The sequence below is a fragment of the Haliotis cracherodii genome, unplaced genomic scaffold, assembly GCF_022045235.1.
Source record: "Haliotis cracherodii isolate W230 unplaced genomic scaffold, xgHalCrac1.p SCAF_6, whole genome shotgun sequence".
Taxonomy (NCBI): domain Eukaryota; kingdom Metazoa; phylum Mollusca; class Gastropoda; order Lepetellida; family Haliotidae; genus Haliotis; species Haliotis cracherodii.
Genome location: NW_027266319.1, coordinates 24,312,282 through 24,425,611, shown reverse-complemented (window position 1 = coordinate 24,425,611; position 113,330 = coordinate 24,312,282). Strand labels below are relative to the sequence as shown.

Genomic DNA, 113,330 nt, shown 5'->3' with positions numbered 1-113,330 from the left:
TCCAAATCTGTTCAGATATTCTACAAGCATTGACGCTCCGGTGTTACAAATTGTCACTCGTCGTGCAGTCATTGCCAAACGGCCCAATATTGAAGGTGTCATAAGGACTAATAGAAATTTGCCATTTTAAGGGTTTGGCTATATATTATCGTTATAAGGACCAGTGGACTAAAACTGTTAGTTTTTATCACTGTACTCAGCAGACATTTAGGCAACTGGACTCCATCTTGCCTTTTGTGATATGAACATAAAGCATGGTACCACGATAAAGGGAATCAATGCAATAAAATATAAGACAGTTCTCTTGTCAGTTTACCATCAGTCTATTATAGTGAATGAGTTGGGTTTTACGAGGCTTTCACCAATATTCGGCGTGGGACACCAGAAATGGACTTCACACATTGTACCCACACCGTATGGGGAATGGAACCTGGGTCTTCGGCGTGACGAGCGAACGCTTTAACCGCTAGGCTACCCGACCGCCCCTCAGTCTACTATAGCAGCACCTGCTGAGGAACATAGACTATTACTGGTATGATAGCCAACATTTTTTCCAGGTTTTGGAGAACTGAGCATATAAGTACCCCGAGAATATTATTTTTCTAAATTATTGTTGCCTGCCCGGCGTCTGTTGGAAGTACGGCGTCCAGCTTTATAATCTGTTGACTGTCCGACCTGTCCGGCGTCCACTGTAGGCCCCTCGTCTGATGGATGTCCGGCCTGTATTCGATGCCGTCCGTCGGTTGACTGTCTGGCGTATATTTGATGTCTGGCGTTTGATGACTGTCCGGCGTCTATTGGAAGCCCTGCATCAGTTCTCTGCCCGGCGCCTGTTGACTGTCCGGCGTCTATTGAATGTACGTCGTCTGTTGACTGTCTGGCGTCTATTGGATGTACGGCGTCTGTTGATTGTCTGGCGTCGATTGAATGTACGGCGTATGTTGACTGTCTGGCGTCGATTGAATGTACGTCGTTTGTTGACTGTCTGGCGTCTATTGGATGTACGGCGTCTGTTGACTGCCTGGCGTCTATTGAAAGTACGTCGTATGTTGACTTTCTGACGTCTATTGAATGTACGGCGTCTGTTGACTGCCTGACGTCTCTTGAAAGTACGGCGTATGTTGACTGTCTGGCGTCTATTGGATGTACGGCGTCTGTTGATTGTCTGGCGTCGATTGAATGTACGGCGTATGTTGATTGTCTGGCGTCGATTGGATGTACGTCGTCTGTTGACTGTCTGGCGTCTATTGGATGTACGGCGTCTGTTGACTGTCTAGCGTCTATTGGATGTACGGCGTCTGTTGATTGTCTGGCGTCGATTGAATGTACGGCGTATGTTGACTGTCTGACGTCTATTGAAAGTACGGCGTATGTTGACTGTCTGGCGTCGATTGGATGTACGTCGTCTGTTGACTGTCTGGCGTCTATTGGATGTACGGCGTCTGTTGATTGTCTGGCGTCGATTGAATGTACGGCGTATGTTGACTGTCTGGCGTCGATTGGATGTACGTCGTCTGTTGACTGTCTGGCATCTATTGGATGTACGGCGTCTGTTGACTGTCTAGCGTCTATTGGATGTACGGCGTCTGTTGACTGTCTGGCGTCGATTGAATGTACGACGTCTGTTGATTGTCTGGCGTCGATTGAATGTACGACGTCTGTTGACTGTCTGGCGTCTATTGAATGTACGTCGTCAGTTGACTGTCTGACGTCTATTGAAAATACGTCGTATGTTGACTGTTGGATGTGTATCTTCCCGAGGCAAGAGAGTTAACTTACTTTAAAAGTCCAGTTTCCATCCTTGCAGAGCTAGGCTGGTTTAACGGAGTTACAGTTTGGCTGGACTAACGAGTCTATGCATAATCCAATCAAAATCGCGCAACGAAATCGAAATCCGGTTCGTAAACCGTCGTGCAGATTTCGGTCGATTAATTTAAATTACAGGATTTGCAAAACATGTGCACCGCCAAGTCGTTGACAACAGATCCTAATCTTCTCATGTTTTTTGATCAAGGTGCTCACATGACTTGATGCACTTCACGATGTAAGACCCGTTTTATCACAATATATATCTTGATTATAAATCAGATCGTCTTGAATGGGCGCCGCCATTTTGTTTTAAAAATATGCAAGTGATACGAGAAGCAGAATCTGATTTGTCCACAATCTGAGTCGTTTGACTGTCCGGTGTCTGATGGATGCCCTGCGTCGGTTGACTGTCTGGCGTGTCCTCAATGCCCCGCGTCTGATGACTGTCGCGCGTCTATTGGATATACCCTGCGTCTGTGGCATGTAAGATGTCGAGTCTAGTTCAGAAAACCCAAACGACTGAAAAAAATCGCACGATCCTCCTTTGATGACTCATAAGACATGCAGGTGCTGGACGCGTGTCAGGTCACATAAAAAGACAGCAATCAATTTTTGGTCGTTTGAAACTCATTTACTTATGAGACGCCCCCTAACGGGGGCACCTGTTTTTTCCGTTTCACTCCGTCGTGGTAGGTAAGTCACGTGACTTGACGTCATGAACCGTATGGCTACGATGAGGCATGTCTATGGGTCCTAAGTTGTGCAAGGATAATTGGGTATATCACCACTTACCGGAGTCCCATGTAAAATGACAATGGAGTGGAAATAGGTAAGTATGAAACAAGCAATTTGTCTTTTGAATAAGAGTGCATGGCAGTGTGTACTTTTCGATTTCTCCTTTTCGAAAACCGTTGCTAACAGACGCTTCGACCTCCTGAGCGCTAGATATGCATCACTTGATTCATTAGGCTCCGTGTGCGATTGTTGACACAGCTAAACAGACCCGTTATCACCAAGGAGTGGTTGTGAGATTTACAACACTGGTGGTTTCTTGAGTTTACAGCTTGTAGTAATAATGACTTTACACCGGTTTACATGATTTAACAAGTTACAAGTAATAAAAAGTCCAAAAGAAACTTGTTAAATCCGTAGATTTTATCAAAAGTCGGTAAAGATGATGTATAATAGAGAACATTATAGCATGCAAACATTTTAATTCGTTTGCCAATTCGTTTGCCAATTCGTTTAAATGATTTAACAATTTACAAATATGGAAAAGTCTAAAAGAAACTTAACTGATGAATCCATTTTTTTAAAGTTGGACAATATGATAACTATAAAAGTGAAAAATATGAAATGCAAATATTTTACAGAAATTAAACAATTTATGTTTCATTCCTTTGGGAAAGGTATGTCAGAGACCATTTGAACTCTGATTGTTTCATGTGATAATGTACACTTTTTAAAAAATTTCAAAAGAATTTTAAGCATGAAAGTGTTAAATTTGTATTTTTGGGGAAAACTTGCATTATCAAAATAATTTAGAAGAGTCAAGGATCAAATGCACTCATTAATTAAGTTTATTACTGTAAAACTTATTTTATTATTAATCCGTTCTTCATATATTTGTTTTCAGAACAAGCAAGCATGAAAGACCAGCAGAAAATACTTGACACCAGTTAGAATATTAACACTATTTAAAATTCCATCAAAGCATGTGAAAAAAAGGAAATCAGTTGAATCAAAATCTTTGCATCATCATCATGGGGAACGCTTGTCATGGAAAACTGAAGGAGGATCCCGACTCGGCATGGAAACAACAAAACGAGGAAAGCGAGGAAAACCCCATGTACAAGTACATCACTTTGAACAACAAGGGAGGAACTTTGATTGATGCATACAATGAGGGAGGCCCAGAACTTGTGGAAGAAATAGCTCGCCGAGAAATTGAACCGTACCTCTATAACGGTGGAAAGGGTGCCATGATATCTAAATTGGAATATATTAAATGGTGCCGAAGACGTCTAGCCAAGAGTGCTGTGAGTATTGATTAGAGAGCTTTATTTATTTATATTGTTTTGCTCCTGACCTTTAGATTGGTGGCGCCTAAAATATTCCATTTAAACTATATCCTATTATTTGCTATTTTCAGTTACAATTTTTAAATCATTTCATTCATGTTTAAAATATTTCTGCGTTCATATATAATTGTTATTTGAAAGTCTCATTGTCAACTGGTTCTTGACCACCTCCTGAAAGTTACTTATTTTTTAGATTTTCTTAGGAATTCAGTTCAATATTCATTTTGTATTATATTATTACACTCTAATATTTAATCAGTATAATCACTGCGTAAAATGTAAGGCTGACATCAAATTTGTTTTGTTACCAAGAATATGATTCCAAAGTGAAAAACTATTTTTTCAATTTGCCCAAATGAGCAAAGTTTGTAGACTAGTAATTGTATAAAACTTATTTTTGGCTGTTGTGTAACCGATTTTATGTGGCGCAAGTGAGCTGCCAGCTGGGCATGTGTTCTCTTGAAATGAACCTGTTTTTGTCTTCATCACCACCAAAAAGTTAACAACAGTTATTTTTGAAGTCGCTATAAAATATGTTCGCAACTATTTTTATTCAAGGATCCAAGGGCTAAGGATAGAGTTTGGGGTAACCTACCCTATTCTGAGGATCATAAATATGAACTTTGTATACTTAAGTTTCTTTCTTGAGATATATCTTGTTTTGATGCTATTGGGTGGTGAACAGATTCCATAATCGTACCTTATTTTTTACCAACAATCATTGTGTCCAGGTGGGTTAAACTTTGCAGGAATACTAAGTGTGTATGGGTCTGTAGGAGATTCAATCAATTTGTTTCCTTTCTGAGTCTTTGCTACGTACATAACTACGTTACACTGAATGACCTGTTCATCAATAGCAAATCATTATGTCATGTAGATAGAGAAAGAAACAACATGATGTCTATGTATGGTAAATAATCTTATTATTTTTAAGTAACTCTTTGATTGGCATTCTTGAGTGAGTGAGTGAGTATGTTTTTACGCCGCTTTTAGCAATATTCCAGCAATATCACGGCGGGGGACACCAGAAATGGGCTTCACACATTGTACCCATGTCGGGAATTGGCATTCTTGAAGTTGGTGTGTAAGAAAACATACAACTTTAGCGACGTTTCGATGTAGATTCTTGCACAGGAATCAAACTTGATAACTTAATACATCAAAATGTTGCTATATGCAATAAACCAAAACTTGTAATCCATAAAATTGTACATTTTCTTATTTTAAAGTTTATAATTGAATATAATACCACTGTTACTATTGCTATGAAGTACACTTTTCTCATTATTTTATTTTTACTGTAATATATTTTTGCTTTATCAAAAATTGTTGACAATATTGTTTTGATTAACAACATTTATTGCTTGATAATGCAATAATCCCTTCATAATCCCTTGAAGGGATTAATCACATGATATTAATGTTGTTATGTTCAAGTTGTCAATTAACAAGAAGCATTGATGAAATCATATGGACAATTGAAATATCTGACACAATTACTTGAATTGACTTTCCACAAGGTTATTTTGCCTATCAATATTTACTGTCTACTTGAGGAAAATGTTCTGCTGAAAACAATATTGACAAAATATAAGGTCATGTTTATTTCAAGTTAAAATGACAGCAAAGACATGCAATTTACAGCATAGATTTCACGTTGTGCTTCATTGACATTGGGTTGACATTTCTGTATTCCCTTACGCACAGAGCCAAAGTTTATTATCAATAAGCTGACCCTATCTTACTTGGGAATTCTGTGTAAATAAATGAGTGGCTGACGATCAACAGGGGGTGGTGGTGTCATGCTATCATCACTGACCCTGAGACAGTGTTTTGGCTATTTCACAAGACCCGACTCCACACACAGACTTTCCCTACATCAGACGATAGGGTGTACTATGACCTAGAAGGTTTATGATTAGACTAACAATAGTCACTGAACTACAGTTATGTATTCGGCTATATAACCATATTTATATAAACAAACCTTTTATTATTAAGGGACTCCGAAGTCTTAATATTGTAGAGAAAGGGATGGGTAGAGGCTGCTAGAGTTGAGAAGGTGATTAGAAAGGAATTCGGGCGGTTGTTAGTTTGTTTTGTTTAATATATAAGGCCTGGCGTCTCTATGAATTAGATTTTGTTGTGATATGCATGTAAGGAAGGGTATGTGAAGTTAACAAAACTTTTAAATGAATAAGACGACTGAATTTAAATGAAACTAGTAGATGGCAGAAATGTGTTAATGGCGTGACAGCGATGTAAAAGTGACCTGCTTCTGATTGGTCAAGGTTGTCAGATACGAAAATAATATTTGACTTTTGTTTCTACAAGACATTTAGTTCCTAAATGTAATTGTCTAAATCTGAAATATATTTCTGTCAGGATTTTTCTCTGTGTCAAATTTTTTGATTTAAGTAAAATATAAACCCTTTAAAATAAATTGTAATTACTTTTGGTCCAAGTTTATTCAATCAAAACATGAACTTATCTGTTTGAATTGCTGCTTTCTGCTGTCCCGAAAAAGATAAAAAGAAGAAAACGATAAACGTGAAAAGTTTTATTTTTCATATCACCGAAGTCTAACTTGCAGTGTTCACATCAAAAATAACTGTTCACACAAACACTATAAGGCATCGGGTAACAGCACAAACTTAACAAGCACTGCACACATGACAACATAGTCCCAAAAATGAAAGTAAAAATCTGAAATTTCTGTTTATGATTATGTTTATTTTGGCTCATCTACTGACCAGGACAAACAAATCTGTTAACAAAAAGGAGGAAAAGTTTAATAAACGTGACAAAATAGTTGTGTTTGAAAAAACCCTCACTTTTTCAGTAAATAATATGATTTGAAATGTTTTACAATCAAAGTAAGAAATTGTGCAACGATCAGATTACCAAGAGAATGAAACTCTCGTTAGTGGAATCATTGTTGAAGCGTTTTATAAGTAAGGGAAAAAATCTGAATACAATCCCTTGTCATGTATCGTAATCCAAGCACACCACAGCTCTATAACATGCATTAACAGCTTCTTAACCCCTAAACTCGCATTATGTCAATTCTGACTCTACAGACTAAGTAGCTTACACATTTAACACTCGATGAAATGGTTAAATACCTTAAGTGTTGACCTTTGTGCCCACGCTACAGAAGAGTACATTGAGTACTTACTTCGTTGTCATGTTTGTTTATTGATTGTTAACGAAAACATGTCATTCATACATGTCTACATCGGTTAGAGCTTTGCCTGAGACTGTTTAGTGAATTGTTTGTTGGTCATTTGTTAGAAGTTGACGGATGACAAAGTAGACAAAAATTATTGATAACAACAGTGAACTTCTTTATTATACTGTAATAGCAACGTTTTGGTATAGATCCTTACACCATCGTCAAGGAAGGACAGCGGTATAAGGATCTATACTGAAACATCGCTATTACAGTATAATACATATATATAATCTTATCCATAAACCTTTGTTTGCTTGACGGGCGGTCGGGTTGCCTAGTGGTTAAAGCGTTAGCTCGTCACGCCGAAGACCCGGGTTCGATTCCCGACATGGGTACAATGTGTGAAGCACATTTCTGGTGTCCCCCGCCGTGATATTGCTGGAATATTGCTAAAAGCGGCGTAAAACCGTATTCACTCACTCACTCATTGTTTGCTTGACACTGTATGTAGTTTTTGTTTATGCTTAATTGTAAGCGTTAATGGGTCGGCAAAATATTTTGTTTACATAATATGTGCAAACTGATCATTTAAATGCTGATGTGGATTTTGTCTGAATAATTCAATGTAAATTATCAGTGCTCCGCTACAAGCATGGCTGAGTGCTATTATTGACCCTGTTTACAATTTTGAGTTCAAATATGTTCAAACATTTATGCATCTATACCAGGAGTTATCTAGACCTGCTCAGAGGCCAATATTCGACCCCTGGTCTGCAGCAAATATCATTAAAAAAAATTAAAATCAGAATTAAATATTTCCAAATTCATATGGTTGGTTGGTTTGTTGTTTTATGCCGCACCCAGCAATATCCCAGCTATATGACCGCGGTCTGTAAATAATCGAGTCTGGACCAGACAATCCAGTGATCGACATCATGAACAACGATCCATGCAATTGGGATCAATGACATGCATCAACCAAGTCACCGAGCCTGACCACCCGATCCCGTTAGTCGCCTTTTACGACACGCCTAGTCGCCTTTTACGGCAAGCGCGTGTTACTGAAGACCTATTCTACCCCGGATCTTCAAAGTCCCAAGAAATAAGAACTTGGAAAAATCCCAATTGGGAACAAAATAATGTAGTTTATTCCAAATTTGCTTGCCAAGAGCACTTGATTTAGAATCATGGATACGTTCCTGTTTACATGTATTTTCACAAAGCATGGTGCAAGGAGAATCACAAGTTATATTCAAGGATTGAAAGGATGTCACTTTGTCGTAGATTAGGGTAAGAGAATATTTTAATTACCGGTAGGTAATTTCAGGAATAATCAGGCACATAATCCATATGTATATTACATGTTCACTGAAAGAGGTAATATTCTTCCACATATTCCCTGAAATGACATTTTGTATTGTTTTCTTTCTCTCCCTATGTGAACTTATCAGTTAGACACAGGATTGTCGTAAAGTTATCCACGTTGGATCATTTTCTGATCAGTCTAATCACACATGTTTCCTTAAATAATAGCTAAAAGCGGCGTAAAACAATACTCACTCACTCACTCCTTAATAATATTAATAATATAAACAGATAAAATATTCTGAAAAAAAAAATGTTTGTAAATCTAGTTTCTATTTCTACAGGATCTGGTTGCTAATGGACACTGAAATGAAAAATGTACATTTACCTGATAACATCTAACATGACACTTGCTTTGCAACTTTTTACCGATATACCAGAATATGTGCAGGAAACATGATTATGTGCAAGTTGTTGATTTGCATTCTGTAGTCTGTCATCGATGGTTTTACTTGGCTCTGATAAATATTTATTTCATCTATTCACGCAATTATAGCTTATTTTAAGACAGCAATGTGCATGTACCATATTCGCTACGTTAAGAACTCTGCTCCAATGCTTTTAACTGTACCATTCAGAATTTTTTATCTAGGATTCCAAATAATTAGAAGTGCCCTTGTCAGGGAAATTGGGAAGAAATTTTATTTTGTTGAAATGCTGGTTTTATTTTACAAGTTCTGATTTTCCTTAATTCTTTTGTATTTTTTAAAACATTGTGTGTTCACATTGCTAACATTCAACTAAGCATAATAATCTATTTTTTGTTGCTGTAGTTAGTGAAGTATAAGTTTCGACAAGGCCATATAAAACAATAAAGCTTGGGAATTTTCACTAACATTTGCTTCAGAATTGGGGGCCAACTATCAACTCCTGAGGAGGTCTAGATATATCTCTTCCCTTAACCATGCCATTTCAATTCAAATGCACAATTAGCACTTTGAACTCTGAAATCCAAAGGACATTCACAGTGTTCTGCCGCGGGATTCCCGCAATAATGTTTTGATTGGCACATAATATTTCCGCTCACTGGGACATCGAGCGCGTTCATGTAGCTAGGTTTATTTTATGTAATTATGGGATCACTGACTGTCTCAAAAAATATTTTGCACCTTGCACAGCTGTTTCAATTATTTAATGTAAACTTCCTGTTTTTCGTTTCTCATTTACTCTACCTGCGCCTTTCATTGGCTGAAAGTCCCAAATGGTTCAATCACAATCATGCTTACACATTTGTGTAATTATAGTCGTCATATGGACGATTTTCATTGGTTCCTTACCGTAACTAGTGAACCATGCCCAAACAGTAAAATCCGAGAGCAGACAGTCGGAAAAATGTTCAGAGATAGATCTATTTTTAATTTCTTTTTATCATCAACACAGCCTAAACCGTCTTCTGATAATGATAAAGATGTTTCAATTTCGAATGACCGCAGTATCGCAGAATTGCCAACCATAGGTAACTTTAGTGAAACACAGAAGGTTTTGCAAGGCGCACCTGACAGTGACAGACTGAGAAAGGTGAAGATTTTCAATGAAAATGACTTCACGACTACACATGGTTATAGCCTTACTCAGACAGAAATACTTTAACATGTCAGCTTTGCATAAATCAAGGGAAATCTAATTCGAGGAGAAAGCTAAATTATTAATTTGGAACGAGTACCTTAAACAGACATGCTAACGTTGATCACAAACAAGCTGTTGAGACTAAATATGACATTGGATGTTGTTGCAGCAATACATCACGTTATATCTGAGAAAGAAGCCATGGGAAACATACCTTAACCTGTAAATGGTGATTCTGCATCAATAACTTGCATATCAGATTTTTTACGTTTTGTTTTTTTAAGATCTCTCAGAATGTGGCCCCATACGTTTTAAATGACCCCATGTTTTTATGCTGAAGGGGTCCATGTCCCACTTGTTCAGAACACTGCATGCAGAGTAACTTTGTACTGATATATGGCTATGAGCTGAGGTGAGGTGAAATTGGGTTTAACGTCACGTCCAAGATTTTTGCACTTTTATACCGACGTGCATGCACCTGTGTGTGTGTTGCTGCTTGTACTAGACCGGACTGATGCCAATTTATAGTGCTAGCTCACTGAGATACCATGCTGCAGTTTAACATGAATACCCCTCTCAGACAAAGTATACTGACTCTGAGCCGACCAGTCCTTGCTTTAACCCATTAATGCCGATTGCCAGACAGGGTAACAGCATTTCCATCTTTTAACGTCTTTTAACGCTCTCGGGCGGACGCTCTACCACTAGACCAAGGAGGCGGTCTTATATGGTTATGAACTTCATGACACTTAGACACTGTACCATGTAAGGCCTGATTAGCTTATCCATGTAAGAATGATAATTCATTTACAACCAACAGACGGGCTCAGATTTAGGAACTTGATTTCACTTGCACCGATGCTGGTTGACATGAAAACCTAGTTGCACCAGACAAAACCAGGTTGCACCTTGGCACATGCACGTTATCTTGAAGTACCCACAGTTGATGACGTCAAGTCTCCCAAACCATGACAAATTGCCCATAACACAGGGATTGTTGATATAGAATGGTAAAAATAGCTTAGAAGTACTGAGTGTGTTCAAAGATCAATGTTATATTGTCATGTAAAGGTTAGACACAAATTCAAAAGAGCTTGTGCGTGTAGACATAAGTATTACACAAAGTAGAACTTGTGTTTGTGGATAACAACTTTTTTATTATGCTGTAATAGAGACATTTCGGTATGGATCGTATATACCATTGTCATCCGTCAACTTCTAAGAAATGCCTATCAAACAATAAATATTAGGTTGCACGTTTCAATAATATTTTGCACATGGTATATAGCTAATATAGCTAAATCAAGCCCTGTACTGCTGTACGATCTTAAACATGTTGACTGACAGATGTTAATGACTTAGACAACCAAGTGACCCCGAGACAAGTCAGTGTTACTGTATCTTGAAAAATGCCATTTTAGCAGTGGTTCTGTCCGACTAGCCAGAGTTGAAGAATTTAACAATAACAGCTCCAGTCGTGTGTAGCAACCATTATGTTGAAAATGTTATCAGTGTTGGTGATAAACTTGTATTGTGTAGTCAGATCTGCTGGACTAGTGCCACGGTATCGCCTTACAGTGTTATACTGGTTAAGGCTGTTGACTAAGTTCTACATACATTTTCTAATTTAGGGCATTTATTTTTTATGAGCTGATTTACAAAATGTGGTTAAAAATGCAGTGAAGGTGGTCAAAATACATTTTTGCTTTAAAATATACATTAATGACTGAAAGTAGTAGGGCTGGGATGGGTAACTGGGGTAATCAGGTCAGGTAGGTCCTGCGTAAGACCCGGATACCCACGTGACTACCCGGACCCTTGGTTCTAGGGCTGGATCGAGTTCAAATTTGTTACCCAGGTAGCCACTCCTCTATTACCAGGGTATGAAACTCCCCAAAATTTCAGCCAGACCACAGGACTGGCTAGCTGAAATACTTGCCAGCCCTGACCAAAACCTGCCTGCCCACTATAATCATATGTTTCTCAGTTTTAATTAAAAATATGAAAACTGATTGATTGTAGCATAAGCGCATCGCTAAATGTTAGGTTGTCTAAAAGCTAACAGGGTTTCTTTTTGGTTACATTTTATCATTCATATTTACATATGAATTAATGCTTATCATCGGGAAATATTTAGAATATTTTCACAAATGAAATATAACCCGACCGTCGGGCAGGGGGATTTGAAAATCTGGCAGCCCGAGTTGAAATCAACCCGTCTCGGACGGTCTGGCAGGCAGGTATTTCGAACGCTGCTATTACCTGACCCTACCCGGGTACCCGCTGTAGATCCTAAGAGATAGTACAAAATGTCTGATTGGGAATAGTTTGACTGTAGCTCTGAAAATATGTATTTAGATGTACATGTCTAAAACAAAATGGTCATGTATACACTGAAGTTGACTGAATGAAGTTTTATCTTTATGCAAACATGAAGTTCTAGATATTTTTGTCATTATACAATATATCACGTGACTAACCATGGGTCCGGGTAGTCCTGTGGGTACCCGGGTCCTACTCAGTACCCAGCCAGCCCGAGTACCCTAGGTACCCATCCCAGCACTACGTGGTTAGTCACGTGATATGACAAAAATTCACCTTAACTGCATGATTGAACTGTAAGTCAACAACGTTTGCATTTCTGTCTCACTATACCGTAAAGGTCTGAGACCTGCATCACTTTGAGCTTTCCTCCCACATTAAGCTGACACGCCGTGATATAACAGGAATAATGTTAAAAGTGACGTTAAACCTCACTCACTCACTGACTCACTCACTCACTCACTCACTCACTCACTCACAAGAAAATACAGACCGTCATGTAAATTTTCGACTTAGAAGGGGTACTTATTTAGATTGCTTACAGAGTGGTCTAGAAGCTTGTCGAATCAGGGTACTTGATATAAAGAACATGGTTGGCAGAGCTGTAGATAACTGGGTATTTGCGTAAAATACTCATTAAATAAACTGAAATACGCAGACATATCAAATCCTCAGCGTATCAAATACGCAATAAAAACTATAAAAACATTATTGAAATAAAACTAATACTTACATATTACGACTGTTTGATGATTGCGTATCAGCCGATCGCGAAATTAATTTACTGACAATTACATTCGGAAAAACATGTGTATACTACTATACATGACTTGGGAATGTTTTAGTTCTAATTTGGGAATTTTGTACTGACCTATGATGACCTCTGGTTATGTAGCAACAGATTCTTTTCTTCATTCTGAGGAATCAATGTTCTGACTTTTTAAAGCCAGACATTTTCCTCACATCAAGGGCAAAAAATGTCATATTTTAGGATTTAGTTTCCATATCCCACTAGAAACGTACACCTTGTATATCTAATCTTGCAGACACAACTTTGACCTGAACAGTGGTTTGGGGTGATACAGGTACGAATAGCATCATGTAGATCTCGTCATGACAGTTTCTGACACAGCATATTGTGGTTGATATGTTGGGACACTCAGTAGAGTTTAGAGAAGAATGATGTTGATGTGTGTCAGTGTGTGATTGTATTGCAGCCTGTATATTGTGTATATTTCATCTGTCATATTGCTGGACCCGTGAAGATACGGGGTACAATAGGTCTTCAGCAACCCATGCTTGTCATAAAAGGTGACTGTGCTTGATCGGGTTGTCATCCTCGCTGACTTGGTTCATGCATGTCATCGATCCCAATTGCGTGGATCGATGCTCATGATATTAATCACTGGATTGTCTGGTCCAGACTCGATCATTTACAGACCGTCATCATATAGCTGGAATATTGCTGAGTGCGGCGTTGAATAACAAACCAGCCAACCAAATCATATTGCTGATGAGGCGTCAAGTAATTCACTCATTTTACTCCTCATTCACCAGACCAGTCAACCCTCACACATTTTGCGGGAGACTCCCGCAATTTGTTGAAATCTCCCCGTCTCCCGCATGATGGACTATTTCTCCCACAAAACAGAATTCTTCATTATTTAAAAAATTCGCCTCCATTGTCCCATGAGTAAAAACAATGAACGGGAAGTTTGCATCCCGATCTGTCTGGTTTAGCGACCCTTATCACAGCCACCGGCATGGGGACCCAGATGGGCCTTTGTCCAGTAATCAGCTGGTAATTAAATTCATATGGTGAACTATTGAACAATGTAAACTGTTAAGAAAACTTGGATAGTCCTAACAGGTCGGCCAAGTATTCATCACTTCATGAAATGAACTGTTGCCTTCATGTTCTTAGCGTGTTTATTGTTCCATAATTTAAGAATGTAGATACATATGGCCGGTCCAGTTATACATGACTTTATTGGTTATCAGATTTGTCAGAAACTTTGTTAAAACATCAACATACCTCAAAGAACTCTTGGAAATGAAAACAAAATATGTCCTGCAAGCGCCGTCTTCAGAAACAACATTATGCGTGATTGGTTGATTCGGTAGTCGAAATAACAATGAATTACACGATCAGGCTTCCTCATAGCTAGGGTTTCAAAGTCAAAGTTTAAAGTGAAACTTATAAATTTCCTTTTGACTGACATCGTGACTTGTGTGCACAGAAAATATCAAAATAGAACTTTATCAAATTTCGCGAGAATGTATCATGTTATTATTTTACACGATTTGATTGGCTAATAGTTTGCCTGCGTCCCAGATCTGCAATCTAATTTGCATACAACAGTACTAGTCAAAATGAGATTAATACATGTCAATTGTAGTAAAACGTAATAGTACTTCCAAATATGGCATACATTTCTTGGAATGGAATAACGTGAACATTTCTAGGAAATTTAAGAAGCGAAGTAATGGGACTGTCAACAGACTACCGCAGACAGAAAAAACCCAGTATATCTCATTGAAACTAGGGGCAATGATGTTGCGTCAGGATAAATGCTTTTGATATTTCTTTGGCGAATTTTGAAACCAACATCGCGCCAAATACTCAGAAAACCTGCATCGTAACGAAGCTTGACAACTGGTCGGATTGAACATGTCGTCAACTGGTCAAGCTACCGATTGTGAAATTTCAGTATCTGTTTGCGTTTATCTGAGATGATCTTTGAACGAAACTATATGGGTAGATTGTGCTGAGTTTAATTTTGGAGGAAAAGGCAAACAGAAATTAAGCAAGCTGTACGTATAAGAAACTTATTGATTATTTATTGTTTCAAAATATTTGGTTTTCTTTGCAACATAATTAAAAATAAAAGTTGGAAATTATCTTATCTTCACTATCTTAAAAATCTCCCCCTTTGGAGGCAAATCTCCCCCATTTTGAAGTTAAATCTCCCACATTGTCATGATGAAGGGTTGACAGGTCTGTCATTCACCCACTCACTCACTCACTTTGTAGACAGCAAATAATTTACTTACCTATAGGTCGATAATTGCAAAAATCGGAGCAGTGGGTGTTGTCTTGCAGAAATGTAGTAAGACTGAAGTATTGACGATAGAGGAATGTAGGGGATGCAAGACCATGAAGTATTGACAATGTTGTTGATGTTATCTTGCATAATGGTTGACAGAATTTCTGCAAATATTTCTATTTCATTCTGTTTTCCTTCAGAAGCAGGCAGGGGCGGTCGGGTAGCCTAGTGGTTAAAGCGTTCGCTTGTCACGCCGAAGACCCGGGTTCGATTCCCGACATGGGTACATTGTGTGAAGCCCATTTCTGGTGTCCCCCGTCGTGATATTGCTGGAATATTGCTAAAAGCGGCGTAAAACCGTATTCACTCACTCACTCACTCACTCACTCACTCACTCAGAAACAGGCCACCACATGCCAATCCTGCGCATATGAGTGAGTGAGTGAGTGAGTGAGTTAAAAATTTCAAGTCACATCAACAGTGGTTTGGGCATGTTGTGACTATCAACGGTTATACATAATAAATACATTTAGACTACAAAAACCTGTCAACAATGGACAGTGAAATAATTAGACTACTAGCATATGACCATAACAATATCACTGCAAATAACAATACACTTTCAAGACAGGCTACAGATCAGCACTTGTAATATTTGTAGACATTTAAGTAGTTTTTCTACTTTACTTGTTGCCTGCTTCTCCTGTGTGGGGTCTGTAAACATCTTCTCCTCAGAAAGCGCCTGACCAATGAAGCTTTATAATGTTATTTTAACTGGTCTACCTCCACTGCACCCTGGTCCCCAAGCAGACACTCCTTCAAACCCCTTCCTTGACCATCCCATCACCGCCCCCCACCCCTCCAAGCAGACACTCAGGGAGACTCCCTACCCCTCCCATCCACCCCGTCCTTGACCCACCAATCACCACCACCCCAACTTGCACCTGAGCAGACACTCAGTGGGACTCCCTCCCACCCCCACTCCCACTCCCAACCCCCCTCCACGCCCTCTGCTGCCCTGGAGCAGACACTCAGTGGGACTCCCTCCCACCTATAATCATCCCTCCTCCTCCTCCTCTTCCCCCCCCCCCCCCCCCTCTGCCCTCAAGTAGACATTCAGTTCCTTTTTACTTCCTATACACCCCTACCTTGACCCCCCCCCATCACCTACCTACCCCCCCCACCCCACCCCCACCTTGACCCCCCATCACCGACTTACCCACCCTCCCCACCCACCCCACCCCTGCCCTCCAAGCAGCCACACAGTGGGACCCCCTTCTGTCCCCCTGGGGAGGGATGCTGCCAGGCTAGCAGCACCAGATTGTTATAGTAATGCCTCCACACTGTGTATAGGACCCCCTGTGAGAATTAACGATGTGGGCAAAGAACGGGATCTCCACGCCCCGCGTAGTCACCAATTACCTCTCTGTCTCGACAGGTGCATTCCAGCCTCATAGCACGGGCAACATTGATTGATCGATTGGTGAATAATGAAATAAGCAATTAGCTGGAAGATTGTTCATTTCAGGTGTCGCATTTATAATGGATTGTACGTGTACGTCACAAACATACCTGCAGTCGTTTGTGGTAGGTTAAATCTATGGATCACAAGCCTGGTTACTTGCTAAAAATATTTTTGGAGTTCCTTTTTGAAAAAAAAAACTCAAACATTTCGTCTTCGTCTTTGGGATTATGAAGATTTATTAACAACTTTAGTCACAACCAATCTCCTTAATGGTCAGTTCAGACAGAATGGGTCACGATGTTGCATTGATTTTTCTAGACCTGCTCAGGGCGATTCAGCCCCAAGACTGCAGCTAATATCAGTAAAGTTCCCAGACTGGAATCAAAATACTTCCCAATTCATGTTACTCGAGCTATAACTCATGTATTGCACTTAAAGAGTCTTGTACTTCACTGATAATGTGGCCAATAAACATGACAGTGAAAGAGGCTTTAGTGCTTAGTTTTAGCGGAGATTACATTGGTAAAAAACCCTCTGAATTTAAGAAAACAAGAACTTTAGAAAATCCCAATATTTAGCAAAGTAATGACTTTTTTCCAACATGACTGCCAAGGGCACATGGTTTCGAATGCTAGATAAATCCCTGTGTTGAGTTTTAAGACATATTTGTAGAGGTTGGTTCTCATCTGTTGGATTAGATTCTTAAACATTGGCACTGCCACATCCAATTCATAAGCGGCTCATGAAACAAGCGCCTCCCGTGGCAGGTAGATTTCATGTCAGGCCCATAGGTTACAAGTCATATGGTTCCTCACGGCCTGCAGTGAATTTATGTGTCGATTTGTTGCAAGTTGCAATTTATTTTAATAAGGGGGCAAATAGTTCAGTCAGGGGCTGTAGCTTCTAAAGTCTAAAGGGTCTTGATGTCAACCTGGCACATTGTTTTTATTTCGAACACCGGTGATAGGGATCATTAATTCCATCAAATAATGGACCCAGGGTCAATAGACACACACAGCACCTAATGGAGGCCTGGCTTTTCTTATTGTGGACAAAGTGTACGACCCAGTGTCAATTTGAGGCCAGCATGTATTGGAGCTTCAGCTTCTTATGCGGCAATAGGGCCCTTATCCAAATCTCTATGCCAAAAAAAGACTCCTAGTCTGACGTGTATTTGTAAATGCACATGAGCATAAGGCAGTGGTTCATTTAGTTGTAATCCCAGTGTCAGATACTGGAATACTGCAGATTGCAATCTCATTCAAATCAGATCGTAGTTCTTGCTGCCGCTAAACAAAGATCTGAGGACATCCCATTAGGGGTCACGCCAGAACGACCTTTCATCCAACCAATCAGAGCGTTGCTTACCAGATCATGAAAGTGACAGTCGGAATGTGTTTTCTAATCATGCATCCACAAAACCGTTTTACACGAGGTATTCCGAACGATAGTTACGGGTTTAACAACTGAATCCATACAATCTAGACCATCTATTAGCCATTCCAGAATGTTCTTTTGTTCAGGTTTCAAATTTGTAATCGAGAATTTGTCAAAATATGTTTCGAAGCTTAGTCGCCAATTTGAAATTAGTGCCGTAAAGCACAAGAAAGCTGTCTTCTGATAGGTCATCGGTCAAAGTTCGCGCACAGTCGGTCTGACGTGACCCGTAATGGGATGTCCTCAGATCTTTGTTTAGCTGTAGCAAGAACTAAGATCTCATTTTAATGAGATTGTGCAGATTGTGGCATAAAACACTGCCCTTCTGAGTCCAAGCTTTTTGGTAAATTAGTAAGAAGGCTGACTTTTTGTACTTCTACTTTGACAAGAAAAGTTTCACTTGTTGGTTTGTAAGGCTCTCCATATTCATGATGGTCATCCTTGCATTCAGTGCTCAGTTTCCTTACATCTTAAAGCACGTAGGTGGCCAAAACACCATGCACCTCTTGGTACTGATGGCTCATTTAAGATTATTAAGTACCGTATTTGCCATATTAAGCGCCCTGTTCCAATATACACCCCTGAGCATCTTTTAGACCGATTTGTAAGTCATATTTATAAGCGCCCTACCAAGTTTCAGACCCGTGAAGATCTGGGATAGAATAGGTCTTCATCAACCAATGCTTGCTGTAAAAGGTGATTATGCTTGTTGTAAGAGGTGATTAACGGGATCAGATGGTCAGACTTGATAGAATAGGTCTTCATCAACCATTGCTTGCTGTAAAAGGTGACTATGCCTGTTGTAAGAGGCGACTAACGGGATCAGGTGGTCAGGCTTGCTGACTTGGTTGATGCATGTCACCATATTCCAACTGCATGGATCGATGCTCACGATGTCAATCACTAGATTGTCTTGTCCAGATTCGGTTATAAACAGACCACCATCATATAGCTGGAATATTGCTGAGAGCTGGGTTAAACAACATACAATAAAAACAAAACTAAGTTTCAGTGCAGGAGGGTGTATATATTTGCCAAAAGACTATTATTGAGTGTAAAGTTTTAGTTTATTTACAGAAATCAGCAGTGTAGTAGGGGTGAATATTTGCCTGGTTACCATTATCAAAAACATTTAGTTTTATTGACATTTGAACTACTGCTTGATCCCTGACAGCAAGTGAACTTGTTCCTCATGCTTTCTATAAGCACCCCCTTTTGACATTTTCTTAGCACCCTGGTTGCTTTTTATGACAATTACAGTAAACCTACTTTATTCTAGATTCAAGGAGAGGTGTCACGATACGCCAACCTGATGTGTTGATACATACTATGTCACTTGAGTCACGATATGATATGTATGCACAATACTTAATTTTGTTGCTGTTTTTGCAAGAAAACATGCTTCTTGTGTGCCAGAAGAGATTAGATGGCTGATATCAAAGCATTTGTGTTTATCTCGCTTAACTTGTTTAGTTAGGGGGTAAGGTAATGCTGGTTCAAGTAGTTCTCTGTCCGAGTTATAAGGGTTCAAAATTGACAGAAATCTGTTGGCCTAAAACTAAATAAAATCCTTATGAAAACATGACAAGATGCAATTGTAGGAGTGCCATGCATTGTTTGCCTGACAGCAAAATACTTATGGTTGCTTGTTTTTTTAACCAGTAAAAAGGTTTTAAAGCTAGACCTACTGTCGAGATACTGTTGAGATACTGTCTCAGCTACATCCCTGTTAGACACTGATTTCTGGTATTTTGGATTATTATTTTTATTATATAATGTTATCAATTATTCCAGTAATTTGTCCAGATCCCTGATGGTTAGTGCTGACAAGGGCAGCGCCATGTTTGTTAGTAAATACTGAAAGTTTGGTGGTTTTTTTTGTTTAAAGCCGCACTTAGCCATATTTGAGCTATATAACAACCTATGTTGAACCTGGGTCTTCAGAGTGATGAGCGAACGCTTTAACCACTAGGCTACCTCACTGCCCCCTAATTTTAAAGTAGGAAACATTGTCAGCATATCTGACTTAAAGTTTGATGAAAATAGATCAAACGCCACAAAATCTGTAAACCTTCCCATCACAAACTAAGCAGGTGATTATTATAGGATCACATCTGCTCACGTGTTAATTGTTTGTTGTTTATCGCCACACTTAGCATTATGAAGACATGTGTTCTGATAAAGCAGAAAGTGCCTTGAATGTTTGTTTGTTCTATGCTATGTGACGGCACCAGAAAATCCAGTGATTGACATCATGAGCATCAATCTATGCAATTGGGATACGATGACATGCATCAACCAAGTCAGCGAGTATGACCACCCGATCCTGTTAGTCGCCTCTTACACACTGAGAGTAGTACATACCTGACCTTTTCATATTGGCATATTTATCCGTGCTTGACTCCAGCGGATACCATATTTATCTAGGCTCTTTATCTTGCTGAGAAATCTACCCATGATATGATTAATATAGATATATATATAAGTACATAATAATTAATTTGTCAGTAGTCGTTATATATCGATATATGATGATACTTTTGAGTTGATATATTGATACTTACATTTCAATGATACCCTTAGACATCACAGAGTGAGTGAGTGAGTGAGTATGGTTTTACGCTGCTTTTAGCAATATTCCAGCAATATCACGGCGGGGTCACCAGAAATGGGCTTCACACAATGTTCCCATGTCGGGAATCGAACCCGGGTCTTCGGCATGACGAGCGAACGCTTTAACCACTAGGCTACCCGACCGACCCCGATGTCTAGTAGGTTCCAACTACAGTTCAAAGAGTGTGAATTGATTACGTATCGCTTTTAGGTATCACAATATTATCGTAAAAACTCACACATAGGCGTCAAAACTCTTGTCCAGCTTCCAGAATACCTAATCCAGCAGAGTAAATTTCAAATTAACGATTTTCAGTACCACAATAAGAATGCCTGCAGTGAAAATGGCAATTAAGTTGAGATATTGATTTCACAGACATGACCATATTTTGGTTTCAAACAACCTCTTTCATTTAATTCAAGCATGTATTTTGTCATGCTTTCGAAAGTGAATATATAAACATTACACCGCTGAACGAAAATTCAGCGGGGCTTAACACCAAATGGCTGATTTGTTGTAGATGAAGCCGATTTGATAATGTAACTTCAAAGAATCCGATGAATACATTTTTAATGTGTGCTGGTGCATTTGCAGTACACTCAACCTCAATGGTTACGTTTACTTGTAGTTCCTTTATTCACCCATTGATTTCTGCGTGATTAACTCCCGTTTAAGGGGTAGGGAATAAGCATGATGATTGCACACAAAGATATGTATTGATTGTTTATAATGTCAATATTGATTCTTCAGACCATATTAATTATGTTTCCCTTGCTGTGAGGAAGAATTTGTTTTTGACTTGGTTCCTCTTTCGTATACGAAATTTGTGAATGGTGAAGCAGATTGATCAAATTGTTCGTCCTAAAGTGTCACTTGAGTCCATCTATGGGCAGCCGTTCGGTCAAAAATTAGTACAAAGTTCAAATGAAGGACAAGAGTATGCAAAAACAGTCAAATGTTACGAAAAATGAATGAATGTTACAAACAAAGTCATCATACACATACGAATAATGAATTCAAAATGCAAAACATTGCCATTGAACAACTTGCAAATGAGACGTCATATGTAAACAAAGAACAATGTGTACTAAAGAACGACAGGGCACAACATTATTTGTATGTAAAAAATGACTTTTATTTGTAACGTTTATTCTTTTTCATAAGACTTGACTGTTATTGCATACTTTTGTCCTTTATTTCAACTTTGTATTCTTTAACCGAATGGTGTTTGTATCCATCAACAGACTGATGAAGAAAGCTGACTTTGTTCTTTAAGCTTGTCATTGTTAGTGCAGTTTATGCCATCACAATAAATGAAGCAGAGGTGACTCAGTCATCTAAGGCTGTTTGGAGTTTTTTCACTTAAAGCTATGATCGTGGGTTCGAATCCTGCAAACTATGTCTTTGTCAGCACAATACTTGTGATGGTGGATTTCTCCAAGTAGTAAACGTCTGAGACCTGTATCACTTTGGGCTTTCCTCCCACGTTAAGCTGACACGCCGTGAAATAACTGGATTACTGTAAAAGCTTTGCTGGGACTCACTCATCCACTTATAACAAAAAGGTACTTGCAAGTGTCAGTAGAGACAATGTATTGATATTATAATGCTGATACAGCAGATAGTGAGTGAGTGAGTTGGATTTTACGCCACTTTTAGCAATATTCCAGCAATATCATGGTGGGGGGACACCAGAAATGGGCTTCACACATTGTACCCATGTCGGGAATCAAACCCAGGTCTTCGGTGTGACGAGCAAACGCTTTAACCACTAGGCTACCCGACCGCCCCCGATACAGCAGATAAATAAAATACACAAGATATGCAAAATAAGCCACCATTATTAAATTTTGGTTTAAGTTGTTTGCAAAGTTCAAAAACTCTATTGTATAACAATACTGTACATAATTACCCAGTTTGACTTTCAGCTTGTGTATCTTTATTTCTCACAGATTGTTTCTTCTTATCGAATACAGGCCTCACGTATACATGAACTCTACTGCAGTGAATAATATACTGCACAAAAGTGCATCTTTAGATTTTTTATTTATTTTTTTATTTTCATCCTTGTTTCAATTTAGTTTGATATTAATTTATGATGGAGTAGTTGGCAGTTATTAAATAAATATTAAATATAAATTTGCTTGGTGTACCATCAGGGGCACTGATTAAGAAATTAAGTAATTAAGAAATATGTCTTTACGCTGATTTCTTTACAGTGATAATCGTTCTTGTTTCAGGGCTATGTAGAACTAGTTACAAAATCTGATGAGTGTATTTTGGAACAGTTTGAAGAAGATGAATTCAATAAGTTTGAGCCTCATGAGGCATGCTGGGACTTGAATAAACGAGGTGGTGTTGGGGAAACGCCGTTTCACCTGGCTCATCTCATGGACAGCCCTGTGCACAGTGAAGTCTGTAAGATTCTTGTACGGATGTACCCGAAACTGACTTTGGATGTGTATGAAGGGGAGGAGTATTTTGGTGAGTATACGATATATCAGACTATTGAACTATCGCAATTGTTTGCCCTACGATAGTACTATGTCCTTAGGAATTTAAAAATATCAATTGTATCGTCGATAGTATGCATAAAAATCGATAGTCTCAATAGTTGCAATTCGTTATAAATAATACATATATTATGCAAATTTCAAACCTGCCTCTGTGTTTGATCAGCAAGGATTGACAACTTCAGATTAGAGTTACTTCCCTTTGGTTTGAGTAGCAACAGGGAGGAAAATGGCTGTCCAGGAGAGTGTCAGCAATACTTAATTGATTTCTATTACATTGATTATTATAATTGTCAAGAATTAAAATTGGTTTACTACTGTCGCAATACTATTACAATAGCGTCTGCTACTATGGCCATAGAATTGCAATATTGAAAATAGCCTCCCAAATGTCACCCCTAGTGAGTATGCATACCTAGTGAGTATCTGTAGTTCATTACTAGCAAAAACCTTGTCCACCATTTTAGATTTTCCCACATTTTGTCCATGCAATCTTGAACCAAAATTTACAACAAAAAGCTGTGACAATATTGATATGCAACTGACTGGGGTGGATAGTGATTCACCACTTTTTTGTTGTTTTTGTTTGTTTGTTTGTTTGTTTGTTTGTTTGTTAACACTGCCTTCAGCAGTGTTCAAGCTGTATGATCACAGCCTGTAGATAATCAAACAGGACCAGACAATCCAGAGATTGATACATTTTTCCCTCACTATTGCGCTCTTCAATATAGCGGTTATAGCGCCCGGTAAAGCATGGCTCCCCAAACTTACTAACGTTTTCAATAAACTCAAGATCTGGCGTGTTCAACGTATGGCCAGTACTGTGACAGTACTAGATCTCTCTGACAGTATTGGATCTCCTTGTGACAGTATTGGATCTCCATGTGACAGTATTGAATCACCATGTGACAGTATTGGATCTCTTTGTGACAATATTGGATCTGTCTGTGACAGTACTGGATCTCTCTGTGTCAGTATTGGATCACCATGTGACAGTATTGGATCTCTCTGTGACAGTATTGGATCTCTTTGTGACAATATTGGATCTGTCTGTGACAGTACTGGATCTCTCTGTGTCAGTATTGGATCTCCATGTGACAATATTGGATCTCTCTGTGTCAGTATTTGATCTCCATGTGACAAAATGGGATCTCCAAGTGACAGCATTGGATCTCCTTGTGACGGTATTGGAACGCTCTATATCAGTGTTGGATCTCAATGTGACAGTATTGGATCTTCATGTGTCAGTATTGGATCTCTCTCTGACAGTATTGGATCTCTATGTGACAGTATTGGATCTCTCTGTCAGTATTAGATCTCTCTGTGTCAGTATTGAATCTCTGTGACAATATTGGATCTCTCTGTGTCAGTATTGGATCTCTATGTGACAGTATTGGATCTCTCTATATCAGTGTTGGATCTCCATGTGGCAGTATTGGATCTCTCTATATCAGTGTTGGATCTCAATGTGACAGTATTGGATCTTCATGTGTCAGTATTGGATCTCTCTATCAGTATTGGATCTCTATGTGACAGTATTGGATCTCTCTATATCAGTGTTGGATCTCCATGTGGCAGTATTGGATCTCTCTATATCAGTGTTGGATCTCAATGTAACAGTATTGGATCTTCATGTGTCAGTATTGGATCTCTCTATCAGTATTGGATCTCTATGTGTCAGTATTGGATCTCTCTATCAGTATTGGATCTCTATGTGACAGTATTGGATCTCTCTCTGACAGTATTGGATCTTTATGTGACAGTATTGGATCTCTCTGTGTCAGTATTGGATCTCTCTGTGTCAGTATTGAATCTCTGTGACAGTATTGGATCTCCCTGTGACAGTATTAGACCTCCATATGTCAGTATTGGATCTCGAAGTGACAGTATTGGATCTCTATGTGACAGTATTGGATCTCTGGGTGACAGTATTGGATCTCTCTGTGACAGTATTGGATCTCTGGATGACAGTATTGGATCTCTCTGTGGCAGTATTGGAACTCTCTCTATCAATGTTGGATCTCTATGTGACAGTATTGGATCTCTATGTGTCAGTGTTGGATCTCTCTGTGTCAGTATTGAATCTCTATGTGTCAGTATTGGATCTCTATGTGACAGTATTGGATCTCTCTGTGACAGTATTGGATCTTTCTGTGACAGTATTGGATCTCTGGGTGACAGTATTGGATCTCTCTGTGGCAGTATTGGAACTCTCACTATCAATGTTGGATATCCATGTGGCAGTATTGGATCTCTCTATATCAGTGTTGGATCTCTATGTGACAGTATTGGATCTCTCTGTCAGTATTGGATCTCTCTGTGACAGTATTGGATCTCTGGGTGACAGTATTGGATCTCTCTGTGGCAGTATTGGAACTCTCTCTATCAATGTTGGATCTCTATGTGACAGTATTGGATCGCTGTGTGACAGTATTGGATCTCTCTCTGACAGTATTGGATATCCATGTGGCAGTATTGGATCTCTCTATATCAGTGTTGGATCTCTATGTGACAGTATTGGTTCTCTCTGTCAGTATTGAATCTCAATGTGACAGTATTGGATCTCAATGTGACAGTATTGGATCTCTGTGACAGTATTGGATCTCAATCTGACAGTATTAGACCTCCATATGACAGTATTGGATTTCCATATGTCAGTATTGGATATCTGTGTGTCCGTATTGGATCTCTATGTGACAGTATTGGATCTCTCTGTGACAGTATTGGATCTCCATGTGACAGTATTGGATCTCTGTGTGTCAGTATTGGATCTCTCTCTGACAGTATTGGATCTCTGTGTGTCAGTATTGGATCTCTCTGTGTCAGTGTTGGATCTCTCTGTGTCAGTGTTGGATCTCTCTGTGTTAGTATTGGATCTCTCTGTGTCAGTGTTGGATCTCTCTGTGTCAGTGTTGGATCTCCATGTGACAGTATTGGATCTCTGGGTGTCAGTTCTGGACCCCTGATTATGAATATCAGTATATATTGTAAGACAATGAAGATGTATTTCATTAGAAATCTTCTGTTTATCCTCGACATTGGCCGAAAACAATATATACAGTATAATATGGAAGACAAATTTAATTGCAAATTACACATTTCAGATATATGTAGTCTACCTGGACCCATGGTTAGCCACATATGTTGTTTAAAGACGATAACAATAAAACTCCATGGCTACAGGGGGCGTGGGGTAGAATGATGTTCGAATGACCTGGGTTCTATTCCCTACATGGGTACAATGTGCGAAGCCCATTTCTGGTGTCCCCTGCCGTGATATTGTTCGAATATTGCTTAAAGCAGGGTAAAACAGTACTCACTCACTCATTCCAGTGAGTTGGATACCTGGGTAGTAAATTTGAACTTGTCCCAGCGTACTAATTCCCCTTCATAGTTTTTAGCTCACCTGACTGAAAGTCGTTCACCCCAAAAACAATATACAGAAGAAAATGAGGTAATCAGCACAATGAATTTTATCAGTGATTATTTTTTTCTCTTAAAAAGATAATATTTTTTTTCCCTCTTGCCTTCAGTTATTTTTGTGATATAAAAGTGTAAAACCCAGAGATCCAGATAACTTTTTGAGCAATTGAGTTTTTACTCTAGTGTTTCTATATTAATTGGTTTTTTACATTTTTCATTGATTAACCAATAATTTTTCACTCATATAGTCATCACTCTATTGGTTTTTTTCCAAAATTAGTGAACATTTTAAGATTTCAAAAAACGAAATAATGTTTCAGATGTATATAATGGTTCTAAATATAGGCTTGACTCGGAAAGTAGATTAGCTCGTATCTGTGTTTCAGAAGTTAGCTCCGGTGTGCACATGCTGAAAACGCTTCATTGGGTATTTACGCGTGCTGTTTTTACACATTTGACTTTTTCCCTAAATTCATGCATTTCTGTACGCAAGTTAATTGAAAGTAATTGGGTTTTGAATATTTTGGGGGGTATTTTACAAAAATATGCTGCTTATCTGTAGCTCTGAAAACCATTAATTAAATGGACCTGGCCTTACTGGGACTGAAGTCGACATGACCTTGCCCATGCCCTTGGGATATGGCCTGACATTTGCCCACATGCGTGCTGAGCTGCAAGTAGAACGCCTGCATCTGACATCTGGATTGATAAAGTTATTTTCAGTGGTTTATGGTTTGGGATCATATTTCATCTCTGATCATTGATATCAATTTGTGGGTCACTCAGTGTGCCTCAAGGTTTTGGGAAGCTGGTAAATATGTAGGTAGCAGATTATGCACACACGATCACATGAGCACTATAATAAACTTACTTTGTTCGCTTATGTAGAAATGATTGGTTTGATTTCTGATGTTTATCGTTTGTGAAGAATTCCGTATCAGAGATGGTTAGGCCAAGAGAGTTTTGTTTCTATTTCTGAGTTTTAACAATATAAAGGTTTGTTTGTTTAACATCAAAATCAGCTATATGACGGCGGTATGTAAACAATTTAGTCTGAACCGAACAATCCAGTGATCGATATTGTGAGCAATGATCCCCGCCATCAGGGTGCAATGACATGCAGTCAACTAAGTCAATGAGTCTGGCCATCCGATCCATATAGTCGCCTCTTAGGACCAGCATGGTCAGCTTGGGAGCACTTTTAACCCAGAATCCCAGTGCGGTCACAAGATCACTGAAATAATGCCTGTGTGATGTCAACATGGAATCTGAAGTCACGAGACAATATGTATTGTGTTTTTGTTTCTTTAATAATCTGATTCCTTATTTGGATGTTTGTCACCATTATGAGTTTAGTTTTGAGAAAAACTTCATTCAAATTTATGTCAGTCTTTTTTATCTTTTTATCTGATATTTGTTAATGGCAATTGGTGCGTTAAGGTAGCCTAGTGGTTAAAGTGTTCACTTGTCTAGCCGAAAGCCCTGGTTGGATTTCCCACATTGGTACATGGTGTTAACCTATTCTGGTGTCACCCCAGGACTTGAAAAATTCACTCGTCCGTTCGTATTGACGAGGAGCAGCATGTGCAGGGTGAGAAAGAATTGCACAAACGCCTGTCCTACCAGGCGATTACAAATATTTCAGTCGTATCAATTCAAGTTTAATTGTTTTAAATAAAATATGCATGATGATTTCAAACCTAAAATACGTTTTCATCTCTCGCAGGATCTGAGGAATAACAACGAAATACATGGAAAAAAGAAACATTTATCAAAAACAGTTTGACTGTAAAAAATGAAAACAAATTGTGCAAATCCCATGGTTGAGCGAGTTTGAATATGCGAAGATGACCAAATATGGAAGGGAACATAAAACTTTATAAAACTTAAAAGAGCAAGTGAAAATATTGTCTACAGGACAAGTTAGGTTTAAGAATTTTTTTTAGCCCTGCACCGGTCAGGACATTGCTGAAATATTGCTAACATCGGCATACACCATACTCACTCACTCAGTCACATGCCAATTAACATTGCAACAGGAAGAATGAAGATTGCTGCTTGACAGTAATAATAGCATTGAGTCAGTCATCTACTGTCTGAACAAGGTCCTTGCAATAGTTATCTTTGGTATGAGTACTGATATGAAGTAGCTGTGATCAGGGTGTAGTAATGACTCACATGGGTTGTATCTTAAAGATGGCAGTTCGCGATTCATGTCTCCTATAGCCTTAAGATCAGCTTCTCTCTTACAGGGGATGGTTTGTTGCTAAGTTCACGTTCTAGTGTCTTGTGTTAATACTGAGTTGTTGATTATGTGTAACATATGAAATATGTAACTGCAAGATTTACAGACTTATAAAGATTGAAGTAAGAAGGGATTTAATTTGTAGTAAGAAGGGATTGATTTGTAGTAAGGAGGGATTCACTTGTAGTAAGAAGGGATTGATTTGTAGTAAGAAGGGATTGATTTGTAGTAAGGAGGGATTGATTTTCAGTAAGAAGGGATTAATTTGTAGTAAGAAGGGATTGATTTGTAGTAAGAAGAGATTGATTTGTAGTTAGAAAGGATTGATTTGTAGTAAGAAGGGATTGATATGTAGTAAGAAGGGATTGATTTGTAGTAAGAAGAGATTGATTTGTAGTAAGAAGAGATTGATTTGTAGTAAGAAGGGATTGATTTATAGTTTAGGAGGGATTGATTTGTAGTAAGAAAAGATTGATTTGTAGTAAGAAGGGATTGATTTTGAGTAAGAAGGGATTGATTTGTAGTAAGAAGGGATTGATTTGTAGTAAGGAGGGATTGATTTGGAATAAGAAGGGATTGATTTATAGTAAGAAGGGATTGATTTGTAGTTTAGGAGGGATTGATTTGTAGTAAGAAGGGATTGATTTGTAGTAAGAAGGGATTCACTTGTAGTAAGAAGGGATTGATTTGTAGTAAGAAGGGATTGATTTGTAGTAAGAAGAGATTGATTTGGAGTAAGAAGGGATTGATTTGGAGTAAGAAGGGATTGATTTGTAGTAAGGAGGGATTGATTTGGAGTAAGAAGGGATTGATTTGTAGTAAGAAGGGATTGATTTGTAGCATTAAGGGATTGATTTGGAGTAAGAAGGGATTGATTTATAGTAAGAAGGGATTGATTTGTAGTAAGAAGGGATTGATTTGTAGTAAGAAGGGATTGATTTGTAGTAAGAAGGGATTGATTTATAGTTTAGGAGGGATTGATTTGTAGTAAGAAGGGATTGATTTGTAGTAAGAAGGGATTGATTTATAGTTTAGGAGGGATTGATTTGTAGTAAGAAAAGATTGATTTGTAGTTTAGGAGGGATAGATTTTGAGTAAGAAGGGATTGATTTGTAGTAAGAAGGGATTGATTTGTAGTAAGAAGAGATTGATTTGGAGTAAGAAGGGATTGATTTGTAGTAAGGAGGGATTGATTTGGAGTAAGAAGGGATTGATTTGGAGTAAAAAGGGATTGATTTGTAGTTTAGGAGGGATTGATTTGTAGTAAGAAGAGATTGATTTGGAGTAAGAAGGGATTGATTTGGAGTAAGAAGGGATTGATTTGTAGTAAGAAGGGATTGATTTATAGTTTAGGAGGGATTGATTTGTAGTAAGAAAAGATTGATTTGTAGTTTAGGAGGGATAGATTTTGAGTAAGAAGGGATTGATTTGTAGTAAGAAGGGATTGATTTGGAGTAAGAAGGGATTGATTTGAAGTAAGGAGGGATTGATTTGGAGTAAGAAGGGATTGATTTGTAGTAAGGGGGGATTGATTTGGAGTAAGAAGGGATTGATTTGGAATAAGAAGGGATTGATTTATAGTAAGAAGGGATTGATTTGTAGTTTAGGAGGGATTGATTTGGAGTAAGAAGGGATTCACTTGTAGTAAGAAGGGATTGATTTGTAGTAAGAAGGGATTCACTTGTAGTAAGGAGGGATTGATTTTCAGTAAGAAGGGAATGATTTGTAGTAAGAAGGGATTTATTTTTAGTAAGAAGAGATTGATTTGTAGTAAGAAAGGATTGATATGTAGTAAGAAGGGATTGATATGTAGTAAGAAGGGATTGATTTGTAGTAAGAAGGGATTGATTTGTAGTAAGGAGGGATTGATTTGGAGTAAGAAGGGATTGATTTGGAATAAGAAGGGGTTGATTTGTAGTATTAAGGGATTGATTTGTAGTAAGAAGGGATTGATTTGTAGTAAGAAGGGATTCACTTGTAGTAAGGAGGGATTGATTTTCAGTAAGAAGGGAATGATTTGTAGTAAGAAGGGATTTATTTTTAGTAAGAAGAGATTGATTTGTAGTAAGAAAGGATTGATATGTAGTAAGAAGGGATTGATATGTAGTAAGAAGGGATTGATTTGTAGTAAGAAGAGATTGATTTGGAGTAAGAAGGGATTGATTTGTAGTAAGGAGGGATTGATTTGTAGTAAGAAGGGATTGATTTGTAGTAAGGAGGGATTGATTTGTAGTATTAATGGAATGATTTGGAGTAAGAAGGGACCTGCAAGTTAGGCCGTGGAATAGATTTCACCTGAAGTTTTATCCCGAAATGTAGGTTTTTTATTAAGAGCCAGATAAATTTGTTATGTGTAGACCTGCTGGTAGTATTAAGACTGGATCTTGGACCTGAAATGGATCTCCCTGAATAAAGTTCATATGTGACAATGAATAAAATCATATGATGTTTCAGACAGGGCACAGGCTTTGTTCATATAAGAGGCCATGATGCCTTAAGTACAGTGTAGACACAACATGTACAAAATGTCAATGTGCACCATTTGTTCTGGAACCGTGAAGATCTGGGGTAGAATAGGTCTTCAGCAACCCATGCTAATGCCATAAAAGGTGACTATGTTTGTCGTAAGATTGGGATCGGGTGGTCAGGCTCGCTGACTTGGTTGAAGCATCTCATTGATCCCAATTGCGTGGATTGATGCTCATGATATTAATCACTGGATTGTCTGGTTCAGACTCGATTATTTACAGACCGTCGTCATATAGCTGGAATATTGCTGAGTGCGGTGTAAAACAGTAAACCAACCAACCATTTGTTCTAAGGTTGAACACTTTTTATTCAGAGATAAAACAATATTTTTTCGTCTTCTGTGGTACATAAATGAACAAATTTGCATTGATTTGGAAAAAATATAATAATAACGTGGTATATGATTTAACCTTTAATGCACATATTTTGGACAGATTAACAAAGCATGATATTCATCTTCAAGACATTCACCACACTAATCACAAAAAGCATCAACTGGACTTTCTACTTCAGAAAGTCTATATCTTTTAATTTTGAGATCATTTTAACATGTTCTAAACTTTGCCAAACCTTAAGTGATAGATTTGTTTTGCGAACTAAATATAATACCAGTTTGAGAAAGGTCTTGATGTTACAATATGTTCCTAAAGTAAGACTATTATAGATCCTGGATGTCCATTCTTGTACAAAGTTATCTTGCAATCATTTAGTAAACACTGACATGAAAACTTTAGCATCACCAACTTCCTGTGCCATCGTACAATTCCAAATCCATACATAAACAAAATATATTTCCCCTAGTTTGTCATGAGTTTGCAACATAATGTGAGTGTTTTACATACCTATTCTGTGGTAATCTCGTTAACCTAATCCAATATTTTATAACCTGTTTCTATAGCTTTAGATATACATGGAGTGTCAACCACATTCTCTAAGGACTGCCTTGTGGAGGCTCAAACCAATTTCTTGCAAGAATTTACTGAATATAGTGTCAATAATTCCAATTGGTTTTTCTAATTGTGCCACCGTAAATTTCTGAGCCATATAAAAGAATTGGCTGAAAGATTTTGATGGCCATCTGCATTAAGGTATGTCCAGAAAACGTATCACAAACTGCTTTCCTACTGTAAGGGCCTTCAATGCCTGCTTTTCCAAAGTATTAAACAGCCAATTTTGAAAAGCAGTACTTTCATTTTGTCAATATTTACAGTTAAACCCTACCTATTCCTTGCAATGTTTATACAATATATTGATTTTACTTTGTAAATGTACAATGCTGTCAGCAAACATCAGTACATCGTCAGCAAACAATAGCAAAAATATTTCTTCAATACCTTCACCAAAGAGTATCTTCTCTCACAATAGTGCTTGCAAATATAAGCGACAAGACCCTTTCGATATTCTCAAGAAATCTTTGCCAATAGCATAGCCGATTGTACGATTTCGACTATATGATGAGCGAGTGCTTGGAAACTGTATGTCTACCGTAGAACAGGGCGGTCGGGTAGCCTAGTGGTTAAAGCGTTAGCTCGTCACGCCGAAGTCCCGGGTTCGATTCCCGACATGGGTACAATGTGTGAAGCCAATTTCTGGTGTCCCCTCCCGTTTTATTGCTGGGATATTGTTAAAAACGGCGTAAAATCAAACTCGCTCACTCACTTACTTAACTACCCTATTTCTACAACTAGATGATGTCTTATGCCATACTTCTACAACTGGTTGAAATCAACTGTAGGGGCGGTCGGGTAGCCCTAGTGGTTAAAGCGTTAGCTCGTCATGCCGAAGACCCGGGTTCGATTCCCGACATGGGTAAAATGTGTGAAGCCCATTTCTGGTGTCTCCCCCCCCCCCCCCTCCCCAGCCATGATATTGCTGGAAAATTGCTAAAAGCGGCGTAAAACCATACTCACTCACTCACTCGACCGTAGAACCTTTTTGAAAGCTTTACTGATGCCTTGAACACTGTAACCTTGATCAAACAACCTCTGAGCAAGAGTTGCGTGAAATCTTGATTGTAAGAGCCTGCTCATTTGTACCTAAAGAGTTGTGAAATGTAAACACCGAGGGATTGAGCTGCAGGAATATTGCTCGACATAAAGGGAAAGTTTACTACTGGAAAGTTCAAGTCACACCTCTTATCATACAGTCTTGTGTAGAGTGTTTTGGTACTCTGAATCGTTATGCATAAATCTGTAATTTGACATTTATATACAGAAGCTTTTACATCTAAATACATATTTTGTAATAAAGTAAATGGCCCAGTCGTCTAAGGCGCCGCAATTCGCTGTGCAGAGTTGCGTCCCTTGGGCACGCCAGAAACCTATGATTGTGGGTTCGAATCCCGGTTCGCCGTGATTATGTTTCTAGGTTTGTCAGCACCATACCCGTGCTCGTGGGTTTCAACGAAGTGGTAAATGTCTGAGACCTGCATCACTTCAGGCTTTCCTCCCACATTAAGCTAACACGCCGTGATATAACTGGAATACTGTTAAAAGCGGCGTTAAACCCAACTCACTCATTCACCAACTTGCTGTTGCAAGGTGGGTATTTTTAACACTGCTTTTATATATACAATTTCAGTGATTATATTTCAGATTCGTGGGTGATTTTGTTTATTGTTTATCTCCTACTTGAACATCATGTTTACAAATAGAGTAGCACCTAATATTATGATCAGTTTCCTGCTTGTCCATCTGCAGGTTCCTTGGATAACGCTTTGTGTATATTTTATTGATTACAAGCCTATTTTTAAATTGCTCTCCACACTGGGTAAAACAAATTTGTCATGCATTTCAGGTCCATTTCACTGTTCTCCGAATCTTTTCATTAAGAGAAAAAACAATTTTAGACAAACCGGTTTCAGATAAATCCAATAGACCTGATGGCGTAATCAGACACTTTACAGGCATGATTTTAACGAATTGGTTCTAGCAAGTGAATTGGGTTTTACTTGTCCAAGTAGTTGGCTCCCCAAAGGGAATGTTTGTGCCTGAATCAGAGAAATCGAAGTATTTCATACAGGTATATATATGTACATCTTTCCTGACTTGTGAAGATCCGGGGTAGAATAGTCTTAGCAACCCATTCTTGTCATAAAAGGTGACTATGCTTGTCGTCAGGGGCGATTAATAGGATCGGGTTGTCAGGCTTGCTGACTTGGTTCATGCATGTCATTGATCCCAATTGTGGGGATCGATGCTCATGATATTAATCACTGGATTGTCTGGTCCAGACTCGATTATTCTACAGACCACCATCATATAGCTGGAATATTGCTGAGTGCAGCATTAAAAAACAAACAAAACAAAACATCTTGGACTGTGACGTGTATGTGATTGATGTCGAAAGGACACATAAAAAAAAATACTGTTTAGAATTTTATTTGCTTAAAAAGGTGTCATTTCCATTAACAAGTATGGGCCAGATTTGGAGGGGGTGAAGGGGATCTGTTCACAGATTTTTAGCTAAAAAAATACAAGTCAGCAGGTAAAAAAAATAAAATTAAAAATTCCAACTTAAAATATATACTTTTTATTTCCACTTGTGATTCATTTGAAAGTTTTGAGTAACATTTTGAAGAGGTTTTAGTTATGGAATTTCAAATTATTTATTCGTATTATTAGTGACTAAATGGGAGGTTTTTTTGCCATTTACTTATTTCTGGTCGTTGGGGTAAAATAACACTGCTTTTCATTTTTTTTCATTTTTAGTCAGCAGATCCGTAAAACCAGGTTTTAATATAATTCTGGCCATATAATAATCATATGCCGAAAAGTCTACACTATTCGCTCTCTTTATCACACGTCATGTCAAAACGTACATCCGGTACAAACGACAGGACCAGTACATATGTTTCCGATACAATGCTTTAATGTAAACACAAACGTTAACAATGGAATGTATAATGCACTGAATGTGAATGTTTAAACAAGTGTTATAGCTAAAATGGATTTAATTTTCATAAAAATGCCTGCATGTTAACAGAAATCCGGTGGCCACTGCAACATGATGGCGGTCCGCTATCCCCTAACGACAGGCTGCTATCTATTCTATTGCTATATGACGTTGCTATTTGTAACTCAGTGACCTCTGTTGGAAGCTTTTTTTTCTCTATACTTTTTATTGATAAAGTCACGAATGTGGTTTCTTTAAACAATTATGTGTTTGCCAATCACAATTAATTATATTAAAACACAAAACAGTGTTGAATAATGAATATCTGTACCTGAATTTCAATGTGAAATATGTGAGGTGGGTGTTGGAAAATCCAAAATGGCTGATTACGACGGTATATGGTCTCATATTAGGTCAGTAACAACCATCTTGGATTTTTACTGACGGTATACAGGCTCATGTGGGGTTAGTAGTTCTGCTCTCTGATTGGTCAATCTCACTTTGAGGAATAATAAAGTTTGAACTAACGTTTCGAATGAAATAAAATAAGGACTTGGTGATTTCATCAGAATCTTTATCAACTGCTAGAGTTGTGATAAAACAAAGAAATGCTGGATTTGCCTCTCCATGTGGTGGTCACGAGACATAGTAAAGGGTGGGATGTCTGAACAGATTGAGTCACATGATTAGCAGCAGTAAGGATCATGGGAGATCTCGCTGTCAGACTGGAATAAGGACTATTGTATGCTTTTTCACTATTGCATGTCAACACTTTTTGTTTGTATCAACTGGCCCTCATCTCATAGCCTAGTAGTTTCAGTTTCTTTAGGGGGCACGGGTGGCCCATTCGTCTAGGGCGCCACGATTCGCTGTGCAGAGTTGCGTCCCTTGGGCACGCCAGAAACCTATGATTGTGGGTTCGAATCCCGGTTCGCCCCCATTATGTTTCTAGGTTTGTCAGCACCATACCCATGCTCGTGGGTTTCACCGAAGTGGTAAACGTCTGATACCTGCATCACTTTGGGCTTTCCTCCCACATTAAGCTGACATGCCGCGATATAACTGGAATAATGTTATAAGCGGCGTTAAACCTAACTCACTCACTCACTCACTCACTCAGTTTCTCTATTTCGTACATGTTTAGGCCAGCGGAACGTGGTACATATATTGGTCCACAGTATTAATTATTGACTCATGGTAGATAAAGGCATAATACAAATACATTGCGTTATTTCGAATTGTAGTTTGGTTACAGTCAGACATTAACATATTAAATTTATCCAGGGTAGGATGGACATAAATCTTTTCATGGATATATTGTTGTCGTAAATTATCATAGGCTTTGCAAATTAACAAAAAGTGGTATTCATTTTCCACAGAACCAATATTACATAATTTACAAATCCTCAAGTTTCTAGGTATATTGTTATATCTTCCCGTTTCAATATATTTAAGGAATGCGAACTGTAACGAAAACGAGCTATTGCCGATATAAATTTACCAATAGTAGTAGTACCAATACCTAGTAGCTAAATCGTTCACTCATCACACCGAAGACTCGGGGTTTGCATCTCAACATGGGTACAATGTGTGAAGCCCACTTCTGGTGTTCCCCGCCGTAATATTGATGGAACATTGCTAAAAACGGTGTAAAACCATACTCACTCACTCACTCACTCACTCACTCACTCACTCACTCACTCACTCATGTCAGAGATGTAAAAATACAGGAGATCTTTTTGACAATCAGAAATATTAATTGGACATACCAGGTGTTTGTTGTGAGTGACACAGTAACTATTTCTCTTTATAGTCTTTGATAAGCAGTTAGAGTTTGGAAGAACCTGAAACTGATGACGGGGTCAGAAGAATCCTGGAGACGTTCAGATAATGAAGTTCCATGTCTTCGTTGTTTCCTTACCAATAACTCTGACGGAATTCTGATTGGAATAGGTCCCTACAACATTATGCTGGCTGTAAGAGGCGACCAAATGGATCCAGAGATCCCAGCCACTTATGCTGGCTGTAAGAGGCGACCAAATGGATCCAGAGATCCCAGCCACTTATGCTGGCTGTAAGAGGCGACCAAATGGATCCAGTCATCCCAGCCACTTATGCTGGCTGTAAGAGGCGACCAAATGAATCCAGTCATCCCAGCCACTTATGCTGGCTGTAAGAGGTGACCAAATAGATCCTTTGGTCCCAGCCGATTATGCTGGCTGTAAGAGGCGACCAAATGGATCCTTTGGTCCCAGCCACTTATGCTTGCTGTAAGAGGCGACCAAATGGATCAAGTCATCCCAGCCACTTATGCTGGCTGTGAGAGGCGACCAAATGGATCCAGTCATCCCAGCCACTTATGCTGGCTGAAAGAGGCGACTAAATGGATCCTTTGGTCCCAGACACTTATGCTGGCTGAAAGAGGCGACCAAATGGATCCTTTGGTCCCAGCCACTTATGCTGGCTGTAAGAGGCGACCAAATGGATCCAGTGGTCCCAACCACTTCTGCTGGCTGTAAGAGGCGACCAAATGGATCCAGAGGTCCCAGCCACTTATGCCTGTAGTAAGAGGCGACCAAATGGATCCAGTCATCCCAACCACTTCTGCTGGCTGTAAGAGGCGACCAAATGGATCCAGTGGTCCCAGCCACTTATGCTGGCTGTAAGAGGCGACCAAATGGATCCGGTCATCCCAGCCATTTATGCCTGCAGTAAGAGGCGACCAAATGAATCCAGTCATCCCAGCCACTTATGCCTGCAGTTAGAGGCGACCAAATGAATCCAGTCATCCCAGCCACTTATGCTGGCTGTAAGAGGCGACCACATGGATCCGGTCATCCCAGCCTTTATGCTGGCTGTAAGAGGCGACTAAATGGATCCTTTGGTCCCAGACACTTATGCTGGCTGAAAGAGGCGACCAAATGGATCCTTTGGTCCCAGCCACTTATGCTGGCTGTAAGAGGCGACCAAATGGATCCAGTGGTCCCAACCACTTCTGCTGGCTGTAAGAGGCGACCAAATGGATCCAGAGGTCCCAGCCACTTATGCCTGTAGTAAGAGGCGACCAAATGGATCCAGTCATCCCAACCACTTCTGCTGGCTGTAAGAGGCGACCAAATGGATCCAGTGGTCCCAGCCACTTATGCTGGCTGTAAGAGGCGACCAAATGGATCCGGTCATCCCAGCCATTTATGCCTGCAGTAAGAGGCGACCAAATGAATCCAGTCATCCCAGCCACTTATGCCTGCAGTTAGAGGCGACCAAATGAATCCAGTCATCCCAGCCACTTATGCTGGCTGTAAGAGGCGACCACATGGATCCGGTCATCCCAGCCTTTATGCTGGCTGTAAGAGGCGACCAAATGGATCCTTTGGTCCCAGCCACTAATGCTGGCAGTAAGAGGCGACCAAATGGATCCTGTGGTCCCAGCCACTTATGCTGGTTGTAAGAGGCGACCAAATGGATCCTTTGGTCCCAGCCACTAATGCTGGCAGTAAGAGGCGACCAAATGGATCCTGTTGTCCCAGCCACTTATAATGGTTGTAAGAGGCGACCAAATGGATCCAGTGGTCCCAACCACTAATGCTGTGTTGTTTTCAAAGTCAAGGCAAATTGTTATTCGACCATGAATTTGGAAAGTTCTCAGTTGTGATTGGTCAATAAGAGGTATCAAATCTCAATAACCATTGACTGAAACAGCTGATATGACAGCCGCATCACCACAAAAGTTAATATGTATAAAACAGTACTTCTTTCAAAGTCATTGTTTGAAGATACTCTAAAAAATTATTTTACAGGTTACAAATTGCATTTTGCATCTTTTTACAAAAAGCTAAATTGCTCTGTTCCAAATTAAACCAAATATACCTTCAGAGCACTGTAGGTTTATCTCCTAATCAAGCTAAAAGGAACAGTCCAGCAGTCATTATATGCCCGTTTGTTTGTACGCCATCCATTCAAGTCCAGGAAAGCCAACTTTTGTTAATTGTTCCCAGGTCAAAGCCATTAATCTTCCTCACCCTGCCAAATGGCACTGGGAGTTGTAGGAGGAATGGTTCCTGGCAGTGCCAAGACACAAGTGTTACTATTGACAACAAGGAATAACCCTCTCTTGACGCCTTGGCAACCAGGACATGTTTCCTGGTTTTGTTCCTATATCCTCAAGACTGATATTAATTAATTACCTTACAAAACCTAGCCCTTTCACACAGAGCTGCCGGCACATGCTGTATAAAATGTTCATAAACGATTATGGAGAGTGTGAACGTAAATCGTGATCACACACCCGTCAATCATTGATCATTGTTTACGACACTGATAGCCAAGCGCAGGCTGGGGATATTTTATCCAGCAATTTTACCAGGGTGAACCATTTACCCGTTTAGTTTCGTCCAGACACCGACCTACCATTGATTTTTCTCACCTGCAGTAAGCGCCAGCTACGTTTACAGTGACGTGTATTGATTCCGGATGAAACTGAGCCCCTTGGACAAATGAAATGTCCTGTTGCTTTCCAGCACAAGGTTCTCATGTAATATTTCTTTTTGTTGGTTTCTGTCTCAGAGAATGAGATAATCTTTTCCCAGAGTTATTATGACTTTCTTATTCTTGGTGCTTAATGGTCCGTTGTAAAATGTATTCGCGTGATTTTGATCTGAAATATAAAACCATTGGTGGTGTAACGACTTCATCGTGTACGAGGATATTTGCTCATTGTGTGCTGTATAAAGATGGTGTGTAGGTTGACAGTTATTTAATGTATAGTCCTTCAAGCTCATGAATGGATAATACCGTATTCGACGTAATAAGCGCCCCGCTCTAATAAGCGCCCATGGTGATATTGCTAATATATTGGCTAGTGAACATATATTGGCTAGTGAACAATCCCGATTAGCACCCCTTCCGATTGATCAATGTACACAAGACTTATTTATTCGTGTATAATACGCACTCGTGTGTTATATCCACCCTTAATTATGGGCAATTAAATTCTGGAAAAATATATCTCTTGTATATAAATATTTCAGGCTGTCAGCATATACCACGAAATTTATGATCTTTCAACTCTGTTTTGTTTTCTCACCAAAATAATATTCTAATAAGAGCCCCTTATTTCTAAATTTGAGAGCGCCCTGGTCGCTTATTACGTCAAATACGGTAGGCTTTTTTAATTTGACATTAGTAATTTGAATAAATGTGTACTGTGATGTAGGAATGAATTATATGAATGTATGATAAAGTTTTTCTGACCAGTCAGTTCATGTATGGCAATTGTAAATTGACTTTTCATGACTTTCAAAACCGTGGAGATTCCTGGTTAGAATAGGTCCCTAGGATCCCATGCTTGTCATACTGGGAGATTCCTGGTTAGAATAGGTCCCTAGGATCCCATGCTTGTCATACTGGGAGATTCCTGGTAAGAATAGGTCCCAAGCATCCCATGCTTGCCATACTGGGAGATTCCTGGTTAAAATAGGTCCCTAGCATCCCATTCTTGTCATACCAAGGAGATTCCTGGTTAGAATAGGTCCCAAGCATCCCATGCTTGTCATACCGTGGAGATTCCTGGTTAGAATAGGTCCCAAGCATCCAATGCTTGCCATACTGGGAGATTCCTGGTTAGAATAGGTCCCTAGGATCCCATGCTTGTCATACTGGGAGATTCCTGGTTAGAATAGGTCCCAAGCATCCCATGTTTGTCATACCGTGGAGATTCCTTGTTAGAAGAGGTCCCTAGCATCCCATGTTTGTCATACCGTGGAGATTCCTGGTTAGAATAGGTCCCTAGCATCCCATGCTTGTCATACCGTGGAGATTCCTTGTTAGAATAGGTCCCAAGCATCCTATTCTTGTCATACCGTGGAGATTCCTGGTTAGAATAGGTCCCAAGCATCCCATGCTTGACATACCGTGGATATTCCTTGTTAGAATAGGTCCCAAGCTTCCTATTCTTGTCATACCGTGAAGATTCCTTGTTAGAATAGGTCCCAAGCATCCAATGCTTGTCATACCGAGGAGATTCCTGGTTAAAATAGCGAGGTCCTAAGCAAATCTATGCTGCTCTGTGACAAGAGGCAACTTAATCGATTGGGTGGTCAGGCTCGATGACTTTGTTGGTTGCCTGTTATCGTATCCCAACGTAGTGGACCGTTGTTCATTATATCGATCACTGGATTGTCTGGTCCACACTCCACGTTATTTATGTTCCGCTGTCATAAGCTAGAACATTGCTGAGTGGCATTAAGCAACAATCAAACAAAACCTACACAATCAACCAAAATTTACAAATAGTATATTTTGTATATATGGTAGTATTTCTTTGTTTGTGTGTTTGTTTGTTTGTTTGTTTAAAGTTTGTTATTGGGATACGATGACCTGCATCAACCAAGTCAGCAAGCCTGACCGTACGATCATTTTAGTCACCTCTTACGACAAACATGGGTTGCTGAAAACCAATTCTTACCTGAATCTAGTGGTGTTTAACTCAGATCGTAGTATGGGTTTTCTGGCGCTTAAGAAACATTCATAGTTTTCTCATTGATCACATGAACAACTGTAAAACATTTCACCCACCTATAAAAGATAAGTTTATCTTAAAGAAAGCCATCATCCAAATATTTACAATGTCTGTGTGATGTCACACCCATTATAGCATGAGCAATCAGGATAAACGCAATCTCATTTAAAATCAGATCTTAGTTCTCGCTATCGCTAAACAAAGAACTGAGGACATCCCATTACGGGTCAGGTCAGAATGACCTTTGATCCGACCAATTAAAGCGTCACCTACCAGATCATGATAGTGACAGTCGTAATGTGTTTTCTAATCATGCAACCTCAAAACAATAACATGGTGTATTCTGAACAACAGTTACGGCCCATACGACTGATTCCATCAAAATTATCGTCTATCTCTTGCTTCCGTGGGATAATCAATTGAACGGAGGAGGCGTTGCACAGTACGTGGGAAGCACTGCCATACAATCTCAACCATATATTAGACATTCTGGAATGTTCGTTTGTTCAGTTTTCATACTTTTAATCGAGAACTGTGTCAACATATTTTTCAAGCGTAGTCCGAAATGGAAGTCGCCAGGTTGAAAGGAGTGCCGCAAAGCTTAAGAAAGCTACTTTTTAATTGGCTGATGTCAACTTCTTGTTAGTCATTTCAGTGGTCAGTCAAAGTTCGTGAAAGGTCGTTCTGACGTGACCCGTAATGGGATGTCCTCAGATCTTTGTTGAGTGGCAGCGAGAACCTAGATCTGATCTTAATGAGATTGGGATGAACATAGTTGTCCGCAAACATGTAATCAAAGGATATCAAAAATACCAAGAGCCTTTGAAAGGAAATGTGATTCTCAGTATCTTTAAGGACTGAGAATATAAATACTGCTTCTCATGTCACACAGAGCAATAACTAGTATGAGCGAGCAAATGAGTGAGTTGGGTTGAACGCCCACTTTGAACAGTTTGTTTGTTGTTTAACGCCACACCGAGCAATATTCCAGCAAAATGATGGCAGTCTGTGAATAATCGAGTCTGGATCAGACAATCCAGTGATCGTATTGGGATACAATTTTTGTTTGTTTGTTTGTTTGTTTGTTGCGCAATTGGGATCGATGACATGTATCAACCAAGTCAGCGACCTGACCACCCGATCCCGTTAGTCGCCACTTACAACAAGCATAGTCACCTTTTATGGTAAGCATGGGTTGCTCAAGACCTATTCTACCCCGGATCTTCTTTGAACAGTATTCCATTATGTCAAAGCATTTTAGACTAATGTGGGAGGAAAGCCCAAAGTGAGGCAGGTGTCAGACATTTATCACTTTGATGAACCCCACAAGACAGGTATGATAAGAGACATAACCAGAGTGAACGGAGATTCAAACTCATGATCATATGTTTGTGGCATGCCTTAGGGACACAACTCTGCACAGCAAATTACGGTGGCTCAGATGAGGTACAGGCGTGACCCCAGGAACCACTGGAGCATCTGTTAGATGTGATTATGGTCCTCCAGAAACTTCCTTCTCTGTTTCAGGTGAAAGTGCCTTGCATATAGCGGTGGTTCAGGGAGACTTCGAGAGGGTGAAAATCCTCACTGAAAATGGTGCTAAAGTCAATCAGCGAGCCACAGGGCGGTTCTTCTTGCCTGAAGACCAGAAAAAGAGTAAGAGCAAGAAGACAAATTACGATGGTGAGTAGCCAGGGCTAAATTTGTGAGTTTTGTTTGTATGTTTGTTGTTTAAAGCCGCACTCAACAATATTCAAGCTATATGACAGCAGTAAAACACCGAGTCTGGACCAGACAATCCAGTGATTGACGTCATCAGCATCAATCTATGCAATTGGGTTGGTTGGTTGGTTGGTTGTTTAATGCTGCACCTAGCAATATTCTGGCTATATGATGGTGGTCTGTTAATCATCGAATCTGGACCAGCCAATCCAGTGATTGACATCATCAGCATTGATCTACGCAATTGGGTTGGTTGGTTGTTTAACGCTGCACTCAGCAATATCCCAGCTATATGACAGCGGTCTGTTAAACATCGAGTCTGGACCAGACAATCCAGTGATTGACGTCATCGGCGCAATTGGGATACGATGACATGCATCAACCAAGTCAGCGAGCGTGACCAGATCGCCTAATCTCATTACAATCAGATCTTTAACTCTGATACAATGTCTCCCTACAGTCCTGCCTGATGCCGCCAATGATTAATGTCATGATCCAAGTTTTGAAACCCTCTGTTGATGGGAAGGTGATACAAATGTCCCGAATGTTGTATGAAAGCAATAACACTAAGTCTCAGGTTTTGCTTTCAATACAAACATCGAGAAATATTGAAAGTGATTATGAAAGCAACCAACCTGTCCGTGCAGAGTGAACCATTAGCACCTAATGTATGCCTGGGATTTTCAACCGTGGACTTGAATATGACAATGGGGATGTGTGTGGCATTGTACTAGCCATAAACAACTGACAGCACATCAATGAATGTCATTTGTTCATCAGTAACGTGGCTGGCGTAAAGTACATGACTTTGATAAGTGGATTGTCAACACTGGTTGCCGCAAACCTTTACATTGTGAGTGAGTGAGTGTAGTGTTACACGGCTTTTAGCAATATTCCAGCAATATCACCGTGGGGGACACCAGAAATGGGCTTCACACATTGTACCCATGTCGGGAATCGAACCCGGGTCTTCGGCGTGACGAGCGAACGCTTTAACCACTAGGCTACCCGACCGCCCCTTTACATTGTGACTCTGCCCTACAATTTGTAGAACTCTAATAGCCCAATACATTTATACAGTTAAAGGTGTTTCTTTCTTTGTTGTTTAATGCCACACTCAGCAGTATTCCAGCTATGTGATGGCAGTCTGTAAATAATCGAGTCTGGACCAGACAAACTAGTGATTGACAATCATGAGCATAGATCTACACAATTGGAATACCATGACACGCATCAACAAAGACAGCAAGCCTGACCACCCAATCCTGTTAGTCGCCTCTTACGACAAGCTCCATGAATTGCTGATTTTCTGGCTGCCATCATATAGCTGAAATATTGGTGACTGCAGCATTAAATGACAAAACACCACATGCGTAGGGTTTTACATACCACTGGACAGTGATTCAGACTTCTCCATCTCTTTATGACTGAAGTTTATCAGTGGAGCCATGAATTTGGAAATTACTCAATTCTGATAGGTCAATCAGAGGCTATTAAATCACAATAAACCCCCTCTGATTGAAACAGCTAGTTTGACGGAAGCATAACCCCGAAATTTAATATCCATAAAATAATACTTTTTTCAGTCATTGTTGGTAGGCATTTTTAAATATTTATATCTACATTTACCGGTTACAAAAACGGAAAGTTGCAGTTACTACAATATTCAAAGGAAGTGTGGCAATAAGTTTCATGTAAAAAAAGCCTCTAGAAATCAACAAAGAGAATGTTCTTAAGACTTGGGGACAACTGAGAGCGTGGAATTGAGCGCTTTTCTATATACGACTCTCACGTCAAAGCCTTTACGTCACATTGAACGCTGTGCATTCGGTTTCAAATTCAATTTAGCGCTGTTAAATCTACAGATAATCTAGCTCCACTTTGAAAACACAGTATGTTTATCTCCTAAATATCAGCCTGCTTGTCAGTGTTAATGGACCAATAAATTTATTTAAGTGAATGGTGTAGTATTTGTCAGTTTCCAACGTATGAATCTGTACCATTTGTGATCAACTATTTTTCAAATATAGCATATTTCCTCGATGAGATGCCGAGCATCCAATACATGCCATTATTTAATTGACCCCAGGTAATATGCTTTGTCCAAAAAAGTAAATCTGGGTCTCTAATACGTGCCAGGTCCATCATTTGATGGAATTAACAATCCCTATCACATTAATTAACTAATGGCATGTCATGATTAAGCCGATATTTTTTCATTTATTGGATCACAGAAGTTTTTGTTTGTTTGTTGTTTAACGCCGCACTCAGCAATATTCCAGCTATATGACAGCGGTCTGTAAATAATCGAGTCTGGACCAGACAATCCGGTGATTGATGTCATGAGCATCAAGCCACGCAATTGGGATCAATGGCATGCGTCAGCCAAGTCAGCGAGCCTGACCACCCGATCCTTGTAGTCGCCTCTTACAATCAGCATAGTCGCCTTTTACGGCAAGCATGGGTTGCTGAAGACCTATTCTACCACGGATCTTCACAGGTCTTTTATGTCAAAGTCAGTTGGAGTAGAAGGGAATATTGAAAACAAAGCTTTCTTTTATCTTAAACTGGATGACAGAATTTTTTCATCTTTTACCCCGTCAGGGTTCAGAGCATAGTAAATTTCACGTTATTTATGTACCTTTCTATTTCAGTTATTATTAGCCTCAGTCCCAATTGATAAATTATTGGTCACAAATTCCTTTTTCCATCCAATAATTAATCTTAAAGTTCAAACCAATTCCAAAAGGCTCTTCTTCTTCAGAGTGTGTGATCATTGCATAAAACAATTAAAACTATGTTTGAATTTTTAATTGGGAAAATTTGTTTGAAATTCATCATGTCACAGTGTTACAATACATAGCTAAGAAGTTGAACACAGATCCAGGGTGTCTCATGTTTATTTTGTAGGACATTAACTGTTTGTCGTCCAAGATGTCATCTGAAGGATTTTGACAAATTTGGTTAAAATATGAAGTCAGTGAGTGAGTTTAAAGCCAGTTTGGACAGTATTCTAGTTATATAACAGCATGCCAGCTGTATATGGGAGAAAAGCTTGAAGTGATGCAGGTCTCCAACATTTACCACCTTGGTAAAACCCACAAGAACGTGAATGGTGCTGACAAACCTAGAAACATAATCAGGGTGATCTGGGATTGGAACCCACAATCACAGGTTTCTGATGTGCCCAAGGGACGCAACTCTGCGCAGCGAATTGGGGCGTTTATGACTGGGCCACCCATGCCCCGTAAAGTAATACAGAATGTCGATCAAAAGTTGATAAAATCATGAAAATGTCCTATTGACATTTGTCTCTTGGAAGTCACTGATAAATGATTGTAGCCAATGTGATTTCTATTACAGGTTATGCATACTATGGAGAGTATCCACTGGCGTTCGCTGCCTGTGTCTGCCACCCGGACATCTACGACTACCTCATCGAGCACAAGGCTGATCCAAACCTCCAGGACTCATTTGGAAACACAGTTCTGCATATGGTTGTCATAGCAGACCAGCCGGTAAATAGACACTCACGATCAGAAATAGATCCAGCAGGTGATACCAGACAATTACCTAACATGTCACCTGTTCAGTAGATCATATCACAAGGTCACTTCATTATTATCCCCCACCCCAACAAAGTTGGCGGGGGATATAGAAATGGGTTCCGTCCGTGTGTGCATGCGTGTGTGCGTGTTTGCGTCCCGAAATCGTTTCCGGAGCATAACTCAGAAACCGTTTAATATTTCTCTATGAAACTTTGCATGTCTGTCAGACTCATGCTAAAACGTGGGGCCTTTTGATATTTAGGGATTTTATAGATTTTTATTTTTTACGTTTCCATGGCAACAAGTTGGACTTAGGTTCTATAGGGTAGAGTTTGTTTCCGAAGCATAACTCAAAACACATTCAATACTTTCCAACAAAAACTTTGCATGTTTACCAGACACATACTGGACTGGTGCCTCTTGCTATTTAGGAATTTTAGAAATTTTTATTTTTCACGTTTCCATGGCAATAAGTTGGACTTAGGTTCTACAGGGGTGGTGTTCGTTTCCAGAGCGTAACTCAAAAACTGTTAAATACGTTCTTACAAAACTTTGCATGTCTACCAGGCACATACTGAACTGGTGCCTTTTGATATATAGCACTTTTAGAAATTTTTATTGTCTATGTTTCCATGACAACAAGTTGGATTTAAGTTTTAATATAGGATTGGTTTACTTAAGGAGTATAACAAATAAACTGTTAAATATTTCCTTGCCAAACATTGCATGTCTATATATAAAGCGCATACTGAACTAGTGCCATTTGATATTAAGGAGTTTTAGAAATGTTTATTTTAGAATTTTCATTGCAGCTATTTTGACATGGGCTAAGAGAAATGTTGGGTCAGTTACCTGGTTAGGGACCATAACGTGTTAAAATGGGCGTGGGATATAGATGACTTTGTCAACTATACGCTTTTTTATTCATTGAATCACAGTTTTTCTAAATTTTCAGTGAGTTTATGATAAAAAAAAGTACATGAGCCTGTTTAGTTAAAAAATTACCACAAGGACTAAAAACCTCACTGTTGGGGTTTCCCAGAACAAAATAAGAGCGAAGTGTATGTACTACTCAGAGCATTTCAATGTACTATGCATATATCCAACTTAATTCATTTTTTATTCATGATTGTAACAACAGAGAAAATAAATGCTCCCAGTGCCACTGATAAAATATCCTGTGAACAATTGGGCCAGACATTTTTATTTTTATGTTTCGCAGATTTATTCAAGCTTTTCCACACGGTCGGTCAAAATAAAAGTAAAAATAAATGTCAATCATTTGTTTATTTTTATGAAAGTCATTCTGATGTGGATTTAAAACTGCAGGTGGCCTCTTAAATCACTGATGGTAGATATGGAATTCATATATAACATGTTTTATTGTATAAGGCGACACTTTTTTATTTCTTGGTTTACGGATTTCAAACTCATTTCAAAAGTGAGGTTGGCCAATTTAAAAAAAAAAAAGCGTCAGAGTTTTGTTTTACTTGAATTACGTCCTAAAAAGATAGGTAGGTATAAAAAAAATGTTCTGGAGTTTCAAAAGTAAAACAACTCAATTTTTCAAGAACATTTTATCATATCCTTGGCACAAAGCTTGTGCACAAATGCAGCATTCATAGGTGGAAATGCATGAAAGACGCCGCTATTTTGGCAGCATTGGCGACAATTAACTGTTTCAATACCAGCCAACCAGAAGATTCCTGCTGTGACACCAAGTTCCCAGAGACTCTTGTGTGATAGATGAAGCCAACATTTATCAAGGAAATTATCCGCTTGTAAAACATCTTTTCTACTACATTGGTGTATACACTATTTGAAAGGTCTAATTAATCCTATTGTTTATAAATATGAAAATTATGTGTATTACATTATTTAAATAATTCATTAACAACTTAATTAAGATTTTTTAAATTAAAATAATTCAAGCTAAAACATTCATGACGTCCAGATTAAGGACCAATGAAGTGAAAATTTCATGATTTTCGGCAAATATAAGATTTCATAAAATCCACTTACCTATTTCTTTTTTATTTTCATTTGTTTATATAGTCGGAACGTTATTGTAAGAAGAATTACAAATAATATCAGTCATCACCCATTTCCCGATGAGAGTGGCTGTCCGCTCCCTTACATGAGGAAATACCTCCGTTTTCGAAGCTTCGTATGAATAACACGTACGTCGAAGGCCATGTCAGTATACATAAAAAAAATCTTGTATTGTTTCGCCGACATAATCTGTTACAAGATTCCTGATTGGGCAAATTTAAGCACCTAAGGCAGCCAATCAACTTACAGCAACGGTACTGTCCTCATGTATCATAATTGTCAGACTTTGACAATGGTTTGGGTTAAATCATGTCATTCTGAACCTTTTAAGCATGAAATCACGATCTCTATCAAAAACATGGAACTTCATGGAAATATATCTATAGTGCAAGGTTACGAGCTGTGACAAAGATGTCTTATGCATATATTTTGGCATTAAAAACATTGTGTCCAAGCCAAGAAATCGAAGCGACAAAAGCCGAGATGTCATTTGATTTACATTACATGCAATCGCATGAAAACAATGGAAATAATAACTTAGATGTCAGTTTGGCAACATTTAGATATATTTTTGTTGATTTTATTACTTTGTATAATATATTAAAGATTTGCTTGAAACATCTTTATTTTGCTTTTCGATGAGGACCCGTTGTCGAAGTGTGTCCGAGAAATAAAAAAGAAAAAATGTATGGCCTTATTATGGAAGGAATTTGTGCTGTCCGTCCTTTAGTTTTTATTTCCAGAGCATCACCCAAAGTCTTGATCAAACTTTCCACAGATATCAGTCTATCTATATGATATGGACTGGTGCCTTTTTCTCAGAGCTACAGATAAGCAGTGTATTTACCCTCCCAAAATATTTAAAACCCAATTTCGTTCAATTTACTTTCATACAGAAATGTATGCATTTAATGAAAAACTCAAATGTATAAAAACAGCATGCGTAAATATCCAATGAAGCTTTTTCAGCATGCGTACATTGGAGCTAATTTCCGAAACACAATTACAAGCTAATTTACTTTCCGAGTCAAGGCTATATATTTAGAACAGTTATATACATCTAAAACATTATTTCTTTTGTTTTAAATCTTAAAATGTTGACTAATCTTTGGAAAACCCCAATAGAGTGATGAATAGATGAATGAAAAATTATTGGTTACCCAATGAAAAATGTAATAACCCAAATAAGATAGAAACACTAGAGTAAAAACTCAATTGCTCAAAAAGTTATCTGGAGCTCTGTTTTCTATTTAGGAATTTTGGACATCTGTATTTTTTCCAGTTACCATGACAACAAATTGGAATTCTAATTCTATCAAAAGAAATAAAAAGCCCCACTGTATCCAAAAATACCCATTGCTCCCAGCTATCTTCTCATCGTACTATTCTACTAGGATGCCTAAAGGTACTAGACAGTTAGCGTATTAATCAGTTTTATATTCAGTGTCATTGACTCTTTAGAACAAGTCCCAGGTGGCTTTAGTGGTCAGGGACTTGCGGTCAATATAGAACATTCCACTGGTGGTGAATATGAGTTTTTCATACCTGTTGTTGTTATGCCTGATGGATGTCATTGGCATTTTGAATGAAATATTAGCATGATGCCAACTTATATCAATACTCCCAACCGATCCTTTCTTCCTGATGTTATTGTTGCTTACACAATACATCAATGTTCAAATGCGTTTATGAGAGCTAATGGGGTACAATATTATATCACAACATACTTGTAAGATTATTTATCATGTTATCGATGTTTGTGCAATCCGATAAGGCATGGTATCTTGCAAATATGAATATGCAAATGAGGTCTCCCAGCAAAAACTATTTTACTGCCATTCATAAATTGATACAATGCATTCTTACCCAAAACACTATTTACCTAATACAAAAACGACACCATGTAGTATGAATTTATATTAAATTATGAAGTTGAATAGGACACTTTCCAGTTTATTACTTCTTATATGCGTTTAGACCATGATAGATCTTATTACTCCGGTCAGTGGATCACTGACCGCCTCTGTGGTCTAGTGGTAGAGCGCTGCCTGGAGAGCGGAAGGTCTGGGTTCGATCCCAGACGTGTCATACTAGTCCGGACTAGTACAAGCAGCCACACACACACGTGAATGCACGTTGCTATATAAGTGCAACAATCTTGGACGTGACGTTAAACCGCATTTCACCTCACCTCACCTCACCCACGGGATCAGTGTGCACTCAGTTGACTTTGATTCACTCATTTTCATTGTCATGTCGAGGTTTCTGATGTTCAGATGCTTATAAACAAGCATGACTGCAAATACTTTCACACTACAGGTATAATAAATGGGTCGGCACTCTCAGAATTGTATTCTAATGTTACTTTGGTGAAAGAAAATTGATCTTAAACTTTTAAAATAATGTTCACTAAGACATAATAATATAAACAAAACTTTACCCTTATGTGCTTCTTATAAAAAAATGTCATATATATTTAACTCTATGGACTGACATTTTTATATCATTTTGGTGGGACAGTTAAAGGGGGTGCAATAATCAATCAAATCATGAAAATAATCAATCACTGGTTTCAGGATTGATTGCTTTGTTGGAAACTTAAAAGGGGCGGTCGGGTAGCCTACTGGTTAAAGCGTTCGCTAGTCACGCCGAAGACCCAGGTTCAATTCTCGATATGGGTACAATGTGTGAAGCCCATTTCTGATGTCCCCAGCTGTGATATTGCTGGAATATTGCTAAAAGCGGCGTAAAACCGTATTCACTCCCTCACTCACTCACTCACTCACTGGAAACTTAAACTAAATGAAAATCGATGAAACTAATAAAATGTCAATGTTGTACTCTATCAGGCCCTGGTTCGAATATGGCACGGATCATTTCATATTCTAGTACTTTTTAGAAAAAATTAATTTCGAAAATATATTACTCATAAGAAGTTATAGAACACCTGATTCTTTCATATTACTTTAGTTAATTGTTCCTGCCGTGACAGATTAATTATAGTAATTTGAAAGAATCAAGTATTCTTTGACTTCTTTTGAACGGAATATTTCTGCCTTAAGTTTCAATTTTTTAGGTTGTATTGCTGGGGATGCTGGACACACTGATAACATATCAAAAAATGTTTTGCTGCTTTGGGAGAATAGAAATTGTATGTTTTGAATGAAAGACTGTAAAAGTACCTTGTCTCTTATAAAAAAACAGATCATGAGGTATTAGAGGGGCATTGATCTCTGAAAATTCACCAGGACTGGTTGTTGCCTAAGTTGTTATTGTGTTTTTCCCATGGATATCCAGATAATATTCCAGAAATCTTGACTAATTTGCGACCTGTGCTGTGTCAACCACAAGCGCTGTTGTCCCTTTTATTGATAGTATAAGTGTGAATCACCTCATTGGTCAACAAAATTGAATACAGTTTTGTCTTGGAATTAATAAGGAAATGTAGGTATCTTTGTGGGTAGCATCGGTTATGGTGACAAAGTTTTGACAAGTCAGTTGCTCGGTTTTGTGCGATATTCCTTTACACTATTCTGACTTAAAAAATTGTTACACAAACTAGATATTTCACCTGAGCATTGCTTATTTTATCGTGTGTATATATGTTGTAGTCAATTTGTAAAATGACTAAAATTTTCACTTAGGCAATTTATTAAATGCCTATATATTCAGTTAATTTACAAATTGGCTCAAAAATATGTCCATTTATTTATTATGATAATAAATTCCAAACATTCCTATGCTTAAGTTACTGAAAATGATATGATTAAAACTACTTGAAAGTCAAAGAATGTTGATATTTTCTTACTTTTTTATTTTCTTACTTTTTATTTTCTTACTTTTTAATTTACCGGTATACATTTTATAATTTTCCTGAGTGAATCACATTTTACACACTGACTGTAACACATACATGCTTACAAACTAAAAGGCTTGTGAAAGCAACGACTTAGTGTTTTCTGTCTCGCAACAAAGAACTTCCCAACAAAAACGTAGAGGAACAAGAATGAATCTGTTCAATGCTACAGCAAATAAATGAAAACAAAATGCAAATATCGTAATTACAACCGACCAAGGTAATATGTATGATATTAGCCAGTTACCTTGGTAGAGAAATGGATCCGTAAATTTACACATAAAGGAACAATATCACATATGTCTGCAAGGCACATTGGTCAGCTGAAACTGTTTTCATGATGTCCACGGTTCTTTAAAAAAATCCGCTGAGTTAGATAACAATGAGCAATCAATCAACATATTTACCGAAAATCATTTGAACAAAGTATGTTGTTTTTCCATCGGCAATTTTTTATAACGCAATTACATCCCTCGGATATGGGTGTATTCTGTCTGTTTTAGTAAACCCACACATGCAAACACTTACTTTCGACAAATTCACTATGCTAGATGACCGTGATTAATCAAAAACCATATTTTCAGTTAACCCTTTGGTTAATGCATATTTTTTTTGTAACTCAGCTGATCATTGATCCCTTGCTGTGCTGTCACGTGCATATTACATAACATACATTTCACTCCACTTCAAACCTGGATTTAGATTCAATAATTACCCCAGACACAAGAAATGCCAAATGGGAACCTTTGTCAGGTAATCTGAGTGGTGCTGCCACTAGTTATATTTGTAACAAATTTATTAATGGAGCATCAAGTGAATGACGACAAATTCGCGGGTGTAAGGTTATACCAGGAAACATGGATGACAACAAGGGGGTTGTAATCGTATTATCCACGCAATTCGAAAATGCTTTCGCAACGGGGATACTTTTTTCTTATTAATCTATAACCGTCAGGGATATTTCAAAATAACGACATCCGATGAGCTTCTACCATTCCTTTTGTCATTTGGTTAGGTTGAAGAAATTAATAAACATGTGCCCTTTGTAATACTGAAATCATGATCACAGGTAACCAATCAATGTCAGAAAAGTGTATATATATATTGGCTGAAAGTATGTTACCGCTGTCCTTACAGTCTCTTGTTACTCTTAATTGCATTAGCGAGCAAATCGACTCATGGCAGCTTACTAAGTGAGCCCTGGCTGGCAGTGTCAGGCATCCAGGAAGAAGCCAGAGGTTAGTGCCCCTTTAAGTGTTAAATCAATTGCCATATGTCGAGCTGCTTGTAGAATATGTGGTACTGCTTGTTGCTTCCAGACCATGTACCGTTATGCAGTGTGTCACCATGAACGCCCAGCAAACACCCACATCAAGAACAAGTATGGCCTGACTCCCCTTACCCTTGCCAGCAAACTCGGGAGACACACCATCTTCAAGGAAATGCTGGAGTTGGACAGTTTGGTGAGCTAGAACTCTTATGTCTTTGAAGTGCCGTCTATTCATATTCTAGAAGACGTTTCCGATCTTAACAATTTATGAATGTTCTCTCCGACGAGTCATGTATTTTATGACCTTTGTTTACTGAGTCTGTGTTTTGAGTTGAGCATGAGTCCCGATTTGAGCATGAAATTGTATTTGAGAAGGGTTTATGACCTTGGGGTTTGTTCTGGACTGAGTAGCTTTGTACAGCATGGAAGTTGTTTTTGTTTTGATATTTTTGTTCTTGTTTAACGCTGGACTAAACAGTATTGCAAAAATGTGACAGCAGCCTTTAAGTAAAGTGTGGACCTGACAATCCAGTGATTGATATTATGAACACCATCCATGCCATCAAGGTATGATGACACACATTCAACCAAGTCGCAGTGCCGGGACACCAATTTTTTATTTTTAGCCCCAAGTCTGCAGGAAAAACTTATGACGTGTTCTACCTCGAATATCCAACCGGATGTTCAACTCAGATGCCATCCGTTGTCTTGTATTCCCTGTTTGTGTGGTGATTGGTCAAGTGTGCTGATGGCGGTGCTTTGTTTCAGGAACTGTGGCGGTACAGCAACATCCTGTGTTCAGCCTACCCTCTCACGTCCCTGGACTCTATAGGCCCCAAGGGAGACACAAGTAACTAGCCATCTTTATAGTCATCCTTTCTTATCCAGGGTATTTTCTTGCCATTCTATGATAAATACCCTGGGCCCCGTTCCACAAAGTGACCTTTGCGCTAAGTCGATCGTAACTCCCATTCTTGAACATTGACTTACTACAGTCGTAGCGCTAAGATCGCTTTGTGGAACGGGGCCCTGGACTTATTCACCACAACATCTTTGTTAGCCATCCAATCAAAATACTCTCTCAAGCGAGAGAAATTGTTTGATATGTAATAGAGAGAGGAGCGATGGTGGTGGCGTCATTTCCTAAAAGAAGTTAGTGAATGGATCATTTATCTTATACTACTCAAAAGAAGTTAAGGACAACCCACTTCTTTCATATTACTATATTTAATCTGTCAAGGCATCACAGATTACCTACAGTAATATGAAAGAATTGGGTGGTCCTTAACTTCTTTTGCCTAGTATATTTGTTGATTTGATACACTGCGTTATCAAGGATGCCAACTCATCGTTCTTACAAGCGCAACGGTCTACATCTGCATTTATGTATCTGTATGTATATACTATGTCTACATAGTAATATGAGGGATTACAATTTGAATTTAAAAGAGACATGAACTTGTTGCATGTCCCCAACTGATAGGCTCCTTCTTCCAAAGACAGAACCACCTCTGTGGTCTAGTGGTAGAGCAGAAGGTTGGGGTTCAATCCCCGGCCGCGTCATACCCAAAGAAGTTAAAAGATGGTTCTTGTTGTTACCCTGCCTGGCATTGGGCATTAAGGTTCTAAAACAAGACTGGTCTGCTCAGAGTCAGTATACTGTGTCTGAGTGGGGGTATTTATGTTAAACTTAGGCTAGTGGGCTAGCAATTGGAAGATGCTTTCTTCACTGTTACATGGTGTTTAGTGGTTGGAGATGATGGAGATGGTGATGATGAAGTTGATGATTGTGATTATGCTGGAGGGGGTGGTGATGATGATGATGATGATGATGATGACGAAGGTGATGATGATGATGATGATGGAGGTGTGTCTTGTAGACTGGAACTCGGCGCTGATGATCATTGTGAATGGTGAGACAGAGGAACACCTGGACATGCTGGAGGGAGGGGTCATACGACAACTGCTGGACGAGAAGTGGAAGACATTCGCCAGGGTAACGACATGTGTGGCAGGCTCTCACTAGATATATTGTCAAGAGATATTGGGTTAATGTGTTGTGTGGTCAGAACATTTATGGAGATAAATAGATATACATCATGATCCCGTGATTTACCACACCTGAATATACACTGGAATACCACATCTGAACATATCCTGGAATACAACAATGAATATTCCAATGTTAGTGTGGAGTTTATACGATTTGAGGAAGCGTGAAGATCCGGGTTGAATAGGTCTTCAGCAACCCATGCTGCCATAAAGGTGACTATGCTTGTCGTAATAGGCGGCTTACGTGATCAGGTGGTCGGGCACACTGACTTTGTTGATGCATATCATCGATCCCAATTCCGTGGGTCGATGCTCATGATATTAATCACTGGATTGTCTGGTCCAGACTTGACTATTTACAGACCACCGTCATATAGCTGAAATATTGCTGAGTGTGGCGTTAAACAACAAACCAAATCAAACCAAACCAAAACATGATTTGAGCTTTTCCACCTGATGAGAGACACAATCTGGTGTTCATACATGTTTCATGAGACTCTATTCTCGGAATTATGTGAACACTGACAGACTACTTCCACATTTCTGAGTAAACCCCTTTCTAATCACCTTGGACTTATAAATACAAAATCACAGTTTCTGATCATATAGACCCTTCAATTCTTGAAAGAAAAAGTCACTTCTTGAATACACCTGTATGGGGTGTTGGTTAGAATTACATATGCTTGTGTAGGGCAACTTAATCAGTCAGGTTGTCGGACTTGGTGGTATGGTTGATTGTGTGTCGTCGTACCCAAGCACGTGGTTCGTTGCTCATAATATCAGTCACTGGATTGTCTGGTCCAGACAGATCTTTACAGGTCGCCATCATATATCATATACCTGTCATATTGCTGAGAGTGGTATAGAACAACAAACAAACAAACACCAATAGAAATATGGGGTTTCTATGTCAGGATTTTACACGACCTTTTGGTTAGGAATGAAAACGTCAACTTTTATTCCACCTTAACTGATTCTCATTTGGTCTGTATGTGCTTCATTATATATTTTGTCATCTTCAGAGTCGGTTCATCCTGCGACTGGTGATAGCAATCATACACTTGGCGCTGATCAGCGTCATCATCTACACACGGCCGGAGGGGACCCAACTTCTGGGCTTCAGGGGGACCATTGACATTGTGAGTTGGGGGGTCATCAGGACACATGGTCAGTATACCAGTTAAAGAATCTAGCTATGTGATTGGCCAGTCGCAGTATTGTAAAAATGAGCTGGTATGATGTCAGCATGATCTTCAGCAACCCATGCTTCCCGTAAAAGGCAACTATGCTTGTCATAAGAGGCAACTAACGGGATCAGGTGGTCAGACTTGCTGACTAAGTCATCATATCCCAATTGCGAAGACCGATGCTCCTGATGTCAATCACTGCATTGTCTGATCCAGACTTGATTATTTACAGACCACTGTCATATAGCTGGAATATTGCGGAGTGCGGCGCTGAACAGCAAAAAAAAAATAATAATCTCTGATATGACATTGCCTTCACGTCACAGCTGACCCTGACAGGGAGTTTGATGTCGCAAGATAGATCTTGTTGTCACACAAAACTATTTAACTGAAAATACTGAATTCATGAAATGTTACGTGTATCAACAGCAGGGTGTGTAGATACAGGCTTAACGTTCGCGTACATCCCCTTAGTGTTGTGTACAAGACAATTCAGGTCATAAGGTGCCATACATCCGCGCAGTTGTCATGCGTAGCTTATAGCAATGAAATACTTGCTGGATTGCACTGATTATTTTGATACAGATGCACATTTGGCAGTCTTGCGTCTCTCGACATGTGTGTCCATGGAGGCTGAAATAAATTGTATTGGATTATCTCCCTTTGACTATCCACTGCAGTTTTGTTACCGAACATGCTGTTGTATGAAATTTGAACATGGATTTAAAGATTTTGGAATACAAGGAATTAAGCTTTTGAATTTGTTTTTTCTCGTGTAGAATATTTCAAAACATTTATGCAGGCACAGAGGTTCTGTTGACTTATTGGTGACAAACATGGTGTGTTAAGCGTTATTTTTGTCTCCAACCAAAAAACAGAGATTGTGTTGATGTGACGTTGTCTGAGAATATTGATGGCAAAATTATGTTGATCTATGATTACAGTGACATATTTACAGTTTAAAGGAATCAAATAAAGTGAGTTATTTTTTATAGGAAAATACAATGGAAAATATTAAGACCAATATGTACATGAAGGTTTTACAACATTCTGGAACCAAGAATACTTGTGAATTTAAACTTCAAACACGTTTACCCAATAAAGTTGTTCTTAATATGGTTACTATATAAAACAGATATATAGAACATGTCCTGTGTGTGATGTTGCAGATGCGGTACATAGCCGAGGTGCTGGTGTGTTTGGGGTGTTTCAGTGCTATCATGGTGGATGGGATTTCCATCGGTTCTCAAGGATTCAAACCTTTCATCAGGAACTGCGTAAGTTCATCGTTGGGATTCTGGGTCAGAATTGGAGAACTTTGGTGATTTTATCCGACTTTTATAAGACGTCCTCATGTTATTTCTACTTGCATATTACTCAGAGGTGATTTAGGGTTAGAATTGGTCCCCAGCAACCTTGGGTGTCCTAAGATGCGACTAAATGGATTAGGCAGTGAGACTTTCATAATTGCGTAGGGGTACAGATAATCTTTTGAGCTATTGAGTATTCACACAAATGTTATCATTCACATGGGGTATTGAGAGTGTTCTTTGGGTATTCAATATATTTTACTCTCTTGGGTCCAGTGATAAGTATGATTTTACGCTGCTTTTAGCAATATTCCAGTAATTTCGTGGCAGTGGACACCAGAAATGGGCTTCTCACATTGTACCCGTGTCGGGAATCGAACCCGGGTCTTCGGCCTGACTAGCGAACGCTTTAACCACTAGGCTACCCAACCGCTCCCCATGATGCCTTTAAATAAATACTAGTAAAGGAATACCGGTACGCAAGTTGGAAAGGCAACATTGGGTAATTACTCGTAGTGTTGTTATGCCATGGTGGTTTTTTTAAATTTTCATGCATATTTGTACGCAAGCAGTTCAAAATTAATTGGATAAGGCTTAAAAAATATAAGAATTTATTCTTAGACAATGACTTTTGAAAATATAGTGCAGGCCTCCCCACATAAACAAGCATACAAACTCCCATTGCAGCCATGACCATAACACGAGATGCTCAGTACAGCAGTAAAGCAGTAAAGGGAAGTAACTGCGGCCTATTTAGGATCACATTGTTTTTTAGTATGACGATTTTAGAAAAAAATTGAAATGAAAAATGGAAATAACAATGAAACGTGCGGTAGACTTTATGATGTTGTGGGCGGTGCCTGAGAACCAAGACTATTATATTTTTTTTAGCCTTATGGTGACTTATTTTGCGTATTTTACCCAAATACACAGAGTCTGGAGGTCTGCTGTATACGTATGTGTGATCGACATGATGTTTGATTCCAGATGCACGCTCCAGCACAGACGGTGAATATGATCTCATCTCTGCTAATACTGTTGTGTATTCCGTTCCGAATACTGAAGCTCAACACAGTGGAGGACATCCTCCTCATCATAGCAATACCGGGATCCTGGTTCTTCCTGCTCTTCTTTGCCAGGTAACCGACAGACTGATGTGACTCATGTAAATCTAGGTTACGATCGTCTCAGCGCCACGATCATTTGTGGAATGGAGTCTGTGTTTATGGGGGCTTTCATAGATTTTATGATTGTATTATTGTTACAATTTCCCCAAATTCAAATGAACCATTAATTGTACCTGTACTATATGCATAGGCGCCAAGATCATTTGTGGAATGGAGTCTGTGTTTATGGGGGCTTTCATAGATTTTATGATTGTATTATTGTTACAATTTCCCAAATTCAAATGAACCAATAATTGTACCTGTACTATATGCATAGGCGCCAAGATCATTTGTGGAATGGAGTCTGTGTTTATGGGGGCTTTCATAGATTTTATGATTGTATTATTGTTACAATTTCCCCAAATTCAAATGAACCAATAATTTTACCTGTACTATATGCATAGGCGCCAAGATCATTTGTGGAATGGAGTCTGTGTTTATGGGGGCTTTCATAGATTTTATGATTGTATTATTGTTACAATTTCCCCAAATTCAAATGAACCAATAATTTTACCTGTACTATATGCATAGGCGCCAAGATCATTTGTGGAATAGAGTCTGTGTTTATGGGGGCTTTCATAGATTTTATGATTGTATTATTGTTACAATTTCCCCAAATTCAAATGAACCAATAATTGTACCTGTACTATATGCATAGTGATCTGTAGTTGGATACAAGCAGAGTGTCGATCTTGGTGTGGCCAGACCAACATACAAGGGTTCTAAAGAGTCAGGATCAAGGTTCATCATCACGTTGATGTATCGAGTTCAAGTTAATCCCTTAATGAGGAGTCACAGTATTATTTACACTATTATTTACACTGATGCCAGTGTGAAAGGTCTGTGATTCAATCCCTGACTAACACACTTTTATAACATGGTCTTGTTTTAAATTGCCTGACGCTCAGCATGTGACATTAAGCCCCATTTCACCACACACATACAAGGGAGATAACTCTGGGATGCATATAGTCCATGTGAGCTAATGCCTTGGAGATTCATAAATCATCCAGCCTTCCCTCCATTTATACTTGAAACAGTTTTCCCCTCATGACTGAACATATAATTATATACTGATCATGAATATTTTGGGGGATATTTTATAAAATTGCGTGCTCAGTCTTCCCAACCAAACAACATCCCCAAATGTAATAATGATGTATTTTTGTTTAGTAAAGATTTACTGGAGATTGTTGGCTACATTTAACCTCTGTGAATAGGTTGTCGGCAACCCATGCTAAAAGGCTACTATGCTTGTCATAAGAGGCGACTAACGGGATCGGGTGGTCAGACTCCCAGATTTGGTTGATGCATGTCATCGTATCCCAGTTGCGTAGATCGATGCTCTTGATGTCAATCACTGGATTGTCTGTTCCAGACACGATTATTTACAGACTGCCGTCATATAGCTGGAATATTGCTGAGTGTTGCGGTAAACAAACAAACAAGCAAACAAACAAACAAAACCTCTGTGAGCCCATGTATTGTGGGTCAGATTCCTAACAAGCCACTGCTGCACTGTTTCAGGGGATCAACACTCCTAGGCCCGAATGTTGTTATGATGTTTTCAATGGTGGTCAATGACTTCCGGAGATTTGCTGTCATAATTGCTGTATTCTTTCTACAGTTTTCGTTAGGTACAAATCTTCTTCTTTGACACTTGTTCTGGTGTGACCATTTGGTTTGAAGCACTGAATGAAATGTTTGCCTTTCAAACTTTAGCTATTCACATGGTGTGCACATGGCCAAACTTTGGACATTACTAACACTGCACAGAATTCACGTTTGTGATGTTATTACTAACACTGCTTAGAGTTCACGTTTGTGATGTTCTTGCGGAGAGTTTTCTGCTTTGTGATTATCCCCCGCCCAACTTGTATATAGAGACGGGCTCCGTCCGTACGTCACGTTTCGGCAAAACTCATAAACCGTTCAATATTTTTTCATGAAACTTTGCAGGTCTGTCAGGTACATGCTGAACTGGTGCCTTTTGCTTTTTAGAATTTTTTCCATGGCAACAAGATGGACTTAGGTTCCAAACTCTTCTTTTTTTTACAATTTCCATGACAAGTTCCACCTCGGTTAAAAAAGGTTAGGATTTGTTTAGATTTAATTATGTCATAAATTCTACAGCAAGGGCGGGGGATATAGCCATGTTAGTGGCAAACTCTTGTTTCATTTACGAGAGAAATGGTACTTGTTAATCCGGTGTGGATTCTGGGTTAGAATACCGGTAGATCCCCCAAACCTGTTATTGGTTAGAGACAAGATTTTTAAGTACTGAATAGCAACTACTTTTAACCAGCTATGTTCTATCGTGACGTCATTTCTGCAGATTTAAATATGCACTCGCAACTTGATGATGTCATATATTGCACAACATTATTTTTTAGAGAGTATTGTCTCGTAAGTTTTTCCCAATAAATGTAGCTCGGCTACGCAGACAAACAAAGTAGCCAAACATTGCATCCAAAAGTGGAAAAGATATGAAGGTATTGTGCCCCTCATAGTTTATTCTCCCTGCAGTGTTTTATCGGACGATAAACAACTCCCATTTGTTGTTTATTTCTTCATTGAATGGTGAAGATTCTAACGCAAACTGTTTTTAAACGGGTGATGACAACAGTCTCAGAATCTGAAGGGAAATGTAGCTACAGTTGAAATACAGAAGTTGATTAACCATACCATATTGTCATTAGTTACCACAATGAAGCAAACGTGGTAATTGTCTAATGATCAAGCATAGTTTTTAGTCTTCTATTTTGTCACCTAACCTACAATTCAATGTGAATCAAATATTGTGATCAAAATTTTTACAAACATTCCCATGAATCCAGTATCACTCAAGATCGATCAAAACTTTGTTAATATTCTCATCTGTTAATCATTCCGTATGATCGACTGAACATCAATACAGTTGATTAATTGAAACACCTCTACACTGGTCAGCTATACTTTGATTATATAAAGTGGATAAAGCCAATCTCATTAAAATCAGATCTTAGTTTTCGCTGCCGCTAAACAAAGATCTGAGGACATCCCTTTACGGGTCACGTCGACATTAGCCAATAAGAAGGCAGGTTTCTCGAGCTTTACGACACTAGTTTCAAATTTGCGACTACGCTTCGAAACATATATTGACATATTCTCGATTAAAAAATTTAAAACTGATAAAAAGAACATTCTGGAATGGCTTACATATAGATGGCCTAGATTGTATGGATATAATCATAAAAACCGTAACTGTTGTTTGTAATACCTTCTGTAAAATATTTCGAGGTTGCATGGTTAGAAAACACATTCCGTCTGTCACTTTCATGATCTGGTAAGCGACGCTCTGATTGGTTGGATGAATGGTCGTTCTGACGTGACCCATAATGGGATGTCCTCAAATCTTTGTTTAGCAATAGCGAGAACTTACGTCTGATTTTAATGAGATTGTCACAAAAGCCTTTGTCATTAGAATAAATGTATTGACACACTCTGACTTAAGTTTGTCTCTTATTATTGGATAATTTCATCTTCAAAATTTTTCTCTTGTGTTTATGTTTATTAATGAAATGAATCATTAATTCAAGCCTATCGCCAGGATGTGCTTACTGTAGGAGTACTGAATGATTCTATTGTTGAAATGTCCGCCTGCTTTCACAAGACACCAAGTCACCAATATTATATGTACATGCACCGGCTACCTGAATCTCACAACTCTAGCCGCTCGTCACAACTGTCAATCAAACTGATCTGGCCAATCAGGAGCAGTCCATGACAACTCCATAGGCTTTACTATGTTGTGAGGCCAACCTGTCAGATTGGTGTTGAAGTGAGACACCCTGACATGAATTGAAATATGAATCTTTATGCTTGTTTATGATGTGAAGCAAATATTTTTTCTAATCATTGACAATATGTGGTAGGCACAGAGTATTGTAATGAGTTGTTCTGAAAATATTTTATTACATACAAAGATATTCCCGAATGTTTATTTTTCTTTGCATACTTTAAAAAGTAGATTTTTTTCTGCATATCTGTTTAGGAACACAGGATCATTTCTGTTTAAATGCATCATTGTCATTCTTAAAATGCCCATTTTATGGATTATAATGGTTAAGAGAGGTTTGCTGCATTTTTTAAGACTAAAGCCCTTTACGTTAGCATCTGTTCATGGTTGATGATGAAGTGTCTCCTTGATCTCCAAGCACAAACATATATGATATATATATAAATATTTATATAAATATTAATATAAATATTTATATGTACCCATCTTTAGAACTGTTGTATGTTTTCCAGGGGAAACAAGAAGCAAAGAGAATGAGTTGACAGGTTTTCCTATAAATCAAAGCTGTTTAAAATGTCTTCATAAAACCTTTGACACAGCCAGATCTCAAGTAAAGAGATTTGCCATCTGATTGTGTTTCCTGTTTTCTGCCGAAAAGAGACTGCTACCGTATTTCCTCCACTAAGCGCCAGTGTCTAATAGACAGCTCCCATAGGCACTGGGTACAAAGCAGTGTACTACACAATAAACACTGGATCTCTAATAAACGCCGAGTCTCTAGAAGAAGTGCTGCATATGTTTGATTAAAATTACTTCTCCCTGGGATGAACAGATGCTTAAGATTCTCTTGTATGTCAATTTATTTGGGACTGCATCTTCCTGAAGCAAGGGAGTTAACTGAATATAAAAGTCCAGTTTCCACCCTTGTCAAACTAGACTGGAATTTCTGAGACATGTTTTGGCTGGCTTAATGAGTCTATGCATAGTCCAAAGAAAAATATAACGGAATTGTATGGTTCATTACCAACATGGCGACTGCCGAGCAGATTTCAGTCATTTTCAGGATTTGCAAAGCATGTGTACCACCAACTGGGCGTCGACAGATATTTTTCCAAATATTCTTTTATTCAACCTTCTCAAGTGATTTGATACACTATGCGAGGTAAGACCCGTTTTATTACAATATAAATCCTGAGGAAGAGAATTTATGGATGTCAACTTCTTTATTATGAAGAACACAACATTTCAGTATGTACTTACTCCTTCATGAGGTGAACAAATGCTATGAAACAGAGAACATATATATGTACCTGTAAGAACAACAACAGTAATAAGATAAAGAGGAAAACTTAGCAAGGGAAGTCGTGAACAGTTAATTTTTTAATTTAAAAAAAACAAAAATTGTCATTTTTTATTCCTTTCAAAGGGTTGTACATCAGGTTCCAAGGTTGTAGAGTAGGTTTAATCTATTGTAGTGAAAATATGTTACATGGATAACGTTAACGGTTAATTGGCACTGACAGGTGATTAGCAATGGACAAATGGAAGCCAATACTTGACAGTTAATTGGCGCGGATGGGAGATCGCGATGAACCACTAGGAGCCAGGGCCCCGTTCCTCAAAGCGATCTTAGCGCTAAGGTGACCGTAACTCCCATACTTTAACATAGGCTTACGATCATCGTAGCGCTAAGATCGCTTTGAGTAACGGGGCCCCAGACTTAAATTATCACTGATTGATAATAAGTAATCAATAATGGGCAAACGGGAGGCAGGGCGTAATTAGCAGTGATAGGTAAAAGCGATGGATATGGCAATGGACAAATGGAAGCCAGCTTGATAATTAGCACAGACAATTTTCAAAGCAATAAGTCCCAAGCACTGGGCAGATATGGTTCCCTGGTCACGGTTCATGGCTGGCTGGTGTCTCCTGATGTCAATGGCTTAAAATTCTTGTAGTTTTCTTTGTGACCAGTCGTTGTTATCGGTAGATGTTATGGCCTTGGTTCTTGATGCGTTTGGAAATTGCGGATTTCAGGTCTAGTTTGTTGACAGAGGCCTGATGTTCTGTTAGTCTGGTGTTCAGGGGTCTGAGAGTATCTCGATTGTAGGGGATCTGGTATATACATTCTCTGGGGTTGGGACTTCCGCTGCAAGTGCCCTGCCATTGGCTCGTAGATTGGTCTTGATGGCCTTGTGAAAAATAGTCAGTTATCTCCCTTGACTCTGGAACATGTGGTGACTGTAGCTTATGCCAATCTCATTAAAATCAGTTTCTAGTTCTAGCTACCGCTAAACAAAGATCTGAGGACATCCCATTACGGGTCACGTCAGACCGACCTTGACAAACGTTGACCGACCAACAGAATGACCAATCAGAAGGCAGCTTTCTTCAAATTGGCGACTACGCTTCAAAACATATTTTGACAAATTCTCGATTACAAATTTGAAACCTAAACAAAAGAACATTCTGGAATGGCTAATAGATGGTCTAGATTGTATGGATTCAGTCGTTAAACCTGTAACTATCGTTCGGAATACCCTGTGTTAAAGTTTTCGAGGTTGGATGATTAGAGATCACATTCCGACTGTCACTTTCATGATCTGGTAAGCGATGCTCTCATAGGTCGGATGAAATGTCGTTCTGACGTGACCCCTAATGGGATGTCTTCAGGTCTTTGTTTCGGGGTAGCGAGAACTAAGGTCTGATTTTAATGAGATTGTAGCTGATGCAAAACCGTTGTTGAAATATTGACACGGGGCCTCCATTACATGCTGAGTTTGGAACCTATTACAGGGACGGTCGGGTAGCCTAGTGGTTAAAGTGTTTGCTCATCACGCCGAAGACCCGGGTTCGATTCCCGACATGGGTACAATGTGTGAAGCCCATTTCTGGTGTCCCCCGCCGTGATATTGCTGGAAAATTGCTAAAAGCGGCATAAAACCATACTCACTCACTCACTCACTCACTCACTCACTCACTCACTCACTCACTCACTGGAACCTATTACAAACAAGAAGCATTGGGCACTTATTAGAGGAAATACAGTAATCACTATTTACTCGGGCTTATTTGACATTGGGATCTGGATGCCATAAGCATTCATTGTTGTCTTGTTAGGTACAGTGGGATGCAGGTATTGTCTGCACAGTGGCGGTGTTGATGTAGGTGATGATAACATACCCATGCAAGCGATGTGTGCAGCATGCGTTCCTAATTACACAGTACAGCATCTGCAGTATGACAAGTGCCAAATCAGTGTGTCACAGTATACATATTCACTGCACACGGAGTGATTGTTAATGTCCACGAAGGCTTGTCACTATTATTATTGCTTGTCAAAATTTTAAGTGAGGCTTGTCAGTCAACCAAATTCTTTTCTGTTCCAAATATCTAGAATCCCCTAAAATGTAAATGAGATGTGTTAGCCAATTGAAACTGCCGAAGTTCATGAAAAATTAGCTCATACAAGACTGGATGCTTTAATGTTTTGTCAGAATTCAACCTCTGCCGCCAGTTGCTGTATTTGGAGAAGGTATCGCAGTATCCCTGGGAATTATTTGGAAGGTTTTAAAACTGCAAGTTGTTTATTTGTTGCTGTTGGTTGTATTTTCTGTAAAAAGATCAAGGCTTTAATTACCAAAGTTATGCTAATACCCTTTTCAATGGAGGGCCCTTGTTTGAAATGTTTTTGGTCAATATAAGTCAAATGTCAAGGTCACCTTTCGGGTTTTTGCACAACAATGGATATTTCAATAAGTCTCACTTCTTCAAATGGCAGTGGCATGTTTTTCAAAGGTCTAGGTCCTTTAAAATTATTATTCATTATTATTATGAAGAACAGCTGAAAATTTGGCAATCAATTCATAAACCGAAAAATTGAAAAGGTGATGCCCATGTCGAAAGACCACAATATTGCCACGTGCCTTTGATGACCCTGGCCATCTGTGTGTCATGCATGTGTCCTCAACTACTATTTCAGATGTTCTTGATAGAAAATATAATTAAAGGATAAGATGGATGACGGCTCTTTCTGGTCCACAGGATATGGATAATTTCAGAAATGAGCTAAATTTTTGGAAATTGTTGTGAAAGGTCTCAGATGTGTTCATATGCATGTGCACCGTGAAGAAGCTGGTATGAAAAGGTCTTCAGCAACCCATGCTTGCCGTAAAAGGCATGTGAACTAGACTTTGTTCATTTCAGCATATGCATGTTTTGGATGTAAAACAACAACTCTAAATGTGTGTCATCCATCTCTTTGTTGATCACATAAGAAAGATAAGCTTTCTATCTATTAGAAATCATACAACTGCGAAAGCTTAAAGAGCTTTCACTAGATAAATTATTTTTCTATTTCAAGAACAACTCTTAAATACTTTGATGTAATTTTGATATGTCATGCTCAGTGTGTATTCAGTTCTTTAATCATGATGATTAAAGTTTTCAAAGGAATGAGTAGTTCCCCTTATAAAACAAAAAATAAAGCCTTTTAATAATTCATACAAACTGTTGACTGCATTTGTAATATTCTTTGCATGTCATTATGACATTCCATATGCAATGTTTTTAGGAGCGTTGTTACATCTTCCTGCATTGTGATTGTGCATACTGTCTCGTAAATCGATGCCCCTGACTGATCATCGAGTAGACGCAGGTGACCCGGACACAATTGGGATTAGTTTTGTCCTTGTTGTCAGTGGTGACAGTTGGGTTTTGAATCATACTTGAATAGTTGTCCACCTTGGAAGAATTTCTGCTGGTGCACAAAAGGAATTTTTAGCTGACCTGAATAGAAAGAATTCTGATCTGATTTCAAAGATGGCCGCCTTAGAAGCCATATTGGAAATATGTATTTTCCCATTTCTTAAGTCATTCCTACATTGTATTGTTGAGAAATTTAGTAAACAGTAAGTGTGTTGAATGCAAGTAACATGAGTGATGTTTTGTTGTGAATGTTTATGTTTAATTTGACACAATTATAGATCATTACAGGAATGCGTCTGAGGTGCTGCTTTGATATTTCTAAGCTCCTGGGAGATTCTAAAGAAGAATATGGTTGGGCTACAGGCTTCAGAATTTGTTTTTATATTATTATTATTAAAAAAACTCTATCAAATCCTGAAAATGTTGTGTTGCCATTAGTCTCCAACAAGATCACAACTTGGAACCCATGATTTGTTGATCCAAAAACTGTTAAAGAAAGAAACCCTATTAATCTGGACGGTAACTTTTCTGCTGAAATTGTCATGGTTGACTCATTTACTGATTACAGAATCAGGGTTGCTGAGTAATTTCCTCGAGTTGTCATCCGACAGTTGGGCATTTTCTGATTAATGGGGTCCAGGCTAACAAGGTTTTCACTGATTGTCCTTGAAAGCAGTGCTACCTGCATTAAAGGGGTTTCGTGTAGCTGTAATGTACTACTCAAAAGAAGTTAAAGAACACCTGATTCTTCAATGTTACTGTAGTTAATCAGTCATGCAATGAACATCCACTTCCTTCATATTGATATACAGTATAACATGGATTTAACAAACTACAAGGGACCGGAGAAATCAGTTCGTTATATACATTGTTCGTTATATACATTTTCCCCCAGAAAAAGTCTGCCATCTTGGATAAAACAAAATACAATACATATATGTTTATACACGTTTCCTCCCGCATCTACTGGTGATTCAGTTAAAAAGTACCAAAATTTTAATGCAATAGTCGGAAGAAATTGTACCTGAAGTTATTATTTTATCGGAATAATATATTCCAATATAATGTTAACATTATTGAATGATATTTGTTTGGTTTACAGACACGATTAGTCCAATGACATGGACAATAAAGATTAATATATTGCAAGTTTAACAAGGTTGAATTGTCACCAGTGATTGTGTTAATTCGCTGCGATTGTGTTGATTCGCGTCTGATTGCGTACAGCCAATTGTCAGTGACATGACTTGACACTGAGTGAGATTTCTCAGTTCGCTATACACGTTACTAATTAGTGATCAGATATTAGTTTGCTATATCCGTTAGTTCGCTGTAGAGAGTTTGTTTGGTACGTAAGTTTTATATGATAATATAAAGGAGATAAATCAGTTCATTGTATCCATTTGTTCGCTCTATCCGTGTTCGTTATACCCGTATTCTACTGTAGGTAATCTGTCATGCCATGAAAAATTAACTATAATCACGTGATAGAATAATGGGTTCTTAACTTCTTTTGAGCAGTATATATCTGACTACAACAACAAATACCATGCATTCTCTCTTCCATGATATTGTGTTTATTAATGCTCACTCCTTTCAGACACTCCATGAAACGTCATTATTTCTTTCAAAAGTCTATTCTTGTATGGGGTCGTTTATTACAGCCTTGAAAAGAAAGGAAGTCCCTCACTCCAAAACTTGAACATATTAAATGGAATGAATATGTGAAAAAACTTGCTATTTGACAAGGCACGACAGAAAGCATGTCACATGTACGTTGATCAAGATCTATGGCAGTGTGCATTACAGCACACAAACCATGCTGTGTTTCATCTTTACCGTGGTTATCTTGATATGTTTGCCTAGGATTGATTGCAGATGACTGGAGTCGGTCTATTAATCTTTTGATCTTATCATGCTTATATTTCATGCTTTTGTTAGTGACTTCCTGGTGTAAGATTGTGTAGGTTGTGTTGATTTTCACTTGTGAAATGAAATTATTGTCATTTTGGCAATGTTCATTATTACATCCTGTTTATCTACAATGCAGATTTCCAGTGTTTGCTGAGGGACGGGATTGTTTGACTTAAAAGGAAGAAAATGTGTTGACATCATCTATGCTATGCCAGAATTACTGTGATGTTAAAGTGTGAATGTATTTGTCCCAAGACACAGTCACTGCTAAGTGTAATATTAAAACGTGTGTCCTTTTGTTTTAATTTTAGTTAAGTTTGTGGTGCAACCAGTTTATTTGTTGTGGGGTACTGTTGTCAGGGCTCTATTTAAGGAACTTGATTTAACTTGGACCAGATGCATGTTGACATGGAAACCAAGTTGCACAAAACAAAACCACCCTTGTCCTGCTAGTGTCGCATTAATTAATGACACATTGCTGTAATATGGACGAGCACACAGTCCTGAAGTATCCAAAAAAACATGTTACAAATCACAAGTAACACAGGGATTAGTGATGTGGAATGGTAAGTGAGTGAGTGAGTATTGTTTTACGACGCTTTTAGCAATATTCCAGCAATATCACGGTGGGGGACACCAGAAATGGGCTTGACACATTATACCCATGTCGGGAATCAAACCCGGGTCTTTGGCGTGACGAGCGAACGCTTTAACCACTAGGCTACCTGACCGCCCCTGGAATGGTAAATAAACTTTAGAGGTATTGGATGTGTTCAAAGATTTATTTTGTTTGGACAAGTAAGGGTTAGTCAGACACAATTCAAAGATATTAGGTTGCATTTTTTAATAATAGTTGCACCTGTGCATGTTTTATACGGCTAAATCAAGCTGTTATCTGCAGCTTGCACCAGGTGCAGTGGAGCAAAAAAATGACATCCCAACCAGGTGTTGATGCAACTTGCATGCTGAAGTCCCATGTTGTTACTAACTTTGTCCTGACTGCACTTTCAATGTTGAGCCGCACTGTTTGATTGTATTTTTGCACTGTTTTTCCTCAGGGGTGTCAAACTAACAGGTCCATTCGTTACGATGATCTATAAGATGATTAAAGGGGACCTCTTCAGATTTGCTCTCATCTATCTTATCTTTCTCGTTGGATTTACGCAAGGTGGGTTTGTGACGCACTGTGTCTGATCTTACAATACACATAGCTGCCAACTGCCAAGGTTTCGTATTTGTTACGAATTTGCAGCTGAAATATGAAAATACTAATTCTTCCTTAATCTATACAAAATAATGTCAGTCTATGAAAAGTGTCACAAGGACTAAGTTTTCATAGACACCGGTAATGAGATGGTAATTATTTAGCTTTAAACTATGTGAGCGCATATTGTTTATAGACTGGTATGAAGTCTATTTATAGTGTTGCGTCTGTCCATCAAGACACCCCATTCATTTAAGCAGATGTTTCTGTCGTCAAAATAGAAACTAATCGATAAGTTTATTAACTGAGCATGCTCCTCTCTTTCCCCCTGACGACAATATTGTTGGCCTTTTGTGACCCATTCAGAAAATATTTCAGATGTATTTATTGTAATTTGGGAAAGTTGGCAGCTATGTTGTATATCCATTGTTTGGGGGAAATTGTCCAGAGAGTGAGTGAGTGAGTGAGTGAGTGAGTGAGTATGGTTTTACACCGCTTTTAGCAATATTCCAGCTATATCACGGCGGGGGACACCAGAAATGGGCTTCACACATTGTACCCATGTCGGGAATCGAACCCGGGTCTTCGGCATGACGAGCGAACGCTTTAACCACTAGGCTACCCGACCGCCCCTTGTCCAGAGAAGGAAACATGGCAGCCCAGTTATCTGAGGTGCCCTGTTTATCTCTGCAGGGTTACAAGTAGTTTGGGCTGATATGAGGTTAAATATCAATAAAAGTTAATAGTGTATATATTCCAGATATTAGTTTTAGATGCCTGTTGATTACACGATTAGCAGAATTTTTAAAGTTCTTGAAATAAATGTTATGACAGAAATATCAGAAGAATATGTTAAACAAAGGCTAAAGGTTTTTTTTGACTCATTTCAAATTTAGAACATGTTCCTTTGTAATATGGCAAAATGTTTTCATTATCTGTTATAATATTTCCTATAGGATACTTTTTGTGAGACATGAGCATTTTATATTTTCAATGAATTTTATGTATTTAAAGTGTTATTAATAAAATAATCTGTTGTTGATACTCTGTATATTGTTCAGGCTTTGTTTACCATGTTGAACTTTGTTGACTCTGATTTGTTTCTTTGTTTGTATTTTAGGTTTCTTTTTCCTGTTCCGAGATGTGGATACGGACAACTCAGATGTCCAGAAGTTTTCTACTTTGGAAGACACTGTGATGAACCTTTTCCAGATGACCTTGGGAGAATTCAAGGTCAGATAAGGATATTTACGCTACTTTTTTTAATGTGTCTTGAACTGCCGCAAATTAATCATCTAGATGCATTTCTGGTGTGACATTAACCCATTTCACCTCATATCACTGATGTTTAATTTAAAACATATTCAGATGTTTGAGTTTGCCTTAATTATATTTTATCCCCCCAAAATAAGTGACATGGCATTTTGGACACCGATTTCGTTTACCTTTATTTTTGAAGAGCAACTTATGAGAGTATCAAGGTTTTGAGGACAATATATATCCTGAATTTCAGGTACACTGTAGTCTTTGTATTCCACTCTCTGTGCACACACCTGATTCTAAAACACACACTAGAAATAGTTACCATGTGATGTGAAGGAGGACTTCAACAGGCCCTGTTCATGGGCCCGGGTCCACTTCAACTGCAGCATGTGACTGTGTTTCCTAGACCAAATAATTGTGACCGTGTTTCCTGGACCAAATAATTGCTTCATAATAAAGTTATTAATAGCTCATTCATGGAGCCATTTTCCCCTCTCTAGTTCACAGTACAAATGTAGAAGAGTTCTGATTGACTGTTTTGAAAATTACGGGAAAGATGTCCTTTCATCCAGAAAGGATGTTCTACAGTTTTGCTTGGTATGACCTAGATATTCCAGATGACCTTGGGAGAATTCAAGGTCAGATTTAAAAAGACCCAAAATGATAAAAAAAGAAGTATATTGCATATGTATGGGTCTCTATCTAATAGCCATCTTGCTGTAATCTACACTCAACTTTGATTTATGAGCTAAGATGTCTTCATCACGAAGAGTGAGTGAGTTGGGGTCTAATGCTTACTGTGGGAGGAAAGCTCAAAGTGATGCATGTCTCAGACATTTACCACTTTAGTGAAACACAAGCACAGGAGTGATGCTGTCAAACCTAGACACATAATCAGGGCGAACTGGGATTTGAACCCACAATGAGAGGTTTCTGGCATGCCCAAGGAACTCAACTCTGGGGATGACTGGACCACACATACTCGGCCCATTACTCCATTATGAGTAGTTTGACTGTGTCAGAGGCACAGAGTCAGCTTGCCTTGGATGTCCTCCAGTTTTGATAGGTACAATTTGTGAAGGTTATCAATGGTCTCCCCAATTATGTGGAGCAGGAAGTACGATTAACACTACTAAACACACAATAGAAAGTGAAATTTGCATATTCGCCAATGAAATCTTGATACCAAGCAACTTCAGTAATAGATAATTCCTGCAAATACCAAAGCTCTGAGAAAGTGGAGGAGTGTGTCTTCATCCTCCTAGCTTTTTATCATACATCGGCCTAGGGTGGGTTAGATCAAGATTAACACCAGTTTTCATACTGTCTGGAGGTGTTCTACGCCAGTAACGACAGATTAGACGTTGTTAACCTTATGGGACGTCAAACAACCAGAAGTCATAGAAGGAAGTGACATCAGGTTGTGTATAATTCTACCACTATTACATCAGGAAAGATGTCTTTCCTACGTCTCCAATCTATCTGCATCTAGTGGATGTAGTGATTGGACAGAAGTCGTAATTCCCACTGTATGCAGAGGCTTTTTCACAAAATATGGTTTGCCTGACAACTGGTTGGGATGGCTCATAGTGAAAGGGACGTCTGTTGAAAATCTAGGAATTTATTTTGCATTATGTTGATCAAATTTGAAGGAATAATGGCCATGATGTAATAGAGGTAGTATTCTTAGAATTACACATTCATAACTGTTGTTTGATTTCCATGGCATTACAGGAATTATGTCTGTTTCAGTATGAGGCATTCAACTACGCCCGCTACCCCCAGCTTACAAAGATCGTGTTTGCATTCTTCATGTTTCTGGTGCCAATCCTGCTCTTGAACATGTTGATAGCCATGATGGGCAACACCTACACTCAGGTCATTTCAAAATCCGAGAAGGAGTGGAGGAAACAGGTGAGTTATATACTGCTCAACATTTGATAGGGATATTCCTGTAGGTAAGGGACTGACCATTTGGCATTCTGAGGGATAGGTTCGTGATTTTATGAGAGAGAAAAAATTGTCGCATAAAAGTTTGTTTCACTGGGCTTAGATTGTGCTTGAGTTTCACTTGGCTGAGAAGCTGCTTGTGTTTTAGTGGGCTCAGATCATGATTGTGTTTTAGTGGGCTCAGATCATGATTGTGTTTCAGTGGGTTAAGATCATGCTTGTGTTTCAGTGGACCTAGATCAATCTTGTGTTTCAGTGGGCTTATATTGTGCTTGTGTTTCAGTGGGCTTATATCGTGCTTGTGTCTCACTGGACTAAGATCGGGCTTGTGTTTCACTGGGCTTAGATCGTGATTGTGTTTCAGTAGGCTAAGATCATGCTTGTGTTTCACTGGGCTTAGATCGTGATTGTGTTTCAGTAGGCTTTGATCATGCTTGTGTTTCACTGGGCTAATATCATGCTTGTGTTTCAGTGGACTAAGATCATGCTTGTGTTTCAGTGGGCTAAGATCGTGCTTGTGTTTCAGTGGGCTAAGATCATGCTTGTGTTTCAGTGGGCTTAGATCGTGCTTGTGTTTCAGTGGGCTTATATCGTGCTTGTGTCTCACTGGACTAAGATCATGCTTGTGTTTCAGTGGGCTACGATCATGCTTGTGTTTCAGTGGACTAAGATCATGCTTGTGTTTCAGTGGGTTAAGATCATGCTTGTGTTTCAGTGGGCTAAGATCATGCTTGTGTTTCAGTGGGCTTAGATCGTGATTGTGTTTCAGTAGGCTTAGATCGTGCTTGTGTTTCAGTGGGCTAAGATCATGCTTGTGTTTCAGTGGGCTTAGATCGTGATTGTGTTTCAGTAGACTTAGATCGTGATTGTGTTTCAGTAGGCTAGGATCATGCTTGTGTTTCAGTGGGCTAAGATCATGCTTGTGTTTCAGTAGGCTAGGATCATGCTTGTGTTTCAGTGGGCTAAGATCATGCTTGTGTTTCAGCGGGCTAAGATCATGCTTGTGTTTCAGTGGGCTAAGATCATGCTTGTGTTTCAGTGGGCTAAGATCGTGGTTGTGTTTCACTGGGCTAAGATCATGCTTGTGTTTCAGCGGGCTAAGATCATGCTTGTGTTTCAGCGGGCTAAGATCATGCTTGTGTTTCAGCGGCCTAAGATCATGATTGTGTTTCAGCGGGCTAAGATCATGCTTGTGTTTCAGTGGGCTAAGATCGTGCTTGTGTTTCAGCGGGCTAAGATCATGCTTGTGTTTCAGTGGACTAAGATCATGCTTGTGTTTCAGTGGGCTAAGATCGTGCTTGTGTTTCAGTGGGCTAAGATCATGCTTGTGTTTCAGCGGGCTAAGATCATGCTTGTGTTTCAGTGGGCTAAGATCATGCTTGTGTTTCAGTGGGCTAAGATGCTGCTTGTGTTTCAGCGGGCTAAGATCATGCTTGTGTTTCAGTGGGCTAAGATCATGCTTGTGTTTCAGTGGGCTAAGATCATGCTTGTGTTTCAGTGGGCTAAGATCATGCTTGTGTTTCAGTGGGCTAAGATCATGCTTGTGTTTCAGTGGGCTAAGATCGTGGTTGTGTTTCAGTGGGCTAAGATCATGCTTGTGTTTCAGTGGGCTAAGATCATGCTTGTGTTTCAGTGGGCTAAGATTGTGGTTGTGTTGGAGCGAGGGTTCTCCAAGAAGCAGCTACTCAAGTTCCAGCAGGAGTATGCTGTGAAGATTGCCGGACCTCCAACCCCAGACAACCAGAAGACAGAGGCCAGGGCTCTGGTGGTCATCAAGGCCACGTCCAAGACGAAGGCGAAACAGAGGAAGGCGGCCATCAGCAACTGGAAGGTGTGGCCCTGTGGAACACAGCATTAAATATGGTTATAGTAGTTAGAACAGACTACCCATGGTAGACATGGTCATATTACTGTGATGCAAGTGATAGACTGTCATAGGCATGTAATGTAGTGATTACCAAATTGAAATGAGGAGGTTAGCCCATAAATTGTAACGTACAGAACTATATTGTGAGATATCCCATCCACCCTGATGCGTCCATAACAAGGTTGCAAAAACTTGATATTGTGCAAATTGCTGCCACTTCCACTTTTTTATTGAAGGGAGTCAGAACTTACACTGCCATGTTACAGGAGACCTTATTGTAAGGCCATCTGCAGTAACTCAATACAGGCATACTACAAAGAGACCTTATTGTAAAGCCATCTGCAGTGTCTCAATACAGGCCTACTACAAGGGGACCTCATTGTTAGACCTCCTGCAGTGTCTCAATACAAGCCTACTACAAGGGGACCTCATTGTTAGACCTCCTGCAGTGTCTCAATACAAGCCTACTACAAGGGGACCTCATTGTTAGACCTCCTGCAGTGTCTCAATACAGGCCTTCTACAAGGGGACCTCATTGTGACGCCTCCTGCAGTGTCTCAATACAAGCCTACTACAATGGGACCTCATTGTGAGGCCTCCTGCAGTGTCTCAATAGAGGCCTACTACAAGGGGACCTCATTGTGAGGCCTCCTGCAGTGTCTCAATACAAGCCTACTACAAGGGGACCTCATTGTGAGGCCATCTGCAGTGTCTCAATACAAGCCTACTACAAGGGGACCTCATTGTTAGACCTCCTGCAGTGTCTCAATACAAGCCTACTACAAGGGGACCTCATTGTTAGACCTCCTGCAGTGTCTCAATACAAGCCTACTACAATGGGACCTCATTGTTAGACCTCCTGCAGTGTCTCAATAGAGGCCTACCACATGGGGACCTCATTGTGAGGCCTCCTGCAGTGTCTCAATACAGGTCTTATACAAGGGACCTCATTGTTAGATTTCCTGCAGTGTCTCAATACAAGCCTACTACAAGGGGACCTCATTGTTAGACCTCCTGCAGTGTCTCAATACAGGCCTACTACAAGGGGACCTCATTGTTAGACCTCCTGCAGTGTCTCAATAGAGGCCTACTACAAGGGGACCTCATTGTGAGGCCTCCAGCAGTGTCTCAATACAAGCCTACTACAAGGGACCTCATTGTGAGGCCATCTGCAGTGTCTCAATACAGGCCTACTACAAGGGGACCTCATTGTGAGGCCTCCTGCAGTGTCTCAATACAGGCCTACTACAAGGGGACCTCATTGTCAGACCTCCTGCAGTATCTCAATACAGGCCTACTACAAGGGGACCTCATTGTTAGACCTCCTGCAGTGTCTCAATACAAGCCTACTACAAGGGGACCTCATTGTTAGACCTGCAGTATCTCAATACAGGTCTTATACAAGGTGACCTCATTGTTAGACCTCCTGCAGTATCTCAATACGGTTTTTTACAAGGGGACCTCATTGTTAGACCTCCTGCAGTATCTCAATACAGGTCTTATACAAGGGACCTCATTATTAGACTTCCTCCAATATCTCAATACAGGTCTTATACAAGGGACCTCATTGTTAGACCTCCTGCAGTATCTCAATACAGGTCTTATACAAGGGGACCTCATTGTTAGACCTCCTGCAGTATCTCAATACAGGTCTTATACAAGGGGACCTCATTGTTAGACCTCCTGCAGTGTCTCAATAGAGGCCTACTACAAGAGGACCTCATTGTTAGACCTCCTGCAGTGTCTCAATACACGCCTACTGCAAGGGGACCTCATTGTGAGGCCATCTGCAGTGTCTCAATACAGGCCTACTACAAGGGACCTCATTGTGAGGCCATCTGCAGTGTCTCAATACAAGCCTACTGCAAGGGACCTCATTGTGAGGCCATCTGCAGTGTCTCAATACAGGCCTACTACAAGGGGACCTCATTGTGAGGCCATCTGCAGTGTCTCAATACAGGCCTACTACAAGGGACCTCATTGTGAGGCCATCTGCAGTGTCTCAATACAAGCCCACTACAAGGGACCTCATTGTGAGGCCATCTGCAGTGTCTCAATACAGGCCTACTACAAGGGGACCTCATTGTTAGACCTCCTGCAGTGTCTCAATACAAGCCTACTACAAGGGGACCTCATTGTTAGACCTCCTGCAGTGTCTCAACACAGGCTTACTTCGCAGGGGATTTGATAAATCTGAATGCAGTGTAACACTAAAGGTCGCATGTATTACATAATTTATAACAATTTCAGTTTTCTGAAAGGACCCTTGCTCCTTGACTGGTTGTGTAAAGAGGATGATTAATAGCTGACACAAGATGTTATCTGTTCATTGTCATTAATGTGTTGCTCACTCAAAAACTTGGTGTTATTCGTTTACACAGTTTACAAACATAGGGCACACAGATAGTCCTAACAAGTATACAAGCATCCCATTCTAATGCATTCATTAAACCATGCTCATCTCACGCAATATGGATCTGTAGAATTCTCCTGGTGATTCACTACTTTAGGAGTGAGAAGAAGAATGTGCTCATACATATTAATGCTAGTAAACGAGGTGTATAATAAATAATGTTTAATTGATAGTTCGCCTGAATGGGTTGTTGTGAAGGTATGAACATGAATTTCAGTGGAGATTTCTGGAAAACAAATTACCTGAAATCCCAGGGTGGCATACTCAACAAAATCTGTTATTCAAGTTTGAATGAAAAATATAGAAATATTGCTGAGTGTGGCGTCAAACATCAAACAAAGTGTGGCACATTTGTTTTCTGTTGCGTGATCGTTGTTTGGTTGTTTGTCGTTAAACGCTGTTCTCAGCAATATTTCAGCCAAATAGCATTGATCTATAAATAATATGATATATGTTGTACATGATATGTTATATATTGTACATGATAAAAAATGGTTGGTTACATTTGACATTTTTTTAAAGTTTAAATTTGCTATATAATCAAATAACACTGACCCCTTTTCAGAGATCCGGGGTAGAATAGGTCTTCAGCAACCCATGCTTGCAGTGAAAGGTGACTAACAGGATCGGGTGGTCAGGCACACTAACTTGGTTGATGCATGTCATCGTATCCCAATTGCGTGGATCGATGCTCATTACATCAATCACTGGATTGTCTGGTCTAGACTCTTATTTACAGGCTGCTGTCATATAACTGGAATATTGCTGAGAGCAACGTTAAACAACAAACAAACAAACAAATCGTCTTTGTCTCACTCACCACCACTGATTATCTCGTCTTTTTTTATTGTCTTTTCAGCGTGTTGGCAAGGAGATAGTGACACAGCTAAAGGAGGCCAGGAAACGGGGTCAGACAGTTGATATCAATCTCCTTCAGCACCGAACCAGACCCACACTGACCCAGATAGAGAGCACTTCGTTCGAGGACGAAAAACTATCAGCTTTAGATCCGTTTGGGCAGACGTTCTCTTCCACTGTGGCCCAACTTGCCTGGGAACGTGACATTGACCTTACCAAAGGTCAAACATTTATATCTGACCCCGAGGTCATTGAAAAAATCAGTCCCCGGGGTCACGACATGTCTCCGATACGGGAAGCATGTCAAACAAACATTCCAAATGGGCGGCCTAAACAAGTGGAGCGTATCATGCCCTCGGGGCCCATTCTTGGAAGCCCTAAGAGCAGAAAACCCATGATGTACAGTAATCGTGTGTTCCCTCTTATTGCCAAGTCTGGTGATGGGGGCAGTGGAGATTTGTTGGATGGTGCCTGCCTCCGAAACAATACTGAGAAGGTTGAGACCTTGTCGCATAAGTCACCTACCAAGTCTGTGTTTTCAGTGAGCTCGGAGCCGTGGGACAAAGACACTGTCAGTAGTGCCATGAGTCTAGAAACTCTGCAACATGAGGATGAGGATGGTAGAGGAACTACCACAGAGGCGCCAATGGTGACCAGGAGGAAGAAGGAGAAGCGGAAACGGAAGAAGTCAAGCTCACCCATGAAGAGCAGTGCTACAAATTCTCAGTCGTCCCTCACTCCATTGTTGAAGGATGATAAAGGACAGCCTTCATTAAAGGATTCTGGTGATAAAGAACGGCCTTCATCAAAGGATTCTGTTAATGAAGAATGGCCTTTATCAAAGAATTCTGGTGATAAAGAACGGCCTTCATCAAAGGATTCTGTTAATAAAGAATGGCCTTCATCAAAGGATTCTGGTGATAAAGAACAGCCTTCATCAGAGGATGCTAATGCCAACTCATCCAATGCTTAATTACATTTGTCCTCTCAGGGTATTTTTTGTTTGAAAACAAATAAATGCATTTCACATGACAGTTCTTAGTTACGGAGATTATTGTTGAAAGGGTATTAATTGTGTTAATAATAATGTGTTGAAGCCAGTGAATGTGAACCAGTTACAGCATTTATGTTAATTATCAATTATATATTATTGGTGAAACCATGTTTTCCACTGTAGTCAGGAATAATGGGGTAAGTGGACTATTGTGGAAATTATTTGTTATGATATACAAATGGCTTGATATCAGATTTATTTATTTTTAAGGCATGATTTTTTTGTCTACATGATACAAAGGTTTTTTTTATTTTCTTGTACAGGAGTTGTTTACGAGAAAATTATTATCTTCGAAGTCATGATTTTATTGTCACTGATGCCATTATTTTTTTATTTGTTGGATCACGGACCCGTTGACCCTATTTTCTTCAAAATTGTGCAGGGAAAATATCCAAATGTACACATTTCTTCACAGACACATGAAACAAGCATAATGATTTTGTGATTACTCAGTCTTTTTAAAAGATTCATATATAAGTCTGATCTTAAAAAGCTCAATTTGACAATGTTTTTTTCAATGAGTCGAAGTGAAGTTCCTTGTGTAACATGTAATATGAACTACGTTTTACCGGTACACAAATGTAAAACTTATCCGATGTGAACTGTAAACAGAAATGGGTTAATTGTTTTACCTTCCAACAGGCAATATTTTTATAAACACTCCATAATCTAGCTTTAGGAAAAGAAGACTTTGTTGTCAGTTCAATTTTTATTCCCTCCTCCCGTCTTCTGTAATCCTTGATAACAAATAAACAAGTAACAGCCTGAGTAGCAGAAAGGTTTTAAAGGGCAAGTTCACACGGAAATGAACCATTTTTTCTTGTACTTTTTCCACATTAAAAGTGTTAACATAAAAGTGTCATAGACAAAAATATAAAAAACATCATATTTAATTAACATATTTTTGGCACTAAAACGATTCATATTTTTCACATTTACCAAGTGTTCTATTTCCATAACAAAAACACCATGGCTTATGCCCCTTGCAATATGACGTCATTGGTGCCAATTGATAAACATTATGACGTCATCATGCTTTGTTAGAGCCGCTTCACGTGGTGTAGGTACAGTTTTGTGATTCTAGCATCTCAGATGCCAGCCAGAATTGTGTTATGCTGAGACACCACTGCGCCGGAGTGTGTCGTAGACCATGTTGTTTTACCGCAAACTGGTCCTTGATATCTTTTGCGTTGAGAATAGACAGGGACCCAGTTGAATTGGCACCAATTACGTCATAATCTAAGGGGGATAACTCAGGCCTATTTCGCTCGTAAAACGAAGGCCTCATAACGGCATATCACTTTCACACTATTGTGAGCTTCCTACTTTCACTGTGAAAAAAAATGAGTGTATATTTTCAAACACAGATACTAACTAATTCTAAAATTGCGTTTTGTTTAGAAAAAGAAAGAAAGTGATTTTTGCGTGTACACTTCCCCTTTAAAATGAAATGTAGAGGCATACATTATTTCCGAGAGATATTTCATATCTAATGATTTGTATACGGTTATGAGACGAGGCATGACTGTTGGTATGGAAATGGACACACCGATATTATGTCATGTATATAAAGTGTTGTTACGAACTGTTACGCATGCCTTGTCATATGTTGTTGGACGATCATACCATGTTCAACCTTGCAACATTTTTAACTGTCACTGCTCAGTAGTTCCTTTGGATGGGCATTTTGAAATATGATGGGTAGTTCCTTCACATAAGTTGAGCAGTGTTCATCCACATGAGGCCAAAATATAAATTACAATATCCTTTTTTTGTTTTGTATATTTTAATGAAAATATTTTGTTTTTATTAGTCATACAAACATATACATATTTTTATGATGTATAGCAATCAAGAAAATAATGATGACCCTGGGGTTGAGAAAATGTCAGTTTCTCACACAGAGTTGCAATGTCTGACTGGAAATAGCAATTCAGATGATAGTTCCATTCCAAGAAGCAAAATGGCAGTGTACTGATTTCCAACCCAGATGATGGAAAAATAAATTTGTTGTTTGTTTTAATGTGTAATTTTAAGGGATAAGTGTAACAATTTAGAATGTTTTGACACATGGGCAGTTAACACAAACTTACCGGAAAGAAATCAGGACTTAAGAAATATAATATTCCTCATACCTCGGTATTTTGATTCTTTCCTCCCAACTACATCTCTGAAACATGTTTAATGTTTGAAACCAAATGTGGAAAAGTGTTATGTTTTTTATGGTTACCATAGTAACTAGGTTGAATATTGGTAATGTAAATGAACTGCTGAGACATTTTGTGTCATATTTTTAAAACATGTTGTTTTATTGGATTTATATTTTTCATCAGATTTTATTCATTTTATACAGCAATATGATAATTTATCAAATTTCTACTTTGCATTATTACTTTAATTTTTTTCTGGTTCAGATTATTAAATTAATAAAATTGCTTATTTATTGTTGTTTAATCCTGCATGTAAGATATACTAAGCAAAGTGTTTGCAGGTATTTGTTTGTATGTGCTTGTTTATTTGTAATTCATGAACCCACCAACCATAAAAAAATTAAAAGCAAAAACAAAGAAACTGAAAAGCATTTTTTGTTTTTCCTGTAAATGCATACTGATATGTTGACACCATAATTAATAAAAAAAGTTTGGTCTACCCCCATGTCGAGTGTAATAAAGTATAGTTTCACCCTGAACTGTAATAAGAAGCTTGCAACAAAGTGCTTTGAAGTTATAATAGTTCATGACAAAACACTTGGGGTAGACCAAATTTTATTTTTTTCTAAGATCTCAAAAATTAGACTAAACATGTGTTTTTATGGAGATATGCCTAAAATCAAATCTTTTATAAGTCCTGTTTTTACTTAGACTTATTTCCACCACAAAGTAGCAGACTGCAGTAACTTCAAGCCATGAAATGCAGTGTTTACACTGTCGATTGTACGACATGACACCGTAACCGAAGTTGCAACTGACATGAATTGACTGCTTGAGGCATGAAATGGTGTTGCGGCCACGAGTCGAACATGGCGGTGGAATAGCATGTTGTTTGACTGCAGTATGTAGCTGAATACCCTACACTGAGTATCAGAAGGTGGGGTTACGTCCTTGTTAAAGATTGCTCACTCCTGTGGCAAGTGATGGACGTAATTCAAAGTCACCAATGCCAGCCTCCCATTTCTAGGTTATACTATTTCTACACTATGTCACAGATCGATAACTGATGTTGATGGACCACCCTGAACAACAGGAATGAAGAACAATGTTACCAAGGATTCGTAAGATCAGCGTTTTGACAAGATGTGTAGTTTCCACAGGATCAAGTGCTTTTAGCGAAGAATGTGCTTACAATACTTTAAGCTTGAAGACTGGATTTGTCAATCTTAACTCTTTGAACCACAAACTAATCTGAAATATCTTTCAGTTTCCCCAGTCCCCAATGAAAAAGCATCTGATGAAACGTTTGATTGAACACAGCACTGATTCCTCCTTTTTCCTTTGTAAAGTAGGCTCCTTCTTTCAAGGGACAAAACACATTGCCGGAAGATATTTACAGTGAACATGTAATTGAAACCTGCCGCTTTGAGCCCACTGATCACCTGAATGCTCACTTAACCATGAGTAGTCTTAAAACATGTTCTATTTCTAAATGTCGTGTCTTGTGTCATGATTGTTGAGAAGCTGGTACGCTTGCACCATATACTCTTTCTGCTACATAATCTCCTACTGTTCAACCCTTCACCACATACTACTCAAAAGTTAAAGAACAATTCTTTCATATTACAAAAGTATGTCTGTCATGGCCTGGAATGTGAAATAAAAAGGTGTTCTTTAATTTCTTCTGAGAAGAGGGGCGGTCAGGTAGCCTAGTGGTTAAAGTGTTCGCTCATCACGCTGAAGATCCAGGTTTGATTCCCGACATGGGTACAATGTGTGAAGCCCATTTCTGGTGTCCACCGCAGTGATATTGCTGGAATATTGCTAAAAGCGGCGTAAAACCATACTCACTTACTCACTCTTCTGAAGTGTATAGTATTGGTAGATCTGTATGTCACTACTTGGGGTTGATCAACCAATTAGACAAGTTAGATATGTCACAAGTGATTATTGATGAAGTTGCTCCATGGTGATGTCTCCCATTGTAATAAAAAAACTCCTTTACTTTTTTACATTTTTTCAGTAAAGTTACTAGGGGTAATACGTAAAATAACATGGCAACATAGAATTTCCCTTGGGCACACCAGAAACCTATGATTGTGGGTTCGAATCCCGGTTCGCCCTGATTATGTTTCTAGATTTGTCAGCACCATACCCATGCTCGTGGGTTTCACCGAAGTGGTAAACGTCTTGAGAACTGCATCACTTCGGGCTTTCCTCCCACATTAAGCTGACATGCCGCGATATAACTGGAATATTGTTAAAAGCGGCGTTAAACCCAACTCACTCTTAAGAGCATAATTATGTTGCTGATAACATGAAGCTGGTCCCAGGATTACATATATATGAATTATACAAACATTTATGGTTATTTTGATTTACAAGTTCAAGTCAAATACTCAATGTATATATAAATATATGTATTGCCTTGGAAATGTTTTATCTAAACAATTTTATCATATTGCAGCTAAGCTGTTTTATCAGCTGGATAAGAAAATATATCTTGCCAAATGTTTACATATTTTTATGTAATTGTCAGATTTGTATATGAGGCCAACATGTTTTATCATATATATCAACCAACCACAAAGCAGTTACTTCCTTTTATAGTATGTGTATGCTCAAGACCTGATGGGGTAGCCTAGGGGTTAAAACATTTGCTGGTCACACCGAAGACCAAGGTTCGATTCCCCACATGGGTACAATATTGGCAGCCCATTTCTGGTGTCCCCTGCTGTGAGATATTGCTGACATACTGCTTAAGGCGGCGTAAAACTATACTCACTCACTCAAGTCCTGGTGTTACTGACTCTGTCATTCTATTAAAATCGGAAAACAAAATTTGTTTGTCAACAATATACCCGTGCTAGTGGGTTTCACCGAAGTAGTAAATGTCTAAGACCTGCATCACTTCAGGATTTCCTCCCACATTAAGCTGACACGCCATGATATAACTGGAATACTGTTAAAAGCAGCGTTAAACACAACTCACTCACTCACTCACTCACTCACTCACTCACTCACTCACTCACTCACTCACGCTTAACAGAAACCAGGGAAGCTGAAGATTCACATGCTTTCCAATGAGGACAACTGTATTTGTTCCAGAGGATCAAATCCAATTTGTAATAAGATCTATCGATAGCCATTTTAAAAAAAAATCTAATGGAATTTGGCACATCTTGTTATAAGTGGAACACAACATGTCTCTTCCGGGGGTTTTCTTAATAATTTAAAGGGGCGGTCGGGTAGCCTAGTGGTTAAAGCGTTCGCTCGTCATGCTGACGACCCAGGTTCGATTCCCAACATGGGTACAATGTGTGAAGCCCATTTCTGGTGTCCCCCGCTGTGATATTGCTGGAATATTGCTAAAAGCGGCATAAAATCATACTCACTAATAATTTAGGCTTGACCTTATTTTGACCATTGTTTTCACTGCGGTCCTATATTCTCTCAAATTCCATGTTTAGCTCTATGAACATCTGTGAAATGAAGCATCTGTACTTTGTCATGTTTTTTTTTATGGCATTATATTTTGTTAAAATATAGAAAACTTTGTGTTAGTTTTTAGTCATACATATTTCTACTGAAAATATTTGACTGCAATTTTTGTTATGTGGCTATCATTGTTGACATTTTAAACTGTTGACTACAGATGAAGGTGTGTATTTTATGGGCCAGAAGAAGGCTTGAAAAAGCCAAAATATTAATAAGGCTTTACACCATATTATTCATTCAGTTTTCTGGCATCAATAATTTGTCCATAAAGTTTTGGAATTGGATTAATTTGTTTTTGAGGATTCCATACAGCGATTGTATATAATAGCTGCAATATTTGTGAATACAGCATTAAATAACAAACTAACAAAACCACCCAGACATTTATCCCTTAAGTAATTGCATCAGCTTTTTTGTTCAATCTCATCCAAATCAGAACTTTAATCCAATACCTGTCTCTGCATGAAGACATAGGGCCATGTCAGGTGAACGTTCTGTTCGTTAGTTTGTTTGTTGTTTAACACCGCACTCAGCAATATTCCAGCTCTATGACAGCGGTCTGTAAATAATCGAGTCTGGACCAGACAATCCAGTGATTCACGAGCATCAATCCACTCTATTGGGGTACGATGACATGCATCAACCAAGTCGGTGATTCTGACCAGCCGATCCCGTTAGTGGCCTCTTACGACAAGCACAGTTGCCTTTTAGGGTAATATTATATTGTTGTGGGTATTTTATACATCATGTCGTTTCTGAGAGCCATGGCATCTACACCTAAAAGGGAATACTGCAAACTACGGTTATACCGATAAAACTCAAAGGGACCACTAAGTTTAGTTTGTTATAAGCACATTTACAGCGTATATACCGCAAATGATCGGGACAAAAATCAGTTCATTTTATCTGTCAGTTCGTTATAAGCGTGTTTGTTATAAAAGTAGTTTACTGTATTTGTGTTCTGTGGCGATTTTATATGCTGAGATAAAAATTTACGAATCGGTAGTAAAGAAATGATACAGAAATTAGTGCTGATGTTTGATCGGCTCAGGAACCCACCCACACAAAAATCACTCCGAGTCCACCTGAGGGGTCCGTTTATGGAGGCGTTCTCAGTTCTCCATGCGGAGAGGTATGGTGTAGTAAAATATCTGATTTTAATAAGACTGCTTGTTCATTTAAATCTTGTCAGGCAAATTAATCAAAATGTAATATATTGTAATATTAATGTGTACAGTGTACATAGTGGTTTTGATATGAGAAGCATGAGTGTCACTGGTGTGCATGACAGTGAAATGTACATAGATAGATAGACATGTCTGTAGAGAACTATACACTGTATGGGACCTGAGAAGAGATTTTTGTGAAATTAACATGGACAATGGATGCAGTTGTTGAGGCAATAAACATTATGCAGCCAGCATCTCTGTGTCTTTTTCTCACCTTGACATTGTCAAAGTTGGCTTTTACCTTCAATCATCATCTGCTGTCCTAAGTTCTTTCTCGACCTGTGACTGAGTATGGTTTTACGCCGCTTTTAGCAATATTCCAGCAATATCACGGCGGGGGACACCAGAAATGGGCTTCACACATTGTACCCATGTCGGGAATCGTACCCGGGTCTTCGGCGTGACGCTTGCTGTAAAAGGCAACTAACGTGATCGATCGGGTGGTTAGGCTCGCTGACTTGGTTGCAGCATGTCATCGATCCCAATTGCGTGAATCGATGCTCATGATATCAATCCCTGGATTGTCTGGTCCAGACTCGATTATTTACAGACCGCCGTCATATAGCTGGAATATTGCTGAGTGTGGCGTTAAACAACCAGCCCAGCAACCTAAGTTTCTTTCTGTCTTTGGTTACTGATGGGAACAGGGGTGGTGTGGTTGTTTTGTGGCTGAAGCGTTTGCTTATCATGTTGAAGATCGGGTTCGATTTCCTACATTGGTACAAAGTGTGAAGCCCACTTCTGGTTTCCCTTGGCCATGATTTTATGGCAATTTTACTGGATATTGCTAAGAGTGGCATAAAACCATACTCACTTCCCCAGTAAGATTAGGTCATCATCAGCCTTTGTTTCTTGTACTCAGAGGGGGCACGGGTGGCCCAATCGTCTAAGGCGCCGCGACTCGCTCTGCAGAGTTGCGTCCCTTTGACACGCCAGAAACCTATGATTGTGGGTTCGAATCCCGGTTCGCCCCGTTATGTTTCTTGGTTTGTCAGCACCATACCCGTGCTCGTGTGTTTACCGAACTGGTAAACGTCTGAGACTTGCATCACCTCGGGCTTTCCTCCCACATTAAGCTGACACGCCGCGATATAACTGGAATATTGTTAAAAGCGGCGTTAAACCCAACTCACTCACTCTTGTACTCAGACTAAATTGATCAGGTTTGGTGACAGTGATTGTGGGACATCACTCATAACATTTAATCACTGGTTGGCTGGTCCAGACTCGAGTGACCGCCCCCAATGATCTAGTGGTAGTGTCCGCCTGGGGTTCGATCCCTGGATGCGTCATACGAAAAGATGTTAAATGATGGTACTTGTTACCCTGTCTGGCGCTCGTCATTAAGGGTCTAAAACAAGGACTAGTCGCTTTCAGGTAAAGATAGTTATCAATAAAGTAGTTTCATCTCTATACTGTATTGTATTGATTCTGGAAATTAATTTATAGATATCAACAATATAAACGTATGAAAACACAATGCCATTTAGGCAGCGGTCAAATGTAACAAATGTTATATTTGGAATAACACTTTCTTGGTAAAGTACAGATTCTAGAATTTTTTTGGGTTGAGTTCCATCCGAGATTCGAATCCACACTGCCAGAGTGAGGCACCTAATTGCCAGCACACAAAGTCAGCGATCTAACCCACACAGCCACCAAGGCTGCCACAAAAATGAAAATCCATCAGCTGGTAAATCAGATCGTGGACTTTGTGTATCCCTCTGAGTATAAATTAAAAGTAAAAATTAGCACGGTTCACATGGCCGAAAGCTATGAATACACAATGCCATTTAGAAAGTGGTCAAATGTGACAGATTTTATATTTGGTCTACCACTTTCTCAGTAAAGTACGGGGCGGTCGGGTAGCCTGGTGGTTAAAGCGTTCGCTTGTCACGCCGACGACCCGGGTTCGATACTTGACATGGATACAATGTGTGAAGCCCATTTCTGGTGTCCCCTGCCGTGATATTGCTGGAATATTGCTAAGAGCAGCGTAAAACCACACACACACACACACACACACACACACACACACATTCAAGTATAGATTTTAGTACTTTGGGAGTTGAGTCCCATCCGAGATTCGAACCCACTGAATCTGTACTATTACTAAGAACGCCTTATCCCAAATATAACATTTGTTACAGTATAAAGTTATTCTTCAAATATGACTCGACCACAGTTCACAGTTCAACCCATGTACTAGTATATATGTTGTGCCACTTTTCGTCATATAACGACGGGGCCGTTTTGCTGAGGTGTCATCTTAACCTGCACCTCGTGTCCCCCATTCTGCTGACCCTGCACACTTAGACGTGTCGGTCATGCTTTGTGTGGTGCTATATTTGTAATTGCTTTGAAACAAGTCAATGGGTATGTGAATGGGAAATGCATGCACTATCAGTGTATTCAAAGTTTTTTGTGAGGTATCGAGATGTATTGATTTGTAGACCTGAGTTCAGCGCATGCGCGCCAAGGCTCGGCAACAGAACACACTCCACGCTGGCAGAATCACGTGTTATTTGGTGTTTTGATTGAAGTAGTTTTTCGTTTGGCGTTTTAAAAAATATGCACACACACACACACACACACACACACACACACACACACACACACCAGCACACACACACACACACACACACAACAGCAATGAAGGTAGGTTACATAAAACATGTGACAGGCAGTAAGATCGTTTGTTCAATGCGGTAGTAAGCAGTTTGCCAGTTCTCACGGTGGCCTGTTAACAAACTGGTAAATAATTAAGTCTGTTCAAGACAACCAGAAGTTAATGGAAACACCCCACACGTGGGTGTATGATGCGCTCAATCAACCAAGTCACCAAGCCCGATCACCTAATCCCTTAAGTCAGCTTTTTGTTCATTAAAAAATACACCGTGACGCAAACGGGGAATTGCCATTAAGGAGTTGTGGGCCTGGCTGTCATCATTTTCGTGTTTAGGCTGTTCAAACGGCATTCTCCGAATCAGTGAATTAATGACAGGTCATTTTCAGTTGAAAACATTATTTTAGAAGTGATAAATTAGGTTCATCAATTTAAAACAGTGAGTGAGTGAGTTGGGTTTTACGCCGCTTTTAACAGTATTCCAGTTATATCGCGGCGTGTCAGCTTAATGGTCTCAGACGATGCAGGTCTCAGACGTTTACCACTTCGGTGAAACACACGAGCACGGGTATGGTGCTGACAAACCTAGAAACATAATCAGGGCGAACCGGGATTCGAACCCACAATGAGAGGTTTCTGGCGTGCCCAAGGGACGCAACTCTGCACAGCGAATCGCGGCGCCTTAGACGACCTTAAAACAATGAAACAATTCATCCAACACAATACCCCTTAAATCAAATATAATAACCTTTCGAATTTATCATATGTTTCACTGCCTATCTGTATGTATTTATGTATACGTAGAAAGTCAGAATGTCATTACATACAGGTGATTTTAGGTTAGAATGGTTCCCCAACAACCTCTGCTTGTAGCATCACGAGGTTATCTCGTTGACTTTGGTGATCGTGTACTCAAGACGGCGTTGGCTTTCTAGTCCGATTATCTCCAGACCTCAATAATATACAAGGATATTGCGGAATGGGGCGTTAAAGAACAAACAAACAGAATTCTGTGTTTCGTAACCCGATAGTGTAGATGTGATAGTTACAATCAAAGCTCTCTTTTGTCTTCTATTTCAACTTCAGCTAGCGTGCATGATGTACAGACAGTTGATACTTTATGGTGTCGTAAAGAAAGTGAATTACGAACTCTGCATGGTTTTTTTAAACCCCGAGCCTTGTGCACATCCACCAATGACGCGCCAGAACTCATTTCAAGTGTACCTCCACGAGGCAACACACATAGTCATGATCAGTGAGTGTTGAAAAGTTCCATTAAATAATGTATGCATGGGGGCGTGATGATCTGAGCACGTCGCGGGTAATAACACATCGGATAACTGCTGTTTATCATATCAATAGCATAGACCAGGTTTTGCTTGCAACTGCCAGAAAGCGAGTATTGTGAACGTTTGTAAATTTTACTTTCAAGGGTTGTTTGAGGGAAAGGTATGAGGTGAAAAGGGCGTCGAAATTGTACAATATACCCGTCAGCCTAAAATGTAGACATGTCATTGATTACAGGTCAACAACGGACACAGCATACATACCTCCTTCAGAATTTCAAAAATGGTTTCTTTACACGTGACTTTATTTGTAGCAGCGTAATAACAGACTCTGAACCAAATATTCAAACGGGAGTACTGCAAGGATCCATTCTGTGGCTGCTACTGTTTACAACTATATAAATGCTATCACAGCAGATATTATAAAGGATTTATAGCAACATAATCTGTATGACAAATAATCAGATATCTAACCGTGACTGAGTAGTGATGGCGACTGGCATTCACAAATTGATTAAAATTCTTAAAATAAGAGTTTTCTGATTATAAACTATCTAGAAGTCCTAGCTACTGTTTACGTAGAAATTCATTATATTTGTTATGTAAGGAAATCGTATTTTAATTGAATTAACATATTGATAGAATTATGTCGTAAGGTTAGAAGTAATATTGCATTTGTGTTTTTGTCGGTACTTGGTGGTGTTGTGGCTTTATTCAATCGGCCACACATGAGCCCGTATACCGTCAGTAAAAATTCTCGCCTAATATTTTCCTGCTAACCTAATATGACACCTATAAGTAAAGACACCATAACTAATAGTATGAAGTAAAATTATATATACCGCAAGCCATCGTCTCCAAGTTGTCACTTCCTGCTGAGAACCACACACCGGTCCCTTGCATATGCGAGTATGCAAATATTCATTAGCAATGTAACGTGTGTCTGCAACGCACGTGCACCAACGCGTTATTATAAAGATCACGACGGGGATGCCTTTGGTAAGCATTTCATAAATATTTGCCCTTTGGCTACTTCATTGCTGGGTGCGGCATTGTGCAACAAACAAACGCCTAGTTTTTTTTATGCACATTGTATGAGTAGCGGGTGCTACGGACGGAACAGGACGCGGTTACCCTTTTCGCGAATACCTGGTGTCACCACTAATTTTCAGTGATCCATTCATATAATTTATAAGTTTAATAAATAGGTTTACATGATGATTTGTGATGGTTTGGTAAGAGATAACGGCATATACTAATATAGTATGACTTCGAATGGAGACAGAAGAGTAGAATAATCACCATATGTATGTCGCGTTGACTTTACCGGTGAAAGGCATTTCCTTACGTCTAAACGTGACTTTGCTTTTAAATACGTTTTAATGTGGAAATAGATCTGTCTTGTTAAGAGTTTTTGTGCACACATATAGTCCATGCGTGGATAATTATGTAAATTACACTGGAGTGATGGGATCCTACCGTTTACACATTGTCTAACACAAAGAAAGCAAAGACTGGCAGACAGCGGGACGTTTTAATAGACAAATTACAATTGAACACACTGTATATTTAATATGAATCACATGTACGTAACACGTACGTGGTTTCAGGAGCTCCGGGCGAGGCGTTGAAAGTTGACCATACCCAGCTAACAATTTCACGTTGTGACAACGTCGTGACAACGTTGTGTTTACGTTGTGGCAACGTTGTGGATGTAACGTCCATATAACGTTATTCTGTGGACTCCCATTTATGTTGTCACAACGTCATGGCCTAACGTTGTGTTACGTCATATTCACGTCGTCACAACGTTGTGATGACGTTGTATTGTACGTTGTGGGAACGTTGTGATAACGTTGTGTTTACGTTGTGGTAACGTTGCGGATGTTACGTCCATATAACGTTATTCTGTGGACTCCCATTTATGTTGTCACAACGTCATGGCCTAACGTTGTGTTACGTCAAATTCACGTCGTCACAACGTTGTGATGACGTTGTATTTTACGTTGTGGGAACGTTGTATTTTTACGTTGAGGGAACGTTGTATTTGACGTTGTGGTTATGTTGTAATTTACGTTGTGGCAATGTTATAATAATGCGTCCCTACAACGTTATTCTGTGTACTACCACGGACGTTGTCACGACGTGAAATAACTTTGTTACAAGGATGAAATACGGCTGTGACCATTCCACACTAAAATGTTGTAAAAACAACCCCAAAAAATGTTTTAGAATATGCTTTAGTCACGTGAATGTGTATGATTCGAGATACCTTTTACCAATATTTGAAAACCAGAGCGTCGAATAGCCCGGTCAACAGTGAGTTAGATCGTGTTTTGCTAACAATGTTCAAAATGTAAAAACACCACTGAGCTGTTAACTAGATACATGATTTGACTATTAGAAAGTTAGACTCCATTACCCTTTAGGCTTGTACTGAAAGAAACAAAAAAAAGAATGGCAGACAATGTAAGGGGTTGACCATGTGATATTTTCTGGGGAGGGTCGGGTCCTGGAATATTATCGAAAAAATATATTGTCAGCGAAAATTCTTGACAAAAATAATAACGGTTCAGACTGGTGAAAAAAATGCCTGCCACAAAAAAAATGACATAGATCTAGATGCAAGGTGCTTATCTTCAGGCTCATAGAGTTAAAGAAAATCATATATCTGCTTTTGTAGCTGTGACCGAAAACATATGTAATCTCCATAGAAAGGTTCCAGGTCCCCACCTCCTTGAATATTAAATGGTCGGTCTCTAATCAAGTCCATATTGTATACTTCAACTTTCAGTCATGCGAAGTCACCATTCAACAAAGAACTCCAAGACATATTTGCGTTGACATTTTATTATTTTTAGATTATAGAAAATTTATACACTTTTCTAAATTATTGAATGCCAGAATCTTCTTTCTTTGGTGTTCACTTCCACTTCCCTGAAATACAAACAGCTTAATAAATCTCAAGCAGGTATATGAAAGATTTCATATGACGAGAAACATTCATTTGGAGATAAGGTTTTATCAATATTCAAACCATAATGTATAATTCAAGTGACTGATGGAAACAAATTTTAACATTCATTCAGAGACATCAAGAATCAGGTTGAATACAAAACGTGGTACGAGCATAGATTTATATAAATAGATCTACATTCTTAGCATTCATTTCAAGCAACAAAAAAAACACCAATTAACATGGATATAGACAATGGAATGTAACTGTAAACAATTGTACTTACGTTAACATAATTCACAGCCCAGGGTTTATTGTGTGTGTTCCTCAATGATTCAACATTCTTGATTTTATCTCCTGGAATGGTCGTGTAACATTTTCCCCCTTGCTGCAAAGAAAACATATTAAAAAAGTAAAAACTAAAACTATATTCAATAAGCATACATTTAGATCTGTAGTCTAAACAAAAAGATAACATACATTGTATAATTGCCTAAAATTTAGGAAAACTGTAAATCTAAAGTCTTCATGTATAAGGTCCGATCGGAAATAAACTCAGGCTACAGATATAAGTAACAAAATTATGAGTATATAAGTAACAAAATTATGAGTACCATCATAAAAAAAACAACACCTAATGTAATTTGGTTTTACATATACACCGGTCTGACAAACCCGGTCAGGCAAACCAGTGATTGTTTTAGTGAGCCACGTCTCACAACCTCTGTCAGAGTACAATGACACACAATCATGTTAGTACAAATATGGTTTGTTGGGGACCTTTTCTAAACCGGAATCCAAACGGGAACATATATATTAGACAGGCATTGTAGCTAATAACGACTCACATCTTCATCGCAGCGTTGTTTATATAGATCTAGCTACAGTACGATTTCGTAGCGAGCACTGGAACTTACTCGTTCAGTTTTCGATCACCATTTTATTCTCTCTCATTGCCAAAATGTTTCAGAGAACCAAGTATCATATACTTACTACGTTTATTAACATAATACAGTAGAATAACGTTAAATATAATTCTGTAGTATGGTAGCCTTCCTGGCAACATACGGAGAACGAATATGGTTGCTATCAATTCCATTGTATTTTTCATTGGTGCACATTGACTAGATCTACACCTATCTCACCTTAATAATCAACAAACGATGACCAAATCACTGACAATGTATGGTGATATTTAACTTTTGACTATCGACTAGCTATCATCACCAGCCAGAACAATACCGCAAACACCCCGTTATAGCGCGCGACGAGACTCGTTTTACTTTTGCTCGTTTTCATTAGAAGGGAGTCGGTCATAGATCTAGTTATCGGAAAATGATGAATTGATTCTTTTTTTTGGAAATATTAAAAATACATATGATAAGCGCCTTGCTCAAATAAACTTTATAGATAGCACCAACAACCATATATGATCCACATTTAGGCTACTTCAGTCAGTGCTAATTGGGCCTTTTCGGGAACAACAAGTATGTTTCTGTCTCTTCCCGAAAATACAATTGTTCATAACATCATTGAGCCCTTTAGACTAGGGCTATAACTAGGAGCCTACAGAGAGTCGATCTGAAAATACTTCCATTGTTTTGATTCCCTCTCTTCGCTGTATTAGAGAAATCTACTCAACCTTTCCCATGGCCTGAATGAGCCACATTGTTTCACAAAAATCAAAGTCAGTACATGTAAACTTTCAGATTTCAGAAATAACACTGAAGAAATGGCAATAACTGTCAGTGGTCAGTAGGCGATGCATACGTTAGGCCTATTTAGGCCTACAGACCTTATACGCTTACGATCGAAACCCGAACATAATATGACGACCACAAAACGCCGCCAGACTGAATTCTGGTCAAACATATACCACTTGCCCTTGGTAATTTCACTTGGTATCCATAAAATAATAATATGGTAAAAAGTCATGGGCTTCCTTCACCTCTATATACATCACGTTCTGTGTATCAAATATTACTATCAACACTGACGCTCAGCTCAGTGAAAGTGACCGGTAAACTGCATTCTAAACCCCGCCACTTCTGAATAATACGATACATTTAAATCATTTGACTATCTGCATGTACAAAAACATATCAACAAGCGGAGACTGCTTTTGAAAAATAACTTACCTTATCCGAATTCACAGATCATCTGTCCAGTTCCCGTTGCTGCACAATCACTTGGTTGTAATATATCCAGAGTGAGCTTGAACTAAGATGGCTGGTGACAACAAATCTTCCGCGACAATGTGACGTCATTTTGACGTCACTACACGAGGCAACAGGCTAAACTTTTCAGCAGTCACTCTCACGCCGCAAAAAATGCGCGCCAATGTGTTTTTAACTGTAATTTTGCTTGTGACAACATTTAGTAGACAGATAACTTCCTGCATAGATATATATGTTTAAAAAAAATAAAACTACGAGATGATAGATGTACAAGTGGTTTCCTAAACATCATTTACAAAAAGTGTTGTAATGTCCAAAGCATAACCTTATCACAACGTTCATTTGCAACGTTGTTGTTACGTTGTGGAATAACGTTACAATGTAACGTAATACTAACGTTGTAATAGAGATACGCAATTACGTTCTGGAAATTTTAGAATTAAGAGATGAAAATTCAAATGCCGAATATACAGAAAGGTAAAGCATTACTGCCTTGGTATTCTGACAAATCCATGTTGATTTTGATAAAGCAGTTCTATTCCTTTATGACTATCAAGAAGCAAACGTTATAACGTTTCACCGACGTTTCAGAAACGTAGTTACAAAACGTTATGCTATGTCCGATGTACAACGTTTTCAGAACGTGAATGTGCAACGTTGTTGTAACGTTGTGAAATAACGTTGCACGTTGACGTTATAATAACGTTGTGACAACGTTATTTCACGACGTTACCTATCCACAACCTTTCCACAACGTTGTGACAACGTCGTGTGTTAGCTGGGTACAGTGTTGATAACTGACTTCGCTGAGCCTGGGTCCCGGGTGGCCTGGAGGAAGAAGGTGTTTAAGTGAGTGAGTGAGTGAATGGGTTTTTAACGCCGGTTTTAACATTATTCAAGTTACATCACGGCGTGACAGCTAAATGTGGGAGGAAAGCCCGAAGTGATGCAGGTCTAAGACGTTTACCGCTTTGGTGAAACCCACGAGCTGGGTATGGTGCTGACAAACCTGGAAACATAATCGGTGCGGACCAGGATTCGAATCCACAATCATAGGTTTCTGGCGTGCCCAAGGGAGGCAACTCTGCATAGACAGCGAATCGCGGCGCCTTAGACGACTGTGCCACCCGTGCCCCCAGGTGTTTAAGAGTTGTGTCCCTCGGTAATATAAGGATCCGCTGATTGTTTGTCCGAATCCCCATCTCCATCTGATTACGGTTATTGATGTGTAAGCACAGGTGTATACGTCTAGGTGTTTCATCTCCTCGGCCTCCCCCAACATTGATCTGACAGGCAGATCCGGGGTAGAATATGTCTTCAGCAACCCATGCTTGCAGTAAAAGGCGACTATGCTTGTCGTAAGAGGCGACTAACGGGATCGGGTGATCAAGCTTGCCGACTTGGTTGATGCATGTCATCGATCCCAATTGCGTGGATCGATGCTCATGATATCAATCACTGGATTGTCTGGCCCAGACTCGATTATTTACAGACCACCGTCAAATATCTGGAATATTGCTGAGTGCTGCGTAAAACAACAAACAAGCAAACAAACCAACTAAATCAAGAAAGGAAATACTTTCCAAAGCGGCGATAAACCCAACCTGCTTACTTCCGAGTAGTTGTTACTATTTAGTGAGTTGGGTTAACAACCGCTTTGAACAATGTGTAAGAAACAGATTACTACACGGGTGTCTGTCGGATACTATTTATCTAAGAACGAGTTGTTTCAAAAGGTAGATAACGGGCGAAGTTATGAGTAAGATACCTTTTGAAACGACGAGTTGTAAGCTAAATGGTAACTGTCAGGTACGTGTATTCGCTGACAGTATTCCAGTTATATCGCGGTGTGTCTGCTTAATGTGGGAGGAAAGCCCGAAATGATGCAGGTCTCAGACGTTTACCACTTTAATCAAACCACGAACACGGGTCTGGTGCTGACAAACCTAGAAACATAATTGGGGAGAACCGGAATTCAACCCCATAATCACATATTTCTGACGTGCCCAAGGGACACAACTCTGCATAACGAATTGCGGCCCTTTAGTCAACTTAGCCAACCGTGGCCCCAGATCCTGATGATCTCAATGGTACCTCTGAAATGTTCCCATGGCAACCACTTACCCATCAATGTTATTATCCCCATTACTCAGCCATCTATTCATGCATCATGTGTTATGAACGGCTTCAGACAGATGTTTCTGACAGTCTAACATTGAAATGTGCTGACAGACACTGAATTGAATCGTATACCTAGGCTAGTCAGTCGACATGATCTGTATCAGTGATCATGATGTGGTACATATATCACTGTACGTTTGTGCATACGTATTGTAGTTTTTACCCTTTAACCTTTTACCCTGTGACCTTGTTATAACCCTAGAGGTCACCTAAGTCCATCTGCTGGTAGAACTGGAAAATCGCAGGACAGTCCACAAAACTTATTGTGCTCAACACTGAATGAAATTTTTGTTTATATTTATTAATATTGATCAATAAAGATGTATTTTTAAAACGTTAATGGATATTTCTCATTTCTAGCACGTTGGGTGACATAAAGACAACAAATACATGTCAAAAGTATTGTTCGAAACTGGAAAGGATGTTTGGGGCAATCTGGAACTCAAGATAACAGCAAACATTTTGTATAAGTGTTCTATCTCCAACCAGAAAATATATGAGTTGTTTGAATGATTAACATGTACTTGTGTTTTGAGGATACATCTATACATATACATAACAGTGAAGATTAAATGACATCAGCTAAAACTACCAGTGTTAACATTTTCAAATCGCTATAACTCGAAAGTTGTATTTTTGGAGTTTTGGAACAACCTGGTTTTCAGGACACGATATGTTTGAAATCGCACATAATCGCACGGCCTCATATCATCTATCATAATTGTAACCTATATAAATGGATTTTCCCCAAAATTATTTATCATCAAGAATGGATTCATAATGTTACCAGGACCATCTAAATGAACACAATTATACCATTTCTACCCTCGCAACAGAATCAATTCTTGAAAGTGTATCGTAACAAACAATAATAAGTAATGGACACAACATCTTGTTGTTGTTCCACTAATGGTCCGTTCACAATACGGACAGGCGTCCGCCTTATCTAAGTCACAAATATTACAGCCGGGTTAATGCGTGACAGTGAATGTAGATGAGGCGAAATGCGAGCGTGCGTGCCTGCTCGAATACCCGACCTTCCGCTCTCGAGCAGTAAAGTATAGGTGTGATCGGGATCTTGATCGGGAAGTTGTGCTGAACTTGTGTGTTCAATGACCAACACGTAACATTTTTGTCTAGAATTTTTTGGGACAAATGGTTGCATTTCGTTTTCTTGTCCATGAGCCAGACAGAATTTGACTACCAAACAGAGGGACAAATAACCAATATTATTTTCAGCTAGCTTAATGTCTCATCTGCATGATTTCATATCAGATGCCCAGCTAAATACGATTTTGGCGGCCATTTTCCAAGATGGCGGCCAGTTTTTCACTTTTTCTACAGATTTCAGAAATAAGCTTATAACACAGAATGTATTTATTTCAGACAACTTTTATTTACTAATATTGTTTCAGCACTACATTGAACACATTCTGTTATGTTTTTTGTATATCATTGAGTTATAAATGTTGTGTTAATGTTGAAATTATATAAAGAAATTACCCTTTTTTAACATTTTACTGACATGATTTCTTTTCAATGCAACGTTGTTGAGTAATTATTCAAACCTTATGATAGATAAAATTTGTCTAATGTATTTTCATATATAAAATACCTTTTTGAAGTTAAAACACGATAGTGCATAAACATAAGCAGCCATTTAAAATATAGTGCACTTGTTTACAGATATTTCAAAAATTAAGAAAGTCGTACATATTGCCACTAAAATTCCCAGTCCTGTGTCTCCTTGGTTTAAAGATCTGCTCATGAGGAACACAGTGTTTTCTACAAACTTTACACACCGGTGTTTCACTTGTGTTTATTCAAAATACTGTGAGACCATGGGCCTATGGTATATGTTATACAGCAATGGATGTATGAAAAAATATAAAGAAGCATATTTTGGAACTTCTTGGGATCATAGCATGCGTGTACATTGACAGTTTTTTCGTTGTTAGGGCATTGTTTCTCGACATGAACAAAACAAATATTTGCATTCGAGGATGACGGATATACTACATGTATCTATCAATGAACTGTTTTTACGAGTTCAACATACAAAGGACATATCAGTAAGAATATAATTTTATTATTTTAAATCACAAAACACAGACACAAAATGACTTTTATATAAATATATTTCACCCCCAACACCAGCTTTGCTGTCGATGGGTCACACAACTGAAGATGTTCAATGATACCTGTCTGTCATATAAACACTTTCATAGATTTCATGGCAGATTTTTTTAAACCCGAAAGGATTATATGTTAACTATTTTTCAAATACTCCAAAATTTGAAAACTATCTTTATCTACCAAAATATAGTCATTTACCAGTTCTGAAGTTTCGAACATCGAACCATAATCTCCCTAATGGAACTTGTCGTTGGTATAATACACCTGAGAAAATAGACGTTGTTATTATGCACATCCATTGCTATAGCAGATGAATTAATTATTTATTAGAGGTTATTGTGAGGTTTTCAAAGTACAGAGCATAATATCTGTAACACTAGAATACCAGACGTTGCCAAATTTGCCCCCACTATATAAAGCTATATCATCGATGCATGCAAAGTTAGTAAAGAAAATGTCACGCTGTATTGTATATAAATGTTGCAGTAGGAAACAGTATTACTACATTAATGTTCGTACCATGTTGGACCGCCTCAGTGGTCTAGTGGTAGAGTGTCCGCCCGGATGCCCGGCCGCGGCATACCAAATGACGAAACAAGATGGTACTTGTTGTTACCCTGTCTGGCGCTCGGCATTACGGGGCTAAAACAAGGACTGGTCGGCTCGGAGTCAGTATACTGTGTCTGACTGAAGTATTCATGTTCAACTGCGGCATGGTATCTCAGTGAGCTAGCGCTATAAAACGGCATCGGTCCGGACTAGTACAAGCAGCCACACACACACACATACGTGCATGCACGTCGTTATAAAAGTGCAATAATCTTGGTTGCGACGTTAAACACAATTTCACCTCACCTCATGTCATATTGATTAATTATTTAATTTTTATTATTTTGTATTATTGTACTATGCTTCTGTGCCACCGTAGGTGGTCCTATTGGGTAATAACCCGACAGCCCTCGTGTGCCAGCAAGGATACCATTCCGTAGGTTTGTATAATTACATATATATGTCAAAGGCGAGTATTTGCATTCTGATAATTTCTATCCTGTGGACGCGTGCACATTGCATGCATATTCATTGCATGTTTCAAGGGTGCACAACGCACTGCATGACGAAAGTGACTTTCTTCGAGAATCCATGAAGCTCTCAAGAAATAAGCAGCTATATTCATGTGCACCTAAGACTTCTCTAAACGTGTAATTGAATGTGTCGTATCTTCTTGTGATATCACTTCAATAGCACGGTGACTAATGTGGGCGGTGTAACTCTCGCTAAGTACTAATTGGAAATACGTTTGTGGAAAACACCACGCCCACGGTTTCTCGAGACAATGTTTATTTTGGGCAAGAACGTGTGCAGCAGACACTTCGCAGTACTTTATTATACTACGTCTACTTATACTATCGACACTGTAGTGTTTTAACAAGTATCATTATTATGCTGAATTAATTGTTAAAGTACAGATTAATGGTATCTTTAGTAAGTGCTTTTGTCCGTGAGAGAATTCAACAGGTGGCCGAGATGGGACATCGCTTTCTCATCTTCAATTACAGCCGCGATAACATGAGACGAGTAAGCGATAACACGAGACGAGAAAGTGAAGGCACAAGACGAGTAAGCGATAACACGAGTCGAGAAAGCGACAACACGAGTCGAGAAAGTGACAACACGAGAAGAGTAAGCGATAACAAGAGACGAGAAAGTGAAAGCACAAGACGAGAAATCAATAACATGAGATGAGAAAGCGATACCACAAGAAGAGTAAGCGATAACAAGAGACGAGAAAGTGAAAGCACAAGACGAGAAAGCGATAACACGAGTCGAGAAAGCGATACCACGAGAAGAGTAAGCGATAACAAGAGACGAGAAAGTGAAAGCACAAGACGAGTAAGCGATAACACGAGACGAGTAAGCGATAACACGAGTCGAGAAAGCGATACCACGAGAAGAGTAAGCGATAACAAGAGACGAGAAAGTGAAAGCACAAGACGAGTAAGCGATAACACGAGTCGAGAAAGCGACAACACGAGAAGAGTAAGCGATAACACGAGACGAGAAAGCGATAACACGAGACGAGTAAGCGATAACACGAGACGAGAAAGTGAAAGCACAAGACGAGAAATTTGCGGTCTCGTGTTATCGCTTTATCGCCTTCTCGCGGCTGTTTTTGAAAGCGAGAAAGCGATGCCCCCTCTCGGCCACCATAGATTCATCTGTTGACTTGGTTTTATTCGTCCACTTGTCACACATGCTGGTTGAAATGATACAGAAAGGTATGAGACTCTTCGTGTTCGTACATGTGGATTTCACCAAAGTGGAAAACATCTATTCAGCTTCACAGCCATAGTGACGGGCCGTGATATAACGGAAATACTGTCCAAAAATCCAGGTCTACCCTTCAAAACACTCGATTCCCGATTTATAAATCAGAAGTTTCAAATAAACTCCTTTACTTCGGACTTTCCTCCCCATTAATCTGACACGCTGTGATATAACTGAAATACTGTCCAAAGCGTTGTTAAATCCAATTCTACCCTTCAAAACACTCGATTCCCGATTTATAAATCAGAAGTTTCAAATAAACTCCTTCATTCACTCCGTACGTCGATCAACCAGAATGCGTAAAATCTGACTGTACCTTTACAATACCGATGGCCACGGCACACATAGACAGATTTCACAGTAAGCCCAAAGTTAATGTATCTCAAACTCGCTTTATCGACTTTTAAACCACAAGTTTCATTTCACAATACTTTATCTGTCGTTAACGCTATGTTTAGTCTCTGTTGACATCATAAAACACACTAACACTAATTACCTAGTGTCACAGGTAAGACGATATCGCCAGTTTCAAAGATCTTAAAGCCTCTACTTTGTCAGATAAGATCAGACAACGTTATACCTCCATCACTACACGGTCGGATCACTCAAAATCCTTCACGTTTGACACCTGTAACGATGATGATAGGTTCTCTGAAATCGTATACCCATTATACTATACTAATGGGCGGTACTGGGTGCGGGGTCTTTAGAAAGACTTCTCAATATACTGGAGAATACAATGCGCCGAAAATAATAACCATGACTTTGAAGAACGCCGAGAGGAGTGACGAAGCGTATTATTGTTAGAGATATATTTCTGTTATCCATTACACCCATTTTTCCTTTAAATATGGAGTAAAACAATTCAACCCAAACGAAATCTGCATTAAAACATTTTCTGTTCTGAATATTTCCCTGTTCGCCGAATCTGTGATGCTGACGTGTTAGATTGAGTGTGTGAGTATGGTTTTACGCCGCTTTTAGCAATATTCCAGCAATATCACGGCGGGGGACACCAGAAATGGGCTTCACACATTGTACCTATGTCGGGAATCGAACCCGTGTCTTTAACCACTTGGCTACACGACCGTTCCGTTGACGTGTTAGAATAGTGTGACATATCTTTGGAAAAATTCTGACCCAATGGAGTGAGTGAGTAACTGTAGTTTTAAGCAGCAATATTCCGACAATATCACGACGAGGGACACAAGAAATGGGCTTCACGCGTTGTACCCATTTAAGGAATCGAACCCGGGCCGTCGTCGTTACGAGCGAACACTTTAACCACTAGGCTACCCCACCACCCCGACCTTATTTACATAATTGAGGCTGTTACAACAATTCACCGCGTCACAATCAGCCAAGTCACAACTGTGACCATATATGATGCAAGTTATAGACATACTTTTACCACAAGCATTGGGATGTATGTCCTATCCTGTTATCGAAGATGCCTATTTTCTCCGCTGACTGTTCCTAAGAAATCAACTCCTCTAATTATGATTTCTTACGAAATTTTATCTTAAGATATTAATGTCATAATTTCGAACCAGGAAGACCGACCATTCTCTGTGAACATTGATAACCTCATCCCATTCTTCGCCGCCACCCTACCATTAACAGACATTTTCATATTTATATTCATTAGATTTATGGGAGGAGTTATGAAGCGTACAGTTAAACATATGTAATTATATACGTGGGGGGTGTGATTTGACGACTTACATCATTTGATCTTATCATATGTTTTTGACAGTGAAAGAGATTGTCAAAAATTATAAATAGTAATGTATAATATATTTTACTATAAAAGGGTTGTTTTAACTTGGGAACAATATAATATTTTCAGTAAGGATAAGAATTTATGGATGAACAACTTCTTTATTACAATTGAGAGCTGTTCATCCATAAGTTCTTATCCTTACTTAGTACTCCAAGTTCTAAATGCCTATCAAAGAAAATATTTTCAGTGATTATTTGTACTGACTGACTATGTATTTATCTAATATTTTGATGGAAACGTGTCAAAATTATTTCTGAATCTATACACATGTATACTAACGGAAAAGGTAACTGTGCTACATATAATGTGTTGTAGTGTGTGTGTGTGTGTGTGTGTGTGTGTGTGTGTGTGTGTGTGTGTGTGTGTGTGTGTGTGTGTGTCCGTGTGTGTGTGTGTGTGTCCGTGTGTGTGTGTGTGTCCGTGTGTGTGTGTGTGTCCGTGTGTGTGTGTGTCCGAGCTGTTAATGTGGTAGTTTGGTATCGATTCCGTAGATGCACCAACCGAATATGGTGGTGTTGTTAACGTGACGTCACACGTTGACGACCCACCCACGGCAAGTCCAGAGTGAAGATCACGTCTCCAGAAAAACGATATTGTGTTTCGATGAACCAAAACTTCTTTTTGCGCCATTTCTGTTTGCATCGTACCAACGGCGCGTAGACGTTGAGTTTCAACAAGCTGTGGCATTGCAAAAGCGTTATCAACGATTAAAGAAATGTGGTTTTTTTATGAGCACCTGACAGCAAAACAATCATTGTGTGTTGTTCACATTCAGATCCACGTGTGTGAGTATCAAGCTTCCGACAAACGCGCAAACATCCAAATTTGGTCCTTCCATGATCATGCACGTGCAAATTGTGAATCACGATCTCAAAGTAGAGGAGATGTCTACGTGCATATGTATTGAAAGGCGTATTATTTAATTTCATGATATTTTTTATAACTTTATATGAAGCACAGTTAATTTGCTTGTTAGTATGAATGACACTAGAAAATAATCGAGCCAGGAAAGACGGTGATTGATGGCTTCAGCAACGACTGGCGTTTGTTGGGGTATAATAACAAAGACCCAGAGGGTCACACACTGTCACCACTCAATCCTCATTGGTTGGTTCCTACAACGAATGCAACTACGAATTTTGAACATACACGATTCTGATACATCAATCATAGGTTTCAAATTATGATAACTTCATCCGATTGAGGAACCACCGCACAAGCTATTATTTAAAGAAAGTCACCTCTTTTCTTTCTCAGTCATTGTCGGTAGGCATTTTGAAATAATGACATGTTCAACCACATGTTACAAATGCAGAGTGTCGGTGAGAACAATATTCAAAGTGTGTTTGGCAATAGATGTTTGGAAGAAAACACGATATAAAAATAATATATTTCAAGTTTTGGTGACAAACATGGGCTTGGAATTTGGTGCCAATCCATATCCGACTTTGACGTCATACGTTCGGTTTAACATGGATTATCTACTCAGACACAGTATACTTAATCCTGTGTATCCCCTTAATGCCAAGCGCAGGCCAGGGTAACAATAAGTACCATCTTTTACGACTTTTGGTATGACGTAGTTGGGAATCGAACCACCGACCTATCGCTCTCCTGGCGGACGCTCAGATCAGATGGCCCATGCTTCTTGTAAGAACGGACTACAAGGAACTGGTGGTCAGGTCAGGTCAGGTCAGGTCAGGACAGGTCAGGTCACCTGGCAGAGGGAGTGTCATCGTGGCCCGTCTGAATCATTGCTCAAGCTTTCACGTACATAATTTGCCTTGTCCAGACTCAAATAGTTGCAGTCCACCGTGATAAACTGCCTAAACAGATCTTGCCTGGGGCAGATGGTTTAGTCCGGTGTAGGAATGTCCGGATTAGTCAGAATTCAGCTGGAGTTGCGTCATTTGCTGTCACGCCATAGACCATTCGTCACCACTCGCCCCTTTCCGTAACCTGCAAGACTAACACGGATTAACACGAGTTGGTCACGAATGGCCAAAGACACGAAAGATCAAAAGCAATATATATTCAAAATTATTAAAAGGTAGATGGAATACTGCATATGAGAGTTAAAAATCGGACAACATAAGTGTGGTTGTTATTTCATTCCCCAGCTCCTCAAATTTGACCAAATGATCAGACGAAAAAGAATTAATTTCTTACGGCCTGAGACTATTCGTCTGTTAGGTATGTGTCAACCTACATCTTGCAAGTCTTCAGTCATGCGTTGAACACAGACGAGACGTACACATGATCACACATGTACAGTGTAGTCGGCATTTCTTTTTTTGATTTCATCATGATAATGAAATGTCAAATTGACATGCAATGACAACACAATGATGAATACAGATATTCATCATTTATTTTTTTTATTTTTGTTTCTATGGCAACTATGAATTTTGATGTAACTGAGGCAACGAGACTGAGTTTTGGTCCCATGTTCCTGGATACAGTTATTACACCAACATGACTCCAATTGTTTTCGTAGTATATACAATGGCACTTTTTATCATTATTATTTTAAAAAAAAATGAAGCAATTCATCGTTGGGTGCTTCACAGACACATAGAGAACAGTGTAAATTTCGTTTTATCCTGGTGCCAGAATGGTATATCAAAGACATATGTAAATATATTATCATACCAGAAAGATTACTTTACATTTGAAAGTTCTTCCATCACATACGAGTTCGAAGGACATAAAACTGTGTTCGAATCCCAGTTTTCTCTTGCTATGTTAATCCTTATATCCTTAAACATATTCACCAGACAAAACAAACAAATATACTTTAGGTCTGCCAGAAACATTATCTAACTAAATAAAATTATTCTAATGATAAATTTATTCCAAAGATGATTTAAATTTGAAAGCAGACCTAGACAAACAAAAGACGCAGAAATTAACTGTTCAAAATCATATAAAAACAAAACTTAACAATTACGTGTCTAAAGTAAAAGACACCGTTCAACGTTCAGCAAGTGAAAGAGAAATATATGCAACTACCCACATGTACCAACGCCTTTAACACAATCTATCATACATTAATCAGTAGCTGTTATCACTCTCTCACTCACTCACTCACTCACTCACTCACTCATTCCGCCTCGTCTCGCCTCGCCTCGCCTCGCTCCCTCACTCACTCACTCACTAACTCCAGGGAAGTGAAGTGACGGGTGGTGAAGTGAAATGTGGGGAGTAACGCACGGGGAAGTACAGTGAAGTAAGTAGGGGAAAGTGAAGTACGGGGAAAGTGAAGTATGTTGAAGTGAAGTACGGGGAATTGAAGTACAGTGAAGTAAAGTAGGAGAAAGTGAAGTACGGGGAAAGTGAAGTATGTTGAAGTGAAGTACGGGGAATTGAAGTACAGTGAAGTAAAGTAGGGGAAAGTGAAGTACAGGGAAAGTTATGAATGTTGAAGTGAAGTACGGGGAATTGAAGTACGGGGAAAGTTATGTATGTTGAAGTGAAGTACGGGGAATTGAAGTACAGTGACGTAAAGTAGGGGAAAATGAAGTACAGTGAAAGTTATGTATGTTGAAGTGAAGTACGGGGAATTGAAGTACAGTGACGTAAAGTAAGGGAAAATGAAGTACAGTGAAAGTTATGTAGTTCTATGTTGAAGTGAAGTACGGGGAATTGAAGTACAGTGAAGTAAAGTAGGGGAAAGTGAAGTACGGGGAAATTTTAAAAAAGATATCCGTTAGGGTCATATGCGGATAGATGTGCAAATATCAAAGGTCATGTAGGGACTACTTTCACGGCCGTGAGGTCTCATAGACTAGGGTTAGAGTAGTTTCCCTTTGACAAAGGGCGGTTACACTAGCGGACAGATCGAGGGATTGCCGCGATAGGCAAGTAAAAACAATATTTGTTTTGCGTATATGTTACTTCGCCACTGTATAAGAAACCTATTTCAGTTGGAACTATATTGGCTACTGTCACTCTCCGACTGACACATCACTTAATCAGTGACGTAATAAATATTAATGCGCGCATTCCAGGAAAACTCGCAATGTTTCGGTAATGCTTATGAGAGAGGGAAAGCGCTTTTCAAGCAGAGAATTAAAGAATGACATCACATGATAAAGAGGGTATCACGCTTGTGTGTTTGGGGATGGTAAATATCCTGTATTAGGAATAAACACTATGTATTTAGCTCGCCAAGGCTCGCTAAATACAATGTTTATTCCTAATGCAGGATATTTATCATCCCCAAACACACTCGCGTGATAACCTCTATGTATGTTGAAGTGAAGTACGGTGAAGTGAAATATGGTGAAGCTTCTTTAACTTTTTCGGAAAATTGTCTGTGTCCATTTTCCTTTAGTTCGAAAGGCGGAGTGTAGCTAATAGATCGTCTTGAACGATACATCGAGAAAAAAGGTATCACTGTAGTGTGTCGTGTATATCTCATACTCTCCTTTCGCTTCCCGCCCACTGCTCAAGGCCATAGTCACCGCTTGCGTCACGTGACACCAGGGGGCAAGCTTTACGTGAGAAACATGTGATTCATTCCAGACAGCATTCCAAACTGTATAATTACTTCGACCAAACTACATGTAAGACAGCCTCCGTGGTCTAGTGGTAGAGTGTCCGGGGTTCGATCCCCGGCAGCGTCATACAAAAAGACGTTAAAAGATGGTACCTGTTGTTACCCTGTCTGGCGCTCGTCATTAAGGGGCTTAAACAAGGACTGGTCGGCTCGGACTCAGTATACTGTGTCTGAGTGGGGTATTCATGTTAAACTGCGGCATGGTATCTCAGTGAGCTAGCACTATAAATCGGCATCAGTCCGGACTAGTACAAGCAGCCACCCAAACACACACACGTACACGCACGTCGCTATAGTCCAAAAATATTATGACGCGACGTTAAGCCCCATTTCATCTCATATCACCTCGACCAAACTAACCCCACTAAGTACATTACAAATCCTTTATAATAGTTATACATTTAGGATAATGCATTCTTCTTTCGTGTATCCTATTTCTGTAACAAATATAACAACTGACAAATAAAGTATCAAGAGTCTTTTCGGGGTAGTATTGAAAAACACTTACAATTGCAGTGAAAGGTGTGAAGTGATAAAATCTATGAATACATACCATTCAAGTAGGTTTTGATACAGTATCAAAAGCAATGGGCGCTCTTTGAGAATATGTTGTCCAACATTTGCCTACACAGACTTACGATTTGAAAAGATGGGATATTATTAGATACAGGATTATTAAATATTTCAATCACGCATGCCCTATGTGGCAAGTAAATGCAGCCGTATTATGCATTTAGAAATAGGCCTCGTGCATGCACTGGTTAACCCAGGTTTGTTAAGTGGACCTGGTTGCTCTTGTTTGTTAAGAATCGGCCGGGTAGCTCTACTTTTGGTAACCTCAGGATATAGTGTTAGTTTGTTGTTTAACGCAGCACTCAGCAATATTCCAGCTATATGACGACGATCTGTAAATAATCGAGTCTGCACCAGACAATCCATGAACCTCGATCCTTGCATTAGGGATACGATGACATGCATCAACCAAGTCAGCGAGCCTGACCACCCGATCCTGTTAGTCGCCTCTTACGACAAGCATAGTCGCCTTTTATGGCAAGCATGGGTTGCTGAAGACCTATTCTACCCCGGATCTTCACGGGTCTAGTATGCATACCTAGGTAGTGATCGGATATCAGTACTATCATAAGTAATGATATCCTGCTATTTGATGAAGTTGTTGCTGAAGAGGACAGCCCAGCAATAGCTTTTAGACTTTAAAGTAGTGGTAGAATTTTATTCTGTGGTACGGCCACGTGGCCAAAGTACAGTTTCACGTGACAAAATAAGTGGCCACGTGAGAGTACGTAATTGAAAAACATGTTTGATGAACAGAGGAACAGATATAAGGAGATGTACATTAGTATTTACATCTAGTATTTAGCAAATTTACCATTGACTGAGTTCTGGTGAGGTCTCGTAAATACTTGAGTACTTAGGGCATATATACATATTATGATACTAATCTTCAACAGAAGCTAAATTTTAAGGGACGACTAGCGTGAAACATTAGCGTGAATATTTATTAATCGTAAAGGATAGCGCCATTGTTGAACGTATCCCTCTGTCCTCAGCGTAAGACATCATCTGGTGTTTGAATCCCATAGGTGTCTGGGCGTTTTTTTCAATATTAAAAAAATAATAATTTGCACGGTGTCAAAATATCATGAATGTCAGGCATCATCTAGCTGACTTTGGAGAGTGGAAGCACGTGTTCACAGGTTGACATTACACTTGAACCATCGCCCTCATGTTGGCGCGTTTTCGGTACGATCGTGCTGTCATATTGCTGCCATGTTACAGCGATCTTGCTGTGGTGTTGCTGCCACTTTAAATAGATCTTGTTGTGATATTGTACCGATGTAACATCGATCTTCGTGTGGCTTTGTACCGATGTAACATCGATCTTCGTGTGGCATTGTACCGATGTAACATCGATCTTCCTATGGTATTGTAATGATGTAACATCGATCTTCCAGTGGTAATGTACCATTGTAACATTGATCTTCCTGTGGTATTGTACCGATGTAACATCGATCTTGTTGTGATATTGTACCGATGTAACATCGATGTTCCTGTGGTATTGTACCGATGTAACATCGATCTTGCTGTGGTATTGTACCGACGTAACACCGATGTTCCTGTGGTATTACTTCGATGTAACAGCGATCTTCCTGTGGCATTGTGCCGATGTAACATCGATCTTGTTGTGGTATTGTACCGATGAAACAGCGATCTCGCTCCAATGTTGGTGCGATCGTACTGATGTTGTATTTATGTTACTGCTATTTTGGTCCGATGTTGCTGTATCACATGTAACTACCCTGGTATGTTACAGCACTGCTGCTGTTGCTGTGGCGCTGCTGTGATGTCGAAAAGTTAGAGTGTACGATTTAGTCTCACCAAGACCGAGCAAACATACACTTTAGATGGAAAATCAACAGTCACGCGGATGAACGCGTGTTCAACAACAGATATTTCATATAATTTATGCAATGATTTCAAAATCTTTTGAACAAAAAGGGGCTGTTTACCCCCGAGTCATGTTTCACCTCTCCCCGTCGTAAGTCACGGACACGCTATGCTGGTATACTCCAGCTGTAGAGATGGTCAGGGCTGGGATACTTGAAAATGCAAACTTCGATCTTTTTCTTTACATTTCATTTAAAGAGAAGAATGCGGAGGCGTGACTGAGGATGCCTTCAAGCAGGAAGATGAGTATCGACAATCCTCGAGAATAATAGCATTACAACATGCCCCCCAAACGTGAACGTAACTGTAGATAAAGCAACTGGTGTCACTGCTTAGTATGTCCAGGCACGGGCTTCGGTGTGTTCCATAGAAAGAGACATGATGTCTGAGGTCCCGCTCAAGGTAACCAAGTATAATGAGAGGGGAATACGCCATGGGCGTGGTCCTTACGTATGTGCATATCATCAGAAAAAAAGCTGTAAGAATTGCCAAAGGAAACGGTACAGTTTAAAAACTGTGACTCGGATTCTCGCTCAAGCCCAGCCTAGTTCAGAGACAACCTTGCGCAGCTCATCCTCTCGAGTTTCCTGTTGGGAGTTGGAGTTGCTTGTTTGTTTGTTTGTTTGTTTGTTTGTTTGTTTGTTTGTTTGCTTGTGTCTTTGTTTGTTTGTCGCAATATTCAAGCTACATGTAGGCGGTCTGTAAACAGTCAAGTCTGGACCAAACAATACAGTCATTGAGATCATGAGCATCGATCCACGCAATTGGGATACGGTGACATGC

General features: G+C 39.2%; 1 protein-coding gene across 1 annotated transcript; it reads left to right on the top strand.

The window, feature by feature from the left end:
• Positions 1–2,541: 2,541 nt before the first annotated feature.
• Positions 2,542–81,954, top strand: LOC139445556 (transient receptor potential cation channel subfamily V member 6-like). Its single transcript, XM_071226702.1, has 16 exons — positions 2,542–2,638; positions 3,446–3,848; positions 23,122–23,365; positions 43,530–43,685; positions 47,088–47,242; positions 54,500–54,643; positions 55,219–55,300; positions 56,331–56,446; positions 57,525–57,641; positions 58,859–58,966; positions 59,987–60,138; positions 71,623–71,732; positions 72,889–73,001; positions 74,784–74,945; positions 76,615–76,812; positions 80,121–81,954. Exons 2-16 carry the CDS (start codon positions 3,573–3,575, stop codon positions 81,090–81,092), a joined length of 3,105 nt encoding a protein of 1,034 aa, XP_071082803.1. The 5' UTR covers positions 2,542–2,638; positions 3,446–3,572; the 3' UTR covers positions 81,093–81,954.
• Positions 81,955–113,330: the final 31,376 nt, after the last annotated feature.

Bases quoted from the DNA above. Each gene is read 5' to 3' on its own strand.
- LOC139445556 (XM_071226702.1), top strand. From the start codon at position 3,573: ATGGGGAACGCTTGTCATGGAAAACTGAAGGAGGATCCCGACTCGGCA. The intron at 47,243-54,499 runs GTAAATAGACAC...TGTTGCTTCCAG, and splicing joins TTGTCATAGCAGACCAGCCG to ACCATGTACCGTTATGCAGT. The intron at 74,946-76,614 runs GTGAGTTATATA...CTTGTGTTTCAG, and splicing joins AGAAGGAGTGGAGGAAACAG to TGGGCTAAGATTGTGGTTGT.